The 144,179-nt window shown below is 44.7% G+C and overlaps 1 protein-coding gene across 7 annotated transcripts; it reads left to right on the top strand.

Moving 5' to 3' along the window:
• The first annotated feature begins 31,467 nt into the window (after nt 1-31,467).
• GAL3ST4 (galactose-3-O-sulfotransferase 4) lies at nt 31,468-141,457 on the top strand. Of its 7 annotated transcripts, none has more exons than XM_033925339.1 (5): nt 31,468-31,814; nt 38,213-38,422; nt 120,548-120,652; nt 126,896-127,010; nt 138,806-141,457. In XM_033925339.1, exons 2-5 carry the CDS (start codon nt 38,385-38,387, stop codon nt 139,742-139,744), a joined length of 1,197 nt encoding a protein of 398 aa, XP_033781230.1. In that variant the 5' UTR covers nt 31,468-31,814; nt 38,213-38,384; the 3' UTR covers nt 139,745-141,457. The 7 variants fall into 7 exon arrangements, with proteins under 7 accessions (XP_033781230.1, XP_033781224.1, XP_033781227.1 ...); XM_033925333.1 differs by having other exon boundaries at nt 126,695-127,010; XM_033925336.1 differs by lacking the exon at nt 38,213-38,422 and having other exon boundaries at nt 126,695-127,010.
• The last annotated feature ends 2,722 nt before the right edge of the window (nt 141,458-144,179 follow it).

The following is a 144,179-nucleotide window of genomic DNA, read 5'->3' as shown; positions in this document are numbered from 1 at the left end:
GACTGCTCGCACCCCCACCCGAAGGACCGCTCGCACCCCCACAGCCTCCCCCCCTCCCCCTCCCACATGGAGAAGCTGCCTACCGTTGTTTCCGGATGCCAGTGAGCCCAGCTGCTTCCTCTGCCGGCGGTCCCGCCCCTTCTCTGAGCCCTGCGCTGTGCTGCTTCCTCTTCCGGCGGTCCCACCCTTTCTCTGACATCAGAGAAAGGGCGGGACCGCCGGCAGAGGAAGCAGCTGGGCTCACTGGCATCCGGAAACAAAGGTAGGCAGCTTCTCCATGCGGGGAGGGAGGCTGTGGGGGTGCGAGCGGTCCTTCAGGTGGGGGTGCGAGCGGTCCTTCGGGTTGGGGGTGCGAGCGGTCCTTCGGGGGGATGAATCGGATGTCGGAGGGGCATCAGGCTTTCAGGGTGGGGACAGGACTTCAAGGGGGGACAGGCAGACCTTCAGGAGAGTCGGGGCGGCGAGAGGAGAGTCGGGGCTGCATGCGCGGTATATGCGTGTGCGCGCTATAGTAGAATTTTTTTACATAAATTTCTGTTCCCCACACGCTATACCTATGTGCGCGTTTTACACGGGTGCGCGGTATATGAGTGAAAATATGGTATACAGATGGATGTGCAAAAGACGGCATAAACCGGCACTTAGACGTCTTACTAGTCAAAAAATCTAAGGGCGCATCCCGAATGAAAATCTGGATCCATGACCACGCCCCCAGGCCCGCCCAGTTCTGCCTGCGTGTGCATGTGACGTCACATTCACGGATGCTGTCTCAACATCGGAAGCTTTTCAAAACCCGGATAAAGTGCTGGGTTTTGAAAAGCCGCCGGACTCCCGGACATGTCCTCAAAGGGAGGACATATCTGGCGAAATCTGGACGTCTGATAACCCTACATTTTCAAAACTGACTTTTTAGATGTCTGTCTGGTCAGTTTGTCTCCAGTGTGTATAAGTCTTAAGGGAGCATGTTAGAGGTGTGTTTTGGGTGGGATTAGGGCAGCCTTAGCACTTGGCGTTTGACAGCGATAATCATTTTCCTAAACATCCAGACCACAGTTTGGACATTTTGGGCTAGACCTGTTTTTAAAATGAATAAGGGCCAAAAAGCTACTCAAACTGACCAGATAACTGACCCGATGCACAACAAGGCTCACCACGTGGTTTTCTATACAATCGCTCACTCTCTGAACCGGCCATGCAAATAAGGTCATTAATATTGAAATGCCATGTAAACTAGCCGAGCAACTGATACATAGTAACACAGTAGATGACGGCAGATAAAGACCCGAATGGTCCATCCAGTCTGCCCAACCTGATTCAATTTAAATTTTTTCTCCTTAGCTATTTCTGGGCAAGAATCCGAAGCTCTATCCGGTACTGTGCTTGGGTTCCAACTGCCAAAATCTCTGTCAAAACCTACTCCAGCCCATCTACACCCTCCCAGCCATTGAAGCCCTCCCCAGCCCATCCGCCACCAAACGGCCATACACAGACACAGACCGTGCAAGTCTGCCCAGTACTGGCCTAGTTCAATATTTAATATTATTTTCTGATTCTAAATCTTCTGTGTTCATCCCATGCTTCTTTGAACTCAGTCACAGTTTTACTCTCCAACACCTCTCTCAGGAGCGCATTCCAGGCATCCACTACCCTCTCAGTAAAGTAGAATTTCCTAACATTGCCCCTGAATCTACCACCCCTCAACCTCAAATTATGTCCTCTGGTTTTACCATTTTCCTTTCTCTGGAAAAGATTTTGTTCTACGTTAATACCCTTCAAGTATTTGAACGTCTGAATCATATCTCCCTGTCCCTCCTTTCCTCTAGGGTAGACATATTCAGGGCTTCTAGATGCTCTAACAAGGCTTCGTGATGCACAAAAAACACTGATCGCTTTTAGCAATCCAAAAAAAGTGACAGGTCAAGACGTGTCTTACCAATAATGTAGTGGGGGGGTTCCCCCCAAGCCCCCCCCAACGGGAGCGTGAGGAGCTCTAACTGTATTCGGGGGGGTTTCCCAACACTCACACCCTCAGAGCGTAAAATGGAAGGCCTCAAAGCGGCGGAAGCAGCGGCTTGCATTTCTCCTGCGCTCAAATGTCGGGCGGGATTGTCGGCCTGCTGTTGTCCTCCGCGCTTTTGACAGTGTACCAGGCGTGCTAGCCATTTGAGCGTGCGTTAAATATTAGTGCACGCTAAATGCTAACAAGTCCATTATATTCTATGGACGCGTTAGCGTTTAGTGCACGCTAATATTCAGCGTGCGCTAAAATGGCTAGCGCGCCTTAGTAAAAGGACCCCCTAGGTTGGCGTGCTTTGCTGATCTAGGTACCTAACTTAATTGTTTGAAAGGCTTAATCAGTGCCGAGAATTAGCAATTAACAATGTGTAATTGATGTTGATTGCATTTAATTGTATGGTAGGCGCCTACTGTTTTGCGGTAAGTGCCCAGTCCAAGGTGCTTACCAGAAAGTAGGTGTGGTTAGGGGGGAGACGGTGGGCGTGTCTTCCATGTAGGCGCCTGTTTTGGACTTAGGTGCACTCGTCTAGGTCATGAAAACCCTGGCCTAAATAGGGTGCGTCTAATCTACCGACACCTACCAACACCTAAGCCCATTTTATGCACCGCTAAGCATGATTCTATAAAACGCGCTTAACTTTTATAGAATCACGCTTAGTGCCGGCCTACCTGGCTAGGCGCCATTTCTGGAATTTTCCTGACTGTGTCTAACTCTTATTCAATGCCGACATGCTCTTTAACGCCATTGGCTACCCAGAGCAGGATTAATTGTTGAGGGCCCCTAGACACACAAGTACATTGGGCCCCCTGCCCCACCCCACCCCACCATGAGCCCAGGCAGAAACAGGAAGATGCATCAGAGGGAAGCTTTGGGCAAGCAGCACCGCTTGCACAATTACAGTTCCCGTTGCCTTTCTTACCCACGTTTCTTGCTTGTCTTCCTTTCCGTCGATGGGGAGGGGGTCGCGTTGCCAATCGGGGTGGGGCCCACGTTGCCGATCAAGGGGGGCCGTGTTGCCAATCTATGCTGGAGGGACCCATCGCCGTTTGGAAAAAACAATGTTGATGCCCTCCTTCATCGGGCCCCCCTGACCATTTCTGGCCCTAGACACGTGCCTACTGGCCTATTGGTTAATCCTGCCCTGTGGCTACCACCTCTTTAGAGGCTGTTCAAATTTCCTTTTGTTTGTTCTCGTGAATTTCATTTTATTGAAGGCTTGGGACAGTTAGAAACAGTGTTTCTTAACCCGGTCTGGAGTACCCCCCTTGCCAGTCAGGTTTTCAGGATATCCGCAATGAATATGCATGAAAGAAATTTGCATATAGAGGAGGCAGTGTATGCAAATCAAGATTATGTATATTCATTGTGAAAATCCTGAAAACTTGACTGGCAAGGGGGGTACTCCAGGACTGGGTTGAGAAACACTGGTTAGAAACATGACAGCAGATAAAGGCCAAATGGCCCAGCCAGTCTGCCCATCCGCAGTATCCACTATCTCCTCCTCTCCCTATAGGCTAAGGCTCTTAACATTTGCATCTCCTCTTCCTATAGGCTAAGGCTCTTTACACCTGCATTGTGAGGTCATAGAGCTTTATGGTTATAGAAACATTGCAACATGATGGCAGATAAAGGTCAAACGGCCCATTCAGTCTGCCCATCTGCAGCATCCACTATCTCCTCCTCTCCCTATTGGCTAAGGCTCTTATCATTTGCATTGCCTCTTCCTATAGGCTAAGGCTCTTTACACCTGCATTGTGAGGTCATAGAGCATTATGGTTATAGAAGCATGAAGGCAGATAAAGGCCAAATGGCCCATCCAGTCTGCCCATCCGCAGCATCCACTATCTCCTCCTCTCCCTATAGGCTAAGGCTCTTAACATTTGCATCTCCTCTTCCTATAGGCTAAGGCTCTTTACACCTGCATTGTGAGGCCATAGAGCTTTATGGTTATAGAAACACTGAAACCAGATGGCAGATAAAGGCCAAATGGTCCAACCAGTCTGCCCATCCCCACCATCCATTATCTCCTCCTCTCCCTAAGAGATCCCAAATGCCTGTCCCACGCTATCTTGAATTCAGATACAGTCTCCATCGGGAGATTATTCCACGCATCTACCACCCTTTCTATAAAGAAGTATTTTCTTACATTACTCCTATGCTCTCTCTTCCTGGAGTTTGCCTTCATTTGAAAGACTTTCATCTTGTACATTAACATATTCCTTCTCTCCCATTTTATCTCCAAAGTCTACGTATCAGCGTCTCTAAGTCTGTCCCCATACAATTTCTGACAAAGGCCACTAACCAATTTTGTAGCAGTTATTTATTTGTTTTCTCAAAATATATTGTCGTTAACCAATAATGGAAATAGCATGGTGCTTAATAACTTTTTCTGTTTCAAGCTTTTGTCTCGAATTGTCCAATCATTTAGAATTACAGTAGAGATGACAATTTTTTCAAAAACTGATTGGCTGAGTGTGTGCCGAGGACTGGTTTGAGAACTCGTGCTCTAAGGGGTGAGTCTAAGGCTTACAAGGGGTTATGCTCTAAAGCAAAACCACAACTGTGGTGGCCACTAGATCAAACCCTTGGCAAGCTCCGAGATAATTATAAAGCCGGTGAAATAACAGCTTGAGAGAAGCGTAATTTGGTGAATTACCACTTGCTTTCTCTAAAATCACAGTTATTGGGTGGGGGTGGGAATGATCTCATGAAGAGTATTTCTCTCCTCCGTACCAACTCTCCCAACTCCTCCGCTCACGGGGGCCAATGTTTAAAGACGGGAGCTAAAGGCCACAACTCAGAACCCCATAGTGCAGTGGTCTGCAATGCATAGCCCCAGGGCCACGTGTGACCCCCAAAGTCCTAAACTGCAGCCCTCATCAGTCAGCTGAATTGCTCTTCAAACCCTATAAATTTGTTAATTTCAATCTTGCTCACTTGATATAGTAATTTTAAACGGTGACGGGACAATCGTGCGCCAGACACCAGCATGCCAACAATCGAGCGCTGACAATTAGGTGCAAGACACAAGCGCGCCATGGGAAAACTTAGTTTTAAAGAGCTCCGACGGGGGTAGGGGGGAACCCCCCCTCCCCTACTTTACTGCATACTGTTCACGCTGCCGTTGGGGGTGTGTGTGGGGCTGCAACCCCCCACATTATAGAGAAAACGGAACTTTTCCCGAAAAAAATCAGAAAAAGTTCCGTTTTCTCTATAATGGAGGGTTCCAACCCCCCAAACCCCCCCCCAATAGCAGCCAGAACACTATGCAGTAAAGTGTAGGGGGGTACCCCACTCACACCCCGCTTCGGAGCTCTTTAAAACTAAGTTTTCCCGCAGCGCGCTGGCGTCTTGCGCTGAATTGTCTGCCCTCCATTGTCGGCACGTGACTACGAACCTTTTCTGCGCTTTTACATATGAGCCTTTCCAAAAATGTTTGCACTTAAAAGTTTTTGAATGGATGCTGATGTGCACTTTCATTTTTGGCTTTGCTTGGACTTGCGCGTGGTTGTTTCTTACCAGTGTGGGGTGGTGGTTAGCGCTATAGCCTCAGCACCCTGAGGTTGTGGGTTCAGATCCCATGCTGCTCCCCTGGGCAAGTCACTTAATCCTCCAAGAAAAAAATTTTCACAACCAATACCTCTCTAGAAACACTTTTAATTCTGTTTATGTCTCTGAAAAGTGGAGAATCTGCTTTACTTTAATCTGCTTAAAAATCAGTTTACTGGAGGAGGAAAAGAGCCTCAGAACCCCGTATGCTGCTGATATTGGTATTAGAAAGGGTAAAAACCTCAGTGGCTCAAAAACCATCTGCTAAGGATCTGGCTAAGGACATAAGAAGATCTGAAGCGGTCCAGAGGAAGGCAAAAATGTTTTGGAGCCAGTGAGGTTTTTACCCTTTCCAATACCAATATCAGCGGCATACGGGGTTCTGAGGCTCTTTTCCTCCTCCAGTAAACTGATTTTTAAGCAGATTAAAGTAAAGAAGATTCTCCACTTTTCATGTGTTAACAACAGCGGCAGTTTTGAGCGTCAGCCCTCGCAGAGAGGGAAATTCTGTTTTCATGTCAAGTCCTATTCCAAGCCTTTGGGGAAAAGCAGTCCTTGAAGCTGATTGAAGAGGTCTCGGGTTGAGGGCACAGTATTCCAGATCTGTGTGTACAACCCATGTGTCCAGAGGCTGAATGAAAGGGAGAGGAAGTAATCTGATCTCTCAGTATTTCCTGGGGGGAAAAAAAAAAACCCCAACTGGTTTCTACAATGCCTGCTCTCCCCTGTCTAAAACAAGAAATTCATTCTGCTCCACTGATGGGGACAGGAGATTAATGCCTGCTAAGTGAACTCCCTGTGCAACTATAAACCTAGCTCCAGGCTATCCTAAAATCTGAGGTTTTCTCACTTTCCACTAAGGTAGAGTGTTCTTCTGGGCTGTACTAATGTAGGATTTTAGAAGTGGCCTGTTGGACTGTGATGCTGTATGGTTATATATCTAATCTCTCTCCCGCACACTCCATTAAAGAGAATATTGGTGTGCTAAACTGGACTGAGATTTAATGGAAGGGACCAGCAGACAGCAAGACAAAGCAAGAGGAACAGAGGTGGAATGAGTTAAAGGGTGCCTCTAGGCACTTTTACATTAGAGATTAATTGGAACTTTTTACGGGTATTTCATAAACCCTTTTCAGTCATAAAACATTGCAACACAGTAAAAGACAGCAGTTAAAGACATGAACGGTCCATCCGGCCTGCTCAACACACTCATGATTAAACTGACATTGGAGGTGATATCAAATACTTAGGGCCCTTTTCATCAAGCTGTTCTAGAGGTTTTTAGCGCGAGCCGGCATGGTAAATGATCTGACGCTCATATAATTCCTATGAGCGTCAGAGCACTTACCTGGGCATCACACGCTAAAATTTTTTAGCACAGCTTGATAAAAGGGGGGGGGGAGGGGTGTTAATCAATTATTTCTTCATTTAAAAAATGTATTTCTCACCTGAAACATAACATACATAAAACCAATCAATCTCCATGGCAAACATCACCCTCTTTCTATGAGGGCTCTTCAAAATGTTTCTGCGCTTTTATTCTTTTAAACACTATTTGTTAAATTCCTCAAAAGCAAATTATATCACTTTTCCACATAATCAGTGGCGTACCAAGGGGGGGGGGGGTCGGTCTGCCCTGGATCTATGCCCTAAGGAGGTGCACAGCCGGCCCACCGGGTCCGGAACCTTTCACCCTACTCTGGCGCTGCTGCTTTCCTGAACCAGCAGCAGCGGCAGCAAATTTTAAATTCAGTTATCGTGAGGCTTTCCTGCACCTCCCTGTGGCTGCTGGTCCACCCCCTCCAACTTCACTTCCTTCTTCCCGAGCAGACGCTGAGCTTATCACGGCAAGGGATCTCCCTGAAGCGATAAGTTTAGCGGTCACCCGTCCCCCCCCCCCATACATCGCTAGCAGGCACCCCCCACTGTATATTGCGTGGCAGGAGGGATGCCCAATCCCTCTTGCTGGAACACCCCCCCCCATACATAGCCAGCAGGACAGATGCCCAATCTCTCCTGCCAGAACCCCCCACCCTCCGTACATCACCGGCAGGAGGGATGCCCAATCCCTCCTACCAGAGCCCTCCCACCCCTATTGAACATAGCAGGAATCCCCCCAACGGACCCCCCCAGCCCTACCCAGACACCCCCTACCTTAGATCATTGGCCATCCAGAGGCATCCTTCCTGTCTCCAGTCAGCTGTCCCACCTTCTCAAGAATGGCGGGCCTGCCTCTTCCCGGTGCATCATGAGATGGAGCCTTAGGTCCTGATTGGCCCAGGCGCTTAAGGCCCCTCCCGTATGAGGCATCCTTTCTGGCTCCAGCTGGTTGACCCACCTTCACAATGTACTGAGGGGTGCGGGTGAGTTCTGGCAGGAGGGATTGGGCATCCCTCCTACCGCGTGATGTTCAGAGGCGTTGACGGGCAGGAGGGACTGGGTATCCCTCCTAACACATGATGTTCGGGAGGATGGAGGGATTCTGGCAGGAGGGATTAGGCATCCCTCTTTCTGGTAATTTTCGCAGGAGTTCGGGACAGGTTGAAGCTAAATTTATCACGGCAGGGAGATCCCTTGCCGTGAAAAGCTCAGCAGTAATCCAATTCTGTGACATGGACATCGGTTAGAGAATTGGGTTCTTAGTCAGGCTTAGGCACGATTCACTATGCTTCTGAGACTGGGCATCCTATACAGAATCCGGGCCTTTGTGCACAGGGAGTAAACTGGCACATGTACAGTAGGTGTGCTCAGGGGTGGAGTTTGGATGGAACCTGGGCGGAGTCACGATTTATATGCTTAGGCATATATTTACTCCAGCTCTTGAGCCTTAAGCATCTGGGCCAATCAGGCCCTTAGGCCCCCGGGAAGGGGCAGGCCTGCCACTACAGCGGAGGCAGGCCTGTCTGCCGGCCATCAATTCCAGATTAGGGAATCCAGGGTGGGTCCAGGTGGGGGAGGGGGTCTGGGTGGAGTTAGGGGGTCCTGGTGGGGGCAAACTTTTGGGGGGTGGGGGTGTCAGCAGGAGGTATTGGGCATCCTTCCTACCGTTGATGTATGGGGGTGAATAGGGGGGGTTCCAGCAGGAGGGACTGGGCATCCTTCTTGCCAGTAGTCTTTGCGGGGGTGAGGACAGGTTGCCGCTAAACTTATAGTGGCAGGGAGATCCCATGCCAAGATAAGCTCAGCGGCAACCCGATTCTTGGTCGGTTAGAGAATCGGGTTCTTAGGCAGACTTAGGCACAATTCTCTATTGAAAGGAAAGGATAGGTTTTCTGTCTCTGTCTATGAAAGGACACATTTTAATGGATAAGTTTTCTGTCTCTGTCCATGCTGGAAGTAATCAAATGTAGAATGTTGGGTGTTTACTCTCTTAATGGTTTGGGAAGAGGTCATTTAATTTATGTTAACGAAGTTAACTCTCAGACAATGAAGGCTCGACCCCCCACTACTATGTACCGGTTGAGATAGATAAAGGAAGCTTTTTACACCTTTTAGCTTTAAACAATGAAGTACATATCCTGCTCCTTTTTGATTACTTCTTTGAAGCCTATGTATCCTGTCACTAGATATGGTCTGTACTTACGTCATCTGCTAATACCACTGAAGATATATAATGAATGCAGACTAATAAAAAAACAGGCTATCCCTTTAGAACTCTGTCTGTGTATCTTTCTTTCTAAGGGGAATTGCCTCCGGACGTCTGAAATAGATGACAGAATGTTTTGCAGGACGATTTCGGGACCAAGAAACGGATCCTGTTCGTTTCATCTATCCCATGTGCAATGCGTGGTGGTGGCGAAAAGGGCAAATAGAATGCTAGGAATGATTAAGAAGGGGATCACGAACAGATCTGAAAAGGTTATCATGCCATTGTACCAGGCCATGGTACGCCCCCACTCGGAATACTGCATCCAACACTGGTCGCTGTACATGAAAAAGGACATAGTACTACTCGAAAGGGTCCAGAGAAGAGGGACAAAAATGGTTAAGGGTCTGGAGGAGTTGCCGTATAATGAGAGGCTAGAGAAGTTGGGCCTCTTCTCCCTTGAAAAGAGGAGACTGAGAGATGACTTGATCAAAACATTCAAGTAGAGAAAAAGAGATTGTTCACCCTCTCGAGGTGAAGAGAACCAGAGTGCACTCGCTAAAGTTAAAAGGGAAAAGATTCCGTACAAATGTAAGGAAGTTCTTCTTCACCCAGAGAGTGGTAGAAATCTGGAATGCTCTTCCAGAGGCTTATAGGGGAAAGCACCCTTCAGGGATTCAAGAAAAGGTTGGATAAGTTCCTGCTGGAACAGAACATATGCAGGTAATGCTAGACTCAAATAGGGCACTGGTCTTTGACTTAAGGGCCGCCGCATGAGTGGACTGCTGGGCACGATGGACCGCTGGTCTGACCCACCAGCGGCAAATCTTATGTTCTGAAAAGCTGTCTTGGTGGCTTCTGAGATTGGGTGTTCTATACAGAATCTGGACCTAGGTGTACCTAATAGTACATATAAGTAAATATTGGTGAGAGCCTGGCGGGGAGAGGCTGGGTGCGGGAGGTTGGGAGTTGGGAAGGCAAGGAGGACAGATGCTCAGGGGTTTGAGAAAGACAGATACTGCACGTACTGGGAGATGGTTTGGAAGGACAAATGCACAGGCTGGGGGGTGGAGGTGTTAGGAAAGGAGGAAAAGAAAGATGCTACACAGGTAGAGTAGTGGGAAGGGAGAGAAAGAAATGCTGCTGGTGGAGGGAAAAGAAACAGAGAATTGTTGGGCATAGGTTTGTGGCGTGAGAGAGAAAGAGAGATGATGTATATGGGAAAAGGAAGAAAGAGGGAGAATTGTTGGACATGACAATGGTGCAGAGGAGGGAAGGAGAAATGTTATACTGGGAGGGAGGAGAGATGCCCCAAAGAAGGGAGAGATGTCAGACCACTGGAATGGGAAGGAGAGAGAGAGAGAGAGATGCCAAACCACAGAAAGGAGAGGAGAGAGATGTTAGACCTTGGGAAGAGGGAGGGAAGGAGAGAGAGATGCCAGACCATGGGAGAGGAGAAAGATGCCAGACCATATGAGAGGGAAGGGGGAAGACAGAGATGTCTGTAAGTTGTAGTAATTCTCTAAACTTCGTGATGTTCAGTCACATCGCTGCTGGATCTAAATGTTAATTCTGAAAAGTTCTAACTGGTTGGAACAACTTACAGCACTAAGCTTTTAGAACACCTGTAATCGGGTCTCCAGAAGCAGAGATCGAAACGGGGCCACGTTGGGACCTCTCAAATCAAACTTAAAAGCACGTGAATATTAATATATCTAATGAACATAGTGATGGCTGTTTTTTGCTAAAAGAAGAGAAGATATCACTTTCAACATATCTGAAGCACTATAAGAACTTTAAATTTTTTTACAAATTGTTCTCAGCGTCTTAGAGTGTGATCATGGATTTATGAAGTTGCAATGACTGGACTCTTTTTTAGGGAGGTTTAGCAGCCTTCCCTTCAGAGTTTCATGTCTCTGAGCATTTTATATACAGTATTTAATTGATCGCACTCCATAGACTATTTTCTATTGAAGTCAGTGTTTTGTTGCATTTAAATTCCTTTCTGGCTTCCTTTTTTGAATTAACAACCCTGACCTACTCATAAAGAAAAAGACGGATGTATGGCAGAAAGTGAAGGAGAGAAAAACAGCAAATGGATAAGGTGCCCTGGATACATAGTTAAGAGCACAGACAAAAGGAACTGCAGCCAGAGACTGGGAAAGATAGTTTGAAAATCAAAATCACCAGGCAACAAAGGTAGGGAAATGATTTTATTTTCAATTTAGTGATTGAATTGTGTCAGTTTTGAGAAATTATATTTTGCACTGTTTAGGAAGAAATGCATTTCCTTCTATTTCTCTGGGGGGTTGTACTGAACATAAGAATTGCCGCAGCTGGGTCAGAACCAATGGTCCATTGTGCCCAGCAGTCTGCTCACGCAGCAGCCCTTAGGTCAAAGACCAGTGCCCTGATTTAACACCTTACCTGCGTACGTTCCGGTTCAGCAGGAACTTGTCCAACTTTGTCTTGACCCCTGGAGGGTGTTTTCCCCTATAACAGCCTCCGGAAGAGCATTCCAGTTTTCCACCACTCTCTGGGTGAAGAAGAACTTCCTTACGTTTGTATGGAATCTATCCCCTTTTAACTTTAGAGAGTGCCCTCTCGTTCTCTCTACCTTGAAGAGGGTGAACAACCTGCCCTTATCCACTAAGTCTATCCCCTTCAGTGCCTTGAATGTTTTGATCATGACCCCTCTCAATCTCCTCTGTTCGAGGGAGAAGAGGCCTAGCTTCCCTAATCTCTCACTGTACGTCAACTCCTCCAGCCCCTAAACCATTTTAGTCGCACTTCTCTGGACCCTTTCGAGTAGTACTGTGTCCTTCATGTACGGCGACTAGTGCTGGACGCTGTACTCCAGGTGGGGGCGTACCTTGGCCCAGTACAGCAGAATGATAACCTTCTCCGATCTGTTTGTGATCCCCTTCTTAATCATTCCTAGCATTCTGTTTGCCCTTTTCGCCACCACCGCACATTACGCAGACAGCTTTATTGACTTGTACTCCGAATTCTGTTTCCGGGGGGGGGGGGTCTCTCCGAGTACTGAACTGGACATCCTATATTTGTGTATAAGATTTTTGTTACTGACATGTATCACCTTGCACTTATCCACATTAAACCTCATTTTCGGAGTACATCGGTCGCGGATCCAAGATGGCTGCCGCTATCTGTTGCTGACAAGACGCTGGAGAGTGTCTTCCCTACCTACCAGAATAATGCCGAAGAGAAGGGGTAGGAGCGTTGGTGGAGCCTCCCAGCGCTCGAGCCCCGCAGTTCTTACCGTCGACGACATTTTCCGGCATCTTCAAAGTGAGTCGAGTCACTTGGGGAATCGCCCGTTGGGAGCGCCGGCTGATAGGAGTATCTCGGCGGATACCCCCGGGCTGGACGTCATGCTGAGCCCCGACGTCAGGACGCCTCCCCTACAGCCGTTGACGCTGGGAGCTAGCTCTCCGAGGGAGGAGAGCATGTCCGAAGAGGCAGAGTTTTCTTCTCGAGAGGCCAGTGAAGTGGAGGGCTCCCTGCAGGGAACAGCACAAGGGGAATTTCTCCTTGTAAAAGAACCAGCGACCGGGACAACTGTGCTTAAGGGTCCACAAGGCACAGGGGAGGTAAAACACTTAGATGAACCAACTAACATTGCACAAGTACTTTCTTTTGCCCCTATCCGACCCCCAGAGGTTGCACTGGAATCATTATGGGATTTGGTTTCTAGTTTGGGTAATTCTCTCAACCCTCAGATAAAGAATTTGGAAAAAGAATTAGAATTTCAGAAAGAAGAAATTAAAAATATGAAACAGGACATTGTAGTTATAAAAACTGAGATATAAGAAGAAAAGAAGGACTTAAAAATGTTTAAGAGCAACCAAGATTTGATTGTGAAAGATAATCTTAATATGAGAAGAAAATTAGAAGTACTTGAAAATAATAATCGGTTTAACAATTTACGTTTGATTAATTTTCCAAAGGTTGTGTCAATTCCTCCAGGAGAAATGATAAAACGGTACTTTCTGGAAAATTTAAAAATTCCTGAGTCTTCATTGCCACCATTGTCAAGAGTGTACTATTTGCCTAATAAAAAAAATCAGGATTCTCAAAAAAAAGATGAGGATGGAAGACCACAGGAAAATCCTTCGGATGTTACTGCTTTATTGGAACAATCTGATAGAGAGGTGGCTAGTCCAGCCACTCTCTTACTGACTGTAGCTTTGGATCCAGACTAGAGGTCTGCACGGGAACGGGGATCGCGGGGATCCCGCGGGTTCCCCCCCTGGCCCACGGGACTCCCACGGGGACGCCCCCTGTCCCACGGGACTCCCATGGGGATGAAAACAGCCTACCTAAATTCTGGCGATGCAGGCATGCAGCTTACAAGTCCGGCGTCGCGGCGGGAAATAGCCATGCTGAGCAGTGAGCTCAGCACGTACACAGATGAAAGCCTTGCTTGCTGATTGGTCCGGCGGCCCCGCCCCGCCGTGCCGCCGGACCAATCAGCAAGCAAGGCTTTCATCTGTGTACGTGCTGAGCTCACTGCTCAGCATGGCTAATTCCCGACGCGGGCATTAGGCTGTTTTTGTCATTTCGGGTGGGGGGTGGCAGCGGCAGCAGCAGCAGCAGCCTGAAAAAGAAATCATCCTGGCCCGGGTCGGTGTCATACTCCGGAACTTCTACCTCTTCCAGCAGCCCTCTCCCTTCCGGCCTGCTTCCGGCCACACCCCCTGCTCCGCGGCTCTCTTCGGCAACTCAGCAGCAGCGATCGACACAAGCTTCTGACGTCGGGGCCTACCCTCTGCGAGTCCCGCTTGTTTCAACTTCCTTTTTCCACAAAGGCGGGACTCGTAGAGGGAAGGCCTCGATGTCGGCAGCTTGTCTTGATCACTGCTGCTGACGAGTTGCTTAAGAGAGCCGCAGAGCAGGGGGGTGTTGCCAGGTGCAGGTAGAAGGGAGAGGGCCAGATGCAGGACTCGTGGGTGAGGGAGGAGAAGAGAGAGAGAAAGAGAGAGGGGAGGGAAACAAAAGGAAATATTTCATACTGGGCTGGGCCGGAGTGGAGGGAGGGTGGAAAGATTCTGGCTACCGGGTGCAGTAACAAAGGAAAAGGGGGGAAAGCTGAAAATGGAGATAGTGACACAAAGAAGAGAAAGGGTAAGCAGGACCTACTGAATAAGGATAGAGATACAGAGGGGACATGAAGAGGAGGTGAAATAGAGACATAGAAGTAATTCTGAAAAAGTGTGTGTGGGGGGGGGAGATAAAGACATTGAAAGGGCAAATGGTGAACATGGGGTAAAGACAAGGACAGAGACAAATGAAGATTCTGAAAAAGTGGTGAGATAGGGATATAGGTGAGATGGACACAAAGAAGGGTGATGCTGGAAAATAGGTGGAATGGTAATTCTGACAGACACAGAAGGGAAATGCTGGATCAAGGAGAGATGGGGCTCAGGCTGGATGGAATGAGGAGAAATGCCTTGTTGGCCCGGAACTTCCTCTCCTACATCAGAATTGACGTCAGGGAGCGGAATGCTGGTCAGCACGACGCTTCTGCAGGGAAAGCTTGGGACAGCGGTGGCTTGGGGGCTATTCCCCGATGGCGGTGGCAGCAAACCGAGTGGCTTGGGGGAGGGCACGGAGAAAGAAAGAAAGGGGGCAGACAGAGACAGAAAGAAGGGGGAACATGGAGACAGAAAGAAAAAGTTGGGGGAGAGAATGAGGTCTGGAGGAGAGGAAACATACAGGAGGCTGAAAGAAAGGAAGAAAAATTGGATGCAAGTCAGAAGAAGAAAGTGCAACCAGAGACTCATGAAATCACCAAACAGCAAAGGTAGGAAAAATGATTTTATTTTAAATTTAGTGATCAAAATGTGTCTGTTTTGAGAATTTATATCTGCTGTCTATATTTTGCACTATGGCTCCCTTTTACTAAACCGCAATATCGTTTTTTAGCGCAGGGAGCCTATGAGCATTGAGAGCAGCGCGAGGCATTCAGCGTAACTCCCTGTGCTAAAACCTACTATTATGGTTTAGTAAAAAGGGAGGGGGTGTATTTGTCTATTTTTGTATTTTGTTACTGAGGTGACATTGCATAGAGTCATCTGCCTTGGGAAATGTATATGGCAGATGCCTTTGTTTTGTGTTCAAAAGAAAAGGAAATGCATTTCTGGTTTTATTTCTACAGTGTTGAAGTACTTGTTGGCCCTTGCTGTGACTGGTGGGGATCCCCAAGCACCGCCAGCAGAGGACCTCCTCTAGAGATGGTCAGAACTCCCCTCCACCAAGCGCAGCAGTCGCTGGCAGCATCCATGAGCCACTGAGGTGCCAGCATCTGTGACTCAGGGACGCTACTGCTGCCTGCCAAGCTTGGCAAAAGGGACCCCAGGCCAACTGGAAAGGAAGTCCTCAGCTGACAGTTTGTGGGCTCTCATCAGCTGAGTATTTATATTTTATATTTACATTAGAGGTTCTGGTAGAAACCCATTTACAAAGTTTGTATTCTTCCCAATTAATATTTCCAAATTAATAAAGTCTCTTTGCTTATTTGTAAATGGGTCTCTACCAGAGCCTTTAATTCAGTAGCATAATTAAATAAAATAACTATTTCTGAAGTTTATAGGGAAGGATGGTGACGGAGGGGATTCCTCGCGGGGACGGGTGGGAACGGAGGGGATTCCTCGCGGGGACGGGTGGGGACGGAGGGGATTCCTCACGGGGATGGGTGGGGACGGAGGGATTCCTCAAGGGGACGGGTGGGGACGGAGGGATTCCTCACGGGGACGGGTGGGGATGGGTGGGATTTTGGCGGGGACGGGTGGGGACAGGTGGGATTTCTGTCCCCACGCAACTCTCTAGTCAGAACTCCCCTCCACCAAACGCAGCAGTCGCTGGCAGCATCCATGAGCCACTGAGGTGCCAGCATCTGTGACTCAGGGACGCTACTGCTGCCTGCCAAGCTTGGCAAAAGGGACCCCAGGCCAACTGCAAAGGAAGTCCTCAGCTGACAGTTTGTGGGCTCTCATCAGCTGAGTATTTATATTTTATATTTACATTAGAGGTTCTGGTAGAAATCCATTTACAAAGTATGTATTCTTCCCAATTAATATTTCCAAATTTATAAAGTCTCTTTGCTTATTTGTAAATGGGTCTCTACCAGAGCCTTTAATTCAGTAGCATAATTAAATAAAATAACTATTTCTGAAGTTTATAGGGAAGGATGGTGACGGAGGGGATTCCTCGCGGGGACGGGTGGGGACGGAGGGGATTCCTTGCGGGGACGGGTGGGGACGAAGGTGATTCCTCGCGGGGACGGGTGGAGATGGAGGGATTCCTCACGGGGACGGGTGGGGACGGAGGGATTCCTCACGGGGACGGGTGGGGACGGGTGGGATTTTGGCGGGGACGGGTGGGATTTCTGTCCCCGCGCAACTCTCTAGTCAGAACTCCCCTCCACCAAACGCAGCAGTCGCTGGCAGCATCCATGAGCCACTGAGGTGCCAGCATCTGTGACTCAGGGACGCTACTGCTGCCTGCCAAGCTTGGCAAAAGGGACCCCAGGCCAACTGCAAAGGAAGTCCTCAGCTGACAGTTGTGGGCTCTCATCAGCTGAGTATTTATATTTTATATTTACATTAGAGGTTCTGGTAGAAACCAATTTACAAAGTATGTATTCTTCCCAATTAATATTTCCAAATTAATAAAGTCTCTTTGCTTATTTGTAAATGGGTCTCTACCAGAGCCTTTAATTCAGTAGCATAATTAAATAAAATAACTATTTCTGAAGTTTATAGGGAAGGATGGTGACGGAGGAGATTCCTCGCGGGGACGGGTGGGGACGGAGGGGATTCCTCGCGGGGACGGGTGGGGACGGAGGGGATTCCTCGCGGGGACGGGTGGGGACGGAGGGATTCCTCACGGGGACGGGTGGGGACGGAGGGATTCCTCACGGGGACGGGTGGGGACGGGTGGGATTTCTGTCCCCGCGCAACTCTCTAGTCAGAACTCCCCTCCACCAAACGCAGCAGTCGCTGGCAGCATCCATGAGCCACTGAGGTGCCAGCATCTGTGACTCAGGGACGCTACTGCTGCCTGCCAAGCTTAGCAAAAGGGACCCCAGGCCAACTGCAAAGGAAGACCTCAGCTGACAGTTGTGGGCTCTCATCAGCTGAGTATTTATATTTTATATTTACATTAGAGGTTCTGGTAGAAACCCATTTACAAAGTATGTATTCTTCCCAATTAATATTTCCAAATTAATAAAGTCTCTTTGCTTATTTGTAAATGGGTCTCTACCAGAGCCTTTAATTCAGTAGCATAATTAAATAAAATAACTATTTCTGAAGTTTATAGGGAAGGATGGTGACGGAGGGGATTCCTCGCGGGGACGGGTGGGGACGGAGGGGATTCCTCACGGGGACGGGTGGGGACGGAAGGGATTCCTCGCGGGGATGGGTGGGGACGGAGGGATTCCTCACGGGGACGGGTGGGATTTTGGCGGGGACGGGTGGGATTTCTGTCCCCGCGCAACTCTCTAGTCAGAACTCCCCTCCACCAAACGCAGCAGTCGCTGGCAGCATCCATGAGCCACTGAGGTGCCAGCATCTGTGACTCAGGGACGCTACTGCTGCCTGCCAAGCTTGGCAAAAGGGACCCCAGGCCAACTGCAAAGGAATTCCTCAGCTGACAGTTGTGGGCTCTCATCAGCTGAGTTTTTATATTTTATATTTACATTAGAGGTTCTGGTAGAAACCCATTTACAAAGTATGTATTCTTCCCAATTAATATTTCCAAATTAATAAAGTCTCTTTGCTTATTTGTAAATGGGTCTCTACCAGAGCCTTTAATTCAGTAGCATAATTAAATAAAATAACTATTTCTGAAGTTTATAGGGAAGGATGGTGACGGAGGGGATTCCTCGCGGGGACGGGTGGGGACGGAGGGGATTCCTCACGGGGACGGGTGGGGACGGAAGGGATTCCTCGCGGGGACGGGTGGGGACGGAGGGATTCCTCACGGGGACGGGTGGGGACGGGTGGGATTTTGGCGGGGACAGGTGGGATTTCTGTCCCCGCGCAACTCTCTAGTCAGAACTCCCCTCCACCAAACGCAGCAGTCGCTGGCAGCATCCATGAGCCACTGAGGTGCCAGCATCTGTGACTCAGGGACGCTACTGCTGCCTGCCAAGCTTGGCAAAAGGGACCCCAGGCCAACTGCAAAGGAAGTCCTCAGCTGACAGTTTGTGGGCTCTCATCAGCTGAGTATTTATATTTTATATTTACATTAGAGGTTCTGGTAGAAACCCATTTACAAAGTATGTATTCTTCCCAATTAATATTTCCAAATTAATAAAGTCTCTTTGCTTATTTGTAAATGGGTCTCTACCAGAGCTTTTAATTCAGTAGCATAATTAAATAAAATAACTATTTCTGAAGTTTATAGGGAAGGATGGTGACGGAGGGGATTCCTCACGGGGACGGGTGGGGACGGAGGGGATTCCTCGCGGGGACGGGTGGGGACGGAGGGATTCCTCACGGGGACGGGTGAGGACGGAGGGATTCCTCACGGGGACGGGTGGGGACGGGTGGGATTTTGGCGGGGACGGGTGGGGACGGGTGGGATTTCTGTCCCCGCGCAACTCTCTAGTCAGAACTCCCCTCCACCAAACGCAGCAGTCGCTGGCAGCATCCATGAGCCACTGAGGTGCCAGCATCTGTGACTCAGGGACGCTACTGCTGCCTGCCAAGCTTGGCAAAAGGGACCCCAGGCCAACTGCAAAGGAAGTCCTCAGCTGACAGTTTGTGGGCTCTCATCAGCTGAGTATTTATATTTTATATTTACATTAGAGGTTCTGGTAGAAACCCATTTACAAAGTATGTATTCTTCCCAATTAATATTTCCAATTAATAAAGTCTCTTTGCTTATTTTAAATGGGTCTCTACCAGAGCCTTTAATTCAGTAGCATAATTAAATAAAATAACTATTTCTGAAGTTTATAGGGAAGGATGGTGACGGAGGGGATTCCTCGAGGGGACGGGTGGGGACGGAGGGGATTCCTCGCGGGGACGGGTGGGGACGGAGGGATTCCTCATGGGGACGGGTGGGGATGGGTGGGATTTCTGTCCCCGCGCAACTCTCTACTCCAGACAGAGATTGGATTCTTAAACTCTTCTTTAAAAATAGATCCAGAGATTTCCTTGATTTCCATATTCAAGTTTTTCCTGATGTCTCGAGAGAAACTCAGAAAAGAAGGAAGGAATTTTTATTGTTAAAACCAGGTGTGACCCAGATGGGGGATTATTTTTTCTTAGATACCCTTGTGTGTAATTAGATATAATTCCCTTAAATATATTTTCTTTGAACCGTCTCATTTGACTGCTTTCCTCTCCATGAAGCGCCTTGAAAAAGGAGAAACATCGGTGTTTAATTAATTAAGCTTTCTTTTGCTTAATTTTGTTATTGTACTATATTTACTCCTAATTCCTTAATCCTAGATCCATTGTTGAGGACTAGTGTACGATTAAGTTGGAATTATTACCTTTTATGTAATTTTGGTTTATTTTCAAGTTTGAGAATAATTAATGATATGTTTTCTTGATTGTACTTTTCTGTACAAGATTGTATGCTTGTTAAAATTTCAAAATTTATAAATAAATAATAATTTTTTTTTTAAAAACCTCATTTTCCATATTGCAGCCCATTCCTCGATTGTGTTTATGTCACGTTGCAGGTCTTCGCAATCCTTCTGTGTCTTCACTACACCGAATAACTTTGTATCGTCCGCAAATTTAATCACCTCTTGCATCTTAGGGTTTTGTTTGTATATATTAATACTTTAATTTCAGATCCTGTATTTGCACAGGGATTATCTGCATTCTGCATGTGTGACCAAGGCCAGATGTTCTGGTAGGAATGAATATTGAGAAACATACAGTGTGCTTTGCGTAGTTTAATTTTAATATAGTGTGTGTACATATGAAAAATGAATGGAAAAAATGGTATTACAATTAGTACTATTATGGGGGCGGGGTTTGCAGTGGAGCTTGCGGGCCCCCCCCAAACAAAAAAAAGTGTTCCGCTGCCTATTTGCTGTTGCTCCCCCCACTTCAGGCTTTACCTAGTCTCTTTCCCCTCACCCGACTTTAGTTGCAAAACAAACAATGGGCTTCATACTAGAGGTCTGCACGGGAATGGGGATTGTGGGAATCCCGCGGGCCTCCTGTGGGGATCCCCCCAGATCTACGGGACACCCGCAGGGATCCACCCCAGGTCTACGGGACTCCTGTGGGGATCCCCCCAGGCTCACGGGACTCCTGCGGGGATGGAACCGGGGTTCCCGAGGCCTGGAAAGAGAATTAGTAGAAGATAAACAAAAAGCAGAAACTGGGATCAAGATGATGGAAGAACAAAATGTCCCACCAGCTACAGCAACGGAGATGTTCATTTTGAGGATGGCTAAGCTCAAAGTGGGAGACCCAGCCCCCTCTCATGGTTATGCCACCAATTGTGTTTAGTACAAAATGAAGTACTTGCTGAGTTTGTTTTGGGGTTTCCAGTTCAGTTTTGGCACATTTTTCTTAGGCAACCATTATCCTGAAAAGTTCCTCTCTCAATTCTGCTTTAAATGATTTTGATGCTATATTGTTTGATTCTTTACTCATTGCCGCCTTAAAAACCATTTGTGGATCTTGAGGGGACCTCTCACAAGTTACCTTTGCCAGATGGTGGAACCAGATTTGTTTGCTCTACAGATATATATTGCCAAAAAATCCAACTCTTTTAACAAGAAATGGTCGACCCTACAGTCACATGACCTAATGTCTATTCTAAATCTTTCTGGTGATGTATGCATCTCTTATTTCTGGTCACTGTTATTTGTTTATATTGTATTTTACTGTTGGTTTAAATAAACTAAGACTTTAAAAAAAATCAAAACAGTCAGAAGTAATTGTTTACTCTTTCCAAACTACTAGGACTAGGGGGCAAATGATGAAGCTACTAAGTAGCAGATTTAAAACAAACAGGAGAAAATATTTCTTCACTCAATGTGTAATTACACTCTGGAATTCATTGCTGGAGAATGTGGTGAAAGCAGCTTAGCAGGTTTTAAAAAAGGTATGGATAATTTCCAAAAAGAGAAGCCCATAGGCCATTATTGAGATGGCTTGGGGAAATCCACTGCTTATTCCTAGGATAAGCAGCATAAAATCTGTTTTACTACTTGGGTCTAGCTATGTACTTGGGACCTGGATTGGCCACTGTTTGGGTTTGATGGACCTTCAGTCTGTCCCAGTATGGCAACTCTTTTTGTTCTTGTGAGTGGTTTGTGCCATTACACCAAGGATGTCAAAGTCCCTCCTCGAGGGCCGCAATCCAGTCGGGTTTTCAGGATTTTCCCCAATGAATATGCATGAGATCTACATGGCAAGGCATACAATGAAAGCAGTGCATGCAAATAGATCTCATGCATATTCATTGGGGAAAATCCTGAAAACCCGACTGGATTGCGGCCCTCGAGGAGGGACTTTGACACCCCTGCATTACACCTAGGGCAATGCTTCCATCTCATACATATTTGTTGTGGAAATCCTGAAAACCTGAGCTGCCCGAGGACTGGAATTGCCTACCTCTGGCCTAGGGCAGGGGTAGGCAATTCCAGTCCTCGAGAGCAGGAGCCAGGTCAGGTTTTCAGGATATCCATAATAAATATGCAGGAGATAGATTTGCATCTCAAGGAGGCAGTGCATGCAAATCTATCTCATACATATTCATTGTGGATATCCTGAAAACCTGACCTGGCTCCGGCTCTCGAGGACCGGAATTGCCTACCTCTGGCCTAGGGAAATCGACTGACTCCAAATTTTCAAAAGAAGCTGTTCCAGTCCTAGTTTTACCCCATTGCATGCAGGGATTTGTAGTTCTGCTTTCTAGATTACATTCCATAAGAAAAGCAAGTCTGCAAGTTTCTACATTCAGTGGGACAAAACCAGGACCAGATCAGCCTGTCCTACAAATACGCATCCATTCCTGCCACTGCTGCTTGAAATCTCTGCTGACACCACAGTCCGTTTGGCAGAGAAGCGAGAGATGAGTGATGGCTGGACACATACCTCCAGGGATCGCATCTGATATGCACTTTTCCACTTTTTTCTTCATACCATCCTCAGCCTATGCACTCATAAGCAAGTTTTGCATTTGTGGATGTGTGCCATCCAAGCATTCCTAGCCTGTAACAAAAGATCCGTCCTAAGGGAATGCACAGGGGCTGCTCCAAAGGCAGATAAGCATATGTCAGAAACAAAGGCTGGCAGCCCATCACTCACTCTTCCAAATAAAAGCTGTAGGCGAGTGCACAGAAAAATAAACTTTCATTTAATATAGAGTGAATTTATGTTTCACTTTAGTTGGTAAGCCAGTGCAAAGTAGAACTTTCTATGGAAAATATAAAATACTCATAGAATACATGAATAAAAACAGCACAGAAAATAAACATTTATCAGCAACATTTAAAACAGAACATCTCACTCAAGACCAGCGCAAGTCACTTCAGCTCTAAAAAAAAAAACCCCGTTGAAACAACCAACTTTTTTTTAGTTTCTTTCCAACTTCCAAACAATTTGATTCCAGCCAGATGGAAGGCATTCCAAACCATAGGAAAAGAAGCAAACATTTGGAGGAAAAGTGTAGTTACTTACCTGTAACGTAGGTTCTCCGTGGACAGCAGGATAGTCAGCCACATATGGGTGTTGTCCCAACAGCTCCCAATTTGCGGATAAGCTCTCCAATAACTCAGAGAAATGTTGTTGTTTTTTCCCCACTGGGCATGCCCGAGCCCTACCCATTTCCCCCTGCTTCCCCCTAATCTCCAGTCTTTAGTTTCCGCCCGTTCCCATCGGTCGGTTTTTCTACAGCTCTCCATTACAACTTTTCTACTCATCACCTTGAAGATGCCTGAATCATCAAAAGAAATGACTGGGATGCAGGAGAAGGATGAATGCACTGGACCCTCATGAATTGTGCGTCCACGGTTTGGATCCGGCGCACGAGGTTCTGTGTTGCTTGCATTGTGCGCACATGTCTTGTGAGCACGCAAGCTGACCCCTGCTTACATCGTGCCTGCTTGTATCCGCACACACGTAAGCCGAACCAGCCCTGCTTACACTTGTGCCTGCTTGTATCCGCACGCACGTAAGCGATTCCAGCCAGATGGAACACATCCCAACCATAGGAAAAGAAGCAAACATTTGGAGGAAAAAAGGCTGCCCTTTAATTTCAAACTTCAGCCCAACTGAGATTCCCTGAGCTGTGCCTGACACCTGGAAAGCAAGCAAAGAAACCCAGGGAAAAAGAGAAAAGAGATGAGACTACATATAACAGGGAAGGGGTAAAATATGGGCCTCACGGATCTAAACCCGCACATCCTTAAAAATCTGAGGTCCGTGCCACTTTTAGTCTCAGCATAGGTTATGGCTCTGACAGACCTCTATGATACTTTAGCTCTGACGGATCCTAATGCTTTTCTCTCCCTATGCTGAGACTAAAAGTGGCATGGACCTCAGGGCAAAAGTTTTCCCACTTTTAGTCTCAGCATAGGGAGGGAAAAGCGTTAGGGTCTGTCAGAGCTAAAGTGCCATTAAGGTCTGTCAGAGCCATAACCTAGACTGAGACTAAAAGTGGTGGGGTGCTGGATTAGTTTATTTTGTATTCAGGTTCTACATACTTTGTTGTTATTCCACGGTTGCTTTTCTGTTTGAAAATAAAAAAGTGGCACGGACATATTACTATCAATCGCACACCGATAAACCCTGTCAACTCCATTAAAATCCTTGGAGCAATGATCGACAATAAACTATCCTATCGCCTTCAGATTAGTGCAGTTGTTAAGAATTGCTTTTGGAAACTCAGAATGATCAGATCCTTAGCTAACATTCTTGATCCCCAATCACTTAACATTTTAATACATTCCCTTATTATTTTCAAGCTTGATTATTGTAATTCTTTATAAAAAGGTGTCTGTCAAAAAGACATCCGACATTTACAATTAATACAAAACACTGCCATAAAAATTATAATGCACAAGAAGAAATTTGGCCATGTTACCCCTTTGCTAAAAAGTGCACACTGGTTACCAATCCACCATCAAATTACCTACAAAATTGCTTTAATCTCCTTTAAAACCATGAACACCAAGGAACCTGCTTTTATTCATAAATTCCTTATTTCCCATGATCCTTTGAGAACTTTGAGATCAGCATCTCAACGCCTTCTTCATGTCCCATCTTTAAAAATCATTAATACTCGCTGGGCTTCTTCATTGGCAGTTATAGTCCCTACAATTTGGAATTCGCTACCATCGCATTTATTTTTTTTTTTTAATATATATTTTATTGCTTTTTACAAAAAAATACAAACACGCAATTGTGCAAGGTGTACAACAGAATAAAGTGAGTACCAAAACACAGCCCAACTTCACCATATTCCAGAGCTTCCCCCCCCTCCCCACACCCACTCCCTTTCCCCATACCCCAACCTCAACCTGAACAAAAGGAAAAAACACAAAGTCCATTCCAGTGCAGTCCCTACATATTATCTCATACATTCAATAAATGGCTACGAGCTCTAAGCGTCAAAGTGTCCCAAAATGGTGTCCAGCAAAGACAAAATAAACGTCCCTGTAATGAATCCAAAGAAGAAAAACATAGCCTCTCCATAGAGGCTTGGTGAATCATCAAAGTGCGCCAATGAGAAAGTGTCGGGGACTCAGTAGAAATCCAGCAGAGCAAAATCGCCTTCTTCCCCAACAACACCATTTGAAAGCACTAGATTCATAGGATGGCTCGCCCAAATGTTCCTGAAGATGTTGATGATGAAATCGCAACGGAATCTGTACCTGAGCCGTCAAGCTCAACGCCTCCGATAGGGACTCTATACGGCATTCGGTGATGGAGTCACGCGGCAAGGAGCTCACGTAAGAGGAAAGTTGAAGGTAGGAAAGCCAGTCTGTGGGTCTCCAGCCATGGTCGCGTTGAAGTTCCTCAAACGTCTTAAGAGAACCTGAAGAATGGACCAGTTGAAACACATATTGATTAGTTTGTAAATTCCACACCTCGGAAGACACTGGGTCCAATCCCGCTGTAAATGCACCATTACCCCTCAAAGGTAAATAAGGGGTCACCTGGAACGGGATCCGAAGTTGATGACATAATAACTTCCAGAGACGTCTCAAGGGCAGTAGGAAGAGATCCCGTGCGGAGGAAGTTTTCTTTGGCAAATGAGGAGCGTGAAGCAAATAACTAAAATGGTAAGGAGCACAAAGTAAAAGTTCCTGATTGGAGGCCGAAAAATGTCCAGTGCCTCTGAACCAGTCGTTCAAATGTCTCATCTGACACGCCTGAGACAGTAAGCGAAGATTGCGGAGACCAAAGCCTCCTCGATCCCGAGGGCGTGCCAAATGAGACAAGGATAAACGAGCTCTCTTCCCATTCCACAAAAACTTTTGTAAACATTTCCCAAGTAATTTATCTTGGCGAGCAGATAGTAAAACAGGGATCATTTGAAATACATAAAGCCATTGAGGCACCAGCACCATGTTATACAATGCTATTTTACCCATTAAAGAAAGCGGGTAGACCCTCCAATTCTCCAATTTTTGAACTGTAGTAAGAACCAGAGGGTCTATGTTAAGGGTGTACAGTTTAGTAGGGTCAGGAGAAATAACAATACCCAAATATGTAAGGTGACCCGGCGCCCATACTAGAGGAAAGGTTCCCTGCCATTGCGTCTGCACCTCCGGGGTCAATGGCAATACCATAGACTTTGATTTGTTCAACACCATTCCCGAGTACATACTAAATTCATCCAACAATTCCAATGCCCTGGGGAGAGAAATTGTAGGAGACCCCAAAGTTAATAAAAGATAGTCAGCATAAGCTAACACTCGTAATTGGGAATCCCCCTCAGGCAAGCCCTGTAAGACATCATCCCGCATTATTGTACGCAGGAAGGGGTCCAAATACAGCAGGAAAAGCAGCAGGGAAAGCGGGCTGCCCTGATGCGTCCCACGCGCTATCTGAAATACAGGAGAACGTGTACCATTAACCAAAATACAAGCCGTGGGATCATTATATAGCAGGTGAAGCATGTCAAGGAACCACCCAGTAAAACCCATATAAGTAAGCACATTAAAAAGGTACTCCCAATTAACTTGGTCAAAGGCCTCGGCTGCATCTAATCCCACCAATATCCCCTGATGTGCAGAATCCCGAGAGCGCTGTAGTGCCGTAAGTAATCTGCGGACATTGAGTACCGAATGCCGATGTTGTACAAATCCCACTTGTTCCGATACTATCAAATTGGGCAGCAAAGTAGCCAATCTATTAGCCAATATTTTATCTAATATTTTGATATCTACATTGATTAAGGATATGGGTCGATAGGATTCAATGTCCATCTCAAGTTTACCCAGTTTAGGTATTAACGTAATGAATGCCTGGTTGGCCCCTAAGGGAAAAGACCCACCCTCCAGGGCCGCATTATAGTATGCCTCCAGAGGACCACAAAGGGAAGGAAAAAATAGTTTGTAAAACTCCGGAGAAAATCCGTCAGGACCTGGTGAAGTGCCTCCTTTAAGCTGTTTCACTGCTCTCTGCAGTTCCTTACCCTGAATGGGACGGTGCAAAAATAATCGATCTGGGGACGTTAATCTGCATCCATCAGATAATCCTCCACCTCGGGCCCTCCCCAGCCGTCCCTATAGTACTGTAGAAAACTATCCACGATATCAGGCGTGGTGGTAAGTTCCTTACCTGAGCTGAGTAGAATACGGGAAATGTGACGATTCGGACGGTGAGGTTTGGTCAAATTAGCCAACAGACGCCCAGCTCTATTCCCAAATCTGTAAAATTTAAACTTACAATAATGAAAATAATGTAGGGTGCGTTCATGTAGTAAAGTATTCAAGGCGGTCTGCACTGCCACCATGGTCTCTTGAGACTGCGGAGATGGATGTGCAATATGAGCACGTTTGTGACGTTGGTATTCACGTTCTAAATGTAAAATTCCCTGGGAGATACGGTTTCTATGCGCGCTAACGTATGAGATAATATCCCCCCTAAGAACAGACTTAGCTGCCTCCCAAAATAATAAGGGTTGATCTTGATGTTGAGAATTGAATGTCACATAGTCGTCCCATTTCTGTGTAAGATATTTCTGAAAATTCAAATTTTTAAATAAGTAGGATGGAAATCTCCAGGTTCCCCCAGGCACAGAGTCCGTACCACTCAAAATGTCAATCCAAATAGGACAGTGATCAGACACAGAAAGAGGACCCACCTCTGAAGCCTGTATCTTAGGTAAATAAGCAGACGACGTCAAAATGTAATCTATGTGGGAAAACGTTTGATGTGCACGAGACTGATGCGTGTAGACTCGTTCCGTAGTGTGCAGTACACGCCAAGGGTCAATAAGGTCTAAAGTGTCACACAAATAGGGTATACCCTTAGTGGGACCAAATGACTGAGATGGGCCCGGGCCCGTTCTATCCAAGGTAGGGTCTATCACCTGGTTCAAGTCTCCCAGCAGTATCAAAGGATTAGTAGGATCACGAATACCTACCCCTGCCAGTTTGGTAAAAAATGAGTGGTCATATTGGTTGGGAGCATAAGTCATTAACAAGTTAAATGTTGATCCTGACATAGTAACCTTACAGAGTAAAGTCCTCCCCAAAGCGTCCCGGTAGATTTGTTCCACTTTTCCCGGAAATCCCTTTCTGATCAACAGCACCACTCCTGCTTTCTTATTAGAGGAGGAGGTATAGAAAACCTGTCCTACCCAACTTCTCAAGAGCTTAGCGTGTTCGATATCCGTAAGTCTGGTCTCCTGAAGACAATCCAGGTCAGCTTTATGATGCTGAAGACGCTGAAGAATTTTACTTCTCTTTACAGGGGAAGTAATCCCACCCATATTCCAGGATAAGATACGAAAGGTGGGAGGACTCATGGATAAACCAGAAAGCAGTACATTGCCCAATGTCTCATACATGTTCCCCCCGGCTCCCAGCCGTACCGAGGAAAACTAAAAAGTAAACAAACCATGAATGTAAGAGAGAGAGAGGTTGATATACAAATAACTCAGAAACTACACTGGAAGGATTAACATAGTAGTGATCATATGGTCCCACATCCCCAAACCCAAACCCCCAACCCCCTCGTTCCTGCCCAACTTACCCCCAACCCCCCTCTATCCCCGTCCCCTCCAGCCCCCCCACCCAACTAAATCCTGCACTAACCTAAAACCCTCCAGGTTCTAGGAAAGCAGATCACACCAGAGAGGCTATCAGAGCACTGCCTTCTTTGAAATATGTCAGAAGAAATGCACAGACAACTTTCAAATTGCAATCATGAATAGTAAACCCCCCAATACCAGCTATGCAGAAAAAGTAAATCATGTTAATCAGGTATCACCAGAATTAGACTCAGGACGATTAATAAACTCTCCCGCTGAGTCGGCAGAGTCAAAGACATGCCACTTTCCATTTTGATGAATTTTTAGGACTGTAGGATAAAGAAACATAAACCGTCTTTTTTGTTCCACAAGCTTTGAGCATAGAGGATGGAAAACTTTACGTTTTTCAGTCAGCGCTGCAGAGTAGTCCTGGCCTATGCGCACCGGTAAAGATTCATATGTCAGGGGTTCTCTCTTGGCTCGAAACACACACAGCAGCTCTACTTTATGTCTGTAATTATGAAGCTTGCCAATTACTACTCTGGGTCGCTGGTCAGTTCCTGCTCGAGGGCCCACTCTATGTACCCGCTCGAAACAAGCAGGGCCCAAAGAAGATGGCATAAGGAGCTCACTTGCCAGCCAGGACTCCACCACCGAAAGGAGCACCGAGTCCGCAATAGTCTCAGGTAAGCCGATGAAGCGCAGGTTTCCACGGCGAGACCTATTCTCCAAATCTTCAATTTTGTCTTGACAGAAGCGGAGCTGAGTTGTCAGGGTGGACACTGTGGAGTCCAGCGCTATAGCCCCATCTTCCACCGCCGAAACCCGCGTCTCCAACTCCGTCACGCGCTTCGCGTTGTCTTCTAATAAAAATTCCAATTTAGTCAACTGTGTGGAGATAGTTTCCATGCGCGGCCCCAATGCCTGCAAGATCACTTGTTGCAGCTCTGTTAACATTTCAGGGGAAAATGTCGGCGCCGGAGCATCCGCACGAGGCGCGGCCGCCATTTTGTCTTCGCCGGGCCGCACCTTCTCCTGGTCTTTCTTTGCCGATTTTGAGGCCATTTGAGCTGTCGAGTATGCCAGAAACCTGTCCATACAAGTGGCACTAGTTCCGCTGGCAATGGGGGTCAAAACTACTTGCGCCCGTGCTTAAAATTCAGCGGTAGAAAGTGCAGGGCTCCGGAGCCGAACGAACGTGCAGCCGTTCAGCTCACAGCATCACGTGATCCTCATCTCGCTACCATCACATTTAAGGTCTGAACAAAAATTAGATAAATTTAAGGGAGACCTTAAAAGCTTCCTATTTAAAGATGCATATGAATGCTAGATGATCTCTGGATCCATTTTTGCCAAATTCTGTATTACTCTACCTTAACATTAAAATGATCTCTCCCACTTTCCTCTTGTTTTTAACCTTAATTGTACTCTTTTTTTCTTTTAAAATTGTATTTCCCCCTAAAATCTTATTGTTTTCATGTAAGTTATGTCTTGTCATTAATGAATATGTTGATTGTTCCCCTTTTTAATATTTTAATTGTCAAACGCTTAGAATTTGTGATTAGCGTTTTATCAAATTTTAATAAAACTTGAAACTTTTAAGGACGTGTGGGTTTAGATCCGCATTTTACCCCTTCCCCATATAACAAATGCACAGAGCTATAAATGGACTAGAAATGGGAGATGAGCTCCCCATTATTACAGGCTCTGCCTTATATATATTTTTTGCACTGGTACAGTAAGGGGCAGCTGCTGTGGAAAACGTTCACCCATGTCAGGGCATGAAGGCAGGTGCAGAGTAAAGAGAAGAGAGTGTGGACTGGCTATCTCACCCAAGCTCTGGGTCCTTTGTCCATTTGTTGTCTCTGACTCTAAGGTGGTTTCACACAAAGGAGACAGATCTTAAGTAGACGATTGCACAGGAATGGAGATTGTGGGGATCCTGCAGAACTTGCGGGATTCCTGCGTGTATGGCAATTGTTGTCATGGGATTCCCACAGGGAATGTAGCTAAAATCTCTTGTATCTCCAGAATGAGGCTTGGAATACACTGAGAGGCAATTGGAGCTCTAAAATGGAATGTACAGACAGAAGCAGTTGGAGTGCCAGAATGAGGCTTGGAATGCCCAGAGAAGCTGCTAGACAGAGGCTCAGAACACTCGTTGGTTGCATACTGGGTTCAGTTCCTATTGCAGCTGTCTGTGCCCCCGAGAAAGTCACTTAACCCTCCATTGTCTAAATCAGTGGTTCCCAACCCTGTCCTGGAGGACCACCAGGCCAATCAGGTTTTCAGGATAGCCCTAATGAATATGCATGGAGCAGATTTGCATGCCTCTCACTTCTATTATATGCAAATCTCTCTCATGCATATTCATTAGAGCTAGTCTGAAAACCCGATTGGCTTGGTGGTCCTCCAGGACAAGGTTGGGAACCAGTGGTCTAAATTACAAAATATGCAAGTTGCTTTGATTGTAGCCACAGAAAAGAGGTATATCGAAGCCCATTCTCTTTGTCATAGGAACATCCCCAATATTGAGCAAGCTCCTTCACTGAGCCAGGAAAGGATAAATGGTTGTGGATTTGATATGCTGCCTTTCTGTGAGTACAATCAAAGCAGTTTGCATATACTATATGCAGCTACTTTTTCTGTCTCTAGAGGGCACACAATCTAAGTTTGATACCTGGGGCAACCCTAGATGACTTGGGTGGGGTCCCAAGGAGCCGCAGTAGGAGTCAAACCCAGTCCCCCAGGCTCTCAGTACTAATCACTGGGGCTGTTTGTATTGCATTTGGCACACCCCAATCATGTGGAAATATTAGAAACCTATGCTTCCAGTCCTGCCTTTTCTAGAGGAACTGGGGCAATGGATTTACACAGGGCATGGGCTAACTGTCACAATGAGCACATAAAAAACACGGTCCTCTTAAGAAGCGGGATGTGATGGAAGGCATTTGGATTCTTTCACTCTTCCAGTCTCCTCCTTCTAGCCATCTTTCCACTCTCTCCTCCTGCTGCCCAGCCCTTTAGTGCAGTCTCCTGGGGTACATCATAGTGCAGAGCTCTCAGTCAATTGACTTTTTGTTATGAAGGAATCCAGGGACAGATGTAATATCCCAGCCCTAGAGCACAGTATGTGGATTCAAGAACAGAAGAGAGGGGGAAGAGAAGCATGAGAAGGGGAAAGCGCATGCAAAAGAGGGAAGAAAATGATGCAAGGGGGTATAAACAAGGGAACAGAGGCAGAGTGCAAGAGAAAAGACAAGAGAAGGAAAGGAGGAGGAACAAAGAGAGAAGTGGGAGGAGATTCGGGGAAGTAGGGAGGACCCGTCTGGAACTTAAATATTTCACAGTCCTCAGCTCTGGAAGAGTGCTGCTTGTCTGGAAACTTCAAAAGACCTTGAAAATGGAGACAAAAGAGTTGTAATTTGCAACATTCCTCCAGCCCCTCAGGTGAGCAACTTTGGTGAGAGAAGGGGGGGGGGGGGGAAGAGGGGAGACAAAATTGCAACTTTGCTCTGACCTAGTATGGCAGTTCTTACTGAATGTGTTTGTAAAGATCTCAATCATTGGCCAAGATCTGTACTTTTGACATGGGGGAAGCGACAGGGGTTAGTGTTATGCCGGGAGCTCATTCTATAGTTTCCAGTCTTCATGGATATGGGGGAGAGAGAGGTTGGGAAAGAAGCACCTGGCATTCATTAACATTGACCCCCTTCCCAGACTCCTGAGTCACACCTGGGCATGGTTATGGTGCCATGATATTCCTGCAGGATATGCTCCAGTGCCCAGGAACAGATCGGCTTCTTCTCTTTTCTCAAGCCCAACTTTTGAATGACAGATCCTGTTTCACTACCAGTAGGGAAAGGAAAAACTGAGAAATCTTACAAGGGACGGAAAGGGAAGAGGGACATAGAAGGGAATAAGGAGGCAGAGGAAGATGCAAGCTAAAGGAGAAAGGCAAAGAGACAGAGAGAGGGGAAGATGCTTTCGAATGAACCTAAATCACTCTCCTGTTTCTCCCAAATCTTCTTCTTCTTTTTTTTTCTTTTTCTCTCTTTTTTTCTGCTTCTTACCGCGAGTAAGTATTTGCCTCAACAAAGCTCCCTATCCTTCATGTTCTATCCCCTCCCCATCTTCTCTTTCCTTACTAAATTATGTAATTTCTCCCCTCCTTCCCCTCCTTTCCTCACTTTCCAGTTTGTCTAGTCTATGTCATTTACGTTCACTTCATTTTATAAATTTTTTAGCCTTTACAAAACATTGTTAACCGGCCAGACATTTGCTTTATGGTCGGGATATTAAAAACTAATAAACTTGGAAACTTGGAACTTGGAAGAGTAAAAATGGGAAAGCAGGGAGATAAATGAATGTAGGCAGAGGAAGAGAGAACAGACAGAGATGGAACTGAGAGAAAACACAAAAGGAAAGATAGAAATTAAAAAGGTAAGCAGAGCAACACAGAGAAAAGAAGAAAGAAATAGAAATAACAGAGAAAAGGTAATGGGAGAGAGAGAATAGACAGATTACTAAACGGTAAGGACATGGAGGAGAGAGAAAAGTCTAAAGGAGTGAAAGTTTGAAGGGGGTGATTGGATAAAATTAAGGGAATGGGAAACAAAACACAAAAGGAGAGGGAGATTTTAATTCCTAACTCCTACTTACTTGTAAAGTACCCATGTCTGTTTTAATCATTCCCACTGTAAGCAAGTCCCTAATCCCTTATTTGTCCTGTATGTTTTGATTCAAATTAGGTGGTAAACTCTGCCAAGCAGGGACTGTCTCTTACGTGTTTAATGTACATTGCTGAGTACGTCTGGCAGCACTATTGAACATTATGTGTAGTAGATTAAAAAGGTAAGGGGAGGGAGACACAGGAAAAACTGAGGGCTAGATTCACTAAGGACACTGATCAAGTCCTGACCCGTTTGCGACCCCCAACCCGATTCACTAACCTTACTCCAGATCCGATCTGCGCATGCAAATGAGGGGGAATGGCATGCAAATGTAGAAAGGCAGCGATTCACAAAAAAAAAAAAAATCAGGAACACCGACTGGGCTGGCCGATCAAAAAACAAGTGACTGCCGAGGACCAATCGTTCACGTCCCTGCCGACTCTCCTGCTCACCCACACTAATGGCTACTGGAAGAACAGCTGCTTGACCGATCGCTGCCATCAGGGGCTCCGAAGAGGAAGAGGAAGGTGGGGGGGGATCCCTGGTGTCTGAGTCAGCGAATTGGAAGAGGCTGCTGCCGCCGGGGATCGCCATTCCCTGCAGTGCAAGCCCATGGTTTTAACCTGTGGGTTTAAAGCGGGGCTGCACTACGGCATGTTCTATTCTGTTCCAGAACATGCTGCAGCGCATCTCCACTTTAAACCCGCGGGTTAAAACCACGGGCTCGTGAGTAAAAGCCCAAAAATTGCAACAAAAAAAAAGCAAAAAGCAAGTTACATTCATCCACCCCGACCTTCAGCCCCGTTGTGTGCAGGACAAACATTACTCCTCTTCCTGCCCCTGGGAAATTCTGACCAATGAGCACCAGATGAGGCTGAAGATCCTCCTATTTCACCCTTATCCGTGCTAGAGGCGGACCCTCCCACTCTTCCTGCCCCACAAACAAGAGAATGCGCAGACTATCTACAGGGAAAGAAGATGGTCTGCGCATGCGTCCGGATCGCTCAGCAGGAATCCGTGCAGTCGCTGTAGGGCGTGCCTCCGATCGCCTCATTTACATGAAGAGCGTTGGTGAATGGGTCGCCCAGGAAGACTTGGCCACGGATCGGATCGCTAAGGTAAGTATAGTGAATCTAGCCCTGAAAGAAGATGGGAGAAATAGAGGAGAGAGAATAAACATAATGGGAAGAAGAAGGAGACAGATAAAGGTAAGGGACTGGGATAGAAAAAAAATCATGAGAGAGATAAAAAAAAAGTAACCAGAAGGTGAGAGAGATGTAATTTCCCCACTTGAGTACTGTGTATTGATGCACCTTCTAGTCCAGTTTGTCTTGACTGGATTGTAAGCTCCCTTGAGCAGGGACTGCCTTTCTCCGTTTCGATGTACAACGAGAACTCACGGCAGTCATTTTGATGATGGCTCTGCACGGCGCAGTAGCGTAGGAAGATTGCTCCTGCCCCACGTCGCCGCTAAACCACCAAGAGGGAGGCGGGGGTGGGTCAGAGCCGACCCCAAAATTATTTGCGATTTTCCCTATTCACGGGCCGGCTGTACCCCTAACCCCCACAATTATTGAGGGTCTGCTGTAAATGCTTTTTATTGCGAACACATAAGAACATAAGAAGTTGCCTTCACTGGGTCAGACCAGAGGTCCATCACGCCCAGCGGTCCGCTCCCGCGGCGGCCCATCAGGTCTATGACCTGTGAAGTGGTTCCTGACCATTTCTCTAACCTACCTCTGTTTCTATCTGTACCCCTCAATCCCCTTATCCTTTAGGAACCTATCTAAACCTTCCTTGAACCCCTGTACTGTGCTCTGGCCTATCACAGCCTCCGGAAGCGCATTCCATGTGTCCACCACCCTCTGGGTAAAAAAGAACTTCCTAGCATTTGTTCTAAACCTGTCCCCTTTCAATTTCTCCGAGTGCCCCTTTGTACTTGTGGTTCCCCACAGTCTGAAGAATCTGTCCCTGTCTACCTTCTCTATGCCCTTCAGGATTTTGAAGGTTTCTATCATGTCTCCTCTAAGTCTCCTCTTCTCTAGGGAGAACAGCCCCAGCATTTTCAACCTGTCAGCTTATGAAAAGTTTTCCATACCTTTTATCAGTTTAGTCGCTCTTCTCTGGACCCCCTCAAGTTCTGCCATGTCCTTCTTGAGGTACGGCGACCAGTACTAGACACAGTATTCCAGATGTGGGCGCACCATTGCACGATACAGCGGCATGATGACTTCCCTTGTCCTGGTTGTGATACCCTTTTTAATAATACCCAACATTCTGTTCGCTTTCTTTGAGGCTGTCGCACACTGTGCCGATGCTTTCAATGTTGTGTCCACCATCACCCCCAGGTCTCTTTCAAGGTTGCTCACCTCTAGCAATGATCCCCCCATTTTGTAGCTGAACATCCGGTTCTTTTTCCCTACATGCATGACCTTGCATTTCTCTATGTTGAAACTCATTTGCCACTTTTTTGCCCACTCTTCCAGTCTCGTTAGGTCCCTTTGCAGGTCTTCACAGTCTTCCGTGGTTCTAACCCTGCTGCAGAGTTTGGTGTCATCAGCAAATTTAATAACCTCACATTTCGTCCCCGTCTCCAGGTCGTTAATAAATATATTGAACAGGAACGATCCCAGCACCGACCCCTGTGGAACTCCGCTCGTGACCCATTGCCAGTCTGAGTAATGGCCCTTTACTCCAACCCTCTGTTTCCTGCCTGCCAGCCAGTGCTTGATCCATCTGTGGACATCCTCTTGCACCCCGTGGCTCCACAGATTCTTAAGGAGTCGTTCGTGAGGTACCTTGTCAAAGGCTTTTTGGAAGTCAAGGTAAATGATGTCTATGGATTCCCCTTTATCCATCTGGCTGTTTATTCCCTCAAAGAAGTACAGTAGGTTCGTGAGGCACGACCTTCCCTTGCAGAAGCCATGCTGGCTCGCCTTCAGTTGTCCATTGTTTTCTATGTGTTCACAGATTGTGTCCTTAACCAGTGTTCCATCATCTTTCCCGGAACCGAAGTCAAGCTCACCGGTCTGTAGTTTCCCTTGATCCCTTCTTAAAGATGGGTGTGATATTTGCTAATTTCCAGTCCATAGTTAACAATGGCACACTGCAAACAATAAATAGGTACATAGAAAGTTTCAAGTGTTCCATTTTGTATACAATAGCTGCTAACACTTTTATAGTATCCCACTTCCCTCCCTTTTGGCAAAAATAGACAGTTGAACAAACAGCAAACTCCGTTACCCATGTAGAACTATGAACCGACTGGATCCTTTACCGCCCCAATGAACCAAAGTATCCCTTAAGGCAAGGGTGTCCAAACTGCGGCCCCGTGAAGTATTTTGTCTGGCCCCGGTCGAGTGTGATGCAGTGTTTTCCTCTGCCACCCCCGGGTGTTTACCGTCTTGCCGGCTCCCTCCTCTGTCTTGCTAAAGCATTTGCGCGTTTGTGCGACCCCAGAAAATTTTTTTACGGCCAATGCGGCCCAGGGAAGCCAAAAGGTTGGACACCTCTGGATAACCAATATTTAAGCAAACAGAAGAACCTAAAGAATATCCAATATCTAACTGAACCCAAGGATAGGGTTACCAGATGTCTGGATTTCACCCATGTGCTCCTTTTCGAGGAACTCAGGCCGCAATTTTGATGACGGCTCTGCACGGGGCAGGAGCGTAGGAAGATTGCTTCTGCCCTGCGTCGCCGCTAGACCACCAGGAAAGGTCCGGGGGATGTCCGGGGCAGCGTTTCCGAATTAAAATCAAGGAGCAAAAAAAAATCACAAATAACCGAATTAGCGATTGGGGAAACTGCGAATCGGGAGGGGGAGCTGTATGCATAAATTATACTAACTTTACTTTACTGTTGAAAAGGATTTAAAAAACTACACCAAGAGCGAATAACAATCTCTCTGCAACGGTAGCAGGTGGAGAAAAAAGCCTCAGAATAAAGTGACAGTCATATACATAGGTAGTATAGTGCTGTTATGAAATCAGTCATTGGCATAAAAAAACACTTCAACCTGTCCAACCAAACCTTGCAGCATAGTTGAAACACTCACAACTAGGTTAAAGGTGCACTAGAGGTCACTTATCTGACACGGTCCTGTAAATCCGGGGTTCTTCTCACAACTATATAGCTTCCAAATGCTACCCAAGGATCAGTTCCATTCAGAGGGGGTTTTTATCTACAGAACCAGTGGCGTTGCTTCCCTTTCCCCATCCATTTTTAACTTCTCCAGCTTAAGTAGCATGCCCACGTTGGTGTCAGCTCCCTCTCAGAAGTGATGTCAGAGAAAGCGCTGATGCTGACGTGCCAGGGAAGTAAAGAAAGTACAGGGGAAGACAAGGGGCACATGCGTGCGGCAAGGAGAGGAGCGGGGGGGCAGAGAGAAGGAGGGGTGCTGCGCCCTTAGGAAGACCATGCCCGGGGCGGACCACTCCCCCCTCCTTACTATACCACTGTACAGAACCCAACATCAGCGACGTAGTAAGGGGGTGCTCCGACCTGGGCACAGTCTTCCTTGGGGTGCCGGCACCCCCTCTTCCTCCTCTCCGACCCCCTTCCCACTCCTCCCCTGCCGTATGCGCACACCTGCGCCCCTTCCCCATACCTTTTTAACTTTGGCACAAAAATGAGGAACTTGCTGCCCACGTCAGCTTTGGCGCTTTCTCTGACGTTACTTCTGAGAGGAAGTGGCATCAGAGAGAGCGCCGGAGTTCACATGGGTGCCAAGTTCTTCGCTGCAGGTCCTGATTCTATAAATGTCACGTTTATAGAATCAAGGCCTGCATTGGTGACCATAAATCTAGGGTTGCCAGATTTCCTTTTTAAAAAAAAGACCCGGCCCTGTTCTGCCCCAGTCCCACAACCATTCCACCCCCAGCCATGCCCCCACACAAACCTTGTGTCTACTTCCCTGAGTTTGGGGCCGCGTGCTTGCGTGGACATTGACGTGATGATGTCACGCACAAGTGCGTGATGTCAGTGCGTCAAAATCATGCATGTTCAGACATCTTCCGGACATGGCCCCGAGCTCGGGGACTTACAAACTGCCGGATTTTGGAAATCCCTCCAGGCACCCGTATAGCCCTCTATAAAGAGAACATGTTGACTGATGACCCTACATAAATCCATTTGTTTAAGTATTGATCTCTGGTCTCTGTCTTTCTGGTTTAGCTCTTGGGAAAGCTGCAATGAATGGTGAGGAGCTGTGATTTTGTCCCATCGAATCTGGGCCATCTCGCGCAGTCAGACTGGAACTCTGGTTCAGCTGTGTCACACAATTTTCTTTTGGATTAATCAAGACAGCCATACAGAGGAATCGAGTGTGAAAGGAAGCCCTGCCTCAATGAAATCTATCAGGTTTTGGTGTTCCGAATTCTTAAGGTAACCGATTTACCAAATCACCTATTTAGGAGAATTCTGTTCTTTCATCTGGTATAGATTCGTAAATGTCTACATGGAAGGCCGTCATACCTGCGTTACCCATGGTTTACACCAGTGTCTCGCAAACTATGTGCTTTGACACGGTGGTGTGCCATGAAGAGATTTTGGGTGTGCCATGAGAGATTCCAGAATTTATTTTTAAAATTCCCCTCACAAGAAATAATTCACAAAATAAATATATCTTAGAATGGATGACATGTACGTTATGTACATTATGTACACAAGAATCTGTCACCACCGGTATTGACACTTCTCCTCATCCCCACCCCCTGGCATACCTCTGTAAATGTTCACCAACACAAGCAGAATTTTCACCTGCTGCTTGCGCCAGCCTCAGCTCTCTTCTGAAGGGGGTGAAGAACTTAAGATCTCTCTCGTCACTACTTAACTCTAATTCAATTAACTTTCTTACTCATTCATTGGTAATATCAACCCTTGACTACTATAACTCCCTTTATCAGGGCATTACTCAAAAAGAGATTAGGAGACTGCAAGTTATTCAAAATACTGCCATAAAAATCATCTTTAACGCTAAGAAATTCGATCATGTGTAACCCCTCTCTTTAAAAAAAGCTCGCTGGTTACCTATTTCCCACAGGATTACTTTCAAAACTCTTCTTCTTGTTTTCAAAGTTCAATCTAGCCATATTCCCTCATTCATGGGCAGATTGCTTATCCGCTACGAATCTCAGTGGTCACTACGTTCTTCTCAACAATATCTTCTTGCCGTTCCTTCCGTCCATCAGTTGTTTTATGATACAACACGCAAAACAATCTTTTCAGTAGCTTCCGCCCCCCCCCCCCCCCCATTGTGGGACGCCCTACCTTTGACCCTGAGGCAAGAAACTAACCTCAACAACTTTAAATCTAGCCTTCAAACATTTCTCTTATGAGATCTATTCCTAGGACTTACCACTCATGAGACTCAGAAAATTGGCCTAATATTAAAGACTCCCTTTACCCCTTTCTTTTTATTTCATGCCATGTATCCTTCCCACTTACCCTTATGTACCATGTTATGTCTGTACTGTTCATGTACGTCTGTTTCCTATCATTTTTATAGTTTAAAAATATTTTTTTATTTCTGTATAATTGCAAACCACTTTGCATTTAAAAGCGGTATATCAAGAAACTTAAGTGAAACTTAAGTGCACGATAGAAGAGCGGGACTTGGAGGTGGTTGTATGTTATGATCTTATAGTCAGGTGGGATCTCTTAGAGAGAGGAAGAGATAATGGTTACTGTGGATGGCAGACTGGATGGGCCATTTGGCCTTTATCTGTCATCACGTTTCTATGTTTCGATGATATCACTTCCTGTCACGGAACCAGGACATGACATCAGAAGGGAGCCGAGGACGGTGCGACCAGCTGCTCATGCTGATGAACATGTACAGAGGTATAATTTCAATTACAATGTGCCGCGAAAAACATTTGCTCCGTTTAGTGTGCCAGAGCTAAAAAAAAGTTTGCGAGACACCGGTTTACACCTTCACTAAAAAGCAACTACTGATACAGAAAGCAGGGTGCGGGGTGGAGAATGTCGACGTGCTCAGCAATGAGACCGAAGGGCCTTCCTTGCAAAGTGTAAACTTGCCCAAACAATAATTTTAACATTTCTATTGTTCAATAGTCTACCTAATAAAATCAATAAGTGGAATAAAGATGTTTTTAAATAAATAATGTGGCCACACTAAAGCAGAGGAGTAATAAAGAGTTCTGAAAGCCAAGCATATGCTATAGAGCCTACCCTGCCCCCTTCCCAAGAAGCACACTCCAAATCTCCTGCGTTCAGTAGCTCATGAAACATTTATATCGGACAATTGCCACAGGGCCATTTCTGCCTGCGAGATTTCTTAATTTATTTATGGACCAGTTTCCAGATTATAGAGAGAGGAGGGTGGAGGAGGGGGCAGCGAGGCCTAGCGGATGGTATTTTGAAATGGACATGGAAAGGGAGCGTTTCAGGGGTCCTGTTACTTCCATTGCTTTCAATGGAAGTAGATTCCGGATGTCTCAATCTGGCCTCGTTTGTCTGGAGCCTGTCTAGTTCAGTGAGACTCTGGATGGAAGGTCCTTACACAATCCTGTGAGGCCTGCCTGTCCAGGGAGGAGCGAACAGTTTGCCCCAGTGGTGTTAATCACAGCTTGTCTAAATTAGCACTCAAGTCCTTACAGAAGGACCCTTCTACTTCAAGAATGACTTAATATAGATTCATGGTTTTCTCCCACGTGAAGGGGAGACTTAAGCTAAAAGCCAAGAGGACATCTGTTCGCTAAAATAGACGGCACTTCAAAGCAGATTTCAAGAGGCAGGCTTCTGCCTGAACCCCTTGTCTCTCTGTGGGTCTATCCTTTTTCCTGTTTAAAACAAACCTGTTGTGTCAGTGGTTTATTTTTCTAGGAAAAAAGGTAATTCTCATCACATACAGCATTGAAAAAAATCACCAACCACTGCAGGCTCAATGTTGCCCCTCTGTGTGTACCTTAAGTCATTTCAATATCCAATCATTGAATTGGGACGAGCAGCAAATAAAACCAGACATAGAGTTTAGGTGCTCAATGATGGGCAGACGAATTGGGTGAAATTCTATCTGCCAGTGGTATATGTTGTGCAAAGACCAAGTACAGGGTACAGTAGACTATTGGTGTCAGAAATAGAGGCAAGCTATGTGAACCAAATTAAGGGGATCAGGATGGCTACTACTACTATTTATTATTTCTAAAATGCTGAAAGGCATATGCAGCGCTGTATATTTTAGCATTCAATAGACAGTCCCTGCTCAGAAGAGCTTACAATCTAATTTAGACAGGACATTTCAGGGTTGGGGGGGTTATAGCGGGTATAGGTATCTGACAGTAGCGAAGGGGAGTTAAGAGTTGAAAGCAGTTTCCAAAAAGTGGGCCTTTAGCTGGGGTTTGAACACTGCCAGGGACGGAGCACGATGTATTGATTCAGGCAGTCTGTTCCAGGCATACGGCGCCGCAAGAAAGAAGGGACGGAGTCTGGAGTTGACAGTGGAAGAGAAGGGTACAGATAAGAGGGGCTTGCCCGATGAGCGGAGATCATGGGGGGGGAGGGGGAGCATAGGGGGAGATGAGTGAGGAGAGATATCGGGGGGTTTCAGAGCGAATGCACTTGTAGGTCAGCAAGAGGAGTTTAAACTGTATTCGGAAATGGACGGGGAGCCAATGAAGTGATTTGAGGAGAGGGGTAATGTGAGAATAGCGGCTCTCACGGAATATGAGTCGCGCAGCAGCATTTTGAACAGATGGAAGAGCCGAGAGACAGGTGCGCGGGAGGCTCGAGAGAAGTACGTTGCAGTAGTCTAAGTGTGAGATGATGAGAGCGTGGACAAGGCTTTTGGTTGTGTGTTCAGAGAGAAGAGGACGGATTTTGGTAATGTTATAGAGGAGGAAGCTCTAGCAGGTTCCCCATGCCATAAGTGATGCTATGCTGATTAGGACTCTTTATACATATGTTTTTGCACTGTCCCCCTATTCACAGCTTTTGGCGAGGAGGCTGGATGTTCATCAGATCAGTCAGTTCCACTGAAGGCTACCCTTCTTGTCCTAGGTGACAAGAGAGAGGTTAAGATGGAATCTGAAGGGGATAAACAATTTATTAACCTAGTGCTGGTCTTGGCCAGGAAAACCATTTTCTCTTGCTGGAGCACAGAAGATCCACTATGTATTTACTTTTGTTTTGTGTAGTAAGTTTTGTTTTACTGACCGAGCCTAGAACTATTGAATAGTGTGGTCGTGGCATAGTAAGAGAGGGGTAGACCACCCCGTACGTCATGTTGGTGGGGGCACCAACACCCCTCATCCTGTCCGCCCCCTGCCTCTTCCCATTCCTCCTCTCCACGTGTGTGCCCCCCCTTCACTTCCCCATACCTCTAATTGAAGAAGTTGTTCGCGGTGGTCGACAACGCGCTCTTTGCAACCCCGTCGGCTCTCCTACTGATGTCACTTCTGGGTGTCGTGCATAGGAAGTGATGTCAGAGGAAGAGCCGACGGGGTTGTGAGGAGCACCTTGTTGACCCCTGTGAGGACCAATTTCAACTGTAGGTACAGGGGAAGGGAAGGGAAAGAAAGAAAAGGAGGGGGGGGGGGCATGAACGGCAGGCGGGATCGGGGAAGGAGCAGGGGTGAAGACAAGGGCGGGGAGGACATGACACGGCACCAGGCGCCTCTTAACCTCACTACTATGCCACTGAGCGTGGTTAATATATATTTAAATAAAATAAATAAATACATGGCAGATTTAGTGGAGCAAAATAATGGAATATGCACAGTTGGAGCAGATGGTACGTTAGATAGATTGTGAGCCCACCGGGACAGAGAGGGAAAACTGCTTGAGTACCTGAATAAATGCATGTAAACCGTTCTGAGCTCCCCTGGGAGAACGGTATAGAAAATTGAATTAAAAAAAAAAAAAAAACCTATGGTCTGACTCGGCAGAGGCAATGCTTATGTGCTTATAAGACCAAACGTCAGCCAGCATGGTTATTGAGTGAGTTGAAGAAAGCTATTAGAGCTAGAATCCTTCAGAAAGTAGAAGAATCTGACTGAAAATAATTGTAAACAGCACAAGGCATGTCAAGTCAAATGCAAGGTGCTAATAAAGAAGGCGAACAGAGACCTTGAAAAGAACTTTGCCCTGGAAGCAAAAACATACAGTAAAACTTTTTTAGGTATATTAAAACAAGAAGCTGGGAAGAGAATTGGTTGGACAGCTAGACGTCTGAGGGATAAAAGGGGCTCTCAGGGAAGACAAGGCCATAGCGGAGAGATGAAATGAATTAACATAAGAACATAAGCATTGCCTCTGCCGGGTCAGACCAGGGGTCCATCGTGCCCGGCAGTCCGCTCCCGCGGCGGCCCCCCAGGTCCATGACCTGAAAGTGTTCCCTACCTAACCTAAAATATCCATACCCTATTTGCTCAATGTCCTGTAAGGTAAACCTCTATCTGTACCCTGTAATCCCCTTCGCTTCCAGGAAGTCATCCAGTCCCTTTTTGAACCCCAGAATTGTACTCTGTCTTATCACCTCTCCAGGGAGCGCGTTCCAGGTGTCCACCACCCTCTGAGTGAAGAAGAACCTCCTTGCATTCGTTATGAATCTGTCTCCTCTCAGTTTTTCTGAATGACCTCTTGTTTTAGTTGTCCCTGCTAGTCTAAAGAATCTGTCCCTCTCCACCTTCTCTATGCCTTTCATGATTTTATAAGTCTCTATCATGTCCCCTTTCAGTCTCCGCTTCTCCAGGGTAAAGAGCCCCAGTCTGTCTAACCGTTCGGCATATGAAAGGTTCTCCATACCCTTTATCATCCTCGTTGCCCTCCTCTGGACCCTCTCGAGTATTGCCATGTCCTTCTTGAGGTATGGCGAACAGTATTGGACGCAGTATTCCAGATGTGGGCGCACCATTGCTCGATACAGTGGCAGGATAACTTCCTTCGTTCTGGTAGTGATACCTTTTTTGATAATGCCCAACATTCTGCTCGCTTTTTTTGAGGCCGCTGCACATTTGTTTGCTTCGGTCTTCACTGAGGAAGATGTGTGGGAGTTGCTGGTGCCAGAAATGGTATTCAAATCTGAAGAATCAGGAGAAACTCATACAAATCTCTAACACTGGATGATGTAATGGGTCAATTTGACAAACTGAACAGTAGCAAATTGCCTGAACCGGATGGTATACATCCCAGAGTGCTGATAGAATTGAGAAATGAGCTTGCAAAGCTATTGCTAGCAATTTTTCTTTAAAATCCAGCATAGTACCGGAAAACTGGAGGGTGGCCAACGTGACAGGTTATGGATTGAAGGCTATATCAAAAAGGTGAGTTTCGGTCTGCTTTTAAACAAGTGAAGGGGCTTGGTGGACAAACTCAGGTAATTTATTCCAGGAATAGGGGGCAGCTATATAAAAGGAACAAAGTCTAGAATTGTCAGTGTAGGAGAAGGGTACAGCTAAGAGTAGCTTATCTGAGGAACGGAGTTCTCTGGGAGGTGTATAAGAAGAGAGGAGAGATATTGAGGGACAACACAAAGAACATGGGAGTGTGTGGTGCAGTGGTTAGAGCTATAGCCCCTGCACCCTAAGGTTGTGGGTTTAAGTCCCATACTGTTTCTTGTGACCCTGGGCAAGTCACTTAATCCCCATTGCCCCAGGTACATTAGATAGAGTGGAAGCCCACCGGGACAGTTAGGGAAAAAATGTTTGAATACCTGAATAATTTGTAATCTGCATAGAATTATATGATATGCAGAATATAAATTATTATTTTTTTAAACCCACACTTGTAGGTCAGCAATAGGAGCAGGTAGGGAGCCAGTGAAGTGATTTAAGGAGAGGGGTGACATTAGTGTAGAAGATGAGTCATGCAGTAGAGTTTTGCACATATTGCAGGGGGGAGAGGAGGCGGCACTGCGGGAGACCAGTTAGAAGTAGATCACAATAATCTAAGTGTGAGGTTACGAGAGTGTCAACAAGGGTCCGGGTAGTGTGCTCAGGGAGGAAGGGGTGAGTTTTGGTGATGCTGTACAGATAGAAGCAACAGGCCTTAGCAGTTTGTTGGATATGCACAGAAAATGAGAGGTTGGAATCGAAGAAGACTCCACAGTTGTGAGCAGAGGAGAATGGAACGATGACAGTATTATTTACTGAGATGGAGAATGGAGGAGGAGGAGGAGCAGAGGGTTTAGGAGGAAAGAGGAGCAGCTCAGTCTTGGGCATGTTTAGTTTCAGATGATGGCAGGACATCTAGGCAGCAATGTCAGCCAAATGGGCAGAGACTTTTTCTTGGACTTTAGGTGACATTTTGGGTGTAGAGAGGTAGATCTGGGAGTTATCAGCATATAGGTGATACCGGAAGCCGGAGGAGATCAGGGCACCAAGGGAAGAGGTGTAGAGAGAAGAAGTCCTAACACAGAACCCTAGGGTACACCAACCATTAGCAGGGTAGTAACAGAAGAGGATCCCCCAACACATACACTAAAGGTGCGACTGGACAGGTAGGAGGCAAAACCAGGAGAGGACAGATTCACAGAATCCAAGCGAGGACAGTGTATCAAGGAATAAGCTGTGATTAACAGTATCAAAGGCAGAAGACAGGTCAAGAAGGATGAGGATTGAATAAAGGCCCTTAGATCTGGCCATGAAAAGTCACTGCAGACTTTGGTGAGGGCAGTCTCTGTGGAGTGTTGGGGGTGAAAGCCAGATTGTAGAGGATCAAGAATCTGTTGAGTTGAAAGGAAGTCCAGGCAGCGACTGAGAACAGCACGCTTGAGTAGCTTGGATAGGAATGGAAGAAGGGAGACAGGGTAATAGTTGGACGGGCAGGTGGGGTCCAGTGAGGCTTAACCACCCCATATTTGAAGGCAGCGGGAACAGTTGCAGTGGAAACAGATAGGTTGAGAATATGGCAGATGGGAGGGATAACAGTAAATGGGGTCTGAGGGGCATGTAGTAGGCTTGGCTGAAGACAGAGGTTGTGTAGTTTCATCCTATATGATTTCAGAGAAGGAAGAAAAGTTAGCAGTAGTTGACGAAGAGACAAAAGGGTGAGATCAGGCAAGAGGAGCTTCCTGAATTGTTTGGTGAAGAATGAAGGGGTGGTGTGAGTTTGAAGTTCAGGAGAGTGAATGGTGGGTAGGGGAGAAGGATATGACTTTGTAGTGAATTCAAGGGCAATCTTGTGAACCTTGTTATGGAAGTAATCGGCCATAGTCTGGGGAGAGAGAGAAGGAGGATTCAGAGGTGGGGGCACTTTGAGAAGTGAGTTCAGCATGGCAAAGAGATGACAGGGGTTGGAAGAAAGGAAGTTAGTTGGATGTAGTATGATATTCCTAGGATAAGCAGGATAAAATAGGATATTCCTAGGATAAGGAGCATAAAATCTGTTTTACTACTTGGGATCTAGCTAGGTACTTGGGACCTGGGTTGGCCACTGTTGGAAACAGGATACTGGGCTTGATAGAACTTCAGTCTGTCCCAGTATGGCAGTTATTATATTCTTATGTGAGCCAAGTATAGGACAATCAAGCTATTGTGACATCACTTATGAGGTTGGCTCTTAGGCATTGGTAGAATGAAGCAATATAGCATCACAATCTCAGCTCCAGAATGTTGCTTCTCAGGTGCTTGGGACCTGACTTGGCCACTGTTGGAAACAGGATACTGGGCTTGATGGACCCAGTATCTTATATTCTTGGGGAAATATAATCCCAGCCACAGGTAGAAAGAATGCCAGATTCTGACTTGAGCTAAGAAAAAAATCATGGAGTCACCCAGTCACACTGAAAGTTTCAGCCCAGTGAACCTTAACTGCTAAAAAAGCAAATAGACTTTAGGGATTATCTGAAAAGGATGGAGAATAAAACAGAGAATTTCATTGAGCCTCTATATAGATCTCTGTGTGCAAGTCTGATCATCTTATCTGAAAAAGGATATAATTAAACTAGAAAATGTTCAGAGGAGGGTGACAAAAAGGATAGAGGGGATGGGACACTTCCCTTATGAAGAGAGGATAAACAGATCAGGGCTCTTCAGCCTGCAGAAAAATAACTTGAGAGGAAATATGGTAGAAGTTTTAAAAAGTCATGAGTGGAACGCAACAGTCATCGAGTCCTGGCTGTTTAAACAATCAAATGAAGCTAAATCAAGAGGACTGTCCATGAAACTAATGACCATCAGACCAAAAACTAATCCTAGCCAGTTTCTTTCCCTGCAGTACATAATTCAGTTGCTTGAGGATGTGGTAACTAACATATGCTGACTTGTACAAAACTATGGTAGAGGTTTCTACCATGAGCTGTGCCATGTAACTGCTCTGACACTCCTAGAATTACTATGAGGGACATGGGGACAAATTTTTCCCCATCCCCATGGGAATTCGTTTTCCCGTCCCATCCCAGCGAGTTCTTTTACTGTCCCTGCCCCATTCCTGAAAGTTCTGTCCTCATCTGCACAAGCCTCAAACACCGTTAAAATCATAAGTGTTCAAGATTTGTAAGGCTCAGCTTCCAAGGACAGGGACGGGGACAAAACTTGCGGGGACGGGACAGGGAAATTGAGTTCCTGCGGGGACGGGGAAAAATTTGTCCCCGTGTCATCAGAGCATTTACCTCACTGGCCTAGGGTTACCAGACATCAGGATTTCCCTTTTGGGGACACGTCCGCGGGTCCAGATGGCTTTACAAAACCGGCACTTTGTCCGGGTATTGAAAAGTCTCATCAAATCGCGTCGGGCACAGAGGAAGGCCACGCATGCACGGATGTCACATGATGCCACTTGATGCTAGATTAAAAGGGAAAAGCCCCTCCCGTTCGTCAATCTCTTACAAATCCATCATTCTACACATTCCCTTCAATTAATTTTCAAACTCTTAATATTCCTCCTCCTCTAGAATGTGATTAAACTAAGTACAGTGGTGCCTCGCATAACGAACGCCTCGCACAGCGAACGCTGCGCACAACGAACTTCATGTCTTGCTTCCTACAACGAACTTCGTTTCACACAACGAAGTCGCCCGAGCTGCATCCTTCCGCGCAGGCACCGCGCTTAACTGCCCTCTCTCCGCCTGGCTCCCTGTGCAGTGGCGGACCGTCGGCTCGCAGGGGCCCGGCGCCTACTGCTGATGCGTTGGGGGGGGGCGGAGCTACTCTCGCCGCTTCCCCGATGCTAGGAAAAAAAAAAAAAATGAACAGTTAAGTCCCAGTTTTTGCCGCTGAGACTCTGCCCTCTCTCACTGTAAAATTAGACTCTACTTAGTCTGTCTTTAAATTTAAAAAATGTGTGTTGTTTTAAAAAACAATTATGTTTTTAGATGTATCTAAATAAAAATAATAACAAAAAATTTATCTTTTTTTATGTCATCTTAGCATATTTTATGCTACAGAACGAATTATTTTTTTTAACATGTATTGTTATGGGAAAACGCGTTTCACATAACGAACTTTTCGCATAACAAACTTGCTCCTGGAACCAATTAAGTTTGTTGTGTGAGGCACCACTGTACTAATGATCACCACCACATCGTTCCTCCCAGAACATACTTGTAAAAATACATAAAAGGACATTAGCATTCTATGTTTCACACATAATAAGTACATAGTGGGAGTAATTCTGTAACTGTGCACCTATATATACACCTAACGTATAGGGCTCCTTTTACAAAGGTGCGTTAGGGCCTTAACGCACGGAATAGCGTGCGATAAATTGCCGTGCGTGCTAGCCGCTACTGCCTCCTCTTGAGCAGGCGGTAGTTTTTCGGGGAGCGCGCACTAATCCGGTGCGTGTGCTAAAAACGCAAGTGCACCTTTGGAAAAGGAGCCCCTAGTATTCTATAAATTATGTGCATAAGTGTGAGTCCCGCCCATGCTCTACTCAGACTCCACCTAGGTGTATGCCTACCTAAAATATGCATTGTGTAAAATAGGTGTGCTTAGGTAGAATTTTAGCTTTTATGCACATATATGCACACATATTTTCATTATTTGAATCGTTTATCCTTTATAACTGGCATGTAAATGTTAACACATACTCTATAGAATTACTCTGAATTATAACACTGCTACAGAAGCCCCTGTAACTCTGTATACAGCTCATGTATTGTAACACTTCACAGAAGCTCTTTATAACTCTGTATTGTAACACCTTTACAGAAGCTCATGCAAACCACTCTGAATTACTAATAAGAACATAAGAATAGCCTTACTAGGCCAGGCCAATAGTCCATCAAGCCCAGTAGCCCGTTCTCATGGTGGCCAATCCAGGTCCCTAGACCAAAGAGTAACAACATTCCATGCTACCGATCCAGGGCAAGCGGTGCCTTCCCCTATGTCTTTCTTAATAACAGACTATGGACTTTTCCTCCAGGAAATTGTCCAAACCTTTCTTAAAACCAGCTATGCTATCCGCTCTTACCACAACCTCTGTCAACGTGTTCCAGAGCTTAACTGAGTGAAAAATATGTCCTCCTATTCGTTTTAAAAGTATTTCCCTGGAACTTCATTGAGTGTCCCATAGTCTTTGTAATGTTTGACGGAATGAAAAATGGATCCACTTGTACCCGTGGTATAGAAGCTCACAATAAACGTTACACTTCCTAGAGGTTATCACCCAGGGCAACTGCTTAGTTTGTTTGATGGTTAAGCCAATACTGCCTGGTTCATAGTCATTTGCGCGCAAGACTTCAGCGCGCCGACATTGCAGTGCCGACAATTCGGCGCAAGACACCAGCGCGCCGCCTAAAAAGTAACTTTGAAAGAGCTCCGACGCGGTGTGTGAGTGGGGAACCCCCCCAGTTTACTTCATACTCTTCGCGCTGCCTTTGGGGGGGATGGGGGGATTGGAACCCTCCATTATAGAGTACACTTAACTTTTTCCCCACATCCCCCCCCCCAACGGCAGCGCGAAGAGTATGAAGTAAACTGGGGGGGGGGGTGTCCCACTCACACCTCATGTCGAAGCTCTTTTAAAGTTACTATTTGGGCGGCGCGCTAGTGTCTTGCGCCGAATTATCAGTGCTGCAATGTTGGCACGCTGAAGTCTCGCGTGCTTTTGTCCCGTCACCATACTGCCTAGTTTTTATCACCTTTCCTGATGCGCTTGGCTGTGTTTATTCATTCTTTTTATTTCTGTTTCACTTTGTCTACTGTAAGGCACTGTCTGTGCAAAGAGTTACATAAGAACATAAGCGTTGCCTCTGCCGGGTCAGACCAGGGGTCCATCGTGCCCGGCAGTCCGCTCCCGCGGCGGCCCCCCAGGTCCATGACCTGAAAGTGTTCCCTACCTAACCTAAAATATCCATACCCTATTCGCTCAATGTCCTGTACGGTAAACCTCTATCTGTACCCTGTTATCCCCTTCGCTTCCAGGAAGTCATCCAGTCCCTTTTTGAATCCCAGAATTGTACTCTGTCTTATTACCTCTCCGGGAAGCGCGTTCCAGGTGTCCACCACCCTCTGAGTGAAGAAGAACCTCCTTGCATTCGTTATGAATCTGTCTCCTCTCAGTTTTTCTGAATGACCTCTTGTTTTAGTTGTCCCTGCTAGTCTAAAGAATCTGTCCCTCTCCACCTTCTCTATGCCTTTCATGATTTTATAAGTTTCTATCATGTCCCCTCTCAGTCTCCGCTTCTCCAGGGTAAAGAGCCCCAGCCTGTCTAACCGTTCGGCATATGAAAGGTTCTCCATACCCTTTATCATCCTCGTTGCCCTCCTCTGGACCCTTTCGAGTATTGCCATGTCCTTCTTGAGGTATGGCGACCAGTATTGGACGCAGTATTCCAGATGTGGGCGCACCATAGCTCGATACAGTGGCAGAGTCTTTCCTGGTGTGCGCCGATCTTGTGCTGCTCAGGAGTGCCAGAAATCTCATAAGATATTTGCATAAACCTAAAAATATTGCCTAGGGATATTCTACTTAATTAAATAGCTATTAAATTACTGCAACAATTAAATCAGCTATTCTTTGTTTATTAAATCACTTTTTCTTTTAATTATTTTAACTATGTATACACCATAAACAAGTTTCAAGTTTTATTAGGATTTTATATACCGCCTATCAAGGTTATCTAAGCGGTTTTTTACAATCAGGTACTCAAGCATTTTCCCTCTCTGTCCCGGTGGGCTCACAATCTATCTAACGTACCTGGGGCTATGGAGGATTAAGTGACTTGCCCAGGGTCACAAGGAGCAGCGCGGGGTTTTGAACCCACAACCCCAGGGTGCTGAGGCTGTAGCTTCAACCACTGCGCCACATACTCCTCCAATATCAAGTATAAATATTACATAAATTTTCACAAGTCATAAATACGATCTATAAATATTTCACAATTGGTGAACCTTTCTCCCGTCAACCGACTCATATACCATTCGCACTCATACATACATACAATCACTTGCCCACCGATTGTGTTCTCATAAATAGGGCTGCACTCAATGTGATCACAATTATCTAACGATGAGAGATAGAGAGAGTAGAGAGGGACAGATTCTTCGAACTTTCGAAAAATAAGAGAACAAGAGGGCATTCGGAAAAGTTGAAAGGGGACAGATTCAAAACAAATGCTAGGAAGTTCTTCTTTACCCAACGTGTGGTGGACACCTGGAATGCGCTTCCAGAGGACGTTATAAGGCAGAGTACGGTACTGGGGTTCAAGAAAGGATTGGACAAATTCCTACTGGAAATGGGGATAGAGGGGTATAGATAGAAGATTACTGCACAGGTCCTGGACCTGTTGGGCCGACGCGTGAGCGGACTGCTGGGCATGATGGACCTCAGGTCTGACCCAGCAGAGGCATTTCTTATGTTCTTATGTTCTTATGTTAATTATAGTTCAATGTTCATTTATGTCATTCGAGGGAATCAGACTAAAGGTTACTCAGCAACCAGACAGATGTATACCAACTCCTCGATCACCAATCGCAGTTCCCCTCTTTCTTCTCAATTGTCCAACACTTCAAAAAACAAAGCGTTCAGCCCAGTTGTCCATCGCTTCAGAAGACCAAGCGATCAGAAAGCAAAGCATTCAGCCCGACCCAGAATCAAGATTGAAAATTTAAATACAATAAGAATTAATATATCAATAGGATGGTGGCTGGCATATGACCAATGAGGCGGCTAGCTACGTTTGAATTCTGTACTATGACCGATTTGATTCTGTACAGATGTAGCCACTGAGGTCTATTCCTTTCTATCACTGAAAATTATGAATTGATCATACAATAAGGAAATAAATGAATTGCTATTTGCAAAATAGGGAATACCAAAATCGATTTAAGACTACTGAATTAGATACATTAGAAGGAATCTTTGAAAATAAGTTTTTTTATTACCATTTGATATATCACTACATGAGGACATTTTAATTTTTGACATTTTGGATAGTACCTCATAAAACATTGAGATCTAGAAAGAATAGTCGTTCCTTTATATATGATATTCTATCGAGCAGGCATGGACTCCCTAGAGCAGCCTGTGCCTGTTTGTGCTCTGTTGAATCTAAATTTGAACGCTAGCAAATACCATTGGCGGGATTATTTCTCATGTTTCTGCAATGTGCAATGGAAGCCAGAAGCAGTCCAGAAACTGGGGATGTACATCATGTCCTGGCTGGGCTACTTCTCTTTTAAACAGAAACATCTGGATATCATTTGACATTTTGTTTGTGGATTTTTTTTTTTTTCAAATATGCAAGTGGAGGGAGGGATAAAGTGAGGGAAAAGAGAGAATGAGGAAAGCAAAACAGCAGAAAGTTGGAAGGGGTGAGGGGTCAGAATTCAGGAATAACATAAGGAAGCATTTTGAGGAACATTTTCAAAGACGTGGAGGGGCATAATCAAAAAAAGCGTCTAAGTCCCCTTTTGGCCTAAGTCCTTAAACGTTCAACCCAGAAGCAGGGAAAGTATCCATAACCAAAACAAACGTTTTGATTTTGGCCTTCCTCTGCCTAAACGCCTAATCTCCACTACGTCTACAAGTACACCTACACGACGTCTACACTTTTTAGCCATAATGAAACAAAAAAACGCCTAAGCCCCAAACGTCCAACAGAAGGGCTTTTAGGCGAAGGAGGAGCCAGTCCATTGCCTAAAAGCTGGATTCTGTAACCGATGTCTCTCAAAAACAACACCGGTTACAGAATCCCCCCCCCCCCACAATCATCCAGGCAGGAGGGTGCCCAAGCCCTCTTGCCATGTCAAACTGTGACCCCCCTCCCGACAACATCGGGGCAAGAGGGAGCTCAAGCCCTCTTGCCACGGCCAACTGCGGCACCCCTGACAATATCAGGGCAAGAGGGAGCCCAAGCCCTCTTGCCCCGCCGATTAAAATCGGGCCAGGAGAGAGCCCAAGCTCTCCTGGCCCCAGCGACCACCACCACCCCACGACTGGCTTGGGCCAGGAGGGATCCCAAGCCCTCCTGGCCCCGGCAACCCCCTACCCCACGACACGTTTGGGCCAGGAGGGAGCCCAAGCCCTCCTGGCCCAGGCGACCCCCTAACCCCACCCCGCACTACATTACAGGCAGGAGGGATCCCAGGCAGGAGCCCTCGACACAACCCCCCCTCCCCCCAATGACCGCCCCTCCAGAACCCCCGATCGCCCCCCCCAGCCAACCCGCGACCCCCCCACCCCACCCCCCTTCCCCAAACCTGTTTTCCAGTTGGCCGGACAGACGTGTGCCCAAACCCGCCTGTCCGGCACTCAGCCACAGCAGAATGGGGCCGGATTGGCCCAGCCATCCCAAAGGCCTGCCCACAGGTGGGGCCTAAGGCGCCTGGGTCATTTAGGACACTTTTTAGACTTTTTTTTTTTTTTATTAATACCCCCATAGAGCATTAAATTGCTCTTACCTTAATGTTTACTTATTATCCAAGTGCATGCAGTATTTTATGAAATGTATGCTTTTTCTTGCAGTTAGAAGAGGTGATCCTGAGAAGTACTTTGGAAGTGATCAGAAAATAACGCCTGTAGATTGTATTTTCAAGTCTATGCTGTTCTAGCTAGAAGGACGCTATTTTGCATAGCGAGAGGTATGGCCTGTAGGAAAAAGGAGGTATTGATGCCCCTGTATAAGACTTAGGTGAAACCTCATTTAGAATATTGTGTACAATTCTGGAGGCCGCACCTTCATAACGATATAAAAAGGATGGCGTTGGTCCAGAGGAAGGCTACTAAAATGGTATGTGGTCTTCATCATAAGGCGTATGGGAACAGACTTAAAGATCTCAATCTGTATACTTTGGAGGAAAGGCAGGAGAGGGGAGATATGATGAGATGTTTAAATACCTACGTAAAGTAAATGTGCATGAGTCGAGTCTTTTTGGAATTCCTCAAACTCTAATTCCGCCAGATCCTCCCAAAAATTGAAACTATCTTTCCCTTCTACAAAAGGTATATCCCGCACAGGAAAACTAGGAACATCCCTCCCCTTTAGAACCATAGAACTCTGGAATAACCTCACATCCCCGCTCAGAAATTCCAGCTCCCTCCAACTTTTCCGCAAACACCTGAAAACTTGGCTCTTCTCAAAAATCTAATACCTCCCGCTCTCTCGTACCCCGGCCCCTTTCTACCTTCTTAGTTCCTTTCCTTTAACCCTTCATTGGAGTTTCTTTCTATCCTAACTCTGTAAATCGTGCCGAGCTCTACGCTTGCAGAGATGGTGCGGTATACAAACCTAAGGTTTAGTTTAGTTTAGTTTTTCATTTGAAAGGAAACTCTGCAATGAGAGGGCATAGGATGAAGTTAATAGGTGATAGGCTCAGGAGTAATCTAAGAACATAAAAACTGCCATCTCCGGAACAGACCCTGGGTCCATCAAGTCCAGTGATCCGCTCACGCGGAGGCCCAGCCAGGTGTAACCTGGTAAAAACTTAGTCACCCGTATCCCTCTATGTGTCTTTCGAGGAGATGTGCATCTAACTTGCTCTTAAATCCTATAACGGTGGTTTCCGCAGCAATCTCCTTGAGTTATTTTCCCTTTAATGTATTTTTTCTTCTACAAACATATTGTAACTTTCCCCCCCAATCCTCACGATTCATGTATGTTAACCCAGTATGTTTTTATTTAAAGTCATTGTATTTGTCTTTCTATTTTATTTGAATTGTATATCGCTTAGATATTCAATAAGCGATTTATCAAGCACTAATAAAACTTGAAACTTGAGAGTGTTCCAGGTGTCCACCATTCGCTGTGTGAAGCAGTACTTTCTGGCATTTGTCCTGGGCTTGTCCCCCCTCAGCTTCAGTCCATGACCTCTTGTCCTAGTCACATTTGACATCGTAAATAACTTTTTGTCCTGCTCTATCTTGTCGATTCCTTTTATTATTTTTTATAATGATCTAAGTTTCTTCATGCTGATTGAGAGTTTACTATCTCCTATTCTGATTGTATTGTTTTAGCATGAGATCATTGTGCACTTGTTTCTTTTTGTTTTTGTATTTCAACTGCTTTTTGTAATTTTTCAATACTTAATAAAAAATATTGAACTAAAAAAAAAACAAAAAACTCTCAATCAGATCCCCTCTCAGTCTCCTCTTCTCAAGGGAGAACAGTCCCAGTTTTCTAAGTCGTTCTTCGTAGCTCAAGTTCTCCATACCTTTTACCAGCTTCGTTGCTCGCCTCTGCACCCTCTCGAGCAGTTTCATATCCTTCTTTAGATAGGGAGACCAGTGTTGGACATAGTATTCCAAGTGTGGTCTGACCATTGCTCTATAAAGCGGCATTATGACCCTCTCCGATCTACTCGTGACTCTCTTCTTTATCATGCCCAACATTCTATTTGCTTTCTTTGCCGCTGCCGCACATTGTGCTGATGGTTTCAGGGTCCTATCTATCAGTACCCCCAAGTCTTTTTCTTGTTCACTCTTACTCAGAGTTGCACCTGACATGCTGTACCTGTACCTTGTTCTTTCTGCCCAAATGCATTACCTTGCACTTTTCCACTTTTTCAGCTCCTTTAATACTCTCGGATGAATTCCATCCGGTCCAGGGGATTTGTCGCTTTTAAGTTTGTCAATCTGGTAGTATATCTGGTCCAAATCCACTTCTAATGTGGTGAGGCTGTCCTCTATTTCTCCCTTGAATACTTTCACTGTTTCAAGTATTGATGTAATGTCCTCCATCGTAAAGACAGACGCAAAGAAGGAGTTTAGTCTGTCAGCAATTTGTTTGTCTTCTTTGATGCACCCTTTTCTTCCCTGGTCGTCCAGCGGACCCACTGCCTCTTTTGCAGGTTTTTTTCCCTTTTACGTATCTAAAAAAGGGCTTGAAGTTTTTGGCCTCTTGTGCTATTTTCTCCTCATAGACCTTTTTGGCATCCCTCACCGCCTTGTGACATTTCTTCTGATCGTTTTTGAGGCTGTTCCAGGCTTCGATAGTTCTTTCGCATTTCCATTTTTTAAAGGAGTTCTTCTTTTCTCTTATGGCATCCTTCACCTCTTTAGTAAGCCATGCTGGTTCTCCTTTGCTTTTATTTTCCTTTGGTTATCTGTGGAATGTAGAGATTTTGTGCTTCCGTGATGGTATCTTTCAGTAGGGACCATGCCTGATCCACCAATTTAATTGCGTTCATCCTTTTTTTGAGCTGATTTTTTACCATGGCTCTCATGCTATTGTATCTTCCTTTCTTAAAGTTGAGGGTCGTGGTTAAGGTTTTGATATGTTTCCCCTTCCCGATGTCAAGTTTAAAGTTGATCATGTTGTGATCGCTCGTCCCTAGCGGGACCGTGACTTCTACTTCTTTAGTCTGACCAGTAATGCCATTTAGGACCAAGTCCAGGGTGGCATTCCCTCTCGTCGGCTCTGCCACCATTTGATCTAGGAAGCAGTCCACTATCATTTCTAGGAACTTTATTTCTTTACCGCAGTTTGCGGTTCCCAGGTTCCAGTCTATCCCTGGAAAGTTAAAGTCCCTACCGCCTGCATCGACCCTTCCGCTTCCGGATCTCGAAGACCCGGTGGTTTTTTTTTCTCCATCCAGATCTCCTTCTTCACTGGAGCAAGCTGCCTCAACATCCTCAAGTCCCTCTCGATGCCAGGCTTTGGCAGATCAGCTGTCTTTTTCATCTTTTCTGCGTCACATGGCAGTTGACTTAGATATTCAACTTGACACTGGATCTAAGTTTTCTTCCATTTTTATCCTTTTCCATTCCTTAAATGAAGTCTTCTTGTCTCTGATCGCTTCCTTCACTGCTACATAGTGAGGCACGCCAGTTCTTGTTCTTCTTCCTCTTGGAACCCTTGTTGATATGTGGTATATATAAATTTTGCACCTCTGTGACTGTGTCTTTAAAAAGGGACCATGCTTGCTCTAGCATATTTACAATGCTTATCCTCTTCCTATTCTTCTTCCTCACCATGACTCTCATCCCTTCGTGATAAGGCAAGAAACAAAAGAGATTGGAGCTAATTTTCAACTAATGTATCCATGCAAATGCCTCATTAAATATGCAGGGATAAAATATACTTTTTTTGTTCCTGCCTATTTGCGGTCTTTTCTAGACTTAAAGAAGATCTCTAGAGGGCACTCGCTAAAGTTAGAAGGGAAAAGATTCCATACAAACGTAAGGAAGTTCTTCTTCACCCAGAGAGTGGTAGAATTCTGGAACGCTCTTTCAGAGGCTGTTATAGGGGAAAACACCCTTCAGGGATTCAAGACAAGGTTGGATAAGTTCCTACTGGAACAGAACATATGCAAGTAAGGCTAGACTCAAATAGGACACTGGTCTTTGACCTAAGGGCCGCCATGTGAGCTGACTGCTGGACACGATGGACCACTGGTCTAACCCAGCAGCGGCAATTCTTATGTTCTTATGTTCTTTCCTGAGTTTCTTTGTTCACATGAGGGAATATCCATAATCGCTGCCCCAAAAATGGAGTTTGTGATTTACGGAATTAAAGTTTTAAAACAGAGTTTAAATCTTGCTGAAAAATAAAAGAAACAAGCAGAGTAGCTCTGTCTTCAATTGTAGTTATCGTTGATTCCACAATCTCTGAAATATTTCCCAGGTCCATTGTAGTTTGTTGTGTTTGATTCTCTATTTCTGGCTTGCTCCCTTGCTTTTTTGTGGCAGGCAGGTGATAAATCTTATTTAACCTCAGGAGCATAGCCAAGATTTTGTATTAAATATTTTCTGAACAGTTCTACTGCAGAAATTTCCACTGACCTTGGGAAGTTTCACAGTCGGAGGTTGAGCCTTCTGTTAAAATTTTCTAATTGCTCTATTTTTCTATGTGTCATTAGTTTGTCCTTAATCAAAGCATCTACTGCTGATTTTCAAGAAGTTATGTCCTCATTTAATGCAGTAAATTTAATCTCATTATCAAACTTAGAGTCTTCAACAATCTTACCAAATCAGCTGTTTTTTGGGCAGACTTTTGAACTGTTCCGTTCATTTTTGGAGCATTTTCCAGATGTCCAATAGAGTTACCTCCATCTGGCTTGAAGCAGAACCTGCAACCCCAGCTGATTTCACCTTCTCCTTGGGATCTTTCTCCGCCCAACTTCCCTCAGCAAAGACCATTCCCGCAGCCACCTTGGCATCGGGTCCGCTCTGCATAATGGGCGTCTCACGGGACACAGAGGAATAAACGGGTCTGGAGGCTACAAAGAAACTTCCGGCTCCAGTGCAGCCGTCATGCCCCAGGCGCCGGCACAAGCGAGTCTCGCTCTCCAGAATGTGTAGAAGTCCTGGCGGTGAAATCCAGAGTCATCTGGCACAGGGGTGTTGAAGCGTCCGTTGGTGAGTGTCCCATCCGGACCGTGCCTTTGCGCTTTATATGAGGCATCATAAGAGGAAAAGCTAGAAACACTAGCAAAGCAGAGAGTGCTCCAGACTAATGCTTGCCACTCGCCGCCATCTTGGCCACACCCCTCTTTCATCATTTTCCTTTCTTAATTTCCTTTTATTTTAATGAAAGGCAAACAACTCAGAAAGTCTTCTGTTAAGTGGTATATTAAATGCTATTAAATTTGAAACTAATTGAAGAGTTCGGGGGAGGAGCAAAGCCACCACTGTCTGTAGAGGTCTAGCGTAGGGTTAGCATATTTTGAAAAGAAAACCCCAGACACATAACCCCATCCCGTTCCGCCTTCAACCTCGCCCCATTCCACCTCTCGCTCCGGAAAAATGCTAGGTTTTGGAAAGTCCATCCGGGAGCCTGGAAAGTCCTCTAAGAAAAGAACATGTCTGGGATTTCCCAAACGGCTGGTAACCCTAGTCTAGCTATCCTGCTTAACCCTTATACATTATCCTGTTGTCAATGTACCCTCTATGGTATGAGGAAGTCTTATGCGGACATTCTTGCTGTATGGGAGTTAATGAAGCAACAGTGTAGTTTCAGTGCAAGGGGCAGGCAAGTTCTGTAGGATATCCAGGGGGCCTGCCTGCCGCTTGCAATTGGAACTGAATTTGCGATATTCTGACATCACTCCACATTCACATACCTTCCAATCAGAGACATGAAATGGAAAAAAAAACTGTACGATGGCCTACTAGCCACACAGGCAGCAAAACTAGACCACCAACTCTCCAATCTACTAATCGTGACCCCAGACTACAAAACTTTCAGAAAAGAAATAAAAACCCTGCTATTCAAAAAATCCATGAAGACTAACTAACACCGTATGAAACATTTCAATCCTCTGAAGCAACCCGTTCTACTCTGTAACACCTCTGGACATGTCCAGAAATCCTCTTCTGTAATTCTGAAATCCTCTTCTGTAATCCGCCTTGAACCGCAAGGTAATGGCGGAATAAAAATCACTAATGTAATGTAATATGGGTGGAGGATTCTTTCTTACTTTACAGAGAATTTGTCTCCAGTTGGCAGGAGAGAGCATCAAACTGCATTTCTTTGCTTACCTGATTCAACTGGAGATGCCTGCTTTTGTGGGTCATCTCTTGCACTCCCACAAGGTTAAGGACTGATGGAAGAGCTCTGCTGTCTTCACTTGTCTCTTTCCTATATATAATGTTCTAGTCCCTCGGTAGAAAATATTCCAATCATTGCTTCAGGCCCTAAGCTTGAAGAAGATGAGATATGCTTGGGCAAGACCTAAAGACCCTGCATATTGCCATCTTAATGAATCAGTTTATTTCAAAGTACTGAAGGGAATAGACTTAGTAGATAAGTAGTGCCCTCTCATTCTCCGGGGTAGGGAGAATGAGAGGGCACTCTCTAAAATTGAAAGGGGATAGATTCCGTACGAACGTAAGGAAGTTCTTCTTCACCCAGAGAGTGGTAGAAAACTGGAACGCTCTTCCGGAGTCTGTCATAGGGGAAAACACCTTCCAGGGATTCAAGACTAAACTAAACTAAACCTTAAGTTTATATGCCGCATCATCTCCACATAAGTGGAGCTCGACACGGTTTCCAGGAATTAATATAGAAAGGAACTCCAATGGAAAGGAGAAGGGCTTAGTAAAAAGAAAGAAAGAGGGGACTTAGTATAATGGAGAGGGAGGGAGTAGTTACATTTTAGCGAAAAGCCAAGTTTTCAAATGTTTTCGGAAGCGTTGAAGGGAGGTCGAACTCTGAAGAGGGGCAGTGAAGCTGTTCCACAGCTCGGTGATCCTGAAGAGGAGGGATGTCCCAAGTTTTCCTGTATGGGATATGCCTTTTAAAGAGGGGAAGGATAATTTGAATTTTTGAGTGGATCTGGTGGAGATAGGATTCGAAGAGAGCCAAGATAGAGGAAAGAGGGGAGGAAGGATGCCGTGTAGAGATTTGAAGGCTTGACAGGCGCATTTGTAGTGAACCCTGAGGATAACTGGGAGCCAGTGAAGCGTAGACAAAAGCGGGGAGACAAAGTTAGACAAGTTCCTGCTGAACCGGAACATATGCAGGTAGGGCTAGTCTCAGTTAGGGTGCTGGTCTTTGACCAGAGGGCCGCCGCGTGAGCGGACTGCTGGGCACGATGAACCACTGGTTTGACCCAGCAGCGGTAATTCTTATGTTCTTATGTTCATAATTCTTAGGGAATTTTGAAAAAAAAAAGTTATAAAAAGCCTATAAAACGACCCCCCTTAAAGGACTTAATATTCAAAGCAATTTGGCTGACTGCTGACTTGTTAAATTGCTTGGTTGGGGCTCGATAGTAGTTTTCAGTGGCACTAAACTGGCTATTTATTCAATTTTTATGCTGTTCTCCCAGGAGAACTCAGAATGGATTACTTGAATTTATTCAGGTACTCAAGCATTTTTCCCTGTCTGTACTGGTGGGCTTGCAAGCTATCTAATCTACCTGGGGCAATGGGGGGATTGGGTGACTTGCCCAGGGTCTCGGGGAGCAGTGCGGGTTTGGGCCCCTAACCTCGGGGGCGGTAGCTTTAACCCCTGCACCATATTCTCCCCAACATATTACTTCCCCACTCATAACTGAATATCACGATTAGCGCCAAACTCAAACCTGGCTACGCTGGGGGCATTCTGGGAATGGAGTTAGTACTTGGCCACTTAAGGGTTGATAGGACTGCATATAAGTCTGTTCTATTCAATGGCAGGGCGGTCTGCCCTGAACGTTGTCTTGGTGGGGGCGCCAGCACCCATCCTACTCTCCACCTTCCCGCTCCTTCTCCGCCCCCCCCCCCAACTGCCACATGTGCATGCCCCTTCCCTTCCCCCGTACCTCTTTAATGTTACCGGATGAACAGCAACCCGAATCTGAGGTTGCGCCAGCGTCGGCTCTTCCTCTGATGTCATTTTCTGGACCTGCACTTAGGAAGTGATGTCAGAAGGAGAGCCGAGAGCTGACATGGGCAGCAAGTTGGTGATGCTGCTTGCACTGGGCACATTAAAGAGGAACTGGGGAAAGGAAAGGGCGTACGCACATGGCAGGAAGGGGTGGGGAAGGAGCGGGTGGGGAGGTGGAGAAGAAGGCAGGGGAAGGGCGCCACCGCCTCAGATGCCTCTCACTCTCGCTATGCCACTGGTCCTATTCTTATGCAGGAATTCATGGCTGCTTAAGTGATGAATAGCGACTGAAGCGGCTACGTGTGAACTGGCTTAAAAACAGCTGAATATTCAAAGATGAAGTCTGCACAAGTCCCAACTTTCAATATCATGGCTGAATATTGACCCCAAAGTGGTCCTGTAGAATTTGGAATTAGAAGAGCTGTGACCTCTCAGGCAGAAGAAATTCCATACTGGGACAGACTAAAAGTCCATCTAGCCCAGTTTCTTGTTTACGACAGTGGCTAATCCAGGTTTCGAGTACCTGGCAGAATCCCAAAAAGTACCTACCTCATCACCTATACTAATACCTGTATTAATCTTTCTGTTCTTTCATTTGTGCAAGGTGGATTACATTATCTTAATATCAAAATATTAAGGGCCTCAGTTGCAAAGGCTTTTCTCCTGTTTTTTGATTGTGGGAAAAAGGAAAGGGATTGAGACTTGTATACCACCTTTTTGTAGTTATACAACTACACTCAAAGTGGTTTATATACAGGCACTTCAAGCATTTTCCCTATCTGTCCCAGTGGATTCACAATCTATCTAATGTACCAGGGATAGTGGAGGATTAAATGAGTTGTCCAGGGTCACAGGGAGCAGCACAGGGTTTGAACCCACAACCTCAGGGTGCCGAGATCGTAGCTCTAACCACTGCACCACACTCTCCTCCACTACAATAGCAGAAGTGAGCCAAGTATAGAACAAGGCCAGTACTGGGCAGACTTGCACGGTCTTTGTCTGTATATGGCCGTTTGGTGGGGGATGGGCTGGGGAGGGCTTCAATGGCTGGGAGGGTGTAGATGGGCTGGAGTAAGTCTTAACAGAGATTTTGGCAGTTGGAACCCAAGCACAGTACCGGGTAAAGCTTTGGATTCTTGCCCAGAAATAGCTAAGAAGAAAAAATTAAAAAAAAAAAAAATAATAAAATTTAAATTGAATCAGGTTGGGCAGACTGGATGGACCATTCGGGTCTTTATCTGCCGTCATCTACTATGTTACTATGTTACCATTGTGACATCACTGATGAGGTTGGTTCTTAGGCATTGATGGAATGAGGCATTATGACATCAGAAAAAAGGATTGGGACTTGTATACCACCTTTTTGTAGTTATACAACCACATTCCAAGTGGTTTATATACAGGCACTTCAAGCATGTTCCCTATTTGTCCCAGAGAGCTCATATTCTATCTAATGTATCTGGGGCAGTGAAGGATTAAGTGAATTGCCCAGGGTCACAGGGAGCAGCATGGGGTTTGAACCCATAACCTCAGGGTACTGAGACTGTAGCTCTAACCCCTACACCACACCATCCTAGCTTAGGAACTGATAGTCAAAGGTTAGCAAGAGGGATATTCAGTATCATTGACCAGATTGTGACAATGACTATATCCTCTGGCCGTTTGGCATGATCCAGATGCTACCAGCACAACCCATGAGCAAAGCTGTAGGTTATCCCTTGAGCAGCCATATTCAGACTCAGTGGAATTCCCGACATGCCCATAATATTTGATGTGGATTGGATACAAAACAAAATGAATCCAATGACATAATTGTACATATGCATTTATGGAAGATGTAGCTCTGAGACCCTTCAAAAATGTCATGATCTTTCTGGATCCCTGGTATGTAAATATTTGCGCCTCTAATTCTATAATCTTGTATGCACAATTTTGCGCTTATCTTGTGAAATTGTACTTTATAAGATAAGTGCCTCATTACCATAATTTAATCCTCAATAGACTTCATTATTATCTCACAGGAAGCACATTATCTATAATAATAATACCTTAGTTAGCACATGCGCACTATGATTGAAACTCCGTGCAGCCGTGCTTCCGTGCCACATTAAAACGCATGCGCAGTACCATAGAACCACCAAGCAGGGAAGTGTCTCAGTGCACGATATGCTGTCGGTATTCCAGAGCAAATGGGAACTGATTTCATTGGACCAGGGTCCAAGCCACACTTCAGAGGCAAAAGGGGTCAAATAGGAGAAGGGAACTAGGGGCTGAAAAAAAGGGGTAGGTGGAAGAAGGGGGCTGGAGCTGGGGTTGGTATTGTAAAAAGGGAACATGTTAGAGAAAGGAGCTGGGAGCTGACAATGGGGATGTGTAAGAGAAGGGGGCTGGGGGGCAGAAAAGGCGATATGTGTGAGAAGGAGGCTACAAAAGGGACGTGTGAGAAAAGGGGGCTGGGGCTGGAGGCTGAAAGGGAAAAGATGGGAGAAGGGAGCTGGGGGCCTAAAAAGGGGTTTGGAGATGGGGCTTTAAAAAGCAGACATATGAGGGAAGGAGGCTTTAAAGGGGGGTTCTTGAGAAAAGAGACCTGATGTAGGAGGCTGTTAAAAGAAGACAGTTCAGTTGCTGATACCTTATGCTCTCAGCAGTTTTCCCCGGGTTGGTGGGTGGATGTTTGGGAGAGTGTGAATGGTGGGTTTGAGTGGTTGGAAGTATGTGGAGTTCAGTGGGGGGGGTGGGATTAACATTGTGGGTGGGAGGATGGGATTTGGTTCTCTTGTTTTGTTTGATCTGTGCTGAGCGGCATAAGCAAACAGCTTGCTCAGCATAATCCTTTCTTGCTGGGGGGTTTTTGGGTATGGATTGGGTCTCATGGTGTGGGTTTGGGTTGGGGTAGGGTGGTTTGGGCTTTGGAGTGGGTGGGGATTGGGGGGGGATTCTTTGGTTGGGGTGAAAATGTGTTTGATGGTACGTTTGGTGTTCGCGACCTTGTTGTATGGTCGTGTTGTATTGTGTATTTACTGCTGATGTGCCAATAAAACATGATTTATACTAAAAGAAGACAGTTCAGAGAAGAGGGCTGGAGCTTGGGACTGCAAAAGGTGAGTTGTGAGAGAAGGGGTCTGGGTCTGGATTTGGGGGCTGAAACGAAGAAAGGTGTGATAAGGAGACTGGGGCTAGGGCTGGAAGAGCAGGTATGAGAAAGGGGTTAGGGTTGGGGGCTACAAAAGGGGACATGTGAGAGAAAGGGGCTGAAGATAGGAGCTGGAAGAATAAGTGAAGATGCAGAAGCAAAGGTTGATGAGAAAAGGGGGAATGGAGAGTGAGTTCTATGGATGTGAAGGACAGAGAAAAGGGACAGATTTTCAAGTTGGTGAAAAAAGGTGGAAATAAGAAAGGTAGAAGGGGAAATGGGAGCCTGAATATTGAATCAGAGTAATCTATTCTAGCACACTAGTATTATATATTCAATTTATTGTACACTTTTGATTTAAATTAATGCACACTGTGTATCTTATGATGGTGTGCATCACAGGGCAAAATTAAGCCCTTTGGAAAGTCTGAGCACAGCGGCAGTTATGCTTGTAACTTAATTGTTAATTTAGCAGCTAATTGGTAACAACCAATAATTGGCCGTAATTAGAGTTAATTGGTACTAATGGTAGGTTCGCACGTAACTGCCCTTTAGGGCTAGATTCACTAGGGGTACGGATCAGATCCAATCCGTGAGCGATCCAATCCGTGTCAGGGGGGCTGATTGACAAATCGCCCTCATGCAAATGAGGGCGATCGGAATCACGCCCTCAACCGACCACCCAGATCGCTCTGTAGCAATCCCGATGCATGCGCAGACCATCTGTAGAGCAGCAACATTTTTTTTTTTTTAAACTTTTACCTAGCCCAGCTACAGCCACAGGCTCGCACTGTGGGGGAAGGCTAGGGCAGCGCTTGGGGCAGAGAGCAGGAGAGACAGGGGCAGAGAGCTGAACAGGCGATTCGGGGCAGAGCAGGGCGGCAGGAGAAAAAGGCAGAGAGTCGGGGCAGAGAGAGCAGGAGAGTCGGGAGCAGAGAGCTGGAAAGTCGGGGTAGACGGCAGGCAGAGAGCAAGAGATAGCAGTCGGAAAGCAGTGAACGACTGATCCCCAGCAGTCGCTTGTTTGAGATCGGCCGGCCCAGTCGGCGTTGCAGGGTTTCTGTTAGCGAATCACTGCTTGCCATCATTTGAATGCTGTTCCCCCTCATTTGCATGCACGGATTGGAGGATGATCGGGACAGAGGTTAGTGAATCGGGTCGGAGGGGAATCAGGTTGCAAAGGGGTCGCAAACCGATTGGTACATGATCAGTTTGCTTAGTGAATCTAGCCCTTAGTCAGTATTCTTACTGAGTGTGCAAAATTCATAGCATGCCACTGCAAAGGGGTGAGAACCTGGGAAGGACATGGATGGGTTGGGGGAGAGGTATCTAGTACTTACATGCACAAGGTATAGGATAAGGTCAGTTGCATGCATCATTTAATTCAATAATTGGCTGTTAATTGGACTTAATAGCCAATTACTGGACTTAATTGGTGCTAAAAGCATAGGGCTAGATTCACTAAGCAAACTGTTCGTGTACCACTCAGTTTGCGCTCACTTTCCTACTACAACTCGATTCACTAACCTTCCTCCAGACCCCATCCGCACCCGATCCGATCTGCGCACGCAAATGAGTAAAAAGGCATGTCAATTTCTTAAGGCATCGATTCATGAAACCATTTCGTCCAAACCACATGTTAAGAACCCCATAATCAATATATATCTATCCCGCAAAAAAATCCAAAATATGTCTAAACTTTAAATTAGAAATTAGAAATATTTTTTTGATTTTTTTGGAATGTGCATAGCGAGCGTGGGAGTGAATCTCAGATTTGTAATGCACATGGCGAGAAAATCGCAGACCCCGTGCTCTCCTTGCGCATTGTACATTTCATATATCAATGCCAAATTAAAAAAAAAAAAAAAAATCAAAAATTAGTTTTAAGGGCCAGATTGGTTGACATTGGAATGGCAACTCATGTTTCCTTTGAGATTAAGTCATGTTATCAGTATCAAAATGCCTAGATTATATAAAGATCACAGAATATTAAAAGATACATGGAAAACATTAAGATATGTTAATGATTTAACACCTATTTCAATTTTTAAATCAACATATCAGACTATATGGCTAAACTCCAAGATTAAAATTGGCGGTTATAAGGTCATCTGGAAATATTGGATGAAGGCAGGCATACGTACTTTAGATGATGTTATTTCTAATGGTAGGTTGCTTGACTTTTCACAATTGCAACGTAAATATGATCTTAATAAATCACAAAATTATAAATGGTTGCAATTGAAGCAATCGGTACAATCGTATTTAATCACAAAAAACTTCAATTCAGCACGTATTGTAAATGATGTGCACGTATTGTAAATGATGTGCAGAAAAAGACTGTAGACAAAACCATAAAACGCAACGGAGAAAAATAAACCTCAATTGAGAGCAGCCGGGACTACACAAGTGCCCTAAGCCGCTCTCATCATCACAGGTTTATAAAAAAAATTCCATACAATTATAGATAACTTTCATACGTCAAAGTATTAGATTTTTTTTCAAATTTTCAATCTTTTATCTTTTTCTTCAGTATTTTTGATATGGTTCAAAATAGCACTTATTAGATCTGTCCAAAACCCAAAGGAGAATTCATTCCCAAACACCTACAATGTGGCAATCAGCTCAGCTATAAGCATGTAAACGTCGTGAAGCTGCGTGACTTTTGAGAAACCGAAATATCAAATATCACTCATCTGGAGATGTGAAACTTCCTAGTCCCGACAGAAAAGACTTTCTGTTTCGCCCGAGAACGGCTACTTCAGGGGATCCATATAATTCGGAATACTCCACGCTTCTTAGCAAGACAAAATTACAGCTGGCTCCTCACAAAATGGATGAAGGACTGCGAGACGCGCCCAGCTCGTTCAAAAAGACGAAGGAGCCGGGCCGTCATGACGTCATCACGGCAACGTGATGTTGGATAGACTAAACACCAGAATGTCCAAAATAATAGATCAATAGGCTAAAATAAACATTCATTCCAAAATAACTTCATTTTCATTCATATACTGTGTTCAAACCATGAGGTTCAATAGTATGTAACCGGTTTATCCATTGTTGTTCTTTCTGCCATGACAAATTCCTTATATCACCTCTTCGCAAAGAAGGAACTAATTTTTCAATAACCCAGCACTTCAAGTTTTCAAATTTGTGTTCAAACTGTGTACAATGGGTGACTATGGGAGCCGTGAGCTTCTGTGTTTTTAAACAACTTTTGTGCTCTGTTAGTCTTATGGTCAAACTGAGAGATGTCTGACCCACATATAACAGCTCACATGGGCATTGAATGACATAAACAACGTTAGCAGATTGACATGTAGACATATGTCGTAGAACATAATTCTTCCCGTCATTTGGATTAATAAAACTCGAAATCACAGCCATTACATTACAATTTGAACAGTGTCCACAAGGGCTATGTCCTGAGGTAATTTCCGTTCCATAGTTATCAAATTTTTCTTTGGATGTATGGCATAACAAATCACTCAAATTTCTATTTCTAGACTGAGGAAAAATGAATTTTTTATGCTCAAAGCACCGGAGAGTTTTCAGTAGTGGAAGATGTCTTTTATATTTTTTAATCATTTGAGGAGATGTTCGAGTTTGTTTGATTATACATGGGATCAAATCTATTTCTTCTTGAGATTTCTTATAATCTAATAACATCTCTCTGGGATTATGAAGAGCACGTTTTTTCGCTTTTTTTAACTATAGTATATGGATAATTTCTTGCTACCAATCTTTGTTCCAAAACTTTAGCTTTTCTTGAAGAAATTTCTCTTTTGTATTACATATTCACCTATATCTTAGAAATTGAGCGAAAGGAATGCTGGTCTTCAAATGTGCCGGATGCATACTATCAAATCTCAGTAAGGTGTTTCTATCAGTAGAAGTGTGTGCGAATGGGGGCGTGTTTACGATTTGATCAATTAAAGATCTCCTCTGTCTCTCCCCCCCTTAAGCCCCACCCTCCACTCTCCTATCTCCTTCCCGAAATTCCAGTATGGCCCTCTCTTACTCTATCCATTAAAAAATTGCACCTATACGCTTATAACTTTCCATAAATTAAACTACTGTATTTCCCCCTTCTCTCTCTCTGCTTAATCTCCCTGTATTTAATTCTCTCCAAAAACTATAAATCCAACCACTAAACCTGTTGTACTACGTATATGTCTAGTTACTCCGCACTGTGTATGTTCATTTGTAAACCGTTCTGAGCTATTGGGAGAACGGGATAAAAATCTAAATAAATAAATAAATAAAAAAATAAATGAACAAGCTTTACTGAATCGATCGGCCAGAATGACTCGGAAATGGATAGGACACGAATAGGATCGATTTGTTAGCTACAGTTAGCAGTTATAAACGTAACTATCCTTATTCTATAAACTGCACATTCAAGTTCCAGAGTGCGCAACTTCAAGGGGTACATGAATCATGGAGAAGCATGGGCAGGTTGTAGCATTTACACACCTAATCACCTATAGTTAGGTGCATGCATTTTACGCCAGCCATTGAGCTGGCATATGGAATCATACCTAAAATTACTTACGCCAGTATTCTATAACGGTAATTAGAAACATAGAAGATGACGGCAGATAAGGGCCATAGCCCATCAGGTCTGCCCACTCTACTGACCCACCCCCAAGTCTACTATCCTAGGGATCCCACTCCGGGTGACAGGTTCCCTTGGCTTAACCCTCTAAGGCAGGGGTGCCCAACGCGTCGATCGCGATCGACAGGTGGTTCGCTCAGGCGATCCCAGTCGATCGCACAGCAGGTTCCCTTCTTCCCTTCTCTTTTTTTCCCCTCCTGACTGGCCCGCCTCTTAAAGAACGCTGGCCAATCAGAGTGCTGGAAGGGCGGGGTGAAGGTCGGTGGGGGACGGAGCTCAGCGCATCACAAGAAATAGAAGCGCCTGTAATGATTGAGGTAAGAGCGAGATCTAATGCTGCCCGATATACAATTTTAAAAACCCCAAAATCGGCCTCCCGATCAGTGGCGTACCGAGGTGGGGCGGTCCGCCCCCGCCCCGGGTGCACGGCTTGGAGGGATGCACAGCCATCTGGGTCCTCCTGCCCTTCCTTTCCACCGGTCTGCGCACGGGGCTCGCACCCGCCGCCCAAATGGTGCTGTTGGTTATCGCGAGACTCGCGGGAGTTGACGGCACCATTCGAGCGTCGGCGCGGGACCAGGCAGGCGCGAGCCCCGAGCGCGGACCGGGGGAAAAGAAAGGCAGGATGACCCGGACCTGGCCGGCTGTGCACCCCTCCAAGCCGTGCACCCGGGCGGATCGTCCCCCTTCTAAATCCACTTGTCTTTTATTCAGTTCAACTAATGAGCATTGTGACAGGCAGTTCTTATGGGGCAGTTCTTGGAAGTATTTCTTTGTTTTTCTGTGCCTAAGTATTCTATTAATTTAACTTCCTTATTCCTGTGGGGATCTCCAAAGGGGACGAATGGGAGATGGCCGGTGGCAGGTGGTACTTTAGCAATTCTTACAGGTTGCCATAGGCCTCAGGAGCTGTCTTCCCTCTGCCGTGGTCCTGCCCCTCCTCTAAGTCAGAGACAGGCTTGGGGCAGAGGGAAGACAGCTCCTGAGGCCTATGGCAACCTGCAAGGATCGCTAAAGTACCAGCTATCCTCTCTGCAGACTGCTCCCTGCTGGAATTAGGTAAATGGATGTGGGGAGGGTAGGCCTTCAGGGGGGGGAGGGGAGTGCAGTCCTTCAAGGGGTAGTGCAGGCCTTCAGGGGGGGAGTCAACCTTTGAGGGGGAATGTGCAGACCTTCAGGGGGGGTCAGGCCTTCAGGGGAGGGGGGCTGTATAATAAAAAAATATTTGAACATAAATACAAAGTACACTCGGTGTGTATATATATATATATATATATATAAATAAATATATATATGTTTAGCATTTTTATTGTTGGTAGATCATTTTGACTTGGTCATTTTAAAAGTAGCTCGCAAGCCCAAAAAGTGTGGGCACCCCTGCTCTAAGGGATCCCACATGGACATCCCATTTGCTCTTAAATTCGCTATAGAATTTGTGATTGGCCAGATCTTCCCAGCACTTAAATTTCAGTGACCCTATAAGAATTCACCTCCCTGGGTGTGGATTCACCTGGTCTCCTTTACTATACATTCAAGAAAAGCCATAATCCAGAGCAGTGGCGTAACCATGGGTGGGCCCAGGCCACCCTTTTCAGCTCAGGCCCACCCAGTAGCGGCACATCTATGAGATAGCCCCGCCAGCTAAAAACTACCAAAACCTCTCCTTCAGCGGTGGCGAAAAGGGCAAACAGAATGCTAGGAATGATTAAAGAAAGGGATCACAAACAGATCAGAGAAAGTTATCATGCCACTATACCGGGCCATGGTGCACCCCCATCTGGAATACTACGTCCAACACTGGTCGCCGCACATGAAAAAGGACATAGTACTACTCGGAAGGGTCCAGAGAAGAGCAACAAAAATGGTTAAGAGACTGAAGGAGTTGCAGTACAATGAGAGGCTAGAGAAACTGGGCATCTTCTCCCTTGAAAAGAGGAGACTGAGAGCAGACATAATCAAAACATTCATGATATTGAAGGGAATAGACTTAGTAGAGAAAGAGAGTTTGTTCACCCTCTCCGAGGTGGAGAGAACGAGAGGGCACTCTCTAAAGTTAAAAGGGGATAGATTCCGTATAAACGTAAGGAAGTTCTTCTTCACCCAGAGAGTGGTAGAAAACTGGAACGCTCTTCTGGAGGCTGTTATAGGGGAAAGCACCTTCCAGGGATTCACGAAAAGAACATAAGATTTGCCGCTGCTGGGTCAGACCAGTGGTCTATCATGCCCAACAGTCCGCTCATGCGGCGGCCCTTAGGTTAAGACCAGTGCCCTGAGTCTAGCCTTACCTGCATACGTTCTGGTTCAGCAGGAACTTGTCTAACTTTGTCTTAAATCCTTGGAGGGTGTTTTCCCCTATAACAGCCTCCAGAAGAGCGTTCCAGTTTTCTACCTCTCTGGGTGAAGAACTTCCTTACGTTTGTACGGAATCTGTCCCCTTTCAACTTTAGAGAGTGCCCTCTCGTTCTCTCTACCTTGGAGAGGGTGAAAAACCTGTCTTTATCTACTAAGTTTATTCTCTTCATTATCTTGAATGTTTCGATCATGTTCCCTCTCAGTCTCCTCTTTTCAAGTTTGATTAAGCGGTATAAAAATTTTTTAAATAAACTTGAAACTTGACAGGGACAGCGACAAAACTCACGGGGACGGGACGAGAAAATTGAGTTCCTGCGGGGACAGGACATTCTCTAACCTGTCCCTCATGTCATTCTTTAGCCTGCAGTTCCTGAAATATGCTTTATCTCTCTTCTATATTCATGGTTCCCATGTCTTTGGCCAAGCGTTATTCCTCTATGGAAAGAAAGAATTGCTTGTTTTAAGATACATCTTCTTTAAAGTGTATACTTTGGTGTATCTTTTGTTAATATTGTGGCCAATGTCATTAAAAAGAAGGTTTTGTGCACACATAGTAAGTCTTGTGTAAACAAACTCTATTGTGCAAGGAATTTACTGTTACTCTTGGCAGTAATGTCCTTTACAGGCACAACCCTTATGAATAGATTCAAGTGACTGCTCTGAAACTCATTTATTTAGCTATTTATTTAACCTTTCTTCTGTACCACAGATCTCGGTATTTTCATGGTTCATATTAAAACAGAGATGTGATAATACCCAGACTGCATAATTAAATTCTGAAATCAATACAATTCAATTTCTACAAAGCCTGAGAACAACTTTGGCCATTTGGATAGTAGCTCCTAAATAAGCAAGTTGAGGACTTTTTTTTTTTTCAAAAATGACACTAAGGGGAACTATGGTAAAATAGCACAAAATAGTGGCAAAATAAAATGTCTTAATGGAAGCCCATGTTGATAATTTCCTCCCTTAGTGTGAAGAGTTTCAATTTCTGATTAGCAGAGCTTGTGATGTCATAATGCCTCATTCCACCAATGCCTAAGAGGCAACCTCATCAGTGATGTCACAATGGCTTCATTGTCCTATACTAGGCTCACATAATAATATAAGACCTGCCAATACTAGGACAGACCGAAGGTCCATCAAGCCCAGTGTCCTGTTTCCAACAGTGGCCGACCCAGGTCCCAAATACCTGACAGAAACCCAAAGAGTAGCAACATTCCAGAGCTGAGATTGTGATGTCATAATGCCTCATTCCACCAATACCTAAGAGCCATCCTCATCAGTGATATCACAATGGCTTGATTGTCCTATACCTGACTCACATAAGAGCTTAAGAACTGCCAATACTAGGACAGACCGAAGGTCCATCAAGCCCAGTGTCCTGTTTCCAACAGTGGCCGACCCAGGTCCCAAATACCTGATAGAAACCCAAAGAGTAGCAACATTCCAGAGCTGAGATTGTGATGTCATAATGCTTCATTCCACCAATACCTACGAGCCATCCTCATCAGTGATATCACAATGGCTTGATTGTCCTACTCCTAGGAGACATAAACCTCCATCTAGAAGATCACACCTCTAATCAAGTACTAAATTTTCTCTCATACCTCAAAGCACTGAACTACCAGATCCTCAACCCCCAACCCACACACGAAAAAGGCCACCAACTAGATGTCGCTGCTTACATGACCCAACACCCTCACAAACCCGAAATCCATATCTCAAATGGGACCTGGCACCCCTCCCTCTGGTCAGATCACTATAAATACACCTTTAACATCAACTGGCCTCAAAGCATCAACAAGCAACCTCCAAAAAAAACCTCCTTCAAAGCACGCCAAAAAATCGAACCCTCCACATTCTGGGATAAAGCAGACCACACCATCAACAACATAGCCCCCAACGAATTTACATCCCAATGGCGAACCATAAGCGAAACCATCCTGAATGAGCTAGCCCCAGAAAAACAAAAATTTAAAATATGCAGACCTTCTGATAAATGGTTCGACTCCGAACTTCTCCAAGAAAAAAAGCTATGCAGACAACTTGAAAGAGACTGGAAAAAAAATAAGAGCTCTGAACACTCTAAAACAGCATGGAGAAATCAAATTAACCAATACAAAACCAAACTCAAGGAAAAACGGAAAACCTACTACTCCAAAATGATAGGCACAAAAACCCCAGACACAAAAAAGCTATTCAACCTAGTAAAGAACCTCACTGATACCAAACCTTACCTTGCCACACAAGGAATCCACCCACCGACAGCAATCCACCTAGCAGACCATTTCAAAAACAAGATCACCAACATCAGAACCGCATTCATCAACACACACACCCATCTCGAAAAGATAACAACAAACCCATCAACAGGGGAAGCCATTGTTGCAGACAGAAGCTGGTCTAACTTCCCAATCCTACTTTGGTCGGATATGAACCGACTATACAATAAATACAGCCATGCCTCCAGCGACCTAAATAATTGCCCCACCTACCTGTTATCAAACGCCTCCATCACATTCAAAACTAACTTCATGCTATGGATTCAAACCACATTGACAGAAGGCCAATTCCCACAGGACCTAGGAGAGATTTTAATCACCCCAATCATGAAAGATCACAAAGGCCCAATAGATAGCCCCGCCAACTACAGACCTATCGCTTCAATACCAATATACGTTAAAATAATAGAAGGTCTAGTAGCTCAATACCTCACTAACTACCTGGAAAAACATAACTTACTCCACCCCTCACAATCAGGATTTCGAACTAACCATAGTACAGAAACACTACTTGTCTCACTTCTAGATACAGCCCGGCAACACATCAGTAAGGGAAAAAAGATGATGTTAATACAACTAGACCTCTCCGCAGCATTTGACCTAGTTGACCACACCATATTACTACAAATACTCGACACCATAGGGATCTCAGGCAAGGTCTACAATTGGTTTCAAGGGTTCCTCAAATCAAGAACCTACAGGGTAAAGTACAATGATATAAAATCAGAGCCATGGGCAAACCCCTGCGGAGTTCCACAAGGATCACCACTCTCACCTATGCTCTTCAACCTCTTTCTCTCCTCCCTAGGAGCCACTCTAGATAACCTAAATGTCACATCCTTCAGCTACGCAGACGACATCACCATACTCCTCCCCTTCGACCCATCAGATACCACCACCACAACGAAGCTGGAAACAACCTTAGATACAGTAGAAAAATGGATGATGGATCACAAACTAAAACTAAACTCAGAAAAAACAAAATTCCTCTTGCTCGAACAGGCCAAAACGCCTACCATCACAGAACTGAAAATCAAAAACACCAAATACCCAATACAACCCGAACTAAAACTCCTAGGAGTTATAATAGACAGATGCTGCACAATGCAGTCCCAAATCAACAAGACGACCCAGAAAGCTTTTCTAACCATGAGAAATCTACGTAAAATCAGAAAATTCTTCAACCCAGCACAATTCAGACTAATTGTCCAATCCCTAGTCTTAGGTCTGCTGGACTACTGTAACTCCCTCTATCTTCCTTGTCCAGCCACTATGATAAAAAGACTCCAGACCATACAAAACACCGCCCTCAGACTGATCTACTCACTCAGAAAATATGATCACATAACTACTGCCTTCTTAGACTCCCACTGGTTACCCATACAAGCACGAATTCAATTCAAATTCCACTGCCTATTATTCAAAGCGTTACATGGCTCTTCCCCTTCCTACCTAAACAACCGCTTATACCAGATCTCCACCTCAAGACACAGAAGAACCCCAAACCCTTTTACTTTTCCCCCACTCAAAGGCACACTACGCAAGAAATTGTTTGACAACCTTCTGGCAACACAAGCAGCAAAACTCAACCATACCATCTCCAATCTGCTGATAACATCGGACGACTTCAAAACATTCCGAAAAGAAATCAAAACCCAGCTTTTCAAAAAATTCATCCAAATATCTTAACCATTCTTCACCTACCTCAAGATATTACTTCCCCAAATAACCCACCTAAACACCTTCCAAGCAAACAGACCCCAAAAATTAGATGGTAATCTTACCTACTCTAACTATATTCTCTTTGTCCATATCACACAGTTCGGCACTGTCATTTTACTATCCAACCCCTAATTCCCCTTAGGAATGTATCCAGCTATCTCTCTTCTGTCAAAAAAAAAAAAAAAAAAAAATTGTATCTTCACTGGAAAATGTCCAGTCAAATCTTTTGTAATCCGCCTTGAACTGCAAGGTATAGGCGGAATAGAAATCCGTAATGTAATGTAATGTAATGTCCTATACTTGGCTCCCTTTTATTACATATAGCAGTAATTTCATTTCCTAGAGACGTTTCTTTTTTCTTTAATTAAGGGGGGGGGACATTATCAACATGTTATTTTACCTTTAACCTTAGTGATTAGTAATTAGGTCTCACTGCATAAAATGGGACTTGGGCTAAAATAACACATTTTAATGGCAGTACATGTTGATACTATGCCCCAAAGTGATCTGCTGGAGACTCATGCTGGCTTTCCACAGGTCTATCTTTATTCCAGATGGTTCACATAAAGGACATCAGCAGGGTTTCTTTTTGGAGCCTCTTAAGAGCACATCAGTAGGGAGCAGGGTTAGGAAACCCTGAACTGATCCATCCATGCCCCACTCAACTTCTGATGCGATAACAGCTGCACCACGGCACACGGTGGTGTTTAGAAGCCGTTGGATGGTTTTCATTGGAGCGCTAAGGTGGCAGTTCTATAAATTGGTTCCAAAATTAGGCACCACAAAAAAAAGACATGTTTAGGGCCAGATCCTGTAATTGGCACCTCAAAAAGATAGATGCCTAAAGTTAGGTGTCTATTGCATGTCAATCACACTTAGGCGCCCATTATAGAATTGTGCCTAGCTTAAAACGTAGGCCAGTGTTATATCTTTCTCCACCCTAAACACACCTACTTTGGTGTTAGGTGCCTGTCTTTTGTAGAATTGCGCCTAAGATAGGCGCCTATCTCTCAATTAAATTTGATACGTTTCGATTATGAGCTTCTTAAAGCTCATTATTGAAGCCAACTTACTAATTAAGTTAGGCACCTTTTAGAGAATGTCCCATAGAATGCCAATCTGTGATGGTGGTTAGGCTAAATGTGCGGCTCTACTTTCATTATCCCCCTGAGGTTTCCATAGGCACCAATTTCCAAAATGATTAGGGATGCCAAACACAATCAAAATGACCCCTCTCGGGACACAGTCTGCCCTAAATTTAGCAGTACTTAGTTGGCTGGGAGCAGCTTCTGTCTGGCTATGTGCCAATAAGCTAGTTAACTACCAGATTTCAGCAGGAGATAGTTGGATATCTCCTGTTGAATAACCCGATCGGTGGATTGGCCTATGACCAGCTATGTCATGCGACATAGCTGGTCACTGCCAAAACTCAGCAGCTCTCTGGCTAAGGCATGCGGCCAGATAGACCGGCCTAAAAAGCGGGTCTATGTTTGGTCGCTAAGCCTGGTTTTAAGAAAGGATTGGACAAGTTCCTGGAAGAAAAGTCCATAGTCTGCTATTGAAAACACACAGGGGAAGCCACTGCTAGCCCTGGCATCGGTAGAATGGAATGTTGCTATTATTTGGAGTTTCAGAATCTTACTCCTCTGAGATTCTAGAATGTTGCTACTTTTTGGGGCTTGTGCCAGGTACTAGTGATCTGGATTGGCCACCGTGAGAATGGACTACTGGTCTAGATGGATCATTGGTCTGACCCAGTAAGGCTATTCTTATGTTCTTATGAATATTGGCTTTACTGGCTAAGTTCACAGCACTGAAACTTAACCCCAGAATTCAATGTCAGTGGACTGATCTGGCCCCGGCATGGAAGATCAGGATCACTGCCGACCACAGGAGGTAGTCAGGCTGCCTCCCCAGTCTGAATATCGGGCCCTATGAAAGAGCATGTTCAATATTGGGGATTCTTGAGACAGGTTCAAGAATCACTGTGCTATGGGCAAGCTTGCATCTGCCCTCCTTTCACCTCTTCCTCCCCCCAGCCCTCTCAATGCTGGCCTTGGCAAGGATGAGTCATTACTTAGCTTTATGAAAATATTTATGTTTATAGTTTATTCATTTGTATCCCGCTTTATACAAAGCGAGTCATAGCAAATACATACATAATAAAACAACAATACACATAAGAACATAAGAATTGTCACTGCTGGGTCAGACCAGTGGTCCATCATGCCCAGCAGTCTGCTCCCGCGGCGGCCCTTAGGTCAAAGACCAGTGCCATAATTGAGTCTAGCCTTATCCGCATACATTCTGGTTCAGCAGGAGCTTGTCTAACTTTGTCTTGAATCCCTGGAGGGTGTTTTCCCCTGTTTGAATCCCTGGAGGGTGTTTTCCCTTATAACAGCCTCCGGAAGAGCGTTCCAGTTTTCTACCACTCTCTGGGTAAAGAAGAACATAAGAATTGCCACTGCTGAGTCAGACCACTGGTCCATCATGCCCAGCAGTCCGCTCACGCGGCAGTCCTCTGGTCTAAGACCAGCACCCTAGCTGAGACTAGCCCTACCAGTGCACGTTCTTGTTCAGCAGAAACATGTCTAACTTTGTCTTAAATCCTTGGAGGGTGTTTTCCCCTATAACAGCCTCTGGAAGAGCGTTCCAGCTTTCTACCACTCTCTGGGTGAAGAAGAACTTCCTTACGTTTGTACGGAATCTATCCCCTTTCAACTTTAGAGAGTGCCCTCTTGTTCTCCCTACCTTGGAGAGGGTGAACAACCTATCCTTATCTACTAAGTCTATCAGTACCTTGAATGTTTCGATCATGTCCCCTCTCAATCTCCCCTGTTCGAGGGAGAAGAGGCCCAGTTTCTCTAATCTTTCGCTATACGGCAGCTCCTCCAGCCCCTTAACCATCTTAGTCACTCTTCTCTGGACCCTTTCGAGTAGTACCGTGTCCTTCTTCATGTACGACGACCAGTGCGGGACGCAGTACTCCAGGTGAGGGCGTACCATGGCCCGGTACAGCGACATGATAACCTTCTCTGATCTGTTCGTGATCCCCTTCTTTATCATTCCTAGCATTCTGTTTGCCCTTCTTGCTGCTGCCACACATTGTGTGGACGGCTTCATCAACTTGTCGATCAGAACTCCCAAGTCCCTTTCCTGGGAGGTTTCTCCAAGTACCACCCCGGACATCCTGTATTCGTGCATGAGATTTTTGTTACTGACATGCATCACTTTACACTTATCCACGTTGAACCTCCTTACGTTTGTACGGAATCTATCCCCTTTTAACTTTAGAGAGTGCCCTCTCATTCTCTCCACCTCGGAGAGGGTGAACAATCTCTCTTTCTCTACTAAGTTTGGAGCTAGTTCCCCACACATTACAATTCTTGCCAAGGGATTTGGGGCTAGATGCACTAAAGTCAGCAAAGAGATGTGGGTAACATAATGTTCAAACTTCAATTTGTATAGCACAAGTACAAAAAATTATTTTAAGTACTCAAACTAGCTACTATATTTACTACATTTCAAACAAATTCTTACAAAACTATCAAAAAGTATTTTTATTTCAATTTTATAAAGTTTCCATCAAAAATGTATACAGTGAAACCTTGGATCGCAAGTAACTTGGTTTGCAAGTGTTTTGCAAGACAAGCAAAACATTTTATTAAATTTTAACTTGATAAGAACATAAGAACATAAGAACATAAGCAGTGCCTCTGCTGGGTCAGACCACAGGTCCATCCTGCCCAGCAGTCCGCTCCCGCGGTGGCCAAAAACAGGTCAAGGCCTGTCTGAATCATCAGAAGGGCTCCCCTGCCACCTTGGTTTCCCATTTAAGTTCTGCCCTCCTATCGAAGTCCTAGCCCTCCGGTCTTGCACATGCACGACCAGGTTGGTTTACTCAGTACCCCACGATCCCTCTATCCCTCAGGAATCCATCCAATCCCTGCTTGAATCCCTGTACCGTACTCTGCCTGATATATAAGCAAAGTCTTGCAATACGAGTACATATGGCATACACGTGTCACATGATCACAACTGAGCCGATGGTTCTTCTCTAACACTAAAAAAGTGTAGTGACTGTTCTAAACAATCAAAGTCAAGCAATACGAGTACAAACAGTATATATGTGTCACATTATCACAATTGAGCTAATGGTTCTTATCTCTCTGATGCTTCGGGAGTGCAGTGACTGTTCCATATGAGCGAGGTCTTGCAATACGAGTACATACAGTATACACGCGTCACATCATCACAATTGAGCCGATGGTTCTTCTCTCTCGGACGCTGTGGGAGTGTAGTGACTGTTCCATACGAGTGAGGTCTTGCAATACGAGTACATCACAGTATACACACGTCACATCATCACAATTGAGACGATGGTTCTTCTCTCTCGGACGCTGCAAGAGTCTAGTGACTGTTCTAAATGAACAAAGTCTTGAAATACGAGTACATCACAGTATACACACGTCACATCATCACAACTGAGCCAATGGTTCTCTCTCTGACGCTGCGGGAGTGTAATGACTATTCTAAACGAGCGAGGTCTTACAATACGAGTACGTATAGTATTTTTGTATTAAAGTTTTTGGGTTGTGGAATGAGTCGTCTGAGTTTCAATTATTTCATATAGGGAAATGCTTTGATATACGAGTGCTTTGGATTACAAGCATGCTTCAGGAACGAATTATGCTCGCAAACCAAGGTTTGACTGTATATCTCTTGGGATTGGAAGTGAGCATATCATTACATATTGGATGATCAGATCATAGGACCTCCTAGGATCTATATATCATTCCAGGTCCGCATCCTGAATTGAGTATTATAATCATTTATACTCAAATCCTCCTACCAGCCCCTTAAATCGATTATCCACAGTGCTGAAACTTATGACAAAAAACGTATTCTAAATAGTTCAATATGTATGCCAAAGGCTGAACACGCCAGACTACCATAGTGCTATTTAGTAAACACTTTTAGGAAAAAAGCATCACTTATCGTGGGTGGAACCAGCCACCACCAATGCTGGTATGTTGGATACAAACTCCCGACGTCTGCTGGTATTAGCTTTTCAATTCAAAACGGATCATCCTCGAGGAATCCACCATTCTAGGGTTTAAGGGTAAGTTAGATGTACACCTCCTTATGAGTGGCTTAAGGTGACATAGGTAAGGGTAAGCTAGATGCGCATCTCTTATGAGAAGCTTAGAGTGATGTGGGGACTAATACTATGCCAGGGTACACCTGGCAGGGCCTCCGCGTGTGCGAATCGCCGGACTTGATGGACCTAGGGTCTGTTCCGGAGATGGCACTTCTTATGTTCTTATGAGGGATTATTTAGAATCGCTGCCTCTCTAGAACAATAAAGCAATAGTATAAAACCCACCATAAAGATATAGTGCGTACTGCCATAATATATATATATGAAACTACAAAAAAAACCACCTGTTTATATAATCAACCCTAACGGCCTCTTTGACAAAGCTGTGCTGTGGCTGCACTGCACTAACGGCCCCGAAGCCCATAGAGATTTAAAGGGCTTCGGGGCTGTTGTCGCGCGGCTTTGTAAAAGAGGCCGTAAGGCAATAGTGTAAAAAAACACCATAACAACAATCGTATAAAACCCACCATGAAGGTGTCTTGATTACTGCGATAACAATATATATATATCTATAACACAAAAACCCACCTGTTCATATAAATAACCCTAAGAAACTCACCATTGGTGAACAGAGATGCTAAAACTAAAGCCAAACTGACCTTAGAACTAACTAGCAATCATGCATTGAACATACACCGCTGGCCACAAAAGTCCTGAACTGAAATAAAGCTAACATAAGAACATAAGAATTGCCATCTCCGGATCAGACCCTGGGTCCATCAAGTCTGGTGATCCGCACACGCGGAGGCCCCGCCAGGTGTACCTCTGGCATAGTTTTAGTCCCCATATCACTGTATGCTTCTCAAGGGAGATGTGTATCTAATTTACCCTTACCCCTATCACTCTATGCCACTCTTAAGGAGATGTGCATCTAGTTTACCCTTAAATCCTAGAAGGGTGGAGTCTGCAATTACTTCCTCTGGGAGAGCATTCTAGGTGTCCACCACTCGCTGTGTGAAACAGAATTTCCTGACCTGGACCTGTCCCCCCTCAGCTTCAGTTTATGTCCTCTTGTCCGTGTCACATTGGACATTGTAAATAACTGCTTTCCCTGCTCTATTTTGTCGAATCCTTTCAGTATTTTGAAAGTCTCAATCAGATCCCCTCGCAGTCTCCTCTGCTCAAGAGAGAACAACCCCAGTCTCCTAAGTCGTTCCTCGTAGTCCAGGTTCTCCATACCTTTCACTAGCTTCGTCGCTCGTCTCTGCACCCTCTCTAGCAGTTTTATATCCTTCTTTAGGTATGGAACAAAAAACTCACATTATTCATACCCCTTTAGGTTAATCAAATGCAAACAATTGCTCAATTCATGGCTTCAATACTGCGACCGTCAGCTAAGCTTGTTGTAAAAGAACGCCGCCGCTGCCTCTTGTTTTAAAGGGACCAATGATCGGCAGGTGTGCAGAGGGCATGATGTCGGCAAATTAACGCAACTAACGCCAGCGTGCCGGAGTGTCCGGGATACCATCTCAACCATTGGTTGAAGCCAGCACGAGTTGGCGTTCATGCTGACATCAAATCCTCACCCGGGCAATCTAAAAAAAAGTCCTGATACGATCTGAACAGCTGTTTCATGATTAGAATGTACCAGGGCACGCTGCGATTCTTAAAAGTAACCAGTACTGCACATCAAGCAATAAACTTGAGATTATTAACTTCAATGATCGCGCCAACATGCCCCCGACCCTGTGACCTGCAGGCCAGCTGAAAACTTAAGGCAGGGGTCCCCAAAGTCCCTCCTTGAGGGCTGAATCCAGTCGGGTTTTCAGGATTTCCCCCATGACTATGCATGAGATCTATGTGCATGCACTGCTTTCAACGCATATTCATGGGGGAAATCCTGAAAACCCGACTGGATTCGGCCCTCAAGGAGGGACTTTGGGGACCCCTGACTTAAGGGAACAGCAATAACAAAGTGATTATGTTGTATACATGACTGATATGAAGTGTGAAAATTTTTTAAAAAATTTTTATATGAATGCACCAGATCAGTTGAGAAACAGTCATAGCGATGAGACCAAATTTTTGATCAATTGATGATTTTTGTAGATATTTTGGATGAACATTTTAATGAATTGATCTTTATTGAATTTATTAATTTATCAATTTGTTAATAAACAAACAACAATTTGTTAATAAACAAACAAACAACAGGTCTGCCTGTTTTGTTTGTTTTTTTTTTTCAATGGCACAGATATTTTGCATGTGTTACACACACAAAATATCTGTCCCATAAAAAAAAATAAAAAAGTCCCCTACTGCCAATGACGGCCCTTCCCGATGACCCCCGACAAACGCAGCACAAAAGAAAGTTTGCAGGAGGGTGACCACTCCCTCCTGCCATGCAGAACACCCCCATGACTTAGCCCCCTCCCCCCCGCACCAGGCACCCCAAGCCACTACCCCCAACCCCCCCAAAAAAAAAAATGGCAGGAGGGAGTAGGCACCCTCCTGCCACTGGAACACCCCCATCCCCTACCCCAAACCTCCCCTGTACCTTTTTAAAAAGATGGCAGCAGGAAGCCCGCTCTGAGGCTCCTGTTTCGGGCCCACCAGTCCTAAAAGATGGGCTTTCCCCTCCACGGTGCATCATGTTATGAACAGGGATGGGCCACAGGCCCTGATTGGTTCAGTCAATCAGGCCTTAGGCACCACTCTCTGTATCCAGGATACTAAAAGAGCCTAAGGCCCTGATTGGCTTGACCAATTGGCTTGGCCAATCAGGGCTTTAGGCTCCTCCCTTAGTATTTTCCGTGCAAATCATTTGCATGCAAACTTGATAGTGCATCGATCGCTCCTCGAGAATCAGCCAGAGAATCGGCCAACAGCGATGCAGTTGGTATCTTTAGTGCATCTAGCCCTTTGTAGCATTGTTGTTTCAAGAACCGAAAGGTTCTGTGTGCTTGAATGTATCAATTTCACCAAGCAAAGAGATCATAAGAGGTCATTGTGTGTCAACAGTGGCTGCAAAGTAGAGAAGCTTCACGCCCCAGGCCTTCTCAGTGAGATCAGAGCTCTTTAAAGAAGGATGTGATTACCTTCCAACACATAATCACTTCCTCCACTGTACCTGAGCCAGACGTCTCCCATCTGTTGGGCCATTTCCAGGATGCTAGCAATCCTTTAACTGTTAATAAATGACAGAATTCTTGTTTCAAAACCTTACTGATTCTCTGGAAGGAAGATCTGCTCAGCAGAAGCAAAAAACACTCATCTTTGGCTCAGACAAGAAATAACATTGAACTTATGACTTTGGAGATACAAGAAGTGAATATGAGCATGCCAATGTGGAATATACAAAATGAAAAGAACTCGGAAAAACCGCAGCTTGGGCAACTGTGTGAAACTCTGGCTGCATCCACGGTAGGAATGCCTTTGTTAAGATTATTTTCTATCTAGTGTCTTTCTTTGAAATCTTTCGTCATGGCATCTGGAGCATTGGAAATAGGGCTGACCCGAGCTTTAGGCATTCGCCTAAGGCAGCAGCTTCTGGAGGCGCCAAAGGGCAGCAAAACAATAGGGACAATACACACAGAAAATGGAATAATTTCAGAACTTCCCACTTACCCAGATTATTCTGGAAGGGGTGGTGTAGGAGTAGGGGTATCAGATTTTACTTTAGTACAATTTGGATCCCCTAGACCCGCCCACAGGCCCGCTCAGTTCCACCCATCTCCACTCCCGTTATGCCCCAGTCCCGCCTCCAATCCTGCCCTAGCCCTGCCCTGCTCCCTGCTGCCTGCTCTCATTGGGCAGGAAGGCATCCGTGTATGCGCGGTTGCAACACAATGACGTCACGCGCACGACACAATTTCGAGGAAGCTTTTCAAAACCCGGACAAAGTGCCGGGTTTTGAAAAGCCGTCTGGGGAAATCCAGACATCTGGTAACCCTATATAGGGGTGATCATGGATATAAGAGGCTTGAGAGTGAACTAGGAGGGGGTGCAAGGCCTAGGTGCTAAACATCCTTGCACCTGCCCTGAAAACATGTCCTGCCTTAACATGCTCTTTACAGGGATATCATATTTTTTTTTTTTTAATTATTACTCGCAACCATTCGACAATTCTGAACGAGTTACAGTCCAACATGCATAATTAAAACAATGCCACAAACTACAAAAAGCTTGTATAACAATGGCAAATATTTAACAGTTGTACCAACCTAATCAAATCATATAGATATGACAAAAACACTAGGTTGGAGTATCAGAATTGTATTTTTCCTCAATAGAACACCTCAGCCCCACCACTCCACCGCTATAGCATTCTCAAGAAAGCCGGAGATTTATGTGGTGCCTCATCATTGGTCATCCATCTTAAGTTACTGTGTGATATTCATTCCATTAACAGTGTTATAATTTAAATAATTTAAATGTAGACCATTTACATTGCATTTAAATTATTTAATTATTTAAATTATAACACTGTTAATGGAATGAATATCACACAGCACTTAAGATGGATGACCAATGATGAGGCACCACATAAATCTCCATCTTTCTTGAGAATGCTATAGCGGTGGAGTGGTGGGGCTGAGGTGTCCTATTGAGGAAAAATACAATTCTGATACTCCAACCTAGTGTTTTTGTCACATCTATACAAACTACAAAAAGACATAAAACCAAATCATTTCATACACTATAACAAAACAAGAATATTCTTCATAACTCAGTCATTTACCAAAACAAACATACACAACACAATAAAAAAAGATTCACTTAAATAATTCCTACTCAATCATTTGCCAAAACATTTCTGGAAAAGCAAAGTTTTAACTAAGTTCCTGAGCTGAAGTAAACTGGTAGCATTCTTTATATCCAATGGGAATGCATGCCACGATATTACACCCTGCACAGTCAATATAGCATGCCGAATGCCAACCAACTTTATCTGTTTAATAAATGGAACCTCAAGACTGATCTTATCTTCAGATCGTAAAGCGCGACGAGGATGATATATTTGCAGAAGAGAACTGAGCAGAGTTGGACATTTGTCCTTCAACAGCTTAAAGATTTCACAAACCATTTGAAACTCTATGCGATAAGCATAAGACACTTGAAAAGTTGCAGGAGTGTTGTCGTGAGGGGAGATTGTTAGAATCACGCCTGGGCTGCTCATTTAAACAGCTGAACTTAAAATAACATTTTAAAATCTATTTTCAGCGCTTCATTTGAAGCTGTTTTTGTTTTCAGTATCCTTAAAGGCAGCTGATGGGTGCCTGTGTATCTCACAGAAAGATTTCCAATCATGAAAGTTTAATATCACATTTATATTCTAAGCAATGGATTCATCTCGAGGAACGTAGGGAGAAGGGAGACATGATCGAAACATTTAAGTACCTCACGGGACGTGTCGAAGTGGAAGATGATATTTTCTTTCTCAAGGGACCCTCGTCCACAAGAGGGCACCCGCTCAAACTCAGGGGCGGAAAATTTCATGGCGACACCAGAAAGTATTTCTTCACAGAGAGAGTGGTTGATCATTGGAACAAGCTTCCAGTGCAGGTGATCGAGGCAGACAGCGTGCCAGACTTTAAGAATAAATGGGATACCCATGTGGGATCCCTACGAGGGTCAAGATAAGGAAATTGGGTCATTAGGGCATAGACAGGGGGTGGGTAAGCAGAGTGGGCAGACTTGATGGGCTGTAGCCCTTTTCTGCCGTCATCTTCTATGTTTCTATCTCTTCCCCCCCCCATCTCCTCCTTCAGAAGCGAATCTGGAGGATGGATTGGAGACTGACTGATCATCGCTATCCAAGGAACTTATAGGAATCCCTGTTGCCAGCAGACTTATGAGCCGTGCCACAGCTCTGCTGATGTGCTGAGTCATCTTTTTCTGGTCCAAATGATGCCCATTCAGAAAATTGTAAGGGGTAGTTTACACCACAGGTAGCTTTGTTTCCCTTTCATCCATCTTTTTTTGTGTTATACTGAGGGCTCCTGAGCTAGCTGGAAATGTCAGCTGGTTTCCAAGGCATTTGGGAGGGAAAACATGATGGGAGAAACTAGCCATGAATGTGAAAACACTCTTAGAACAGCCTATCCCAGTCTTTTAGACTGAAGGGAGAGTGATGAAGGAGCTGGAGTGATACTTAGGGCACAGCACAGAGATCCTTGAGGGGGGGGAGGGACGGGAAGGAATTCAGAGGATTTGGATTTAGCTCAGCCTTTTCAGTGGGAGCTCAAGGCAGTTACATTCAGACACAGTGGGTATTTCCCTTACAATCAGTCTGTACCTGAGGTAATGGAGGGTGAGAGACTTGCCCAGGATTACAAGGAGCAGTAGTGAGATTTAAATCTGGCTTCTCCATTTTCCAGCCCACTGCTCCAACCACAAAGCTAGTCAAACAACCAGCAGACAAATGGGGCAGCCCCTGATTCTGCAAAGCCGCAGTGAACCACTGTTGGCAGCTGCCTGCGTGGTGACATTACGGAAAAGTTTGCTGAGGTGAAACAGCCATAAATATCCTCCAATGCTTTGCTGAAAGACTCAGCCTAAGTTTTGCCCTGCCCCTGAAACAGCAGTTCAATTCCCTCCCCCCCCAACTTCTTCCAACCTAGGAGAAGGGGGGGACTTGCAGGGGGTAAAAGCAGCCCCGGAAGGCCTCTGATCAGCTGCTGGAGCTCCAGGAATGCTGTCCTAGAGGTTTGAAACGTCATCGCACTTCACATATTTAAAATGTGGCACCGAATGTGATGGAAAGAATCACATGGCTGCACTCGGTCCTATATTAGGAGACCTGATTTCATGCAACCAGTTGCGGAGTCTTGAATGAGACTGAGAAAGGGGAGGCTAAAGGCGTAATGACCCACCAGAAGAGTTCAAAATCCAGCGTGAGGTGGAGAGCCTGGGAAACGATGCCAGAGTAATGACAATGTTGGCATTTCAGCTGCTGAGGGAGGGGCTGCATGGCTATTTATGAGAAATCTAGATGGGCCCTTTTCCCACTCACTGGTCTTCACTTCAAAAGGCTGACTTCTGGGGCAAGTTGCTGTGAGGGGGATTGAGGTAAGTACTTATTCATAACATAAAGAGGGAGCGAGACTGAATATAAGACAGGCCACGAGATTGTGGCAACCCAAAGACAAATCTTTCACAAGTTCACCTCCTCTGGATTATACTGACTGAGCTTTCTTTTTAACATCTTTAGTTACTGCAGGCGGAAGAGGCATACAAAGCTCAGGATGTGTAGCTGATTTCAACAGACAAATGGCTCTTTCGTGAAATGATAGCTAGTCCTGATAGGGAAAGTGTATAAAGCAGTCTTAGACACTACACTTCTCCCTCCGTACTCGTGGTTTCGATTATTCACGGTTTTTAGCTTGCTGGCTCCTCGCCTCCAAATTACATTAGCTTGCATAGAGAAATTGCGGATTCCAAGCGTTTACAGAGAAAATGCCGATCCCCAGCACTTTCTTCACCGTGTTTTGCCTCTCCTTCAGGAACAGACCAGGTCTCCCACCATGTTATTTGCGGTTTCACTATATTCACAATGGTTTTTAATAGAAAACAGCGAAGAACATAAGAACATAAGAACTGCCGCTACTGGGTCAGACCAACGGTCCATCATGCCCAGCAGTCCGCTCACGCGGTGGCCCTCTGGTCAAAGACCAGCACCCTGACTGAGACTATCTCTATCAGCGTATGTCCTTTTTCAGCACGAACTTGTCTAACTTTGTCTTGAATCCCTGGAGGGTGTTTCCCCCTATAACAGCCTCCGGAAGAGCGTTCCAGATTTCTACCACTCTCTGGGTAAAGAAGAACTTCCTCACGTTTGAACAGAATCTATCCCCTTTTAACTTTAGAGAGTGCCCTCTCGTTCTCTCTACCTTGGAGAGGTTGAACAACCTGTCTTTATTTACTTTGTCTTCAATCGCTGCAGGGTGTTTTCCCCTTGAATGATCCAGAAGAGCATTCAAGTTTTCCACCACTCTCTGGGTGAAGAAGAACTTTCTTACGTTTGTACGGAATCTATCCCCTTTTAACTTTAGAGAGTGCCCTCTTGTTCTCTCTACCTTGGAGAGGGTGAACAACCTGTCTTTATCTACTTTGTCTTGAATCCCTGGAGGGTGTTTTTCCCTATAACAGCCTCCGGAAGAGTGTTCCAGTTTTCTACCACTCTCTGGGTAAAGAAGAACTTCCTCACGTTTGAACAGAATCTATCCCCTTCCAGCTTTAGAGAGTGCCCTCTCGTTCTCCCCACATATGAAAAAGTTATTTGCGGTTTTTCGATATTTGCGGTTCTGCTAATCCCCTATCACAGCAAATACGGAGGGAGAAGTGTATCAGCTTGGCATGAAAAATATACCTGCATGTCCTCATATAATTCTTCTCTGTACTGTGCAAAGCTGTGTGGGCAAGTTATGAGCTTAACTTAGTTGCTAAATTAGCTGTTAATTGGTGGGAGGCTCAGGGGCGTGCCTAGCATGCGCACAATTACTGTTCTAGAATACAACATAAGTTTGCAGTTATGTGTTTAAGTTTAGACCCAAGCAAATAAGCGAGCTCAATTGCTGATGTAAATGCTTCCAACTGCTGTCAGGTAGGCACATAGGAGGGAGGCCCCTAGGCACACAAGTCCCATGGCCTGGGTTCATTTCGCTCTAACACTGCATGCACCGGCTTCCCTGCTCCTCCCTCCCCCCTCATGACATAGCTTTCTGTTTCGGAGGAGAAGGGAAGTAGGCAAATGCAGTGTTAGACCCCCGCGGCCTGGGTTCAGTTTGCTTTCGGGCAAGAGGGCAGCGAGGGAGTGGAAGGGAGGGAAGCTGACCTCACCTCGCCAGGCAGTCGAGGGCCCCCTGCCCTGTATGCTTCCCCCCCCCCCAACGCCAGCCCTGGGGTCCCCCTAATACTTTCTGGCCTACCTTTAATCTGGCCCTGGGGAGGAAGGGAGGGAGTGGCCTAATGGCTAGAGCACCCTAAGGCTGTGAGCTCACCATGAGCTCAATCCCCATGACTCTGAGCAAGTCACCCAATCCCTCCATTGCCCTAAGATTGTGAGCCTGCCAGGACAGATAGGGAAAATACTTCAGAGTACCTGAAAAGAGTTCCTAAAAGTTATGCACATGGCTATAGAATACACCCAATCCACAAACAACTTTGACTCATCGCCTAAATGGGTGTTCCAAAGTTATGTGATGCACACAGGTGCTAAGCGTGATTCTATAACGAGTATGTTAAATATTGAAGACAGACCCTGGTCTCTTCAAGTGATCTTCTATAAGACATTCTGGCTGAAATGACATTTCACCTCAGTTTTGGTCTGCTAACTTCCTTGTAGACTCATACTAAGGGCTCCTTTTACTAAAGTGCGCTCGTGTTTTTAGCCCCGCGCTACGCGCCAAGAACTAATGCCAAGTTTCCAAGTTTCCTCAATAATTTGATTAATCGCCTACTCTACATTCAAGGCGATGTACAAGATAATACTAATAATTATAAACATAGGTAAAATATTATATCAATGGACAATATTACAAAAAGCAAACACAGTTTAAAAAAAAATTAAGTTGTTACTTATATCGAAACAATAGGAAAATTCATTAATGGTTACATTCTATATTAAATTCAAAAATACAAAGGTAAAAACATAGGGGGGGAAAAAGACAATAAAAAAGATAGATAAAAATAATAAAAAATCATTATTCACTAAAAGCATCGTTAAAAAGGAAACTTTTGAGCTTAATTTTAAATTTTTCGAGGTTCTTTTCTTCTCTTATATATATTGGGAGATCATTCCAGGACTGAGGGGCTGTCACCGAAAAAATAGTGAGACGTCTTGTATTGATGATTTTTAATAGATGTTGATCCTGTGATCTCAATGTTCTAGAAGTGGTATAAGGAATTAAGACTCTATGGATGAAAGCAGGAGTTTGAGAAATAAGAGTTTTAAACGTGAGTAAGCATATCTTAAATAAAATACGGTGTGCTACAGGAAGCCAATGAGATTCTTTAAGTAAGGGTGTGACGTGGTCAATGCTGCGTCCAACGCACGCAGCAATGGAGTGTGCGCTGAAACCACTAGCGCAGCATAGTAAAAGGAGCCTTAAGTGCTGTTCTAGTTGGTGTAATACGATTTGCAAGCACATCTTTGCACGCTGACAGTAATATTGTGCATGCAAATTTATAGCATTAGGCAGGATATGTTTATCCATATAAATTGACCGTGGGGAAACCAGCTGTTATGTATGTAAATAAAGGTACATATATATGTCCCTAATCCAATACTTTTACACACATTAATTCCCAATGTGGAATTACGTTTGAAAAGTAATGCAGAAACCATGGGATTGATATTTAGCCAGCAGCAGTGAGCGTAACTTTTTTAACCACAGCTGGTGTTATTGCCAGATATTCAGTTCCAGGTCATGTCCGGGCATCGGCATTGAATACCTAATCCTTTAGACCCCAGCCAGTTGGGTTTTCAAGCTATCCCTAATAAATATACACTTCTCCCTCCTGATCCATAAGAACATAAGAAGTGCTGCTGCTGGGTCAGACCAGTGATCCATCCAGCAGTCCGCTCATGCGGCGGCCCTTAAGTCAAAGACCAGCACCCTGAGACTAGCCCTACCTGCGTACGTTCTGGATCAGCAGGAACTTGTCTAACTTTGTCTTGAATCCCTGGAGGGTGTTTTCCCCTATAACAGACTCCGGAAGAGCATTCCAGTTTTCCACCACTCTCTGGGTGAAGAAGAACTTCCTTATGTTCATCCCCTTTCAACTTTAGAGAGTGCCCTCTCGTTCTCCCTACCTTGGAGAGGGTGAACAACCTGCACAAGCCTCGAACACCTTAAAATCATAACTGTTTGAGGCTTGTGCAGGGACAGAACTCACGGGGAAAGGAACATAAGAACATAAGAATTATCGCTGCTGGGTCAGACCAGTGGTCCATCATGCCTAGCAGTCCGCTCACGCGGTGGCCCTCTGGTCAAAGACCAGCGCCCTAAACTGAGACTAGCCCTACCAGTGTATGTCCTGGTTCAGCAGGAACTTGTCTAACTTTGTCTTGAATCCCTGGAGGGTGTTTTCCCCTATAACAGGTTCCGGAAGAGCGTTCCAGCTTTCTACTACTCTCTGGGTGAAGAACTTCCTTACATTTGTACGAAATCTATCCCCTTTCAACTTTAGAGAGTGCCCTCTCGTTCTCTCTACCTTGGAGAGGGTGAACAACCTGTCCTTATCCACTAAGTCTATCCCCTTCAGTACCTTGAATGTTTCGTTCATGTCCCCTCTCAATCTCCTCTGTTCGAGGGAGAAGAGGCCCAGTTTCTCTAATCTTTTGCTGTACAGCAACTCCTCCAACCCCTTAACCATCTTAGTCACTCTTCTCTGGACCCTTTCGAGTAGTACCGTGTCCTTCTTCATGTACGGCGACCAGTGCTGGACGCAGTACTCCAGGTGAGGGCACACCATGGCCCAGTACAGCAGCATGATAACCTTCTCCGAACTGTTCGTGATCCCCTTCTTTATCATTCCTAGCATTCTGTTCGCACTTTTGCCACTGCCGCACATTGCGCGGACGGCTTCATCGACTTGTCGATCATAACTCCCATTCCTGGGAGGTCTCTCCAAGTGTCGCCCCGGACATCCTGTATTTGCAGGTTTAGGACTCACAACTTCAGTTATTCACAAGTTTCTAAACCCTGACCCACTCCCCACCTCCCTCCTGCCTCCCAGACCCCCTCGTACAGCTTACCTGGTGGTCTAGTGGTGAAGCAGGGCAGCAGCGCTATTCCTACGCTTCTTCCCCGTGCAGAGCCGCCCACAAGAATGATTGCTGTAAGTTCCCGTTGTCTCACAAGATTACAGCGGGAACTCACGGCAGCCATTTTTGTGGACGGCTCTGCATAGGGCGGGAGCATAGGAAGAGTGCTGCTGCCCCGCTTCACTGCTAGACCACCAAAAATGTATAGAAGTCCGGGAGGCAGGAGGGAGGCGGGGGTGGATAAGAACAGAAAGTATCTTATGGCTCTGCTCCTAACCCCCGCGAATATTGAGGGGGAAGTGTAATGTCCGTTTATTGATTGAGAACTGGCTGAAAGACAGAAACCAGAGAGTGGGTTTAAATCAGTGGTCTCAAGCTCAAACCCTTAGTAGGTTTTGGATTTGTAGGAACTTGGAGAGCCTCAGAAAAAAATAGTTAATGTCTTATTAAAGAAATGACAATTTTGCGTGAGGTAAAACTCTATAGTTTATAAATCTTTCCTTTTGGCTAAGTCTTAATAATAATATTGTAATTTATAGCTAAAGAGATATATGATCAAGAAACTGTTTTATTTTACATACCGAAGGCCTCAAACTAGTACCTGGCGGACCGCATGTGGACCCCCGGGCCGCGAGTTTGAGACCACTAGTTTAAATGGTCAATATTCTCAATGGAGAAGGGTAAATAGTGGGGTTCCCCAGGCGTCTGTACTTGGACCTCTGCTTTTTAACATATTTATCAATGATCTAGAGATGGGAATAAATAGTGAGATAATTAAATTTGCTGATGACACAAAGTTGTTCAAAGTTATTAAATCGCAAGAGGATTGTGAAAACCTGCAAGAGGACCTTGTGAGACTGGAAGACTGGGTGTCAAAATGACAGATGACGTTTAATGTGAGCAAGAGCAAAGGGATGCATGTGGGAAAGAGGAACCTGAACTATAGCTATGTAATGCTGGGTTTTGTGTTAGGAGTCACTGCCTAGAAAAAGGATCTAGATGTCATTGTTGAGGATATGTTGAAACCCTCAGCTCAATGTGTTGGGGCTGCTAAGAAAGCAAATAGAATGTTAGGAATAATCAGGACAGGAATGGAAATCAAATGTTATAATGCCCTTGTATCGCTCTATGGTATGGCTGAACCTCAAATACAGTGTGCAGTTCTGGTCGCCGTATCTCAAAAAAGATATAGCAGAATTAGAAAAGGTACAGAGATGGGCAATACAAATGATAAAAGGGATGGGTCGACTTCCCTATGAGGAGAGGCTAAAGCAGCTAGGGCTCTTCAGAAGAGACGGCTCAGGGGTGATGAACGGACACGTATCAGAACTTTAGTAAGCGTCCTTAGGCATATGTTGTTTAAAGATGCAAAGGTAGGCCCTGTTTATCTTTCCCTTCCTTGAAGATGGTACAAGGACAGAGAATGTTTAAACAGAGTTGTAGTGAAGTGAATTCAATTGTTTTGTTAAGCCGTATTTACAGACAGCTTTAGTTAAGAAGCTCTGCTGGTCAAGGCTTTTTCTTACCTTTTGGACTTCAATCTCTAGCTAGGAAAAATGCTGATGTGTTTAAAGTTTCATGTGACTTTCCATATATGGTTTGTGTTTACGTCACATGCCATCACATGCTGGCAAACCTGATTCGTATAAAAGATGTGAAACTCATAATAAAAGACGGACATATTTGAAAGATGGTTTCTGGTCTTTAAGATGTGTCCCCAGGTACCTGACTTACATATGACAGAGACAGAGAAAGTATGGGGCAGGAATTGGGACCTGAATCCTTTTCAGTTGGGGGCTTGTCCGCGATGGGCAGATGATATCACCGGTATTTTGTGAGTATTTCTGAATTTTTTCTGTTCTTTAATACTCACTGGGTAGTGGTGACCTGTACCCAACCCTTTATTTTAAGTTCAAGCTTTGGGTTCTATTATGGAGTTTTTTTGGGAAAAATCTCGGGGTACTTTCGGTAAGCGCCCCTCATATATATAAGCAGCTGCCATTCTTTCGGAAAGAATGAAATTATTTATAGAACCCCCCTGCCCACTCTGTCATTTGTAAGGTTTTTTATAGAGTATAAGATTTTATTGTCTCTTATTACTGTACCTCGCTTATAAGGTAAGATAAGCGAATATTTTTGCATTGTTATATTGGCTTTTGTAATGAGTCATAAAGGCACTTACTCCTAGACAAATGAGACTTGTACGGATGTGTGTGTGTATGACATTTTTTCCTTCAGCTCCCATCTTTCTGTGTCACCAATGTTTACTACTGAGGTAGGACATGCTGTTATGTGGAATGAATTGAATGCGCTGTTTGAATCAGTCTAAGATCTTTCCCTTGTAGTTAAAAAAAGAAACAAGAAAAAGAAAAATTCCGTTTTAAAGGTTTTCTTTCTTGTGCAGAGCAAAGCTAATCTGTTCTTTGCTTTCATTATCAGGGTCTGTGCATGAATGTTTTTGTCCCTTCCCCCAGACTTCTCTGTTTGGGCTTCCACTGACCCCCTATAGTGCTTCTTTGAAGTTACTCATTCTTGGTTTTATAAAGCAGTAAGGTGAGATTCCACTGCTTGTCTCTTGACTTTTCTCCGGCATTATCAAAACCACCATCTCTTCTTATAATACGCCCATCGCTCTTGTTGCCAAAGCTGATGGCATTCCCTGTTTCGTCCTAGATTTAGGGCTGTTAGTGTTTTGGTAATTCTCATTGCACTTATGTTTCTTCCACCATTCCACCGGCAGCCAATGATTTTTTTTCTGTCATTTTCCTAAAGAATGCTTTATTTTTAGTCCCTTTGGTGAGGCTGCCTTCACCTTTAAGCAACAGTATACCTAGTGTGGAATGTCCTTCGGGCTATTCTACAAGTCATGCACTGCCCCTCATGGTCCTATTCTTATTTTGTACAACTTTTTGTGTTCCATAATTCAGGAGACCTGTCAGGCTGATAGTTTGTACCTTTTATAATGATTGTCTGTGTGTGGTCACAAGGTGTCATGAAATAAACTGCACTGGTGTACATCTGAAGTGAAATACCTGGGTTTTGTCCTGTCTCATGGTCAGAGGAAAATCTGCACTTTCTGCATTGCTGCTGTTCTGCCCCGCCCAGCTAACAAGAAAGACATGCTTACTTTTCTTGCTATGATTGGTCACTGCCGCCAATGGATCTCTGCTTGTTCCTTCTATGACCAGATTTTGAGACAGACCCTGGTTTCTGAAATGACTGCTCTTATCAGATGGACTTATGAAATGTTGGACATTTAAGATGTGCTTTGGTTTCTAGCTCAAGTTTGGGTTTTCCTGCTTATGCCCACATGTTTTATCTCTTTGTTTGGGACTATTGTAACACCATGAAGGGAGAACATGGCGGTAAGTTACGCTCTGTTGCCTTTTTTTATAGTCACTCCTGTTCAAGAAAGCCCTGGCTGCTTGTGCTATGGTGGTAGAGATGGTTACTTCTCTGATCCTAGGTCACCCCATTACCCTTCATACTTTTCACGATGTCCAAGCCCTTCTTTTAAATAGGCTTCTGGGTCTCAAGGGTGAACAGGATTCTCTTCCTCTCTTTTTTCACAGCTTCAGTCCTTTGTTACCACCCCCTCCTCTGAATTTGTTGCCTGGCGTTTGGCAGGTGCCCAAAGCCGCCCTTTTGGACGGACTTTGGTGCAAAGAGGGGAAACCCTGGATACCAGCTGCTAGCTCTCCCTTATTCATTGCCCAATATCATGGTATTGGTTATCGTAGTGCTCGCTCGACATTTTAACTTCTTGCTAGTGATATTTTCATTCTTGACCTTTTGCTCCTTGATACAGAGATATATAGCTCGATAATTACAGCTGGCACGATTGTGAATTGAAAATAAATTGGAAAATACAATTCCTTTCTATTGTTTTAGCTGAAATTAGGATGTCGCTAATTTAAAATGTTTTTTCCGGATTTATACATAGCCATCCCAGATCCATTTTGGCACAGATATTTCTAATGTTTTCCACGGGTCCTCTTTATCACTGCAGAGATAGAGACGCTCCAAAGAGACATTAGCTTTATGCCTTTTTTCAAATATGAGATGGTTATGATATACATTATTTGTTGTTTTGGTTTTTTTATATCAATGTGTTTATTTGCAGAGTTAACTTCAGCCCTGCACACTTGACAGATGGAGTAATAGCTCCACGCTTAAAACTTTATGTTTTGTCTGTGTCATGTTTACTTGTTTTAGTTTAGTGGGTACCCCAGGATACATAATATTGGCCATTTCTAGAGCTCTTTTTCCACTTCTTACTAGCCTAACTGCGCAATGTTCTTTTACTTTTAGCTTTTATATTCTGAATATAGTTTAGTTAGGGGTTATAAGAAAAAAGTTTTACTTTATACAGCGTTTATTTCGTGGTGTTCCCTACATATGATCCATTCAATATACATTTCTGAATACATTCAGTACATCAGTATTGTCTCTCTGAAGTGCATAATAGTTATATGAAGCACGAAAAAACATATCCTTTTGGATTGTTCAATTAAGAACCTTAAGTAACTGAGTATTGTCTCTCTTTTGCCATGGCTATGCTAAGTACATGAATTGGTATTGTTGCATGTTGCCACATTCAGTACAGGCAACATGGTTTCTCTTGTTTTCTATCTCTTATTTGGATCACATTGGAGTACAGCTGCTGAATGATATTTGGAATGCTTTCCAAGCATTTCTTTTCAAGTATCTCTTTCTGTATGCACAGACATCTGGCTGTTCTCCCTTTGAGATTCTCACGGGATGACCTTTCCCCGCCCCATGGGTAGATTTTCCCTTGATACAGGAGGAATACGTCCAAAAGCTAATTGAAATATTAGGGCTTGTTCAAAGAAACGTGTCTTGCACTTCTCCTTTCTCTCCACAGATTCCTACCCATTTTTTCCAGCCTGGTGATTATCCAGCAGCTTTCCAAGGATCAGAAGCAGACGGATTTCCCCTTTGGCCTTCCCACTACTGTGATCGCTGTGACCAGGCCCGCTGCACTCACTGAGGAGTTTCCTGTTTGGATCCACGCAAGTCGCTTGAAGAGGGTTAACCTAAAACCCCAGAAGCAAGTCTTCCCTGCGCAGATTTCACCTCCTCCAGTGGAACAACATGATGATCTCATTGCAGCATTCTACCAACTTTATCATTCTCTTACTGGCACTGCTGCTGCTAGTTTTTCTCCCTGTATGAATCCTTTTCACTGGGTCTACAGGGATGATGTGTTCTGGGTCCACGACACTTTCTGCCCATACCCATCTGTAAATGACACTCCTGCTGTAAACAGCACCCCTGACACCTCTTTGCGACTAAGACGTCAAGCTGGACTACTCCCTCGCAAAGGCTGTCCTTCAATTGGAATCCAGAAAAGACCGATAGTATGCTACCCTTTGGTATAATTCCAGCAGTGTACAAGTTGCCACCTTCTCCTTTGAGTATTGTGACATTGTGGACTGTTCATCAATTGATATCCCAAGGCTGTGCCATTGGTCCTCAGAGATTCCTAAAACTAAGGACATATATGTATATGTTACTGACTTACGTTGGGGGGATAAGTGTGCATTCTGGGGAGTGGTAGGGTGGAATATTAATACTGACTGGGTTTATAAACTAGAAAATACTCTGAAAAACAGTGGACCAAAATGGTAAATCACTGCTTACTTGTATGACCCTTCATAAGGTTGGACACTGTTATAGGAAAAGTGTTCCTGTACAAATTATTAAGCTTTCTCTTACTATTGACAACCCTAGACCTACTGATGAAGGTATGTACATTATGGACATGTGGTTTAAGGGTGGGTCTAGCTATCATCAGTTTTCTTACGGGATCTATCTACCTCCACTCATCTTCTCCCGCCATTTTGTGGGGGCCTCAAAAAATACTAACCCACTGGCCCCTACATTCAATAAACTTACTGACATGATGGCTATTGCCAATCCCACTTTTGAAGATATTGTGGCTGTTGAGGTAGGGTTTTCAGAACGTAACCTTTGGTTAGAATGGATGAAATTCACTGCTGATCAACATAATAAGAGTAATTGTTACATATGTGCTCAAGCTAGACCCCATCTAGGAACCGTACCTCTGGACCTCCCTCCTGGTATCCAACCATGCCTTTTTGGGTTATTTACCTATCCTCTTTGTGCACTGTAGTGTTCTAAATACCCTTTGTTGCCAGGACAGCAAAAGCTTGATATTGCCGTTATCATCTATAAGGGCAATTACACATGTCATGTTTCTAATCTGACACAGGGTAGTTTTGTAGGTAATTTACCCCCAGGTTATTGTTCTGTCTTGGCTCATAGGTATGCCCCATTGTTGCTGCATCAGATTTGATATTTACTGGCTTTATGGAGACTTTTGGCTCCCTGTTAAGCTACCCAGCCAGTGGATAGGCCAGTGCACTTTAGTTAAGGTTACCATGCTCCTGCATATTCTTTCTGAAAGGCATCCTTCCTATTCACATGGTTTTTCCTTTTATTTGTCTTGATATAAATCTGATCACATGTATACATAGATGCTATAGGGGTCCCAAGAGGGGTCCCAGATGACTTTAAGGCCCGAGCTCAGGTTAAGGCTGGGTTTGAGTTCCTTATTCCCTTTATTACTATTAATAAGAATGTTGATCGGATTAGTTAAAATTATTATAATCAGCAACGCTTTGTGAACTATTCTAGGGACGCCTTGCAAGGTATTACTGATCAATTAGGCTCCACTTCTCAGATGGTTCTCAAAATCATATGGCCCTAGATATGATTCTAGCTGAGAATTCTGTTAAATTCTCCTCAGTACTTTAAGCTGTTGTACTTTTCTTTCTGACAATATAGGTCCTACTATGGACATTCAGAAATTAGCAGACCTCTTTGCTGAGTTCAAATGTAACTCTGATTTATCTAATTCTTGGGATCAGCACTTTAGTTGAATGCAGGGTTGGGTAATTGTTATAATCTCTTATTATTTGCACTCTTGTCTTGACTGCTCATGTACTGTGTTATTCGTATTACAGCTCCTAAAAAACCCCTCCTTGAGAGACATACCTAGAGTATCACTCCCTTCCAGCTCATGCTGTGTATTTGTGACGTCATTTACATGACGTAAGAGGGGAATTGAACGGACACGTATCAGAACTTTAGTAAGCGTCCTTAGGCATATGTTGTTTAAAGATGCAAAGGTAGGCCCTGTTTATCTTTCCCTTCCTTGAAGATGGTACAAGGACAGAGAATGTTTAAACAGAGTTGTAGTGAAGTGAATTCAATTGTTTTGTTAAGCCGTATTTACAGACAGCTTTAGTTAAGAAGCTCTGCTGGTCAAGGCTTTTTCTTACCTTTTGGACTTCAATCTCTAGCTAGGAAAAATGCTGATGTGTTTAAAGTTTCATGTGACTTTCCATATATGGTTTGTGTTTACGTCACATGCCATCACATGCTGGCAAACCTGATTCGTATAAAAGATGTGAAACTCATAATAAAAGACGGACATATTTGAAAGATGGTTTCTGGTCTTTAAGATGTGTCCCCAGGTACCTGACTTACATATGACAGAGACAGAGAAAGTATGGGGCAGGAATTGGGACCTGAATCCTTTTCAGGTGATATGACAGAGATCTATAAAATAATGAGTGGAGTAGAAAGGGTAGATGCGAATTGCTTGATCACTCTTTCCAAAAATACTAGGACTTGGGGACAGGCGATGAAGCTACTAAGGGCCTCTTCTATCAAACTGCACTAGCAGTTTGTAACGTGGTGAGCCGTGCTGAATGACCCGCACTGCTCCCGATGCTCATAGAGTTCCTATGAGCGTCGGGAGCAGTGCAGGCCATTCAGCACAGCTCTCTTCACTAAAAACTGTTAGCGCAGTTTGATAGAAGAGGCCCTAAGTAGTAGATTTAAAACAAATGGTAAAAAATATTTCTTCACACAAAGTGTAATTAAACTCTGGAATTCATTGCCGGAGAATAATTATTTATTTATTCAATTTTCTATACCATTTTCCCAGGGGAGCTCAGGACAGTTTATATGAATTTATTCATTTAGCTTAGCGGGGTTTAAAAAGGGTTTGGCTAATTTCCTAAAAGAGAAGTCCATAGGCCGTTATTGAGATGGCTGGGGGAAATCCACTGCTTTTTCCTAGGATGAGCATCATAAAATCTGTTTTACTATTTGGGATCTAGCTGGGTACTTGAGACCTGGATTAGCCACTGTCGGAAACAGGATACTGGGCTTGATGGACCTTCGGTGTGAACCAGTATGGCAACTCTTATGTTCTTATGTGAGCCAAGTATAGGACAATCAAGCCATTGTGACATCACTGATGAGGTTGGCTCTTATAGGTGGAATGAGGCATTATGACATCACAATCTCAGCTCTGGAATGTTGCTTCTCTTTGGGTTTCTGCCAGGTACTTGGGACCTGGGTTGGACACTGTTAGAAACAGGATACTGGGCTTGATGGACCTTCAGTCTGTCCCAGTTCTTATGTTCTTAATATGCATGGGACAGATTTGCCCAACCTTCAGATATTTAATGCACTCTCTGAGTATGCATGATTGAACTTAATGAATTTGCAGGACTTAAGGAACATTTCGGTCAACTGTTTAAGGGCCACAACGGAGGACTTTGGGGGGCCACATGTGGCCCTGGGATCATGCTTTGGAGACCACTGATATAGATATTTAAACACTTGAACTATATTAATGAACAAACCTTTTCCAAAAGTGGAGAGGCTGTAGGACTGCATCAACTCCGAACTACCGTAGTTCGGCAATGAGAGAATGCAAAAGACGCCTTGGGATTTCCAGCTGAGCTATGTGGAGCGGCAGCTCTCTCAGTCGGACTAGGAGTGATTCTTGACTTCACAACGCAAGTTTGCAGGTCGTCTCCAACCACTCGAGCAGGCGCTTACTGCCAAGTCTGGAGAAAAATAGCTAATGGGCCCAGGATCACTGTTGGGGGGCTCCAATAGTTAGGAACAAATCTTACCCTTCCTATTTCCCATGAAAGAAATATGAAAACCAAAGAGAGGAAGCTGAACAATGAGGGGTTTGACACCTCATGAGGCAGCCACCTAAGGGGGAGCCATCATCTTGGTTACCATTCTGACCTTCATTTAAAGAACAGCAAAAAAAAAAAAAAAAAAGAGAAGCAACTGAGAATATAAGAACAAGCTTTAGGAGGGATGGAGTTTGACTATACAGGAGTAAGTATTCAGCTGGCAGCGACCTGTGTTTTTTTTGGCTGCCATCAGTGTTATACCAAGATATTTATGCCGGGCCATGTCTGGGCTCTGGCACTTAATATCTGGGCTTGGGCTGCCAGCTATCACTTATCTCATTATATACAATATTCAGCACTTTACTACATAAGAGAAACAGGATAAAGATAGGACTATAATTTATGAGGTCCTATTTGTCCGGTTAAATTATGCACTTAAGAGCTGTATATTGAAACTTAACCATGTAAGTGCTGACTCCACCCCCAGACTGAACGTGGAATCGCTAGCTTCAAGTTTGGTGGTTAGTGCAGACATCTAGCGACACATAAGAGCATAAGAACTGCCATACTGGGACAGACTGAAGGTTCATCAAGCCCAGTATCCTGTTTCTATCAGTGTCCAACCCAGGTCACAAGTACCTGGCAACATCCCATGGAGTAAAACAGATCTTATGTTAAGAATAAGCAATGGATTTCCCCAAATCTATTTTAATAACGGCTTATGGACATTATCCAAACTTTTTTAAAGCCCTGCTAAAGCTAACTGTTTTGTAGATAATGACACGGGGACAAATTTGTCCCCAACCCCGTGGGATCTATCTCCATCCCCGTCCCCAAAGTTATTCAGAGTGGTGAAGACGCAGGGGGGATTGCGAAGATCTGCAACGTGACATAATCAGGCTCAAGGAATGGGCATCGACATGGCAGATGAGGTTCAACGAGGATAAGTGTAAAGTGATGCATGTCGGTAACAAAAATCTCATGCACGAATACAGGATGCCACGGTGGTACTTGGAGAGACCTCCCAGGAAAGGGACTTGGGAGTTCTGATCGACAAGTCGATGAAGCCGTCCACGCAATGTGCAGCGGCGGCAAAAAGGGTAAATAGAATGCTAGGAATGATAAAGAAGGGGATCACGAACAGATCAGAGAAGGTTATCATGCCACTGTACCAGGCCATGGTGCACTCTCACCTGGAGTACTGCGTCCAGCACTGGTCGCCGAACATGAAGAAAGACACGGTACTACTCAAAAGGGTCCAGAGAAGAGCGATTAAGATGGTTAAGGGGTTGCTGTGCAGCGAAAGATTAGAGAAACTGGGCCTCTTCTCCCTTGAACAGAAGAGATTGAGAGGGGACATGATCGAAACATTCAAGGTACTGAAGGGGATAGACTTAGTGGATAAGGACAGGTTGTTCACCCTCTCCAAGGTAGAGAGAACGAGAGGGCACTCTCTAAAGTTGAAAGGGGATAGATTTCGTACAAATGTAAGGAAGTTCTTCACCCAGAGAGTAGTAGAAAGCTGGAACGCTCTTCCGGAACCTGTTATAGGGGAAAACACCCTCCAGGGATTCAAGACAAAGTTAGACAAGTTCCTGCTGAACCAGGACATACACTGGTAGGGCTAGTCTCAGTTTAGGGCGCTGGTCTTTGACCAGAGGGCCACCGCGTGAGCGGACTGCTAGGCATGATGGACCACTGGTCTGACCCAGCAGCGATAATTCTTATGTTCTTATGTTCCTTTCCCCGTGAGTTCTGTCCCTGCACAAGCCTCAAACAGTTATGATTTTAAGGTGTTCGAGGCTTGTGCAGATGAGGACAGAACTTTCAGGGATGGGGCAGGGATAGGGACAGAACTCTCGGGGACAAATTTGTCCCCATGTCATTCTCTATTCTCTGGTAATGAATTCCAGGGTTTAATTACACGTTGAGTGAAGAAATATTTTCTCTGATTTCTTTTAAATCTACTTCTTAATAGCTTCATCACATGCATCCTAGTCTACGTATTTTTGGAAAGAGTAAATGAGTGATTCACATCTACCCTTTCCAATCCACTCAGTATTTTACAGTCCTCTATCATATTTCCCCTGAGCCACTGCTTGCCCTGGATCGGTAGCATGGAATGTTGCTACCGTTTGGGTTTTTGCCAGGTACTAGTGACCTGGATTGGCCACCATGTGGACGGGCTACTAGGCTAGATGGACAATTAGTCTGACCCAGTAAGACTATTCTTATGTTCTTATGTCTCTTCTCCAGGCTGAAGAGCCCTAGTCACTTTAGTCTTTCCTCATAGGGAAGTAGTCCCATCCCTTTTAACATTTTTGTTGCCCTTCTCTGTATCTTTTCTAATTCCACTATATCATTCCGCTTTATCAGTTTTGAGATACGGTGACCAGAATTGCACACAGTATTCGAAGTGCGGCCGTACCATAGAGCAATACAAGGGCATTATAACATTTTCATCTTTGATATCTATTCCTTTCCTGATAATTCCTAACATTCTATTTGCTTTCTTAGCTGCTGCCGCCCACTGAGCTAAGTATTTCTGAATATCAGCAGATAGTCCCACACAAGCGATGTAACTGGACAGGAGCCTCTCCTGGCTACTTAAATTGCTTTGAATATTCACCTCATAGAAAATTATCTGGGATGGGTGTGTACATTGAAGGGGAAGGAGGCTGGGACTCACCGCATGTGGCTTTTTCTGCATTTAAACTAAACTAAAGTAAACCTTAAGTTTGTATACCTCATCATCTCCATAAAGATAGAGCTCGGCACGGTTTACAGGTAAATTCAATAAATGAGAGAAGGACATAATAAGAAATTAGAGGTTGTGAAGAGGATAGCTAGCTTTACATTTTAAATAGATAGCTTTACGTTTTGGAGAAAAGCCAGGTTTTCAGATGCTTTCGGAATAATTGGAATGAGCCCAGGTTCCGCAGCGGGGCAGGGATGTTATTCCAAAGCTCAGTGAATTTGAAGAAAAGGGATTTCCCTAATTTACCTGCATTACATGACACCTTTTATTGAGGGGAAAGATAGTTTGAGTATGTGGGCGGATCTGGTAGTGTCAGGTCTCGAAGATAGTGGGATTAGGGGAGGAAAAATGCCATGTAGGTTCTTGAAAATTAGACAGGCACATTTAAAGTGAATCATAGAAATCACCGGAAGCCAGTGAAGTTTTGCCTGAAGCGGGGAAACATGATCGAATTTGCTTTTTGCGAAGATCAACCAAGCCGCAGTGTTCTGGATCCGCTGAAGTCTTTGAAGATTTTTCTTGGTTAGACTTAGATAGATGGAATTACAATAGTCCAGTCTGGAAAGAATGATTGATTGTACAAGGACAGCAAAAAGATTTCCTAACTTTCCTATTTCTCTATTCTCAAACCATATCCCTATTTAGCTAATGTTTAGTGAAGAAATGCTAATTGATAAAGTGCATGCTAACCACACTGACATGTCTGTAACAGGATCTGTAATTGTTATTGGACGCTAGCATCAGTGGCATAATAAGGGGAGGCAGGGAAGCCTTGGGCACCGTCTGGGCGGAGCTGTCATCACCAGCACCTCTCATTCTCTTGACCCAGCCACCTCTTGAAATCTTCTCTGGCTGTGAGTAGCACCTCATTCCTGCTGCTCACGCTGGCATCAGCTCTTCTTTAAGTTATTTCCTGGTCGTGGGATCAGGAGGTGACATCAGAGCGAGCCGAGACCGGTGCAAGATTTCAAGAGGTACACGGATGGGGGACACACGTGGTGGGGAAGAATGAGGGGGGAGGCATACTTGGCAGGGAAGAGTTCGGGGGCACACTGTGCAGCAGTGCCAGGCACCGCTTCCCCAGACGCCTCCTTCCTTCGTTATGCCACTGGTTAGCATTCCTTCATGAATTCCACCCTTAGTAAACTGCTTAAATGAAAAATTGATGAAATACAGTGTTCCCCCGGTCATTCACGGTCGGCAGTTCGCAGTCCCGGTCATTCACGGTATTTTCCGACCACGAACCGCCGACAAGGAGAGGGCAGCAGGAGAGGCAGGAGAGAGCAGTCAGAGCGCCGCGAGTGCAGGAAATCACTCGCGGTACGCTCCGACTGCCTTTTCCTGCACTAAGTCGGGCCTTATCCAATCAGGAGCTGCTTCGACACGCAGCTCCTGATTGGATAAGGCCCGACTTTGTGCAGGAAGAGGTGGTCGGAGCGTACCGCAAGTGATTTCCTGAACTCGCGGCGCTCCGGCTGCTCTCCTGCTGCCCTCTCCCGCTGCCCTCTTCAGACTCCCCCATGAAAAACCGTATTTGCGGTTTTTCAAGATTCGCGGGGGTTCCTGTGTTTCAAGTTTATTTATTTTATGGCTTGATATACCAACCATCACATGTATCTTGATGGTTTATAATATTAAAAATTAGAAAAATCTAATAAAATTTAAGTTTTAGTTGAAGTAAAATAAAAGGAGGGTAAAACTAGAACTTAGATAGATTAAGACTTATTAGAGACGAAAAGATAGGGAAGTTTTAATTACAATGTGTAAATAAAAATAAAAGGAGGGGTAAAGGGGTAGGAAGTAACAAGAGGGGGACGGGGATGTCACTTCTTAAAAGCTTCCCCCCTTTATTGATTGGCATCTTTGAAAAGAAATGTTTTAAGATTTGTTTTAAATTTATTTAAGGAATTTTCATTGCGGAGATAAAGTGGCATTGAATTCCTGAGCAAGGGTGCGACTACAGAAAAAATGGAATTTCTAGTGTAGTATAGGTCCTTGATTGAGGGTACTGTCAATAAGTTTTGATTCGTAGATCTAAGGGCCCTAGGAAGGGTATAAGGAATGAGATATTTGTCTAGGAAAACAGGGAGGTGGGAGGTCTTAATTTTAAAGGTTAGAAGAATTTTATATGTAGTTCTGTAAGAGACTGGTAACCAGTGTAACTCTCGAAGAAGCGGGGTAACATGAGAAACTTTATCCCTGGACAAGACCATGGAAGATTGGCAATCCAACCCTTCTACTCAGTGAGGACATGTCCACATAAGGTTGGATGGGGGATCTAAAACAGAGGACCCCCTTCCCCAATCTACATGATTATCAATGATGGCTTACGCTGCTGCAATGGAGCTCTGATTCTGAAAGCAACAAGAGGAACTGGCCAGGTGAAGGAGATTTAAAAAACAACAACAACCTAATTAGAGACTGATAAGAGACTAAGAAAGAAAGGGGTGAGACTGTAAAAGAAGAAAGAATGCTATCTGAATTTTCAGAAATTATTAAAAACACTAAACGAAACCTTAAGTTTATATACCGCATCCTCTCCACGGAAGTGGAGCTCGGCACAGTTTACAAGAACTTAAAATATAAGAAGAGAAAGGAAAAGGTTTACATGAGCTTATATATAGAATGGAAGAGTAAGGGGGAAATAGAATTACATGTTAGAGAAGAGCCAAGTTTTCAGTTGCTTGCGGAATAATTGGAGAGAGCCCAGGTTCCGCAACGGGTTAGTAAGGTCGTTCCAGAGACCTGTGATTTTGAAGAGAAGAGATTTTCCCAGTTTACCTGCATAGAGAATACCGCGTAGAAAGGGGAAGGATAGTTTATATCTTTGGGCGGGTCTGGTGGAGTCAGGACTCGAGGAGTTAAAGGATAGTGGGATTAGGGGAGGGAGGATACCGTGAATGATCTTAAAAGCCAGGCAGGAGCATTTGAAATGGATTCTGGAAATCACTGGGAGCCAGTGAAGATTGGACAGAAGCTTTTTATTAAGAGCTTTGATATGTAATTTGACTCAGATTAATATGAAGTTATATCAGTGGCCATGGAGAGGGGGACAGAGAGGAGGACAGGTGCCGATGCCCTCACCAGGATGATGCCTGGGGCAAACGCCCCTCCCTTACTATGCCACTACCCATAGGTTTCGTATGCTGATGACATTTTTCTTCTCTGTGCTGTCAAGGATTCCTTCACTGACACTTTAGAAACATAGAAACATAGAACATAGAAATTGACGGCAGATAAGGGCCACGGCCCATCCAGTCTGCCCACCCTAATGACCCTCCCCTACCTTTACCTTGTGAATAGATCCCACGTGTCGATCCCATTTGGCCTTAAAATCAGGCACGCAGCTGGCCTCAATCACCTGAAGTGGAAGACTATTCCAGCGATCAACCACCCTTTCAGTAAAAAAGAACTTCCTGGTGTCACCTCGCAGTTTCCCGCCTCTGATTTTCCACGGATGACCTCTTGTTGCCGTGGGACCCCTGAAAAAGAAGATATCTTCCTCTGTCTTGACTCTGCCTGTGAGATATTTGAACGTCTCGATCATGTCTCCCCTCTCTCTGCGCTCCTCGAGTGAGTATAGCTGCAATTTTTCCAGCCGTTCCTCGTACGGGAGATCCTTGAGTCCCGAGACCATCCGAGTGGCCATTCTCTGGACCGACTCCATCCTCAGCACGTCCTTGCGATAATGCGGCCTCCAAAATTGCAAAATTACAGTACGTATCAAAGCTGATCGAGGACCTGAGTACATGGTCACACAGAAACTTCCTTAAACAAAATAAATAGAAGCCGAAGGTACTTTGGTTTGGTTTCTACAACTCACTGCCACACTCAGAACTGGTACGAACCATAGGCAAGAAACCAAAGACTGACAAAATGTCAAAAGTATTAGGTGTCATCCTCAACTCCTGTCTTTCATTTAGAGACCAGATTGATTTGCTGGTCAAAAACATTTTTCTTCAAACTTAAGACAATTAAGGGCAATAAGATCAGTCCTGAGTCAAACCAATTTTCGAAAAGTAATTCAAGCAGTCTTGCTCCCATATCTGGATTACTGCAATTCTCTGCACAGTAATATCCCATTGAACGAATTTAAGAGATTACAGCTGCTCCAAAACACAGTAGCTACACTGATCTTTTGCCTGAGCCAGTTCGAGAGGACCAGTCAACTTCTGACAGAACTACATTGGTTACCAATAAGAAGTAGAATCCAGTTTATGACTGCCTATATGGTCTCGTAAGACTATATTTGGAGAAAACTCTACTGGACTGACATTAAAATCATGCATTCCTCCCATCATTTTAAACTGGATGTTCCTTCTCCACAACAAGTCTGGCTAAAACACTCTTCGCATCCACATTTGAATTTCAAGGTCCCAAAATATGGAACTCTCCTCCAAGTAGCTTGCAACAAATCTCTTCTTACCTTCAAATCAGGAAATCGCTAAAGACATCCTGAAACTTAGGGCTCCTTTTACTAAGGTGCGCTAGCATTTTGAGCGTACACTGAAGATTATCGTGCGCAAACCACGCGGTAAATGAAAAATACTAATGCAAGCTCTATAGAGATCTAATACTTTTTAGGTTATAGCACCCCAGATCTGGAATAACTTACCAATTTATTTATGTGGTGAATCCTCACTAGAAAAATTTAAAAGTTCTTTAAAAAATTACTTGTATAAGGATGCATTTGAGACATAAATAGGATAATTCATCTATCATTAATGCTTATGCTCAAATATCTAATTTTAATTAGACTCTACTCAACATAAGGATCCAAGATGGCGGATGGAAGGGTCAGCTGAGTGGTTCAGTTCAGTCGCTCGAGCAATTTTTCTGATTCTCTTTGCCTGAGAGAGGAAAATTACCCTTTGCAATGCTGGAGAGGAGGGGCAATAGTTCCGCTGGAGCCTTGCGGCGACCTGGCCCAGTCCGACTCGGCAATATCGACAAGCTCCTGTATCGAATACAGGAAGTGTCAGTGGCATCAGCAACCCCATTGGAGACGCCCTGTAGCGAGGCAGAGGCGGTCTCCCCGGGACTAGAGAGTGCTGAAAAAGGGGCCGCTGAGCTGATCGCTGCAGCTCAGCGGCCCCAGCAACCTGCCTACTGCCTATTGAAACTATCGCTGCAGGAGAGATGGCTCATCTCACCACAAAAACCTTATAGGTCATGGTGTGCCCCCATAAATACCTCCCAGAACCTACTAGGCCCACCTGTCTACCACCCCAATAACCCTTATGGCTGCAGGTGCCACTTATATGGCAGTACATAAGGGTTTTGGTTCACTAGCCCACCCCCCCAGACCACTTAAGCCACCTCTGTGCAACTCTACTAGGCTTTCCTATGCCAGGCTGTCAGGTGCTGATGTTCGGGAGGCAGATATGTGACGTTTTTATTACAATTTTTATGGCGGGGAGGAGGGGTCAGTGATCACTGGTGGAGTGTGTAGGGGTCTGTACTTTGTCCTTGCAGTGGTTATCTGGTCACTTTGGATACCTTCTTGTGACTTAGACCTGGTTTTAGATGGCCTAAGTCATAACATCCAAGTTCCGTCTAGGCAGTGTTGTTAAACTTTCGGTTATACATGCAGTACAATTAAGTCTAGGGCGGCCCATGTCCCGCCCAAATCCCGCCCTCACCACTCCTCCTAAAACACCTCTTTTAGCACTGGGAAGGCCTAAGGTGTTTTTAGATACATCTAAAACCTGGTTCGATTATCGGCACATGGACGACTTGTCTCACTGATCGTCTAAGTGCCGATTTAGGCCAGTTTTTAGAGATGGCTTGGGGAAATCCACTGCTTATTCCTAGGATGAGCAGCATAAAATCTGTTTTATTACTTAGGATCTATCTAGGTACTTGGGACCTGGATTGGCCACTGTTGGAAACTGGATACTGGGCTTGATGGACCTTCAGTGTAAACCAGTATGGCAACTCTTTTGTTCTTATGTGAGCCAAGTATAGGACAAACAAGCCATTGTGATATCACTGATGAGAGACATTGGTGGATTGAGGCATTATGACATCACAATCTCAGCTCTGGAATGTTGCTACTCTTTGGGTTTCTGCCAGGTACTTGGGACTAGAGAATGACACGGTGAAAAAATTGGTCCCCGTCACCGCCCCGTCCCCGTCTCACCATCCCCGTCACCGCCCCGTCCCCGTCTCACCATCCCCGTCACCGCCCCGTCCCCGTCTCACCATCCTCTTCACCGCCCCGTCACCGCCACTGCAATCCCATTCACTTTTCTTTATTTACGTATAAAGGAAACATTCTTTAAAACTTTAAAACTTTAAAACTTAGTTAAATATTAGTTAATAACTATACAAAAACAAAACACGCAGAGAAAAAATTAATTAATATAAATTCTCAAAACTGACACATTTTGATCACTAAATTTAAAATAGTTATTTTTCATACAGTTTTTCAATCACTAATCTTCCACCACCCCTGGGGCTAGCAATGCAAAAACAAACACGACATGTACTTTAAATGCTTACAATGTTAGCCTATATGGTAAGTAGACGCGGCCGCTGTACCTAATCGCGGCAAAGATCTCCCTGCCATGATTAGCATAGTGACCGCAGCTACGGCTGCAAGTCTCCCCTCCCCCCAGCGATCACGGCAGGAGGGCACCCAACCCCTCCTGTAGACCCCCCCAACGGCCCTCCCGACAATCGCAGCAGAAGGGTACCCAACCCCTCCTGCCGGTCCTCCCAATGGCCTCCCCTAAGATCGCCGGCAGGAGGGTACCCAACCCCTCCTGCTGGACCCCCCTCCAACGAACCCTCCCACCCCGGAACCCCCTTAGTCTTACTTTCCAAGTTGGACCGGACGGCTCCTCACACGTATGGCCAGCAGGCTTGCCTCCGTCCAAATGAGGCGGGCCCACCCCTACCCTGCCCAACCCACAGGATCCTAGGGCCTGATTGGTCTAGGCACCTAAAGCCACTCCCGCTATAGGAGGGGCCTTAGGTGCTTGGGCCAATCAGGCCCTAGGATCCTGTGGGTTAGGCAGGGGAGGGGAGGGGCGGGCCCGCCTCATTTGGACGGAGGCAGGCCTGCTGGCCAGACGAGCGAGGAGCTGTCCGGTCCAACTTGGAAAGTAAGACTAAGGGTGGTGTTTCGGGATGGCGGGGTTTGTTGGGGGAGGGACCGGCAGGAGGGGTTGGGCACCCTCCTATTGGCGATATAGGGGGCCGTTGGGGGTGCCGGCAGGAGGGGTTGGGCACCCTCCTACCAGTGAGGGCGATCGTCGGGGGGGGGGGGGGGGGGTTCTATTGGCAGGAAGGGTTGATCTGACAAATGAGGAGCACGGTGAAAACACAGGTAAATTGCGGTTCCTAGAGGGGGGGACATTGGCCTGCGGGGACAAATCTATTCACCGTTTTTGCGGTCGGTGAAAGGATTTGTCCCCGCGTCTGCGGCGATTTGCTAATGAGGTCACCATAACCCGCAGCCAAACCGCAGCCACGCAGCGGTTCGCTGCGGGGATCGCTCCCCGTGTCATTCTCTACTTGGGACCTGAGTTGGCCACTGTTGGAAACAGGATACTGGGCTTGATGGACATAGAAACATAGAAAAAAGCAGCAGAAAAGGGCTATAGCCCACCAAGTCTGCCCATTCCAAGTATCCCCTCCCCTGAATTTACTCCCTTAAAGATGCCACGTGAGTATCCCATTTTCTCTTAAAATCCATCACGCTGCTGGCCTTTATCACCTGGAGTGGGAGTCTGTTCCAATGATCCACTACTCTTTCGGTGAAGAAGTACTTCCTGGAGTCGCCATGAAACTTCTCTCCCCTGATTTTCAGCGGATGCCCTCTGGTGGTCGAGGGTCCCATGAGCCAGAAGATATCATCTTCTGACTCGATGCGTCCTGTGATGTACTTATATGTTTCAATCATATCTCCCCGTTCTCTTCTTTCCTCAAGTGAGTACAGCCGCAATTTTTTAAATCTTTCTTCATACGTGAGATCCTTGAGCCCCAAGACCATCCTGGTGGCCGTTCGCTGAACCGACTCGATCCTCAGCACGTCCTTTCGGTAGTGTGGTCTCCAAAACTGAACACAGTACTCCAAGTGAGGCCTCACCATGGCTTTGTACAACGGCATCATAACTTCAGGTCTCCTGCTGACGAAACCTCTGCGGATACACCCCAACATTTGTCTTGCCCTGGAGGAAGCCTTCTCCACTTGATTGGCAACCTTCATGTCCTCACTAATGATCACCCCTAGGTGTAAACCAGTATGGCAACTCTTATGTTCTTATGTGAGCCAAGTATAGGACAAACAAGCCATTGTGACATCACTGTTGAGAGACATTGGTGGATTGAGGCATTATGACATCACAGTCTCAGCTCTGGAATGTTGCTACTCTTTGGGTTTCTGCCAGGTACTTGTGACCTAGGTTTGCCTTTGCCACTGTTGGAAACAGGGCTTGATGGACCTTCAGTCTGTCCCAGTATGGCTACTCTTATGTTTATCTTAAATACTCCAGTTATCAACATTCCCTTGTCACAGAGTATCTATTGTTTATAATCTGCCTCTAAGATTGTAAAAGAAAGCATAAACATTAAAGGGATTGGGACATGACATACTACTTAGTCTGTGTGGTTTGCACAATCAAAGTGGTTTACATAGGGCAATGAAGCATTAAGTGACCTGCTCAGAGTCACAAAGAGCTGCAGTAGGAATTGAATTCACAATGTCAAAATGCTGAGTCAGCTGCTCTAACCACTAGGCTACGCCTCCACTACATTACAAACAGAGCTTAAAGACAACTTTCTCAACTACCTTTGTGTATTTTTCTCAGATACCCTATCTGGCAAAGCAAACACCTGGTAACATCTGTAAGAGATTGGTTATGTGTGTGCAAGTGTGTGAGGAGGAGCCCACTTTTTTTAAGGCTGCTTTTAACTCCTAACCCTTGTAAAGTACCCATTTCTGTTTTATCATTCCCTCTATGAGAAATTCCCTAATCCCTATTTCTTCCATTTATCTCTGGCAAGAGCAGTCAATTGTGAATGTTGTGCTGCCGACTGCAGGGTGACAAAGGGAGAGAGGGAGGGAATGGAGAGGGAGAGAAATGCTGCACCTGATTGGGGAGAGGGAGGGAGGGAGAGTGAAGACCAGGGATGGGACAGGAGACAAAAGAGAGATGCCAGACTATGGGGAAGGAAAAGAGGAGGGAAAGGAAGGAAAGGAGATGCCAGGCTATGGAGGGGGAGGAAGATATGCCAGGGTATGGGCGGGAGGGAAGGGAAGGTGACAGAGATGCCAGACCAGGGAGAAAGGAGGGAGGGAAGGAAAGGAAAGAGAGGAGATACCAGAGCATGGAGGGAGAGGGATAGATGGAAAGAAAGGAGTCTGTTATTGAGAAAGACATGGGGGAAGCCACTGCTTGCCCTGGATCGATAGCATGGAATGTTGTTATTCCTTGGGTTTTTGCCAGGCACTAGGGACCTGGATTGGCCACCGTGAGAATAGGCTATAGGGCTTGATGGATCATTAGTCTGACCCAGTAAGGCTACTCTTATGTTCTTAAACTCTATTGAGAGAGATTGCCCCTTACATGTTTAATGTACATCTAGCAGTGCTATAGAAATGTTAGCATTGACATTGCCAGACAGCCAATTTTTGGCGGGCCTGAGCCCAAAGTGGGTGGACATCTCTCTCTCATTTCCTTCCTTCTCAGCCCCCAGTCTGTAACGGAAGATTCTTTCTCTTTCTCACCCTCCCTTCCCACACTCCCAGCCCATGTACCATTTCTTCAGGTCATCAGCAGTGGTTCCTACACGTTGCCGGTGGCAGACCCGGAAGCCTTCCCTCTGATGCACAATGCAAATGCATCAGAGGGAAGGCTTCCGGGTCTGCCACCGGCAGCATGTGCAAACCGCTGCGTAACTAGGTACTTGGAACCTGGGTTGGCCACTGTTGGAAACAGGATGCTGGGCTTCAAGGACCTTTGGTCTGTCCCAGTATGACAGTTTTTATTCTTCAACACCTTAGGCACCGTCTGCAAGATCAAAGACTGTGGCACAACTCGACAAACCTGTACCTTTAATGCACCAGGGATAAAGAGCCACAAGCTCTCACTCAAACAGCCATCATTTGAGAATTTCCACCAAAACCCTGCTGCAGCAACTTTAACCTCCAAACTCTCTAAGCAATTTAAGCTTGCATAAAGCTATACGTAGCGGCTTATCTTGCCAAAGAAAACATGAAAGTTTCTCCAATAATTTATAAAACGCATCTGAGAATGGAATGGACACTATATTCAAAATGTAATAGGTGCCAACACCATTTTAATTGCCTCCATTCTACCCCACTAACTCATATAGAGACCACTTAAGAAATAAGTCATCAACCAACTCAATCAACTTCTGCTTACTCGGTTCCAAGGAACTCTCCACTGAAGGCCCAAACCAAACTCCCAAATATTTTAACTTTTCAGGTGCTCATTCCAAAGAATAGCCTGCCAAATACTGGCCTGTAGTTACTGGGTAGCTGGACCTGAAACCAAACTGGGTAGCACATGCCTGCCTGTGGCTACGCCCATTCGTATTTTCTAAACTCAGGAATGTAGCAAATGACAGCAGATAAAGACCATATGGCCTATCCACTAATCTCTACTACAGTGTATGCTCTCCCTTAGATATCCTCTAGGAGCAATGTTCGGAAATTCTTCTTCATGGAGAGAATAGTAGATGCCTGGAATGCCCTTCGAGGAAAGTGGTGGAGAGAAAAACGGTGATGGAATCCAAAAAAGCATGGGATAAAAATAGAGGATCTCTAATTAGAAAATGAAGGATGTAAAGTAAAGAACTAAGGCCGGTATTGGACAGATCTGCACGGTCTGTGTTCCATATATGGTGATTCGGTGTAGGATGGGCTAGGGCGGGCATCGATGTGAACTCCACGAATATGGAACAGGAGGATGTTACTGACCAGACTTTACGGTAGATATCCTGCAAACAACGGGATGGTTGGATAGGCTGGAGTGAACTTAGACAGCAACTTCAGCATTTGGAACCTAGGACAATACCAGACTTTAGTCTAGGGCCCAGAAATATCAAAGAAGAGACAAGTTAATCTAATCATGTATTTTTTAATGAGTATAACTTATGGGCAGACTGGGTGGACCATTCAGGTCTTTATCTGCCATCGTTTACTATATTACATGCTTCTTGAATTTAGATGCATCACCCTTTCTCCATTCCATGCATCCACCCCTCTTTCACACATATACATAGAAAAACAGAAATACTGTATGACAGCTCATCCAGTATGCCCATCTGCAGCATCCACTATCTCCTCCTCTTACTATAAGCTAAGGGGCTCATAATCGAAAGAGAAATATGTCCAAAAACCGGCCTAAGTCGGCACTTGGACGAAACATTTCTCAAATATGTCCAAGTGCCGATACTAAAAACGGGTTTTGGACGTATTTCTGAACGACCTAGGCCTTCATAGTGCCGCTGAACAACCAAAGCTAAACGGGGAGTTTTGGGAGGAGTGTCGAGGGTGGGAGTTGGGCGGGACGTGGGCCAGCTTAGACTTAGTCGTACAGCATGTATAACCGAAAGTTATACACCTGACGATCGACGGAACTTGGACATTGTGACTTAGACCATGTAAAACATGGTCTAAGTCACAGAAACCCACCTAAACTCACCAGATAAGCACTGAAAACACATAATACAGACCCCCACACACTACCCCAGTGATCACCGACCCACCCTCACCTCCATAAAAATATTAATCACACCTTTAAAATTCAGCCTCCAGACCATCATCACCTGGCCGCCTGGCATAGGAAAGCCTAGTCGTCCAGCACAGAGACAGCTTAAGTTATCTTGGGGGTGGGTTAGGGACCCATAGAGAGGAGGACCCATGCCCATAAGCCCCTGTAATCACTGCATTGATACTTAAACATGTGCCCTGCCCTATACACCCCAAAAACCCTTTTCTACTGGCATATAAGTGGCTCCTGCAGCCATAAGGGCTATTGGGGTGGTAGATAAATGGGTCTAGGGGATTCTGGAGGTGGTTTGGGGGGCTCACCATGACCTATAAGATTGCTGTAGTGAGGAGAAGCCATGGCACCCTTTTGTGAAGTTCACAGCAATGCCCTGTAAGGTACCCCACTATTTAGGTGGCATGTCTGGGTGTGCAGTCCATCACTTTGCAGACCCCTCCCACGTCCAACAGGGCTTGTTCTAGGTGTTCTGGACTTGGACGAAAGGTGGATGAAAATGTGGTATAAAGATGGACAATTTAGCGGCTTGGACAATCAGATCGGCAGGACGTATAATTAGACGATTTTCGAAACGAAAAAAAAGTTGGATGTATTTTTCAAAAATGTGTCTTAAGCTGTTTTTTACTTTGGATGACTTGCTAGATGGACGTAAACGGACTTAGACGTCCCTTTCGATTATGCCCCTCCGTGGCTCTTTACACATGCATTGTGAGGTCATAGAGCTTTATGGTTACAGAAACACAAAAACATGACGGCAGATAAAGGCAAATGGCCCATCCAGTCTGCCCATCCGCAGCATCTACTATCTCCTTCTCTCCCTGTAGGCTAAGGCTCTTTACACCTGGTGTTAAATGTGTATATTTTTTAATACTGTTTTATAGTAATCCTATTATTAGGTTTCAATTTGCTGATTTTGAGTTTACGCCATTCTTTGTATGTATATTGGGTCATTTTACTATTGTTACGCTGTTAACAAAATTGTAAGTTTCATGCTATACTGTACCTGATGTACACCACCTTGGGTGATCTCTTTATAACGGTGGTCAATGAATCCCAATAAATAAATAAAACGAAAAGGGAGAGAAACAGAGGAGACGGCAGGGGGGAAAGCCATAGGAAACAGAGTGGGTGGTGGAAAACCCTTTATGCAGAGAGTGCCGACAGGTTGAAAGAAACAAGCTGTCTCAAGCAGAACCCAGGATAAAAGAAACGTTTTCTGCTGACCCTGTTTGTAATGTTTAACACTTAGCTGTGTAATTACACAGGCAGCAGCCGGCTGGCACGCTGGGCCCCTGTATAATTATACCTGCCTTGTTTGTACAAGACCACTTGTGGATGCCAGGTGGACTTAAGTCTTTTTTGTCCACCTGTATTTAGGGGCTGTGGTGGGGATCTCTGACATCTTACTGCTACTGCTGGTACTTTACTGTTTAACATTTCTATAGTGCTGATAGGCATGTGCAGCGTTGCACAACAATATATTTAAGGGACAGTCCCTTCTCAGTAGAGCTTACAGTCTGAATTAACAGACAACAGGACAAGTAAGGGCTTACGGAGTTTCTCGGGGTGCTTAGGGTAAGAGGGTTATGAGCTTTATTTATTTATTTATGTCAAAATGTATAGTGCTGCGTACGGCCTGTCAGCACTTTATAACTGATGCAGAACCCAAGGTGAGAGGAGTTAGGAGTCGAAAGCACCCTCGAAGAGGAGGGCTTTTAAACGGGCCTTGAACATTGCCAAAGATGGAGCCCGCAGGGATTTGTGCAGCAAGGTGGAAGGGACGGAGTCTGGAGCTGGCAGTTGAAGAGAAGGGCACAGATAGGAGGGACTTACCAGAAAAGCAGCATAGGAAAAGAGCGTCAATATGTAGGTAGGAAAGTGGCATATCAAAGTGGCATGTCAAAGTGGAGTAGAAGACGAGAGATTTGGAAGACAGTCCAGAAAGGGATTGTACTTGCTAGAAAATGGATGCCAATTAACGTCATAGTATGCCTATTCTCTGCCCTTAACCAATGCTCCCTTTTCAGGTAGGCCTCATTAGGTGCTGACAGACACCTCAACTCAGTAACGTAATAGAGGCGGGTAGGGGAGGTGGTCCTCCCCCGGCGCCATCATGGTGGGGGTGCCAGCACCCCTCCTCCTCTCCGCCACCCCGCTGAACACATGCCCCCTTTCCCCGTACCTCTAGTTGTTCGCTGCCACATTTAACAACTTCAACGTGCTCCTCGCAACCGCGTTGGCTCCTGCCGACATCACATCCGTGCATAGTATAGTAACATAGTAAATGACGGCAGATAAAGCCCTTTTACGCTTGAAGAAACCAGGTGTAAATGCTTGCAACCAAGATGGGCACAAAGAGGCTGTACAGTTACTTTATTTGATATACCGCAATTATTAACAAAAATGTTAAACCAAAGCAGTTTATAGTAAAATAAGGGATAAAAATTATAAAATCATTGAGGACAAACAGGTAATTCGACCATAACAAAACAGACACAAGGCCTCTTTTACAAAGCCGCGCGGCAACAGCCCCAAAGCCCTTTAAATCTCTATGGGCTTCGGGGCCGTTAGCGCAGCACAGCCGCTAGCGCACCTTTGTAAAAGAGGCTGACAATTTGGATAAGAGAAAGGGAAAAATTTACAATATATTAGAGGGAAGGACAAAAAAGGAAAACAAAAGGTAAAAAGAAAAACTGTATTAGCAAGAAAGAGAAAAAAAAAAAAAAGGAAACTTATAAATGGATTGTTTCAAATGCCATTTAAAAAAAAAAAAAAAATTTTATATTGCCTCACTTCTATTTGTAATTGAATCTGCGGACCAACAGAGTCTACATATATGCTCCGCAATGACATCGCTGAGATCCATGAAGATACTTAAGGATTTAAAGTTGGTTATTGAAAATTGAATGATTGGATAATTAAATCAACTTTAAGAGTATATGATTAAATAACCAGTTATTGTGAATAAATAAAATGTGTCAGAATCTAAGAAAAAGTACCAAGTCTTAGTGCACACTTACTTGAGAAACAAGACAAAAATATCAGTCGGGTTCTATTTGTCAGATATAACAATTTGTTAATTGAAATGGTATATCTCTGGCAAATGAAACGATAGAAAAATGTGGTTTGTTGCATTTGAATCAGTGTCTTTGTGATTACTTAGCCAGCTGAATAGCTCAGTTTCTAAGACTTGGACAATTTAAACCAAAGCTCAAGGACCACCTTCCATCCATCAATGGCATTAACCACATTTTTAAGAAAGCTGAAAATATACCGCAACTGCCGAAACGTGGCTGCGTCAGGTTTGTGTTCATTCAATAAACCATCTTCGTCGTGCCATACTAGAATTCATCCTTTTGTTCTTATGCCATCCTGTTCTTTCTGCTCCAGGTCATCCAGGTTCATTCAACTTGGTATACCACTTCATTAGAAAGAAAGAAAGAAAGTAGGCCGTTCAAATACGCATAAACACATTCAGGAAAGAATTCTATAAAACAAAAAGGAAAGCTCACCCCAAAAGAACTTACCCCATTTTGTTGATCACAGCTTCTATTTCGCCTCTCTAGTCCAGTGGTTCCCAACCCTGTCCTGGAGGGCCACCAGGCCAATCGGGTTTTTAGGCTAGCCCTAATGAATATACAAGGAGCAGATTTTCATGCCTGTCACTTCCATTACATGCAAATTTCTCTCATGCATATTCATTAGGGCTAGCCTGAAAACTCAATTGGCCTGGTGGTCCTCCAGGACAGGGTTGGGGACCACTGCTCTAGTGGACCACTTATATTTAGTAAGGAAATTAATTCACAACATTCAGGACAACTGTAGATTGGATACATGTGATTGTACGAGGGGGTGCTGAAACCAACTTCCTAAATTCTGAGCGTTATTTTGCCACTGTAGCTGAAAAGAGTGTTATCTTATTTCATTAAGTGCCAATTTGCAAAAACAAACTTCTATGTTTTTTGACATCGTTTCAGATCATTGATTGAACCATATCCATGTCATTCTCTCTCCATAGATCATCTATGGCTCAGAGGCTCAGGGTGAATATCTCCAAAAAAGATGTATTCTGAATTCAGAGACTTGGCAAACAGTTTTTCACTAGAACTGACTAAATAATAGAGAAATATTCTTCCACTTCAGATAGTCATACTGCTATTAACAAATCAAATAAACTTGACTTTTCACAGGTTGCCTGTGAAAATCTTATCTAGTTTTCTTTTCTTTCTATTGAAAATGTCAGAAAGAGAGAGGACTGTAGGTGTTATAGTCAGCTAGATTTATGTGAATGAGATTCAAGCACTTGCTGTGGTATCCAGCTCAGGGCTCTGCTTATATACATATATTTTTGGTTCTCTGCAGGAGAATGAAGGTGCTGGCATGCGGTCAGACCCAGATGTACTGCCTAGCTGTGGTCATATGTATGGTTATTGGCTTCACTATGCAGATTTTATTCTCCCAGCAGAGGTAAGGTAGTCCCAGGAAGACCCCGTGTTCAGAAAAAGTAACAGATTTCAAAACTAAAATGCAGCCTTCAGATATGTCCTAATAGCTAACTGTCTTGCTTCTTTAAGAGTTTCCAAGTTACTAGTTCTAGGAGCGAGATTTGGGCCAGTCAGGCACTACAAGTCCCTTACTGCATTGGGATGTACGTATGTTTAAAACCAGGACTGACATGGACCTGGGTAACTTGGCAGATCTGTTTTCTGACAATTCTGACTCCTTGCAGGGCAAGAGAGGGTAAGAGTTTGGGAAATTCTGCCATTTTCCCTTTATGGTACATGGGAGTCTTCCACTCATGTTCCTACCACTGGCAGAGCTGGCAAGCTCCAGGAGGGAGACTTTTTGGACAATCTTGGTTTTAAACTTACACCCCAATGTGGTGTGGGATTTGTAGTCCCTGATTGTACCAATTGAAATTAGTGCTATGGTTCCTATAATGCATTAGCAGAACTGCCATGAGAGCCCAATCTATGAGAGGGAGATTTAAGCCTCATCCCAGCCCCACCCACTATGCCCAGTCACACCTCAGTACCCTGTCACACCCCCAGAACCACCCATTCCATCTCCTGGCAGACCTTGCCTGCAGCACCAAGCTGCCTCCCCCTCAGGCAGCAGGAGATGGTATTTTATTAACCCATCTCCTGCTGTCAATGGAGGGGGAACATAGCTCAGAAGAAGATCTTTGCTAACCCTGGAGAGCAGATGAGGCTGACAGAAATTCAAGACTGTCCTAAAATCTCCCTCCTGGAACTTGGTAACTTGCAAGTTCTGCTTTGGGGATAGTGCTTCAATATTGTGGTTCTCCATGGGCAAGCAGGATAAGTCAGCCTCATATGGGTGATGTCATTTGACGGCGCCATGCACGGATAGCTCTCCTAAAGCTCAGAAGAGCCTTTTTCCAGGAGTTTTGAAGGTAAGAGAGAGAGAAAACTTGAAAGAAGAAAAGTAAAATAGGAGAGCAAGGAAACCTGTCCACATGACTGGATGGATAGAGCAGACTGGAGAGGAAACGGATGTGGAGGGGGGGGGGACTTGCACATGCTCTTTTCCTTTAAAATAAAGGGAAAGGAAGGTAGGAGCCAAGTCAGTGTCAGCCTAGCTGTCGCTACCATTCAGTATTTTCAGTTGGCATTACTTATGTCAGCGAGGCCTATGGGAAATTATATCAATCTGACTCTGGCATGGGAATTCAGATAGACCCTGAGGGCAGGAAGACGGTTTTAAGTATCTCTGATATGTTTTAAGTAGCCCTGATTGAATCATGACTAGCTAAAAGGTATTAATGTCTGATTAAGAGGGTGCTTAGGACAATGGGTCTAGGTGCATGGAACAAAGAAGCCAGAGGCTAATCCCATCACCATGCTTGCAAGTATCACACCCTCCTTAGCAATTAAATTAACCATTGTTTCAAACAGTTTACAAATTCTAAACAGAAAGATACTGGGACATACAATAATTTCTTTATTCAGAATAAGATTCCAAGGTATAAAAGCCTGCTCTCTGCTCTATCAATCTATCTCTTTTTCTATCTAGCTATCTCTTGGCTCTTGGCTTGGCACTCTGGTTCTCTCTTGAGCTCTCTCTATCTCTCTGTCTATCCTTCTCTTTATCTATGGAACATGAAGCTTAGACCATCCCCCTTTTCTCTCTCTCTCTGCCTTTCCCTGAAACTTCACACTTCCTTCTGGATTCTGTAAGGCAGAGAAACTGCTCTGCTCTCTGCTTCATTGTAATGCTTCAGAATATATTGCTTTTCTGTAAGACTATTTCTATAATATTTTCTTTATGCAATCACCCCTGGCTTTGCCTTTTTGATTCTACTTCCTGGTGAAACTTCAGTGAGGGAACTGAATCTGGGACCAGCGTTTGTCAGTACGCCTTTTCACTTAACCCCTACCACCTAATATCGTGGGGGCCACTAACAAAACTGACAGTAAGCAAGATGAGCCATGGCTCATCCCCTTGTTATTCAGGAGGTAATTGGCCTATCCTAAGGACCTTGTGACCGGGGATGTACCACCATTGGTCATAGGGTATGGAGCATGATGAGCCTTGGGTAAGACTCCAGAGAGGTCTTAGGTTTCACATTTAAATGACGTAGCTCGTTGAATATCCCGCAGTCCTCCCAACCCCCAGGTGGCATCAGCATGATGTTCCTCCGATACAGCAGAGAAACACTCCAGGTTAAAATGGGGAAAATGAAAGTAACAGGGTGCAATTGACTCGGGCCTCACCCGTCCTGAAAACACTCATACGCATGAGAACTACATCAGTCATATAAAGGCTTGCTAATTACGTACATCCTCTATTACAAAACCTACCTTCTGGAACCTCCAGCCTTATCACCCACCCCATCCCCTCTCCTTTCCAACAGGAGAATATTTTTCCCCCTCTCAGGTCAACTGGCATCTCCTTAAATGTCACTCATGTCGCTCTTCCATTCAGTCGAAGGTCTGGGGACACTTCCCATGTTGGTCTATTGAAGTTCTGGATATCCTACCAATCACTGAGCACAGATCATGATGGCCTTTGATAACAGTATATGAGAAAATGAATAAATAAGCAATCTAGCTATTTTGGGGTTCCCATGCAATCCCCACCACTCACACACTACTGTCCACAGAGCCCAGGCTCGTTGCACACTTCTTGCACTGTGGAATAGCACCAATAGACATTTATGGGAATATCCTCACTTCGGGTGAGGTGACTGACAGAGTATGTAAGGGGTGAGGTCGTAGTTCCCACATACCAATTGGGTATATGACTAGATATTCATATTTATATTTTTGGGGGCACAGGTTAACACCCACGTGCTAAACATTTATGTATACATTTTCTGTCTTGCCCAGAGACCAGAAGCAGAGACAAGGGAACCTCACCCCACCAAATAGGAAGACTGTTTTGCCGCTTGTCAAATCTGAAAAAAAGGTTTAGCAGAGGTCACTCTCTCCAATGAAGCTCCCTATGACCCTGATCAGGGGGCGGAGGTACATTCAGAGAATATCAGCAATTTGAAGTCCCGCTATCTGACTTTATCCCACATGCAGAAAGCATTTGCAAGCAGGGAAGAGGCCTGTGCCTACCACACTAAACCATTCCTGGCAAAAAACACAGTTTCAATACCTTCAGGAGCCCTCTTAAAATTATGTATACTCCACAACAGCTCTTCCATATCATGCCAGGATGCCTCGATAGGCAGCCAGCAGCCAGTAAGTGCCTATTGCACCCACAATGCAAGCTTGGAGCCCACACTGGGATCTCTACCAAGTAGCCAACCAGTTCCATCATCCATCCTCTTCCAATGGGTAAATTAGTACCCAGCCTGAGGATGGGTGGTTAGGGGGTGAAAACCATCACATCAATAGTCTTCCAACAACCATCACACAAGTGACTGTCCTAGGTCATTCATACCTAATTCTCATATGTCAGGGAGTGGCCCTATCTCCCCTTGTGAGAAGATTCCCCTAGACCAGTGATTCCCAACCCTGTCCTGGAGGAACACCAGACCAATCGGGTTTTCAGGCTAGCCCTAATGAATATGCATGAGAGAGATTTGCATATGATGGAAGTGATAGGCATGCAAATTTGTTTCATGCATATTCATTAGGGCTAGCCTGAAAACCCAATTGGCCTGGTGTTCCTCCAGGACAGGGTTGGGAACCACTGCCCTAGACTACAGATGATGTCTGGATGACAGTGGAACCACCCTCATAACTGGCTATGTGCACCTCTGCATATGTTGCCTCAAATTGCTACATATACCGGATAGCTACGGTCCCTAGTAGCCACTCTTACCCTGGTCAAGCCGGGAGAAACAGTCCTCTCTAGGGCCCACCCCATACCATGGGGCTAGGCATTGTATCACCCTCAGTTGTATGGGTCTCCCATTATGGCCCTACAGAGACAAACACCACCTTTCTTAGCTTTTTGAACTCTTACTGATCCAGAGTTAACCTCCACACATCTTGCTAGGTCACATGTGTCCCCAAGGCATTAATTTGATTCCAGTCTGAAAGGCTCTTGCTGCTTACTGTTTGATAGCCCATTTCCTTTGAAATAAATTGCAGAATACTGCCCTTTCAGATGCACTCTATGCTGGACAGAGTTTGTCCCCTTCAAGTCTGTCTTTACTATTTGCAACCTTATGAACCTTACAAATTGGATACAGCTTCCTCTGGTTCCTAGTGCCTTAAATCGCAGCCCTTCCTGTCCCAATGGCCATCTTTAGATTTGGCCTTCCCTCTGAGGGAATCCTGGGCCTTTTGTTTAGGTCTCGATCCACTCCATGTAACTACATCCTACCACAGCATGACATGGGCTGTGAAGAGCACAACAAAACGTTGTCAACATAATGCCCCTTCACAGCCCTCAGCTTGGGAGTCACCAATATGTGGCTGACTCATCCTGCTTGTCCATGGAGAAAACATAGTTAACTACCTGTAATAGGAGTTCTCTGTGGACAGCAGGATAAGTCAGCCACACAAACCCACCCACCTCCCCTCTCGGATGAACCTGCCTATAGTTAAAGGACTGACTAGAGAGGAAACAGATGTGGAGGGGAGTTGGGGGGGGATCTGCACATGCTCAGAAGAGCCTGTAAAAAGGCTCTTCTGAGCTTTAGGAGAGCTATCCATCCATGGCGCCAATGGACGACTTCACCCATATGTGGCTGACATCCTGCTGTCCACAGAAAACTCCTATTACAGGTAAGTAACTATGGACTTCAGTCCTGAGGTACAGGCAGATCCCATGGTAGTCCTGCAGAACTTGCTTGCACCTGGCAATCAAAATTGAGATATTACCACCCCTAATGCAAGATGGGTAGAGCGGCCTCCAGATCACCTTGGAGCTATGTGCTGTAGACTCATGGAGTCCTTAGACCCATCTGTGGAGACTCCCAGACGTTGGCTGATAAGCTAAGTATTTACACTACTTTCACATTAGAGATAACATCTTTTTTACAAAAATGCACGAATTACCATATAAGTTAAAAATATGAGCAGCCAGTGATGAAGTGCCACATAATTCTCCCCGCAGTCACAAGATAGCACAACGGAGGAGTGGTGGGGCTGAGGCATACTCATGAAGTATATGTAAAACCGTTTGTACTAGTCCAGCATTCTGCTTTATTGTTTATGCCTTTATAAAACAGGCATCGAAGAGGCTTTTTGGAGTTTTAGCAAGTGGCCTGTTACAAAATTGATCCCTAAATGATACAATCTTTACTGTAATGTAATATGGCTTTTATATTCCACCAGCTCCAAAAAAGGTTCTAACTGGAAAACAAAAATGCTATAAAACAGAGAATTATGGCAGAAGTTTTCAAAATAGAGTGAGTCGTCAACTTATTATCTATGCAAATTACGACTGTTTGAGTTTACGACCAGACCCGACCACGATAGTCACTCTCCCTACCTCCCTGTCTCCCTCAGAAACCAGTGTAGGTCTCCTCCTGGGTCAGACTCTGGTGGTCCTGCGGGGTGAGTCAGGGCAGGAACAATCCTCTTATGCTCACTGAAAAAATGGCTGGTGTGAGTTCCCATGGCAACCTCACGAGACTGCTACGAGGTTTGGTAGTCATGTGAGCTTGCCGTGGGAACTCATAGCAGCCATTTTTCAACTTATGAACAACTTGGATAACGACTGGTTGGGCGGAACCAAACACGGTCATAAGTCAATAACTACCTGTAGATATGTCTTTAGATTTTTTTCAAAAAAGAATAATTGGAGCTTGAGATTCTTAAATCTTGTGGTGGAGAATGCCAAAATTGAACTGCCCATTAAAAAAATTGAACTTTTCAATCATTTCTTATATTGAACCCCAGAAAAAGATGGAAAAACAGGAGTCATGAATCTCTAGCTCTGGAAAATCTAAAGTTAGAGGGGAATGAAAAGAGGACAAGCAGATACTCGGGAGTGGAACAGTCAAAAAGTTTAAATAGTACACATACAAGCATGTGTAAGCAGCCAGTGAAGGCTATGGATGCTGCTTTTTTTTCTTTTCAGAATTCTTCCTGTGTATCAGGACGTTGTCAGGTTTTCTACCTGGAGTGCTGAGGAGCAGGAAGTGCCATCTGATATGAAAACCTGCCAGCCCAAAGAACATATCATGTTTTTGAAGACACACAAGACAGCCAGCAGCACCATCTTGAACATCCTCCATCGCTATGGCGACCATCACAATCTCACTTTTGCCCTGCCTATTAGATACCAGTTTGGGTACCCCTACCTGTTCCACTCCAGAAGGGTGAAAGGCTTCAGTCCAGACAGGAAGCAGAATTACCACATCCTGTGCCACCATATGAGGTTTAATCTACTCGAGGTACGTGCTGATACCACAAGGACAGTAAATTTTCATCACAGTGATGAGACATGATGAATACGTAATGTGACCATACGTCCTGTTTTGAACGAAACCGTCCCGTTTTTAGCTCGCCTGTCCCGTTGTCCCCATGCACAGCTTCGGGATGCCAAAATGTCCCATTTTCAGAGAGTGTCCTGAAGCTGGCGATCGTGGAACCTGGCCTCTTTCCCTGCTTTCCCGCTGCCGCAACAGCAACAGGACCAGCCGAGGCGAGTGCAGCGACTGCACAATGGCCGGCCTAGAAGCCTTCCCCCAACGTCAATTCTGACATTGGAGAGGAAGTTTTGGGCCAGCCAGGAAGCTGATCCTATTGCTGCGTCGGCAGCATTGGTGGGGAAGCAGGGAGAAATTGTCGGTGGCGGTGGTGTGGGGGGAGGCAAGGAGAGAGAGAGAAATAAATTAAAAGTTAGGGGAGTGTTGCGGCGGCGGCAGCTTTGGGGGGGAGGGGGGCAAGGAGGCATATTTTTTCTCTCTCTCTTTGCCTCAGTTTAGCACAGTGCCTGATAACGCTAAAAGAGTTAATGCAAGGAAGAGAGTGGATATGAAATACTTGCCACAGGTCCTGACACGATGAAGACTGTCCAGTGGAGGAAGGCAGAAGGGACTTATATTTACAAAGCCAGGACAGGATCTGTTACTTGCCCAGCGACCACATCCCTTTCTGCCCACCAGCAGAAACGGTTGTGTTTGTCAAGGCATGAAATAGTAGACATGTAGCCTTCACAAATGGCACCCTACATCCCCCATGAAACAAGGACAAAGCCAAAATTTCCTCTGAGAAATCCCATAGGGAGCACTGAAGATCACAGCCCTGGAATCCAGACAGTTGCTTGTGGGAAGGAGACAGGCTACAATAAATCTGACACTTTCTAAATGCCTTTGCTGTTTTAGACAGTTAGTGTGGCGGTGGCTTGGAGAAATAGGCAGCAGCGGCGGCATGGGGGGTTCCGAGAGAAATACAGAAAGGAGGGGCCAGGAGAGAGAAAGAAAGACTGAAAGTGGGGGGGGGGAGATAGAAAGAAACAAAGGAGGGGCAGGGAGAGAGAAAGACAGAAAGGGGGAGCAGGGAGAGAGAAAGACAGAAAGAAATAAAAGGGGGCAGGGGGAGAGAAAGAAAAGATGCACACAATCAGAAGGAAGTGCAACCAGAGACTCATGAAATCACCAGACAACAGAGGTAGGAAGAATGATTTTATTTTCAATTTAATGATTAAAATGTGTCAGTTTTGAGAATTTATATCTGCTGAGACTTAGAGGGGATATGATAGAGACTTACAAGATCATGAAGGGCATAGAGAAAGTGGAGAGGGACAGATTCTTCAAACTTTCATAAACTTCAAGAACGAGAGCAAATTCAGAAAAATTGAGATGGGACAGATTCAGAACCAATGCTAGGAAGTTCTTCTTCACCCAAAGGGTGGTGGACACCTGGAATGCCCTTCCAGAGGGAGTGATAGAACAGAGTACGCTATTGGGTTTCAAGAAGGGATTAGAGATTTTCTGAAGGAAAAGGGGATTGAAGGGTATAGATAAAGAATTACTATACAGGTCCTGGACCTGATGGGCAGTCGCGTGAGCAGACTGCTGGGCACAATGGACCTCTGGTCTGACCCAGCAGAGGCATTGCTTATGTTCTGTCTATATTTTGCACTACATTTAACGGGTTCCGGGGGAGGGGGGGAAGGATCTGGTGGGTCTGAGGGAGGGGGGGTTCCTATCCTGTCCCGTTCTGAGGAAAAAAAATAAATGGTCACATTATGAATACACTCTGATTTCTATTTTTTTTCACCAGGTCTCGTCTATGGAGGGCGATAGTGATTCTTCTCGCCCAGTTCCTTTGTTCATGATGGTGCTAGGAGTTTTATTGTCTTATAAATGATCTAATGTTAGAATTTTGTATTTGAAATAATTTCGGAACAAAATTTTGCACACAGAAAAGTAAGGAGTAGATATTCAGAGACACATATTCGGTTAGCAGATGCCCTCACACTGCCTTAACATTATCCGGACAGTGCCTGGGTGAACTGTGGTGGAGACTGGGCAAAACCAAAGGTTATCCTGTTACCGGCCATATTCAAACTGCAGTTAGGACGATAAAAATGCTCTCCTAATATTCCCCAAATAGTGGTCTGAATATAGCCACTTCCAGATCAGAACCAAAAAATGGATGTTTAGAGGTGGCCAGCATCCAAGTACCAGCACTGAGTATGTGATTTCATTTAAACCACGGCGGCCGATGTTTTGCCTAAACACTGACTGCCCCAGTTAAATATAGTTTATCTTTGGAACTGCTTTTAAAAACACATGCAGCCACATGTTCATAATGATTTGTAAGCTGTGATATAACAGTGCATAAGGTGGTATTATCTTTCAATAAATGGCACTGCTTGCCAAGTTACTTGTTTTGCATGTTTTTGCATTTTCACAAGCTCAGTATTATTTAACCATGCATTTGCTGCACTACTGACACATAAATGCCTGGATTCTAAATATGGGAAAAAATAAGACTGACAAAAAAATTAGCAATCTCTGGAGAGTGAACCTACATGGAATACGCTCAGAGAAATGAAACTCTGAAGAGGGAGAGACCACCTCTTGGAGCAAGAGTTTACCGTCCAGTCATAAGTAGGTCACTCTCTGAGGTTAGGCTGTCTCTGTTATATTTTCTTGAATTGTTTAAATTTTTCAAAAAAGGTTCAAAAAACGTATCCTATTTTTGACTATTCTTTATACATATATCACTGGAACATTGATTCGATCACACTTATCTTGTGCAAAACAATCCTATAGGGTTTCAACGCGCCCCCGTTTCGATGTCTGCTTCAGGAAACCCAGCTGTGGTCTAACAGGGTTCTCACTCAACGGTAGACAGCTAATACACACTCTGAATGTCCGTGATACTGAATCTGTAATAAAAAAATCACACTCAGCGCATAGACTGTCACTTCCTAGCTACGCTAATGGTGTGAAACATTTCTTGCTCTTCTGGCTACTCTTACAAGGAGGGAAGTACTTGTGAAATACATACCATTCAAAAGATCGCACAGTGATTCCGAGCAACGGAGAGCTGCCTGACACTCCAGAATTTAAACTGGAGGTTCACTCTCCAGAGATTGCTAATTTTTTGTCAGTCTTATTTTTTCCATATTAAGACTTTACTGACTTTCTATAAATACACTACCCCTGCTTTTGTGTTAGAAATGAAGTTGGATTCTAAATATGGCAAATAACCAAACAAAAAACAGGAAATGGCTTGACGATAAGCCCAACGCGATCAATAAAAGGGATAGAATGGTTTCATAGTTTCATAGTTTCTTTGAATTTTGATTACCGTAAACGCTTCTCCAGGGGTACAAAGCGTTGTACATAGTAATTTTAAATAGATAGGAGACAAACATATTAAATAATTAAATGTGGACCAACAAAACAAACATATTTATGACATGAAAACATTGGGAAAAAAAGGAAGAACTACAATGTGTTACAAAAGAATACATAAAAGGAAAATACAATAGGGAAGAGAGACAAATTAAGTGATGCGGAAGTAAATACATATGTAAGAAATCAATTATAGGCATCTTTAAAGAAAAAGCCTTTTAGTCTACTTTTAAATTTCTGCAAGTTTTGTTCGGCTCTGAGGTATAGAGGGAGAGAGTTCCAAATTAATGGGGGGGGGGGGCAGTGACTGAGAAAATGAGAGTATGACGAGTACCAATTATTTTTAAGGATGGAACATTAAGGGAATGTTGAGAGACTGATCTTAAAGTTCTGGGAGGGTCATAAGAAATCAGTAATCTATCTATGAATGCAGGGGTATTAGTCTGGATAGTTTTAAAGGTTAAAAGAGCAATTTTATAGGTGATCCGGTGTGAAATAGGCAGCCAATGAGCTTTTTGTAACAAATGGGTGACATGATCAAATTTTTGGGAGCCTGAAATAATTTTAATAGCTGTATTTTGTATGAGTTGAAGGCATTTTATATCTTTTTGACACAACTCTTTATATAATGAGTTACAATAATCAATTTTAGATATTATGAGGGAATGAATTAAAACATTAAGAGAATTTACGTCAAAGAGGGGGACCAAAGATCTGATCATCCTAAGTTTGTAGAAACAGTTTTTGACCAGAGCACTGATTTGGGGATGGAATGAAAGTTTATTATCAATAAGAACATCTAATATTTTGGTTGTTGAAGTTGATTCGAGAGGGAATGGAAACCGGTGCGATTAACTCTAAACCTTCTTTCCATGGAAAAAGAATGGTACTTGTTTTAGAAATGCTTAAAGAAAGCATATTTGCGTTTAGCCAATCATGAATTTTAGCTAATTTAAGATTGATGGTAGTGATATCATTTTGATTAGTGGGATCAATGGTGTGAAGAAGTTGAAGATCGTCGGCATAAGTATAGACAGTGAATCCGATCGATTGACTGAGGGTTAGAAGAGGGGCCAGATAAATATTGAAGAGTAAGGGGGACAGTATGGAACCTTGTGGAATGCCAAAGTTGGAATTAAAAGGCTTAGAGACTGAGTTATTGAAATGAACAGTGGACACCCTATCAGAAAAGTAGGATTTAAACCATTCAAGAACTTGATCAGATATACCAATGGAGGCAAGTCATTGAAGTAGGAGATGGTGTTCTATGGTGTCAAATGTGGTGGCAAGGTCTAAAGAGATAAGAAGGACGGACTTGTACTGATCAAGGTAGTAATGAATAGTTGTGGTGAGTCCTAAGAGAGAGTGTTCTGTAGAGTGATTTTTGCGGAATCCTGTTTGATTGGGGTGCAAAGTCCACGTTTTGTCAATAAAATCCGAAAGCTGATGAAAAACAATTTTTTCGGTTAATTTTGCTAGAAATGGGGGATTCACAATTGCACATTCCATAGTTATTTTTAGGGTCTTTGATAATAGGATAAAGGATCAAATGTTTCCAATCTGCTGGTAGACTGGCTGTAGTAAGATTTTTATGAATGATTTGAAGAATTTAGGGACCAAAACTAAAGAAGTGACATGTTAGAATGAAAGGAGGGAGAGGCTTTGCTTTGGAACCCTTTATATTAATGGAATGAATTATGCGTTCAATATCTTTTAGAGACAGTAAAAAGAAATTGGAACAAGAAGCAGTTAGAGAGTTGTTCTTAACTGCTTCCTTGTCGATGGTGATGGTGATGGAAATGGTAGCACTTGAGGAGTTAGTAGCTTTACTTGTAATTTTGGACCTTATTAAGTTGATTTTCATCTGAAAGAAATCAGCTAAACTTTGGGCTGATGGAGATTCATCAGTGAGAGTGACTGGTTTGTGTTTGAAGTAAGTTAATTGTTTAAGAATTTTGAAGAGAGCTGATGAGTTTTTTGCTTTAGTGACTTTTTTAAAATATAGAATTGTTTCTTTACTGCATTAAGGGCTCCTTTTACGAAGCCGCGCTAGCCCCCGCGCTATCCGAAAAACTACCACCTACTCAAGAGGAGGCGCTAGTGGCTAGCGCGGCCGGCAGTTTAGCATGTGTTATTACGCGCTTTAAACCGCTAATGTGGCTTCATAAAAGGAGCCCTAAGTGTTTGACGGTAATGTTGTGAATGTTTCTTGTAATTATCCAAATTGATCTGAGTGGGCTTAGAACGCCATTTGCGTTCCACAGAACGCAATTGTCATTTTAGAAGAAGTAAAGAAGAGTTAAACCAGGGGTTAAGTTGTTTTTTGGGGGAGATGGTTCAAGTGATTATTGGCGCTAATGTATCTAAGAGGGAACGACAAGCATTGTTCCAAATTTGTAGTTGCTCATTTGAAGTTACAGTTCTGAAATCCTTAGTTTCGATAGAAAATATAGCAGGGATTAGGGATTCATTGAGATTTTGAAAGTCTCTTGAAAAAACAGTTTTAGGTAATTGGGGAATAACTTGTGGGGATTGTAAAGTGCAGGATGAATGGATGAAACTATGATCAGACCAGGGAACCTTATGTATTATGGGGGCTCATAATCGAAAGAGAAAAACGTCCAAAAACCGGCCTAAGTCGGTACTTGGACGAACATTTCTCTAAAATGTTCAAGTGCCGATAATCAAACCGGGTTTTGGACATATTTCTAAACGACTTAGGCCTTCATAATGCCGCTCAATGTCTAAAGCTAAACGGGGCGTTTCGGGAGGTGTGTCAAGGGCGGGAGTTGGGCGGGATGTGGGCCGGCTTAGACTTAGTCATACAGCATGTATAACCGAAGGTTAAACAACAGAGCCTAGAGGAAACTTGGATGTTTTGACTTAGACCATCTAAAACAGGGATCTCAAACCCAACCCCAAGATGACTTAAGCTGGCTCTAGGATGGACGATTAGGCTTTCCTATGCTAGGCAGCCAGGTGATGATGGTCTGTAGGCTGAAATTTGAAGTTATGATTAAAATTTTTATTGGGGTGGGGGGGTGTTGGTGATCACTGGGGTAGTGTGTGGGGGTCTGTGTTATGTGTATTCAGTGATTATCTGGTGAGTTTAGGTGGGTTTTAGTGACTTAGACCATGTTTTAGATCACGGGTCTCAAAGTCCCTCCTTGAGGGCCGCAATCCAGTCGGGTTTTCAGGATTTCCCCAATTAATATGCATTGAAAGCAGTGCATGCACATAGATCTCATACATGTTCATTGGGGAAATCCTGAAAACCCGACTGGATTGCGGCCCTCAAGGAGGGACTTTGAGACCCGTGATCTAAAACATGGTCTAAGTCACTAAAACCCACCTAAACTCACCAGATAATCACTGAATACACATAACACAGACCCCCCACACACTACCCCAGTGATCACCAACACCCCCCCACCCCAATAAAAATTTTAATCATAACTTCAAATTTCAGCCTACAGACCATCATCACCTGGCTGCCTAGCATAGGAAAGCCTAATCGTCCATCCCAGAGCCAGCTTAAGTCATCTTGGGGGTGGGTTTGGGACCCATAGAGAGATGGAGCCATGCCCATAAGCCCCTGTAATCACTATATTGATATTGAAACATGTGCACTCCCCTATACACCCCCAAAACCCTTTTGTACCGGCATCCATAAGGGCTATAGGGATGGTACATAAGTGGGTCTAGGGGATTCTGGAGGTGGTTTGAGGGGCTCACCGTCACCTAAAAGGGAGCTGTAGTGAGGGGAAGCCATGGCACCCTGTTTGTGAAGTTCACAGCAGTGCCCTGTAAGGTACCCCACTATTTAGGTGCCCTGTCTGGGTGTTCTGTCACTCACTTTGCAGGCTCCTCCCACGTCCAACAGGGCTTGTTCTAGACATTTTTGACTTGGACGGACATTTGGACGAAAATGGACTAAAAAGATAGACGTTATAGATCAGATCTGCAGGACGTCTAATTTGGACGATTTTCAAAAGTCAAAAGAAGTTGGACGTCTCTTTCGAAAATGGGACTTAGGCACTTTTTGACTTTGGACGACTTGCGAAATGGATGTAAGCGATTATGCCCCTCCACAGGTTTAGAGAAATGTGAATTTAAATAACAGGGGACAAAGATCATATCCAGTGTATGGCCCTTTACATGGGTTGGGCCAGAATTTAAAGCAGTGAAGTTGAAGTTGTAAGGTTTGTTAGTAGCCCCCACAATATATGGTGGTAGGGGTTACTTGAGCGGCGCCCTTACACACGCTAGGTCCCAGGTTCAGTTCCCTCATTGAAGATTCACCAGGAAGTAGAATCAAATAATAGGCACAGCCAGAGGTGATTGCATAAAGAATATATTATAGAAATAGGCTTACAGAAAAGCAATATTCATAAGCATTACAATTAATGAGAGAGCAAAGCAGTTTCCCTGCCTTACAGAGTTCAGAGGAAAAGAGAGACATAGAAGCCTGAAGTTCCAGGGAAAGGCAGAGAGAGAGAGAAAAGGGGGATGGGGTGATGGTCCAAGCTTCGGGTTCCATAGATAAAGAGAAGGATAGACAGAGAAAGAGAGAGCTGCAGATGTGTTGCAGAAAGGAGGCTTTTATAGCTTGGAATCTTATTCTGAATATAGAAACTATTGAGCTTCAATAGAAGTTAAATCTCCCTCTCCTTAGTAAACTTGTGCTAGACAGCCGAAGAATAGGCTATGGTCAAATGTAATTTCCAGTATGCCTCTGACAATAGTTTCTGATTAACTTTAGTTATCTGTGCACCTGGACCCATTGTCCTAAGCACTCTCTTAATCAGACATTAACACATTAACACCTTTTAGCTAATCATGATTCAATCAGGGCTACTTAAAACCGTCTTTTTGGGTTAGATGAAACAGTCTACCTACACTCAGGGTCCATCTGCATTCAGATTGATATAATTTCCCATAGGCCTTTGCTGACATTAACTATGCCAACTGAAAATGCTGATTGCTAGCGATAGCTATGCTGACAGAAGTCATGAACATGGGTTAAAAAATCTGACATGAACGGGTTGCTTAAATCATCGAAATGAATGTTAAAGTCTCCTAGTAGGAGTGGAAATTGTGAGATTGTGGAAAAGTCTGAAATAATGGATAAGACCTGGGTAACTGTGGACTGATTAATTGGTGGGGGAATATCTAATATAATAAAAGCCTAAGCCGCACATGCGCACTCTGACCTGCGTGCTCCCATTTTCCGTGCGCTGCAGGTCCCCGCAGGTAGGAGTGCGCATGCGCGCTTCCACGCATCTCTCTCTCCCAAGTTGGATGTCAGCTTCGGGCGGCGCGGAGGCTGTCTGCCGCTGTAGCTGTCGGCGTCTGCAGGCCGCCGCGGCTGTCGGTGGCTGCAGTTCGCGGCGGCTTGAGGCGGCTGTCGGCGGAGGGCAGACTCGAGGTAAGGGGTGCTGCTGGACAGGGGAAGAGACGGGGGGTAGAAAAAGGGAGGCCTACTGCTGGACGGGGAAGCAGGAAAGAGGTGCTAGGGGGAAGAAAAAGGAAGTTAGGCCTACTGCTGGACGGGGGAGCAGGAAAGAGGTGCTGATGGACAGGGGAAGAGACGGGAGGGGGAGAAAAAGGAAGGGAGGCCTACTGCTGGAAAGGGGGACAGGAAAGAGGTGCTGCTGGACAGGGGAGAGATTAAAATAAGGGAGAAGGGCTGCTGCTGGATAAGGGAAACAGTGAAGGGGTGGTGGTGGACACAGTGAAGGTAAAAGGAAGGGAGAATGGGTGGACAGCCGAGGAAAAAGAAAGACAAAAATAAAGACAGACACACACACATATATTCTAGCACCTGTTAAAGTAGCAGGCTATAAGACTAGTATAGTAATAATAGATCTATGGTTGGATTAGTGTTAATTTTGAATTGTATAGACCTGATAAAACTTTTAGCTGGAACAGTATCTATGACCACAGATAGGGAAGATTTGAAGATAATTGCAAGGCCGCTGCCCTTCTTACCAGAGCAATGACTGAAGCAAAAGTTGTAGCCTGAAGGATTAGCGTAGGTTAAGTAGGCATCATCCCCTTCATATAGCCAGGTTTCCACGATACAAAGAAGATCCAAGGAGTAATTAGTTATAAGAACCTTAATAACATGGTGTTTGGTACGTAGTGATCTAGCATTGATGCGGCCTAAATTTAATGTGTTGGATAAAGAAGCTGAGGGAGGAATAAGGTCATAGCAAGAATAATTGGGAGATATCTTAGTCAAATTAGAAGGATTAGAAGTGACTGGGTTAATTTTGACTGTGGGTCTGCGACCCCATAGGACCGAGATCCGAGTAGAACTGGATTCCATAGAATAACGATTATTACCAGAATTACACGGTTGTGCGGACAGCTTTTCAAAACCTGGCATTTTGTCTGAGTTTTGAAAAGCTTCCACCTCGGGACCGCGTCGGCGCATGCATGGATGCAATGCGGTGACATCATGAGCATGCATGTGAAATCAACACATAACACCTGGACATGTGCAGATATCCTCCTGACGCAGCTCTGAGCACGAGAAAAGGTTGAGGGGGCAGGGCTGGGGGACAAGGCTGGGGAGGAACGTAACGGGGCTTGGGCAGAATGGGACAGGGCTGGGCTGGGTGGAATTGGGTGAGCCTGGGGGTGGGGCTATTGGTCCAAATTTTACAATAGTAAAATCTGGTAACCCTATGCTAACCAGAGCTTTTATCTGATTGCACCTTAGGCACCCGGACCAATCAGTACCTTAGGTCCCCTTCTCTATGGGAGGGGCCTTAGCTATCTAAGCCAATCAGAGTCTTAGGCCCCACCAGTGCATCCCAGGATGCACCAAGAAGGGGAAGGCCCACCATTTTGAAGAGGCGGGCCTACCAGCAGGAGGGAGTGGGCAACCCTCTTGCCGGATTCTGCAACAAAGGAAGGAGGGGAGGTTGTGTTTGAGCTGGGGGGATTCTGAGCTGACTACCCCCAGCCCACGAGGGCCTTCTTTTGGGTACTTGTTGGTGGGGTAGTGGGAGGAGGCTTTCATGTCGTGGGGAGTGGGGGAGTGTTGGGGTAGCCCAGATGAACTACAAAAGGCCGAGCTACCAAAGTAGGAGAGAGTGGGCATCCCTCCTGTCTCTCTTCAACAACATTGGGGGCCAGCCATCATCATAGGGGGTGCGGCGGCTGTTATTGGGGGGGGGTTGTGGCTGTTGGTGGCTATCATTGGGGGACCCACAGCTGTTGTGGGGGAAGCTGTCATCGGGGGGGGGAGCAGCTGTTATCAGAGGGGGCCGGCACAACTTTTTTTTTTAATGGGGCAGGTATTGTGCATGTGTAACAGATGCACAATGTCTGTACCCATTTTAAAAAATTAAAAAAATATGGCAGACCTGTCGGTAACACAGTTACCGACAGGTCTGCTTGGCTTTTTGTGTCATTTGAGGCAATTTCTAAATTTAGCGCCTGGCGAAGCGATTTTAGAGCATCAATCGATGGGCTCGTATTAATATTAATGACCTCATTGTAATACTAATGAAGTTGTTTGCATAGCAGAGTCGGAGAATGCATGAATGCGCGGAAGAGCACACAGTGGGTCTCTATGTACTTTGGGTTGGCAATTTAGGTCATCGCTAAATCAGTCAAACTGGTTTAGCAATGATCATTACACGATCAGAGAGTTTAGTGCTTATGGGCCCAAGTCACAAGTACCTGGCACAAAACCAAATGGTAGCAAGATTCCATGCTACTGACCCCAGGAATAGCTAATTATGGACTTTTCCTCCAGGAACTTATCCAAACCTTTTTTAAACCCAGACATGCTAACTGCTGTTACCATATCCTCTGGCAATGAGTTGCAGAGCTTACCTATTCATTGTGATAAAATATTTTCTCCTATTTGTTTTAAAAGTATTAGCATGTATCTAAGGGAAGAGTGTGGCGCAGTGGTTAAAGCTACAGCCTCAGCACCCTGAGGTTGTCGGTTCAAACTCACGCTATTCCTTTTGACCCTGGGCAAGTCACTTAATCCCCCCCCATTGCCCCAGGTACATTAGATAGAGTGTGAGCCTGCTAGGACAGATAGGAAAAAATGCTTAAGTACCTGAATGTACACCACTTAGGTTATAAGTGGTATATAAATAAATCTTCATGGCATGTCCTCTAGTCTTTGTATTTTTTGAAAGAGTAAACAACTGATTCACATTTATGTTTTACTTCTCTCCGAATTTTGTAGATCTCTACCATTTACCCCACCCATCTCTTCTTCAACTTTGTGGTTAGAATGTTCCTATATGAAAGGATAGGAGAGGCATGTCAGTTCATATGTTGTGGATGATGCCTCTTTGATTGGTTTCATTCACCAACACAATTCTCCATCTTTGCTTTTCCAGGTAAATAAAGTGATGCCAAAGGACTCCTTCTTCTTTTCCATCATAAGGGACCCCGTGACAATGGCTGAATCCTCCTTCACATACTACAAAAATGCCTCACCTGCCTTCAAAAAGGTACCAAGTTTCGAGGTCTTCGTCGACAACCCACTCATGTATTATAACCCCAACAAAATGAACAACCATTATGCCCGCAACATGCTCTCTTTTGACTTTGGTTTTGATCACAATGCCCAATTTAACACTACATATGCGAAGAGAATTGTGTCCAATGTGGAGAGGACTTTCCAACTTATCTTATTTTCAGAATACTTTGATGAGTCCCTAGTGCTGCTCAAGGAGGCCCTCTGCTGGGAGCTTGATGATATGGTGGCCTTTAAATTGAACTTTAGGAGCAAAGACAGTGTTCACACTTTAAGTCCACAAACAGTGGAGAAGTTGAAAGAATGGAACGCACTAGACTGGTATCTCTATATGCACTTCAATAGAACATTCTGGCAGAAGGTGGAACAGTTTGGTTGGGAGCGCATGAGGGAAGAAGTGCTCCAGTTGCAAAAAAAGCAACAGGAGTTAATGAAGGAATGTCTGCAGGGGGACAAACCAGTAGAGGCAAATAACATTCAGGATGATAGTATCAGACCTTTCCAGTACGGGCAAGCAAAGATCTTGGGTTGGGTCTTGAAACCAGATCTTGACCCACTAGTCAAAGAGCGGTGTAAACGCATTATCACTCCTGAACTGCAGTACAAGGATATGTTAAATGTCAAGCAGTTTCCACTGTCCAAGCATTCTGTGAACCCTGGCTCAGGCACAAAGCTACTGCTGAATCAGACGGTGTTACTGGCAGGAAAGGAGCAGGGCAAGCATGACAGTGAAATGCAGACTAGATTGTCTCAGGTAAACCAAGATTCAAACGACCAGCCTAATAAGGCAATGAGGTAACCAAAGCTGCTTTGGAGGAAGATGGATAAGTGTGGCATGGGCTGAGCTGAAGACAAAGGCAATGAACTTCAGAGATACATTTTTCAAGAACCAAGCCCCCAACTGTAGTAGGAAATTGCTAGCTAGTGACTGGACCCTTTTAAAATGTGAAATCTGTAAGCGCCAGCATGAATACATGTCAGAGAATGTCTGTGAATGGTCTTTTACGTTCAGATCAAAGGTTTTAATGAATTGCAGCTTCACAGGACTCAGGTTGCCAGATGAGCACCAAATTGTGCGGTTGCTCAGATGGGAGGGAGGAGGAGGTAGAGAGGGCTGATTCAGATTCTCACAGGAGGGAAAGTCAGATGCCTTTCAGACAGGGCAAACTTCTCCTCTGTAATCCTGAATCTGTTTCTTCAGGAAAGGAGAGCCCCAAATCATGGATATGGTTAAGCTGTTATACAAACCTTTGACAAAGAGGGAGCAGCTGCTCTGTGATGGACCTTGCAAAGACTGTTTCTCTTCTATGTTCAAAAAATATGGCCCACAAAATATTGCATTATAAATTATTTATGCGTATGTGACGTATCCTCTCCAAGGAAGGATTTCCAACCAAGATTCTGTCTTATAAGGGAATCCAGGTTTCCTTTAAACAAAGAGGGCTAATTTTTAAAGCATATAGACACATAAATTACTAATAACCGAGGAGAAGATGGTTTCCCACTGTAAGTACACCAGGCACTTTATAAAAGAAAGCCAGAAGAAAATACAAATTGTAAGCTGGCTTTTCTGTGAACAGGAACCTTCCAGTCAGCTGTAAACAAATATTTTCAGGAATTATCCATATCCGCATAGTGATGATGAGGTGGGATGCTAAAGGGGATGGAATGATCCTCTATGAGGAAAGGCTGAAGAGGTTAGGGGTCTTCATTTTGTAGGAATGCAATGATGTTAATAATTAAAACATTTAAAACAAATTGGAGAAAATATTTCTTCATTCAATATGTAATTAAGATCTGGAATTCATTGCTAGAGAACTGGGTAAAGGTGGTTAGTGTAGCAAGATTTTAAAAAGATTTGGGCAAGATTCTAGAAGTCCATAAACCATTATTCATTTGGTCTTGGGGAAAATGTATTGCTTATTCCTGAGACAAACAGGATTAAATCTGCTATACTCTTTTGGGATCTTGCCAGGCACTTGTGACCTGGATTGGCCACTACTGGAAACAAGATTCTGGGTTTGATAGACTTTCAGTCTGTCCCAATATGCCAATGTTTATGTACATATGAATCTCCTGTACCTGTGTATAACTCACCTTGAGTACCAATAAAGAAAGTCCAACAGATCTAAAACTTAAATCCATAATCCATTACCTCAGACCTCCCAATTTAGAATTTTTTATTTTTTTTATGGGGCAGATATTTTGCTTGTGTAACATATGCAAAATATCTGTGCCATGGAAAAAAAATGAATAAAAAAGACAGGCAGGCCTGTCAAAAAGCCTGCAGACCTGACGGTAACTCAGTTACCAACAGGTCTGCAGCAGTCAGGTTTGGTAATAGTAAAACCCAACTCAAAATCAATCACTTGGTTATTTTGCAGGGGACGATTGGGATCGGATTGCTACAGGCGTTAGTGAATTGGGTCGGAGGGAAATCTGATTGTAACGATCGGTTTGCTTAGTGAATCTAGCCCTAAGTCCAGTATAACCCCATCCCGTGTGGGTTCCATTACCAACTGCTGGAACAGTTCATCTTGTAGAGAATCCAGAATCTCCCTACTTCTAGAAGACCCCGCAATAGGGATACCCCAATCAACATCTGACATGTTAAAATCACCTATTAGCAAAACTTTCCCTTTTTTAAATATATTCTGAATGTCTACTATTAAATCTCTGTCCACTTCTTCCATCTGTGAAGGAGACCTGTATATCACACCAATGTAAATATATTCACCATTCCCTCTTTTCAAATTGATTCACAGTGCCTCTTCCTTGCCCTGTAGATCCTGCAATTGTGTGGCTTTAATATGATCTTTAACATATATTGCTACTCCTCCTCCTTTTCTTCCTACCCTGTCTTTCCTGAACAGATTATTGCTCAGTATAACTACATCCTAGTCATGGTTCTCTGTGAACCATGTCTCTATGATCGCCTTATATCCAACTTCTCTTCTTCCATCACAGCTTCTAGATCCAGAATCTTGTTTCCCATACTTCAAGCATTAGTATATACTGCTTTCCAGACATTGCCCCCTTTTCCCAGCCGTATAAAGGTATTCAGTGATTTACTTACCTGAGGGCTTATACTCACCTGGGAGCTTTGATCACCCTGCCACTTCTAGTTTAAAGCCCTCTTCAGTAGATTTGCCAGCCTGCTGGCGAAGACACTTCTTCCCTTCTTTGATAGATGCACACCATCTCTGCTCAGCAGCCCTTGGAAAATCATCCCATGGTCCAAGAAGCCAAAATGCTTTTGACGACACCATCCACGTAGCCACGCATTCATCTCCAGGATGTGAGCTTCTCTGTCCTAGCCTTCACCCTCCACAGGGAGAATGGACGAGAATACCACCTGCGCACCTGACTGCATAGAGAAAGTGGAGAGGGACAGATTCTTCAAACTTTCAAGAACTACAAGAACGAGAGAGCATTCGGAAAAATTAAGAGGGGATAGATTCAGAACCAATGCTAGGAAATTCTTCTTCACCAAAGGGTGGTGGACACCTGGAATGCCCTTCCAGAGGGTAGATAGGACAGAGTACAGTATTGGGGTTCAAGAAAGGATTAGATAATTTCCTGAAGGAAAAGGGGATAGAAGGGCCGCCACGTGAGCGGCCTGCTGGGCACAATGGACCTCTGGTCTGACCCAGCAGAGGCACTGCTTATGTTCTTATGTTAACCTTCTTTCTCAGAGCCACAAAGTCACTTTTGACACGTTTGCTGGGGTACCTGGCAGTATCATTAGTGCCAATGTGGTTGAGTCTCGGCAAGCTCTCCGTAACATCTTGGATTTTGGCACCAGGCAGACAGCATACCTCTCGTGACATCATGTCTGGTCTGCAGATGGATGCTTCTGAACCTCTCAGAAGGGAATTGCCAACTACTACTACCTTATGCCTCTTAGTGGTCAAGAATCCAGTAATTTGGGGGATTTCAAGTTTTGGACCTTCCTATCCTTGGGATGCTCTGATCTCCTCCACTTCCAGGACAGCATACTGGTTCTTCAGTTCAAAGGCGGGGGGAGTCACAGAACCAATTTTACGGTGTTCCATAATCTGAGTCCAGCTGCCTTCCCTCAGCACAGCCTCTTCTTCCCCACTGCTGGAAATCTTTGACGCCTCATGAACCATTTCATTGATGTACCTCTCATTCTCATGGATGCTCCTCAATCTTGCCACCTCCTCTCTCAGTTCTTTTACTTCCTTCATGAGGGATTCAAGCTGCCTGGGTAACATTTTCTGTCTGCACAGAAACAGAAGTTGTAACCTGAGCAGCAGCTTTGGTGATACGATGTTTCCCAGCCATACTGTGGTGCAGAAGAAAAAAAAAAAAGGGCAGAAAAATCCTACCAAAGTAAGGCCCTGTTCCAGAGGCAGACAGTAGTTCACAGGTTACTATAAGTAAGGAAATGAGCTAGGGGTGGGCTTTAATGCTGATCCTCTACAACCTCTCTCTTAGCACCAGATTTACTGAGGGTTAGGCACTAGGCCAGTATTCCTCCCCTCAAGAGTCACCTATGGAGTCTGATCTCTTAAGAAAGCACTGAGATCAGGCTTCATTGTGGAAATCCTGAAAACCAGGCTGGGCTGTGGATCACAAGGACTGGATTTGAAGACCCCTGATATAAACAAATGATGCAGAATTTTGCATTTTTTTACAGGTTTGTTCTGGAAGGTGTGGTGTTAAGGTGATTGTAACTGTTAAGTGTATCAGAATCTTGGGGGGGCGGGGGTGTCTAGAGGCCTTGAAGATAATTGAGGGGGCACGAGGCTGAAAATTCACCGAGAGCATGATACCCTTGTGCCAGCCCTGACTTGTATCTTACTGCCAACACTTCCTCCTGTGAGATTAAAAGGCAGGATATGTCTACAGGGCGATCTAGGGCTAACTGGGACACTGTGCTGGCAGAGAAGTGATTCAAGGGAATAAACCATCTTGAATGACTTTTGCCAAGAATAGGGTCTATAAAGTATTATAAATAAAAAGATAAATGAATGAAGTGGGGTTGAAGCATGGACTGAATGGGACAGGACATGAGCTGGTTTGAGAGCCATGGTCAAAATATCCCACTTAAAAATCCCTCTCCTTGGCATCTCTGTTACCTCAGGGTTCCTAGTTTGGCATCAGTAGGTTACAGATTCAAATGTTGACATCCTAAGAGGAAGAAAGGATATGATAGCTGATAGGAGCCCTGACACCCCTTCTCTCCACTCAATTTACCTTCTGGTGCA

This window comes from Geotrypetes seraphini, chromosome 16 (assembly GCF_902459505.1).
Source record: "Geotrypetes seraphini chromosome 16, aGeoSer1.1, whole genome shotgun sequence".
NCBI classification, from domain to species: Eukaryota; Metazoa; Chordata; class Amphibia; order Gymnophiona; family Dermophiidae; genus Geotrypetes; species Geotrypetes seraphini.
Note: the sequence above shows the minus strand (reverse complement) of the source record. Positions and strands in the feature narration are given on the sequence as shown.

What these genes read in the sequence shown, in the direction of transcription:
- GAL3ST4 (XM_033925332.1), top strand. Translation starts at nt 84,264, where the DNA reads ATGAAAAGAACTCGGAAAAACCGCAGCTTGGGCAACTGTGTGAAACTC. An exon ending in ATTTTATTCTCCCAGCAGAG is followed by an intron (nt 120,653 to 126,694) that starts GTAAGGTAGTCC and finishes TTTTCTTTTCAG; the next exon opens with AATTCTTCCTGTGTATCAGG. An exon ending in TGAGGTTTAATCTACTCGAG is followed by an intron (nt 127,011 to 138,805) that starts GTACGTGCTGAT and finishes TTGCTTTTCCAG; the next exon opens with GTAAATAAAGTGATGCCAAA.